At 41.3% G+C, this 143,070-nt stretch overlaps 5 protein-coding genes across 6 annotated transcripts in view; 4 read left to right on the top strand and 1 right to left on the bottom strand.

The window, feature by feature from the left end:
* stil (STIL centriolar assembly protein) overlaps positions 1-25,270 on the top strand; it is a 30,799-nt gene extending 5,529 nt beyond the window's left edge. Inside the window, 15 exon segments of the mRNA XM_055165254.1 lie at positions 2,632-2,747; positions 2,841-3,010; positions 4,157-4,398; positions 6,264-6,347; positions 6,435-6,521; positions 6,622-6,763; positions 7,915-8,018; positions 8,121-8,226; positions 9,736-10,785; positions 12,031-12,127; positions 14,014-14,254; positions 18,263-18,356; positions 20,382-20,761; positions 24,339-24,561; positions 24,564-25,270. Coding sequence (XP_055021229.1) covers positions 2,632-2,747; positions 2,841-3,010; positions 4,157-4,398; positions 6,264-6,347; positions 6,435-6,521; positions 6,622-6,763; positions 7,915-8,018; positions 8,121-8,226; positions 9,736-10,785; positions 12,031-12,127; positions 14,014-14,254; positions 18,263-18,356; positions 20,382-20,761; positions 24,339-24,561; positions 24,564-24,941 — 3,514 coding nt within the window. The 3' untranslated portion in view covers positions 24,942-25,270.
* A 6,561-nt stretch (positions 25,271-31,831) lies between these two features.
* Positions 31,832-62,119, top strand: serpinc1 (serpin peptidase inhibitor, clade C (antithrombin), member 1). The gene is made up of 9 exons (XM_055165218.1): positions 31,832-31,969; positions 36,025-36,182; positions 46,443-46,642; positions 49,710-49,925; positions 50,634-50,771; positions 54,316-54,534; positions 57,274-57,448; positions 59,770-59,834; positions 61,556-62,119. The coding sequence occupies exons 2-9, from the start codon at positions 36,026-36,028 to the stop codon at positions 61,730-61,732; spliced, it is 1,347 nt and encodes a 448-aa protein (XP_055021193.1). The 5' UTR covers positions 31,832-31,969; position 36,025; the 3' UTR covers positions 61,733-62,119.
* Positions 62,120-78,837: 16,718 nt separating this feature from the next.
* Positions 78,838-105,606, bottom strand: zbtb37 (zinc finger and BTB domain containing 37). 2 transcript variants are annotated; one of them, XM_055165209.1, is made up of 8 exons: positions 105,022-105,606; positions 91,085-91,528; positions 87,528-87,596; positions 84,340-84,579; positions 83,071-83,272; positions 82,852-82,951; positions 81,692-81,988; positions 78,838-80,730 (listed from the first exon to the last, which is right to left on the bottom strand). In XM_055165209.1, exons 2-8 carry the CDS (start codon positions 91,518-91,520, stop codon positions 80,512-80,514), a joined length of 1,563 nt encoding a protein of 520 aa, XP_055021184.1. In that variant the 5' UTR covers positions 91,521-91,528; positions 105,022-105,606; the 3' UTR covers positions 78,838-80,511. The 2 variants fall into 2 exon arrangements, with proteins under 2 accessions (XP_055021184.1, XP_055021185.1); XM_055165210.1 differs by lacking the exon at positions 87,528-87,596.
* Positions 105,607-108,270: 2,664 nt separating this feature from the next.
* On the top strand, positions 108,271-110,844 carry LOC110161301 (cocaine- and amphetamine-regulated transcript protein-like). Its single transcript, XM_020926034.2, has 3 exons — positions 108,271-108,579; positions 110,291-110,374; positions 110,737-110,844. Exons 1-3 carry the CDS (start codon positions 108,448-108,450, stop codon positions 110,842-110,844), a joined length of 324 nt encoding a protein of 107 aa, XP_020781693.1. The 5' UTR covers positions 108,271-108,447.
* Positions 110,845-125,250: 14,406 nt separating this feature from the next.
* On the top strand, positions 125,251-135,270 carry LOC110161289 (T-cell acute lymphocytic leukemia protein 1-like). The gene is made up of 4 exons (XM_055165214.1): positions 125,251-125,544; positions 127,119-127,183; positions 132,004-132,278; positions 133,784-135,270. The coding sequence occupies exons 1-4, from the start codon at positions 125,504-125,506 to the stop codon at positions 133,907-133,909; spliced, it is 507 nt and encodes a 168-aa protein (XP_055021189.1). The 5' UTR covers positions 125,251-125,503; the 3' UTR covers positions 133,910-135,270.
* The last annotated feature ends 7,800 nt before the right edge of the window (positions 135,271-143,070 follow it).

Here is a 143,070-nt window from a genome sequence, read left to right as displayed (position 1 = left end):
CTGTTTGGATTTATTGCCCAAAAAGTGCTGCATATTTCATTCCCTCCTTTACCGACATGAGTTTTTTTATTTTTTGTCAACAACTTGAAAGAATATCACAGGTTTAACTTGACCCTGTTGGAGTGTAACTCTTTCCTACATTCTGATACTTTACTTATTTCAATAGTCCCTCTAGTTTCTGAATAAGAGACATTTGAATGTCAAAAATCGGCCCCCGTTTCCCTCCGTTACCACTTGACTGGACCCAGAAATATAAATGGCAATAATAAATTCTAGATAAGTAGCAAAAAAAGAGCATGAGACAAATAAGACATAATTATATAAATAAAAAATAAAATAGAAAGATAAGTAATATAAAAATAGAACGATCAGTAATAAAATATAAAAAAATAAATAAAATAAAATAAAAATGTACCCATAAGTAGTACAGGTTTCCCACAGTCATGGAAATCCTGGAAAAGCCCTGGAAATTGAAAATGTCATATTCTAGGCCTGGGAAAGTCATAGAATTTGAGTATCTCTTTCTATATCTTTCACGCAACTCCAGCGTTCTGTTAAGGTCTCATTAGACGATTATAATTATTTCTGAACGTCTGCCGCCTTCTGTTTAAAAAGAGACGACAATAAATGCACTGACAGTTGAATGTTAAAAAATTATAATCGTAAACCAGGGGTGGGCAAACTTTTTGGCTAAAATTTCACTGAAGGGCCAGAAGGACAGAAGACAGGACATGACGTGTTAAGATAGCTCGCGCTGTTTGTCATTATTGAAACATTACGTATTCCCGCCTACTACGCTACATGTACATGACTTGTAAACAACTAACTACAGTGTTGGTTAAGCGCACTAGAGAAGGTTGCACGCACTACTACAACACGTTGCCGAAAATTACGCGGATATCACTTTGTGTCCTGAAAGAGCTCTTGGAAATAAAGACACAGAAGTTTCCTGCCAGAGTAATTTGTGGACCAGTGGTTCAGTCTTTAGACCCTTCGTCTTCAGTCGCGCCATCGCTGGAATGAATCTTCAAGATCACCTTAGTTTGGCTTCGCTGCTTTTCCCCTTGTCTTCTTTCACGACCTCAAAAACGGACAAACTGCTCCTGGACTTGTCAGCAACAAACTTTGGCAACTGCGAGGAAGATATAGGTCAAAAAAGCCGTTACTGTTGTGGTGAAAACAGCGTCTGTGCAGCTTGCGTCTGTGGACTGGTGACAGTCGTACGTAAACCACGAGGCCGCACAAGTCAGTTACACTAGAAACGTAGGGAGTTTGATTGACAGCCTGTCACTCACAGATAACGACAGTGTCAATTGGCAAATGTTTAGCACACGTAGAGTTGATGAATTTTTATTCTCTTTTTTTGGTCATCATAATTACAAGGCTACTGCTCTATAATCTATCACTGACAATTTGAAACAAAAAAAAATTCTCCATACAACCTTTAAGAGCTCGGCTGCATTACATTCGTATTTACGCTCATGTAGGAAGCGCACTACGCACTACAACGTTGCCGCGAAAGATCCAGAACACACGATAAGTGAAAAGATCTGCTCCACTGCACAGCACAGGCAAAGGTGGATTGTGAGCGATTAGGTCTTACTGAGAAACAGAGCCCACGCCACAAAGTCACGCACATACACACCGACACATGCAGTAAAACTAGACTCTTACGACGTTCCACGCGTTAAGATTTATAACTCAGCATCTATATATTTTTCGTCTTTGATTTTTATCAACTCAAAATGGAAGCAGTGCAGCCTTATATCTTGAAGTCAAAGAATTACAAGTCTCTTTTTGCTTAAATGAAGTGTTATGGTGCGGCAATAGCTAAAAAAGACAGAGGGAACTACATAGACCATGATCCTTTGCTCCATTTCAGTGCAGACGACAAGAAGAAATAACAGTTCTAACACTTTTAAGTCTTAATCATTTGGATTAAGTCTTGTCGAGGCATTTTAAGAGGAAAAAGTTGAGTATTTTAACAGTTTGAGCTGTTTAGACTCTTTTCATCATATCTTGTGTTATTCGATCTTTGAACTGTTGATAAAGGTACATGATTTTCAAAAAAAATGTATTTAAAATGATAAAAATTTGCTTGGAAGGACTGACATATTTTATAGAAATAGTTTCCTTTCATTTTGAAGTAATATTAAACTACTTCACTCATGATCCGAATAACTCCTGTAAGAACACTTTCCCATAAAGCATTGCGGCCAACAGAAGACGCCGCACCTCATTGTATATATAGTGCGCCATCTGCTGGGAAACACCGGAAATGAATGAAAAATAGAACATCAACTAGGTTTATTATTGTAATTTATTCCAGTTCGGCGGACCAGATTAAAAGGTTTAAAGGGCTGCTTACGGCCCCCGGGCCATAGTTTACCCACCCCTGTCCTAAACCATGAGGTGAGTGGAAAGAGTTAACTTTTCATATTTAGCCCTAAAAATCTGATCAGTTTTACACATGTGGGTGCTGTAAAGTCGTGGAAAATTCACTTTAGGTCATGAAAAAGTCATGGAAAAGTTTTGAAATGTTGTCAGTGAAAAGGAGTGGGGCCCTGGGAGCAGAGTGTGATTGTTGTACAGTGTTGATCTCATGTGTGACTCTTGTGTCGTGTGGCTCAGAGCTCCTCGAGTGCAGCTGACGGAGAAGGCGCTGCGTTTGGCCCAGAGACACATTCGCCACAGCTCCAGACCCGCGCCGCTCTGCTTCCTCCTCGGCTCCGTGAGCGTCGACTCAGGTCAGACCCGACTCCCCGCGCGATCTCACAGACGAAGAACGAACAGCACTACATCTGCGCTCTGTGGTGTTTTTTTTTTTTTTTTTTTTGCAGACGAGGAGGGCGTGACCGTCACCCTGGACCGTTTCGATCCGGGTCGGGACCAGAACGGCGTCCGTGTTCCCTCGGCGGCTCTTCCGGGAGACGTGTGCGCTCCCTGTGCGTTCACCTCGGACCCCAGCGCTCCCGTCCAATCAGAAGCAGAGCTGCACCAGGCCTTTAAGGTGAGACTCTTTTAGTTTTTTTTCTGAAAGACCAAACACCAAAAGAGCTTCAATTCAGTTTGTTTGGATCCGTTTGTCATGGAAACGTCCGGGCGTGTCACGAACAGCTGTGTTTTCACTCCGACTCAGCGGCATCAACAAGGATTAAACTCGGCGCTAATCCAGAGAAACCAGTTAAAATGTAAAACCAGTTTAAAAGTCAGAGTTTGAATTTAAGTGGAGCAACACGTCTTCACTCAACTTTAAGTTTGTTTTAAGGCCATATTTTGTCGTTTGTCATATTTTGGCCAAAGACAATTAAAGGAACTTTATGAATCCGTGTGTCATTCATTCATTTGTTTTTCAATTTAAAACCAAAAATAAGAAAATTAAAAAACGATTTTCTTCATTATTTGTCTCCAAAACCAAAACGAAAAAACAGATAACGATTCGTTTTTTTCAGTTTTCAATTTTTAATGGAAAAAACAGATAACGGATAACAGATCCCGTTTACGTGACTTAAACTGGTCCCGGTCTAAGTCCTGGTCTAAGTCCTGGTCTAAGTCCTGGTCTAAGTCCTGGTCTAAGTCCTGGTCTAAGTCCTGGTCTAAGTCCTAAGTCTGGTCTAAGTCCTGCCTAAGTCCTGGTCTAAGTCCTGGTCTCAGTCCTGGCCTAAGTCCTGGTCTCAGTCCTGGACTCAGTCCTGGTCTAAGTCCTGGACTCAGTCCTGGACTCAGTCCTGGTCTAAGTCCTGGACTCAGTCCTGGACTCAGTCCTCTACGAAATCCTGGTCGAAATCCTGGTCTCAGTCCCGTTCTGGTTCCGGTCTGGTTCGGGTCTCAGTCCTGGTCCTGATCCTGCACTGGCCCCAGACTCAGTCCCGGTCTAAGTCCCGGTCTAAGTCCCGGTCTAAGTCCCGGTCTAAGTCCCGGTCTAAGTCCCGGTCTAAGTCCCGGTCTAAGTCCCGGTCTAAGTCCCGGTCTAAGTCCCGGTCTAAGTCCCGTCTAAGTCCCGGTCTAAGTCCCGGTCTCAACAAAACTGTAGCTGTAACAAAATAATTTGGTAAAATATACCATAAAACACTCAGTTATAATATGTTTGTCTGAGTTCATTCTGAGTTTAGTTTTACCTCTTCTGTCGTGTCTCTGTCTCGTTTTTCTCTCTCAGGTTTTACTTCAGTCCGTCAGCGGCCGTCAGTCCTTGGACCTGTGTCAGATCCTCAGACTGGGACTGCACGTGGTCTGGACCCAGGCCCTGGACTCGGCCCGCTTCAGCCTGACCTGGTCCTGCGTGAGTCCGGCCACGGGCGTGCACGTGGAGCCCGTGAGAGCCGCGCACGTGATCCCCACCGCGCTGCTCCGGAGTCTGACCAGCCCGGCCCGACCCGCGGCCACCAGCAGACAGAAGGGGTGAGGAGAAGAACCACACTCTGATGTCAGGACGGAACCAGAACTGTCAGAGCTCAGGGGACTTCAGACGAGGGAAATCTGATACTAATCCATGTTTAAAGTAATACTGAAATTAGATCCTCATTTGAGCAGGTATCGATACTCAAATTGTCAAATTGACAGAACAGAAATGAACCTTTCAAGAAGAGCTGATCATGAGCTGAATCAGAACAAGTACAAGAGCACAAAGTTTAGTCCATACGTCCATGGACCTGGTTTAGACCTGGTTTAGTCCTGCTTTAGACCTAGTTTAGACCTGGTTTAGTCCTGGATTAGACCTGGTTTAGATCTGGTTTAGATCTGGTTTAGACTTGGTTTAGTCCTGGTTTAGTCCTTGTGTAGACCTGGTTTAGACCTGGTTTAGTCCTGGTTAGACCTGGTTTAGTGCTGGTTTAGACCTGGTTTAGTCCTGGATTAGACCTGGTTTAGACCTGGTTTAGACCTGGTTTAATCATGGTTTAGACCTGGTTTAGACCTGGTTTAGTCCTGGTTTAGTCCTGGTTTAGACCTGGTTTAATCATGGTTTAGACCTGGTTTAGTCCTGGTTTAGACCTGGTTTAATCATGGTTTAGACCTGGTTTAGACCTGGTTTAGTGCTGGTTTAGTCCTGGTTTAGACCTGGTTTAGTCCTGGATTAGACCTGGTTTAGACCTGGTTTAGACCTGGTTTAGACCTGGTGTAGACCTGGTTTAGACCTGGTTTAATCATGGTTTAGACCTGGTTTAGACCTGGTTTAATCATGGTTTAGACCTGGTTTAGACCTGGTTTAGTGCTGGTTTAGTCCTGGTTTAGACCTGGTTTAGTCCTGGATTAGACCTGGTTTAGACCTGGTTTAGACCTGGTTTAGACCTGGTTTAGACCTGGTTTAGACCTGGTTTAGACCTGGTTTAGACCTGGTTTAATCATGGTTTAGACCTGGTTTAGACCTGGTTTAGTGCTGGTTTAGTCCTGGTTTAGACCTGGTTTAGTCCTGGATTAGACCTGGTTTAGACCTGGTTTAGACCTGGTGTAGACCTGGTTTAGACCTGGTTTAGACCTGGTTTAATCATGGTTTAGACCTGGTTTAGACCTGGACAACTGGTTTTGGAGACAAATAATAAAGAAAATAGTTGTTTTGAATCCTTGTATCATTCCTTCATTTGTTTTTCAATATAAAACCAAAAATAAGAAAAGAAAAAAAACAATTGTTTTCTTCATTATTTGTCTCCAAAACCAAAATGAAAAAACAGATAATGATTCGTTTTTTCAGTTTTCGATTTTGTGTGTAAATGAAAAATGGAAAGGACGGATAACGACCGTTTCCTGTTTACGTGACTTTCATGACTGTGGTGCTGGTCTTTTGTGCTGCATACGGACTGAACCAGGACTGATCCTGGTCCGGGACCAGACCCGGACCAAACCAGACTCCGAGCATTGACTCAGAGCCTCTGCAGGGTCCGAGCCTCAGCTTCGAGCTCCAGCCCTGTCGTGGGCTCTGAGCCTCTGGTCTGATCTCGGTCTCAGTCCCGGTCTCAGTCTCGCTCTGGTCCCGCTGTGGTCCCGCTCTGGTCCCGGACCTGGATCAGTCCTGGTTCAGTCCGTATGCATCAGTCACAGATGTCACGTAAACAGGAAACGGTCGTTATCCGTTTTTTTCCATTTTTCATTTAAACACAAAATCGAAAACTGAAAAAACGAATCATTATCTGTTTTTTCATTTTGGTTTTGGAGACAAATAACGAAGAAAATAGTTGTTTTTTTAAATTTTCTTATTTTTGGTTTTATATTGAAAAATGAATGAATGAACGATACATGGATTCTGATGATTTCTGTTGTTGTTTGTTCAGTTTTGTGACGATGGATCAGGGCAGGAAGCTGCTGCTGCTGTTGGAGTCAGACCCTAAAGCGCTGAGCCTGCCTCTGGTCGGAGTGTGAGTCAAACTGTTCACTCCTGCAGTGTGTTTGTACAGTGTGTTTGTTAGTGATGAGGGTAAAGACAGTGTTGTTTTTATGTTCAGGTGGTTCAGTGGAGTGACTCACGTCCACAGTCCTCAGGTGTGGGCCTGGACTCTGCGCTTCCTCTACAGCGCCTCCATACAGGACCGGTGAGTACTGCACCTCTCCGCACGGTTTGTGGTTTTCCCGTCAGTCATATTAGACTTTCTAGAGATTTTAACGTCCTTTTCTTGTTCTGTGTGTGTCCAGAGCGCTGTCAGAGAGCGGGTGTTTCCTCCTGCTGCTGTTCGCCTCCACACACAGAGCTCCTCAGTTTTTTCAGTGTAAAGTCAATGGGCCTGAACTCAGCTACCAGCTCCTCACCGGGAACCACAACACCACCCTGTACCAGGTAATAGACTGTACCAGGTAATAGACTGTACCAGGTAATAGACTGTACCAGGTAATAGACTGTACCAGGTAATAGACTGTACCAGGTAATGGAGTGTACCACACCACCAGTGTTGGGAGTAACGCGTTATAAAAGTAACGAATTACAGTAATGTGTTACTTTTTGCTGTAACGCAGTAATTTAAGGCATTACAGGGGAAAAATAGTAATATTTTACTCGGTACAAATATGAGTAACGCGCGTTACAATGGTTTTTTTTTTTTACCTGGATTGAAGTGGTGGGTTTTTCTTCATACAAATTTGCTAAAATCACCTCGATATCAGCAGCGGTGAAACGCAGGAGATGTGCCCTCGTAGACCTTCAGGTAACCGCGGGCAAAAGGACTGACAAAGAACTCCACGCTGTTTAGACCTGGTTTAGACCTGGGTCAGTTCTGGTTTAGACCTGGTTTACACTCGTCCCTCCCTCTATCGCAGTTCACTTTTCGCGGTCTCGCTGTTTTGCAGATTTTATTTTATTTTTTTGTGCAATTTTTCATGCCCTTTTTTTTTTACATTGTATGAATGCGTATTGCGTTCCTCCCGCTGCGTCCTGACTGGCCAAGGGACTCCTGTCTCCTGTACAGTACAGTACAGAATGTGTTCAGCTGCCAAATTTAAATACATGTTCAATCTCTAGCAGTGTGATTCTGAAGTGCTGTACGGCCAGCCAGCTCGAAACCTAAAAATCTAAAAAAAAACATGTATCAGGGACTACAGGTGGAAATGAGCTCTCGTGCTACAACCTGGCACAATGCATCTCTCCTGTTAAGGTTAATGTATACTGTGCACTGTCCCTGTCTCATAAATAAACTACAGTATTTTCCGAGCTATTAGACGCGCTCTTAAGCCTCCAACCCCATCAAAAAACGACTGCGCTCCCCACAATCCAGAGCACCCTATACACGAATCCATTCGGGTGTCCCAGCACGACCACACTCATCACTCCTTTGGGATCAAAGTAGGTTGGATTCAGCCCCCGGACCGAAATGAGTTTGACTCCCCTGGTTTAGAGTATAAGTCGCAGGAAACACCCAAACCATGAAAAAATGTTTAACTTATAGTCCACAAAATACGGTATGGTGTTTACCGTGCATGTCCTGTTGTGTCCAGAAGGTGGCGTCGGTGGAGGGTCAGACTCTGAAGTGTGAGCTGAGCCCAGACAGCAGCTCAGCGCAGATGGAGATCTTCAGAAAGGCGCACAGGGCCTTCAGCAGGTCTCACCGTTTTATCTTTTATCCTTACCTTTCATCTTTTGCGTTCTTTTCGTGTGAATGTGATCTTGAACTGACTGGTACTCTTCTCTTGTTGTCCCTCAGCTCTCCAGCGGGGGCGCTCTCTGTGACCGATCAGGACTCTGGAGTGGAGGACGAGGACGTGTCTCCCAGACCGTCCCCGAGTCCACACCTGCCCTCAGCCCAGCAGGTCAGTGCGGCGTCCGATTTGATCCCCAGTGTTTCCCTTGAGTGTTTGTGCTGAGCTAGAACACATTTAGGTGGAGCGCAGATGAATCAACAATCTGCAGTTTCAGTAAAAAATATAACAGATGAAAAATTCTACTGATGTGCTACTAATAAGCTATTTTACAGTTTTGGGAGGAGTATCATAGTCTTAAATCCCTTAATGGGCAGGGTCAGTCTCTTGTATTGTATCATTAGTTAATACATTTTAGTTTGAGTCCTTTTTAAAGTTTATTTTTTATCACATCATATTCCTAGTTTTAATCAAGTGAATCTCTTATATATGGCTTCACTGAAAAATAATGCATAAATTTAATTAAATCTGTAAATTCTAAAACATATTAACCCCTGTATTTATCTTTATTAAATGAGTAGTTTGCAAAAATACAAAAGTACATTATAATTTTTCCCCAGCAACAGAATGACATTTACACAAACCATGATGGAAGAAATTACTGTGTTTTTCAGACCATAAGTCGCACCAGCCAAAAAATGTGTAATGAAGACGAAAAAAACATATAAGTTGTATTGGAGTTTAAGTCACACTTTTTGGGGGAAATTTCTTTGATAAAATCAGAAACCAAGAACCGACATTTCCTGTGTAAAGTCAAGTTGTAGTAAAAACAATAGAAGAGAGAAGAACAGACTGTTAACGTCACATATGAACAGTTCTTCAGATAAACTATAACATAAACAACAGAACAGAACAAGTTTAACAAACTCTCCATCTCACTCCAAATCACTAAATCCATTCAATTCTTCATCCTCGGTGTCACTTCTGAACAACTCCTCGACCTCCGGAGGTAAACGAAGCTTCACTTTCTCTTCTGTGTCGCTGTTGTCAGACTCCTCATCAGCTCCAGTTAGAATTATTCGGGTCTTTCTGAATCCCGACAGGATGGTTTCGGTGTCACTGAAGTCCAGGATTTGTCCATCCATCCAGTGACTTCAGGAAAGTTTCATGGTGCATCCTCCCGGTGTCATAAAGTTTCTCGCTCACTTCAAACTTTCTTTCTGCTGCTCGATTTTTGTTTTCAGCTGCAGATTTCACGACTTGCAGTTTGTAATCTGCAGAATCTGATTTTCTTTTTGGGGACATTTGTGTTCAGTCTTCTTCAGTCGTCTTTATAAGTTTGTGTAAATGTTAAATTGTTCAGTGGTGCAGAAGTAACGGTGCGATCGGCTGACATGATACAGACAGGACAGAGGCTCTTTCTGCAGGAGACATGCGCAGTAGAACCAAGTGACAGTGGTTCAGGAGGAACAGGAGCAGCAGATACTCACACACAAGACTAGAACCTCTCAACTCTTCACTCTCAACATTTTAATATACAAGTCAAAGGAAACACCCCAAACCATGAAAAAAAGTGCAACTTATAGTCAGAAAAATACAGTATTTGAACACCAGGTAGAACTTAATGAAAAACGAACGGCCGATCCAACATTTGACTGCACAATGTTCTTTCTGTTTCAGACTCGCAGGATAGAGCCGTCCGTGCCCGAACTTTCTCTGCTGATGGACGGAAGCTTCTTGTCCAATCACAACACAGCGCCCAAACCCCAGGCCCCGCCCCCGCCTCCTCCATCAGACCGGAAGCCCGCCGCTGCCGTCGCCGCCGCCGCCTCCCCGCTGAATCTCCACAGCACGCCTTACTCCAACCTCCAACCCAACTGCGCCTGCTGCTGCAAATCCAACAACCAATACCAGTGCACCACCATCCACGCCACGCCGGGACCCAACCCGAAAACGCCGCAGAACTACCAACAGAACACGCCCGCTATCCAGCATGTCCACCAAACTCAGTCACGCAAGCATTCCTCGCCGTCAAACCGTCACTCCTCGCCCTCAAACCGACGGCCGTCCTACACGAATCCACCGCCAACGCAACAAACGCCGCCTCTCTCGCAATATTCCCAAACTGCGACGCCTTCTCAAGCCGCCTCGAGTCCGCAACACCTCGCGACGCATTCCCCCAATCGCCAAACGCCGATTCCGACCGCCAATATTCACCCCGTTTTGCAAAATAACCACTCATCGCCCTCGAATCCAGCTCAAAATTTTGCGAATCAAAACTACACCACGGAACAAACGAACGCGAACGTGATCCAAAATCCGCTTGCGACTCCACAACCGCAGCCCAGTCCGGTTTTCGATCTCTTCCACACGCCGCAAAACGTCGGGAAGCTGAGTCCGATAACGGCGAGCTTGAATAACTCCGCCGGAAACACGGAATTATTGCCGCAACATCAAAACTCGTTCCAGTCTCCGCTTTCCCACTCTGCAAATCTAAACTTGGTTCAGTCGTGTCTGCACAATGGAGCAGCCGCAGTTCCTTCCTTCGCCAGTAGGAGTCCCGGTGTGATGGCGCCGTCGTCGTGTGGACAGCCCGCGTTCGTGGCTCCGCCTCCTCCGGCCGCGGTCTGTACGAACGCGTGTTGTGAGCAGAAGGTGGCGCTGTCGTCTGGGGAGACCTACCAACTGTTACTGCAGCAGGACAGGCAGCTACGGCTACTGCAGCAACAGGTGAATCCTCTGCTTCCTCTGACCTTCTGACCCGCTCCTCTACTCCTCTGACCCTCTCCTCTGCTCCTCTGACCCTCTCCTCTGATCCTCTGACCCTCTCCTCTACTCTGACCTCTGACCCTCTTCTCTACTCCTCTGACCCTCTCCTCTGACCCTCTCTCTGACCCTCTCCTCTCCTCCTCTGACCCTCTCCTCTCCTCCCTCTGCTCCCTCTGACCCTCTCCTCTGATCCTCTGACACTCTCTTCTGCTCCTTGGCTCCTCTGTACCTCTCCTCTGACCCTCTGCTCCATCTGAAGCTCTCCACTGACCCTCTGACCCTCTCCTCTGCTGCTCTACTCCAGTTGACCTTCTCCTGCTCCATATGACTCTCTCCTCTGATCCTCTCTCTCTGACCCTCTCCTCTGATCCTCTGACCTTCTCCTCTGCTCCCTCTCTTCTGCTCCTTGGCTCCTCTGTACCTCTCCTCTGACCCTCTGCTCCATCTGAACCTCTCCTCTGACCCTCTCACCCTCTTCTTTGCTCCTCTAACCCTCTGACCCTCTCCTCTGCTGCTCTGCTCCAGTTGACCTTCTCCTGCTCCATATGACTCTCTCCTCTGCTCCAACTGACCTCCTGCTCCAACAAACCTTCTCCTGCTCCATCTGACCCTCTCCTCTGACACTCAACTCGATCTGACCCTCTCCACTGCTCCTCTGCTCCATCTGGCCTTCTGCTCTTCTCCTGCTCCGTCTGACCTTCTGACCCGCTCCTCTACTCCTCTGACCTTCTCCTCTGATCCTCTGACCCTCTTCTTTGCTCCTCTAACCCTCTGCTCCATCTGACCCTCTTCTCTGACCCTCTGCTCCTCTCCTCTGCTCCTCTGACCCTCTAAATGTTCAAAGTTAGTTTTTTTTTTTTTTTCAGTTTCTTCACATGTACAAAACATACAAAGGAATCAAAATTACGCTTCTCTCTGTCCCGTGCGTAGATGACAACTGGGAGAGCGAGAGGCCGCCATGTTTGCACGCACCGCCATTCAAATCTTAACACCATTAAGTTCAAGTTTTGGTACAACTGTGTCTCACTCAAAGGTCTCAGTGCAGTTTAGCAGGAGGACTGGTCGGGGAGGGTCAGCAGATTCTGTGTCAGGGCAGTTTGGGGAGAAGAAGAGCCAAAAATGTGTTCCTCCTCTGTCTCCTGCAGCATCAGCATCTCTCCTCTGACCTTCTGACCTTCTCCTCTGCTCCTCTGGTCTCGTCTTTAGGTCCAGATGCTCTTGGAGGCTCAGGCGAAGCTCCAGTCGAGTCAACAGCAAACGGAAACTCAGACTAAAAGCACAGCGAGCATCGCGGTGGGCACAGGTGAGCTTCAACCCCCTCCTCAACCCAAAACATGCTCAATAATCCTCCAACTAAAGGGCCGTTCACACCAAAGCGTCAAAAAACGCCTTGACGCCTCTATTTGGACGGCTTTGCGTTTGAGTTTAGACGCCCCCGACGCTCGTCTTTGACGCCGTGGACGAACGGGACAAAAATACTTGACGCGCGTCCGTTGCCCTGGAAACAAGAGCCCGGTCCAGCTCTTTTCCGAAAACAATGTCAGACCAGACTGAGAGAGACTTTAGTGTTTTTATGACCTTAAAACATCAGCGGAGGAGATCGACTCGACGACTGGGGCGTATTTATATTTATACTCCACTAATGACACTGGATCAGTCCTGGTTTAGTCCTGGTCTAGTCCCGGTCTAGTCCCGGTCTAGTCTCGGTCTAGTCCCTTGTTTAGTCTCGGTCTAGTCCTTGTTTAGTCCGGTCTAGTCTAGTCCTTGTTTAGTCCCGGTCTAGTCCTGGTTTGGTCTCGGTCTAGTCTCGGTCTAGCCTTGGTCTACTCCCGGTCAAGTCCTTGTTTAGTCCCGGTCAGGTCCGTATTTAGTCCTGGTCCGGTCCTGGTTTAGTCCTCGTGATCGTCTCGGTGATTGTGGTGTATATATTTATTCTCTGCTCATGTTTGTGTTTCTCGTTCTGGTTCTCTGTTTTTTCTTCCTGATAATAACGTCGCTGCGTCTCTGGATACTCGTCCCTGATTGGTCGACACGGCGCGTCTGACACGAAAAGTTCAGCATTTTCAACTTCTGACGCTGACGCCTTGGACGCGCGTCTAGACCGCCGACGCCAAAACGCTCAAGACGCGCGTTCTAGTCACGTCCACATCGACTTTACATAGAAACTGGACGCTTTGACGCTTTGGTGTGAACGGCCCTTTAGTCCTCCTCACCAGGATCCTGTATTTAAGTACAGAATACTCAATACCTACAATAAACTGTATTTTTTTAACATATTCTGTTACATTTATGCTTAATGTTTGTAGCTCTGATTGTTTTGCATTTATTTATCACTAATTTGAAAAGAAAAATGACACAAGGACAGTGTTTTAAATAATTTTCACTAATCCTGTGCAGTTTAAACCAAATCTTAAAACTTTCACGATCAAATACTGAAATACTGACATGTTTTATTTTGTTTTTTGTTTTTTTTTGGTAATTCCACTCATTGTCTCAAACTAAACCAGGTCTAAAACCAGATCTAAACTGGGATTAAATTAGGACTAAACCAGGACCACACAAGGTCTAAACCAGGACTAAATCGGGACTAAACCAGGTCTAAACTGGGTCTAAACCAGGTCTAAAACCAGGTCCAAACCAGGTCTAAACTGGGACTAAATTAGGACTAAAACCAGGTCTAAACCAGGTCTAAACCAGGTCTAAACCAGAACTAAACCAGGTCTAAACCAGGTCTAAACCAGAACTAAACTAGAACTAAACCAGGTGTAAACCAGGTGTAAACCAGGTGTAAACAAGGTCTAAACCAGGTCTAAAACAGGATTTAACAGGACTAAATCATGCTGTGCGGACCGTGTCTCCTCGTCTTCTATCAATAATATTTTTAATCTGGTTCAGTAAAATCTGGGCTTTTTCATTGACTTTTAACAGACAAAACATCTGATGTGAAGATTTCCTCGTCTTTGCTTCTCTACAGTAAATCAAGTAATCCAAAGTAATCAGATTACATTACTCACTTTAAGTAATTTAATGGATTACGTTACAAACTACATTTTGGAGTATGTAATCTGTAATCTGTAGGGGAATACATTTTAAAAGTCACCTTCCCAACACTGTTTGTAACGTAGAATTTCCTTTTGAATTTGTGTAAAACGTCTGTTCTTCAGAAGTTCTGTCTTTGTCTTTGTTCAGGAGCGTCTCTGTTCTGGCCCGAGCCTCCTACCCTGCGCCGGGACTCTTCCACCTCTCCTCCTCCTTCTCTGTTTTGTCTCTCCGTCGCTCCCGTAGGGGGCGCCGTGTCCCCTCCCCGCAGCGCGCACAGAGCCAGCCCCCCGTCCAGAGCGGGGTCACGCGATCAGGCCGAGCTCGGCGCCCAGAGGAACAACGCGACCGCAGCGGACGAGCCCTCTTCACCCACTCCAGCTCACAGCGGGTACAGAAATATGACTCACTTTCTGTCCACCAGGGGGAGATAAAAAAAAAAAAAAAAAAAAAACAGTTCAAACGCAAACCTACACAAAAACTATGCCAATCGTTTGTGCTGCTTTAGTTTTTGAGATATTAACGATTCTTTTATAGGTCGAATTGGGGTCAGTCAGTCCTCAGGAAGCTTCAAAATGCTCTAAAACAGAGGTGCTCACACTTTTTCATCATGTGAGCTACTTACAAAATGACCAAGTCAAAATGATCTACCTAATACAAAGCCAAGCAAACTGCACTGAAACACTCTGCCCCTTTTTTGGACCCTCGCCCACAGTTTGAGAACCTCTTCTTTAAGAGAACTTCCTCTGGCACTTTACACAAAACTGTGAAAAAAGTGAAGGAAGATTTTTAAACCTGTTTTTTAAAGTTCCAAACTGGAGTTTCATTCTTTTCTGGTTTTGCAGTGATATTTACCAGCCTCTGCACGTTTACCAAACCAAACGCACATCGTGACAAACACAGATGCATTTGTGCACTTTTGTTAGACAAACTTCAGCCAAATGTGGCAGTAGGTCTGTTCTGTAGATCCGCTCTATGCTGTAGACCTGCTTTGTGCCAACACTGGAACACAAATTTAGACTGGTTTTTGCTTCACGTTTGGTCTTGCTCTTCTAATCAGCCGCACTGTGGGAGGGGCTTGTGTTCGCTGTACGCAGGAAGGAGCGAGAGCGTGAAAAGGCGAGGGGCGGCGTGCTGACGTGAGGCAGATGGACAGGTAGGATGTTTAGGAAGTTGAACCTGCCCTGTGATGCACGCTGGTACACGAGGGCACACGCTGTCGCAGACGAGCCGTGCATAGGGAGCGTGTGTGTTTGTGATGCGCCGTAGAGTCTCCGCGGGTTTCAAATGAGCGCACAGGCTGCACTGAGACGCCCCACACGCTCCTGCACCCGCTACAAGTTTATTACCAACAGCAGCGGCCGTAATGAAATATGATCACACTTGTTGAGTGTCAGACCTCGAGTGAGAGACAAGACCGAGTCCAAACGCGAGTCCGATACGAGACACGACCTTGGCGATCGACTGGTAGATCACGATCGACGTATTGAGCACCCCTGCTCTAAAATGGTGTTTCTGCGTCGTTTTGTGCTGATAAACGATCTCAGGCTGTGGAAAAGTCTGTATTATTATTATTATTAGTGCTGTCAAAGATATCACGTTATTGACGAGTTAAGGCAAAACAATTTTAACGGCATTATTTTTTATCGCAGACTTGTTTTTGTTTTTTTTTTTTTTTTTTCATAAGCTGTGACCACTGCTGTAATGTTAGAAAAACTGCAGGATGAAGCTGTAAACAGGAAGCAAAACAATTAGTATGAAACAGAGAAGCCCTGTCAGGTGCGCCGATGTTACTCAAACGAGGAAAACACGAAATAAAGTCCGCTCCCAAAACACGCGGCGAGTCTGCGTTGACCTTCGATAAAGACTGTGACAGAGACAGAAGTTTTACAGACTCTCTCTTCTGGCTGTACTCGCTGCTCAGAGCATCTCCATAATTATAATTAAATAAATGCTAATGTAAACAAACGGCGCTGTGATTACAAGGCACAATGATCAACACTATCAGACTTTTTCACATTCTGAGATCGTTTATCTTCACTAGTTTTGTGGAGTTTTGTTAAAGCCGCTGACGTCAGCTGAGCGGAAATGACGTCATGTTATTTCAACAAAAATAATAATTAATCATTTTAGAAATATACTCGCACAAATGAAAATTGTCACAGCGCAAACGAAATACAAACGATTCGTATAATTTTCTGCCTGTTTTGAGGCTGTTTAACATTTCGAGGGGCTGGATGAGGTCATGGGCTGAAAATAAAACTGTTAATATTTTAAGAATCATAATCACACAAATGAAACTTTTTGCAGCTCAAACGAAGCATTAACGATTGACCATTTTGGGAAATTTTAACGCATTTTGAAGCTTCCTGGGGGCTGGCTGACCCCAATTTGACCTAATAAAAAAGCCGTTAATACCTCAGAAATTAAAGCAGCACAAACGATTGACATAGTTTTTGTGTAGGTTTGCGTTTGATGGGGGCCAACTTGACGGAGGTAGAAAACTGCAGAGGAGAAATAAAAGCGCAGACATCACAAATCTGCCTCGACACTTTCCTCAACACTTTGGATGAGCTCTTCCTCCCAGTAAACAAATCTAAAATAACCCGTTTAAGCAACTGAGCAATCAAGGAGACAGAATGTGAGAACTGAAACAAAGCTGTCAGCTCCCACTCCCCGGGTGTGAACATGGGCCCAGTTTAGTGGCGCACGCTGCAGGTTTAGTCTCAGCAGCGAAGTACAACCAGTGTCTGTGCAGCAGCGGCGCTCTCCTCCCACATGAGACCGTCCTCTGACCAATCACAGTGAGAGGAGCCACAGCGGAGCAGAGCTGAGTCCGTGTATCGTTTGTTCATTCGTTTTTCAATATAAAATCAAAAAAGAAGAAAACGAAAAAACAACAGTCTTCTTCATTATTTGTCTCCAAAACCAAAATGAAAAAAAAAACAGATAATGATTCATTTTTTCAGTTTTCGATTTTGTGTTTAAATGAAAAATGGAAAAAACGGATAACGGTCGTTTCCCGTTTACGTGACTCCCGTTACTGTGATGTTGGATTTTTGAGCTGCATACGGACTGAACCGGGACTAAGAGCGGGACTAAGAGCGGGACTAAGAGCGGGACTAAGAGCGGGACTAAGAGCGGGACCGGGACTCCGACCGGGACCAGACCGGGACCAGACCGGAGGCTCAGAGCCCACGTCAGGGCTGAGGCTTGGAGTCAAAGCTCGGAGTCTCGCTCTGGTCTCTGTCTCAGTCCCGGTCTGGTCTCGGTCTGGTCCCGGTGTGGTCCCGGACCTGGTTCAGTCCACATGCAGCGTAGAATTTCGGCATCGCAGTCACGAGAGTCACATAAACAGGAAACGTCCGTTATTCGTTTTTTCCATTTTTTCGATTTTTTCGATTTTTCATTCAAACACAAAATCGAAAACTGAAAAAATGAATCATTATCTGTTTTTTCATTTTGGTTTTGGAGACAAATCATGAAGAAAAATGTTGTTGGAAAAAATGGAAAAAACGAATAACAGACATTTCCCGTTTATGTGACTCTCGTGACTGCGATGCCGAACTTTTGCGCTGCATACGGACAGAACCAGGACTGATCCAGGTCCAGGACCACACCGGGAAACGTTCGTTATCCGTTTTTTTCCATTTTTCATTCAAACATAAAATTGAAAACTGAAAAAACAAATCTTTATCAGTTTTTTTTCATTTTGATTTTGGAGACAAATAATGAAGAAAACTGTTGTTTATTCGTTTTTTTTTTTTGGTTTTATATTGAAAAACGAATGAACGAATGATACACGGATTGAGCTGAAGCTAAAGATTAAAATGCTGTTTTAAGATTTTGAGCTGAGAACAAGTTTATGATCTGAAAACAGGCAAAAATCCAACCTTCTCTGAAAACTGTAGGTGCTGAATATGACTGAGTATCATTAAGAAGTTACCAATACGATACCTAGGCCTTTTAAAAATTATTTACTTAATTTAATAGGGACATGTGCAATGCTAATTTCCATCTGTATACGTTTTTCGATACAGTGCTCTTCCGATTCAGTCCGATTCTATACGATATATTTCCAACAGATTCGATACGATTCAGTGAAAAACAAAGGCTAAATCATGGCTGTGACACTCAAATCTATTAATTCCACTAAGTTTGTGCGAAGTGAATATGAAAAAGACCCATTTTACTCGTCAAAAGAGTGAAAATGTCAACACGATTGCAACTCTAACACAAAATAATCAATTAAAATGCACCAAAAAGATATAGCAACACAGCCACTCACTTTTGCAGACCCCCTAGTGGTGCACATGAGGAGTTGTTCTATGGGCAGGAGGGTTTTTCTAGAAATATTGACAGGAGTAAAGTGTTGTCTTGTGTGTATTTGTGTGTTCAGCCTGAGCAGTGTGGACAGTCCTGTTCTGGGAGAGAGTGCGAGCATGTACGGCCCTCAGGAGGATCAACCGGACGGATTCTACCACAGCCTCATGGTAAAATCAAACTCTGACCAGCGCGTATGTACGACACTAATGATCTAGAGCTGTGCAGTTCGTCCCATAGTTTTGCCCAACTGTGGAACAATCATAATATTTAGTTCATAACGAGTGGGGAGTGAATGAATAAAGCTCTGTAAAGTCCAGAAAAGAGCTATATAAAACAGATTTTTTATTATAACTTAAATCACAATTCTATGCAGTGAGTTCAGAAACAATAGATGATTGGATAGTAATGTTTTGCGGTTCATATTCTCAAAAACACTGTAGATGGCTAATGTCATAGTCAAGACGAGACAAGACCAAGACTTTAAAAGGTTGAGACCCAGATATGATCGAGACCAAATCAAGACCATCTTTGTCATTTCCTATATTTATTTGTATTTTACAGTTATTCTGGCACATTTATATCGTTGTTTTTATGAACCGCTGCCTTTACTTCTTTCCTCCAAGCCACATTCATCGCTCACCCCCCCTGCTTTTCACTAGCTTCATATTATCAGGTTAATGTTCATTTAGGCCTAAAATAAGACAAGCAGACTGTACTGTCCTGAAACACTCTGTGCCCCTTTCTTGGACCCTGAACCAGAGTTTGAAAACCCCTTCTTTAAGAGAACTTCCACTGAAACTTTATAGAAAACGACTTCAAAGTGAATCAATATTTACATATTTAAATATTCATAATATTTACAGTTACATTATCTAGCTGGTTTTCCTGTGATATTTAGCCCCTGCACATTTAACCAAATGTAATGAAATATGATGGCACTCGTCGAATGCCAGACCTCGAGTCTGTGACGTCACTGAGACGAGACTGAGACGAGACTGAGACGAGACTGAGACGAGACTGAGACGAGACTGAGACGAGACTGAGACTGAGACTGAGAGACTGAGACGAGACTGAGACGAGACTGAGACGAGACTGAGACGAGCTCCTTCAAGACCGGGATGAGAACGAGACGACATGAGACCGAGACAACGCAGACAAGCTCCTTCGAGACCGAGACGAGACCGAGACGAGTGCCTTCAAGAGCGAGACAAACGCCTTCAAAACTGAGACTAGACCGAGACTAGACCGAGACTAGACCGAGACTAGACCGAGACTAGACCGAGACAAGACCGAGACAAGACCGAGACAAGAGACCGAGACAAGACCGAGACAAGAGTGAGACAAGAGTGAGACAAGAGTGAGACAAGACAAGACAAGACGAGACAAGAGACCGAGAGACAGAGACCGAGAGAGAGTGAGACAGAGAACCGAGACAAGACCGAGACAAGACCGAGACAAGACCGAGACAAGACCGAGACAAGACCGAGACAAGAGTGAGACAAGAGTGAGACAAGCGCCTTCAAGAGCGAGACTAGACCGAGACTAGACCGAGACTAGACCGAGACGAGACCGAGACTAGACCGAGACGAGACCGAGACGAGACCGAGACGAGACCGAGACCCGAGACGAGACCGAGACGAGACCGAGACTAGACTGAGACAAGTGCCTTCAAGAGTGAGACAAACGCCTTCAAAACTGAGACTAGACCGAGACTAGACCGAGACTAGACCGAGACTAGACCGAGACTAGACCGAGACGAGACCGAGACGAGACCGAGAGACGAGACACAGACGAGATCGAGACAAGCGCCTTCGAGACCGAGACGAGACCGAGACGAGACCGAGACAAGTACCCTCAAGACTGAAACAAGACCGAGTCCAAATGCCCTTGAGTCAGAGACGAAACCAAGAGTGTAAAAAAGCGGTCTCGAGGCCAGTCTCAAGACCAAGACCGGTCTCGAATACTACGACACTATAGACGGCTTTGCTTTATTGATTAGTGATCAGTTCAGTTTTGTTGTGAATGTGCTGAGCTTTTTTGCCCCTCAAAATCTTAATCAAAAGGCAGATCTACATCACATTTGAAAACCAGAATCACAAAACATTCATGATAATCCCTCTGTTGCTCCTGGTGTTTCTGCTTTTAATTCTGACGCTTTCGTGGTTCCTGACGTTTTGTTTTTTGCTTTTCAGACGCAGCTCAACAGTCGCCTGCGAGAGGAAGAACCGTCCAAACAGGAAGTGAAAGAGCCCAAACAGGACGAAGAGACTCGGAGGAAGAGTCTTGAACGCACGCAGTCTCCGGCTCACTCCTCCCTCTCCTCCTCCTCCTCCTCTTCGGCACCAGGTCAGGTCCACAGTCCAGTCCAGAGTCCGGCTCAGGTCTTGGCTCCGGCGCAGGGGTCCAAGAAGAATAAGAAAAAGAAGCAGTCCCCGAGAGCCGCCGATCGAGGTGGGGAGGACGTGGTCGTGAGCGCCACCTTGAGGAGACTGCAGCAGCTCGGGGTGAACCTGGACAAACAGGAGCTGAGCGAGGGAGAGCGAGCCAGAGCCAAAGCCGTGGAGAGCGCCGGGTAAGGACTCAAAATCCTCTTTATTATTACGTACGATTCGACTTTTTCCACCTCTGATACTGATATTTGAAACTTTCCTTTAAATTCGATGTGATCACAACGGCGGAGAAGAGTGACCTGTTGGTGTTTTCGTAGTTTAGCTGCATCGCGACTGCAATTTCTCAAATCACAAATAGCAAAGTTTTAGTAATATTATTTTAAAGCAGTGGAGTCAAAATCAAATTCACAAAGGCCAAAATTAAAAACTCGGACTAAGTCGTGGCCCAAACTATTTATTGAAAATTTTCAACAACATCTGCATGTTTTCTCTTCTTTCGTGATATGTGATGTTACATTTTTTCTTGTTAAAATAAATGTTTAATAGTAGTTTTGCTTAAACACTGAATCCAGAACAAACAAAATATAAAATAATAACATTTTAAATAAATAATGTCTCTATAGTCTATAGTCTAGTCAAATATAATTATATCACGGGCCAAATTAATCCGTGTTTCATTCATTCATTTTTCAATATAAAACTGAAAATAAGAAAACAAAAACACAACAGTTTTCTTCATTATTTGTCTCCAAAACAACAACAAAAAAAAATAACGATTCGTTTTTTCAATTTTTGATTTTGTGTTTAAATGAAAAATGGGAAAAACGGATAATGACCCTTTCCCGTTTACATGACTTAAACTGCGATGCCGGACTGAACCAGGACTGAACCAGGACTGAACCAGGACTGAACCAGGACTGAAACCAGGACTGAACCAGGACTGATCCAGGACTGATCCAGGTCCGGGACCAGGACCAGACTGGAACCAGACCGGACCAGACCAGGGACTGAGACCGGGACCAGACGGAGGCTCAGAGCCCACGGCAGGACCGGAACTCGAAGCTGAGGCTCGGACCCCGCGGAGGCTCGGAGTCAAAGCTCAGAGTCTGCTGTGGTCCTGGTGTGGTCCCGGACCTGGATCAGTCCTGGTTCAGTCCGTATTCGGTGCAGAAGTCCGGCATCGCAGTCACGGAAGTCACGTAAACGGGAAACGGTCGTTATCCGTTTTTTCCATTTTTCATTTAAACACAAAATTGAAAACTGAAAAAATGAATCATTATCTGTTTTTTTCATTTTGGTTTTGGAGACAAATAATGAAGAAAATTGCTGTTTTGTCGTTTTCTTATTTTTGGTTTTATATTGAAAAACGAATGAACGAATGATACACAGATTCAAATTTGGCCCCTGGGTCTCTGTTTCTCTCTTTTAAAATATAGGCAAGTACTCTTTAAAGGCCCTGCAAGTACATTTTAGCCAAAAATATACTAAAACAAAAGCAGGTGGTGTTTTTATTGCACTATACCTGACCTAACCTGTGAATCGTGCTGTACCCTTGCCCTTACTGCAGCCTGTGCGCTCGTCTGGAGTCCGCGGACACTGCGCTTCACATCACAAACACAAGCTCTCAGTGCGCAGTTTGTCCGCACAGCCTACACCCTCATGTTCCAGCGTGTATCACAGGGCAGGTTAAACTTTTTAAAACATCCTACCTGTCCATCCGCCTCACGTCAGCGCACCGCTCCTCGCCTTTTCACGCTCTCTCCTCCCTGCTCATAGTGGATACTGGCTCAGTGTTTAGTTTGCGCTGATTGGAAGGGCAAGACGAAACATGAAGCAGAAACTAATCAAAATTTGCGCTTCAGTGTCGGCACAGCAGGCCTACAGCGATATGCGGGCTGAAGTTTGCCACATAAATCTGTGTTTTTCATGACGTGCGTTTGGTAAATGTGCAAAGGCTAAAAATTCACTCTCTTCAGTTTTCTGTAAAGTGCCAGTAGAAGTTGGCTTAAAGTTCTCAAACTGTGGGTGAGGCTCCAAAAAAGGGCTGCAGTGTTTCAGGGCAGTACATTTATGTTTTTAGGTTCTTTTTTCAGACCTAGAGTTTGTTTTCATACCTGACAGTTTCGACTGCTCACTGTGGTCTTCCTCTGAGTCACGTGATGTTGCTGTGACGTGTCGTTCAGCTGATTTAAACAGGTTTTGGCGCCGTCTTCCTACCGGTGGAGGCAGGACGACAGCGCCACCTGCAGTCCGACTTCCTCAGGACTGTATCCCAAGTGTGTGTGAGAGTAAAAAAGCCCCTCGTCCCGGTTTATCGTCCCGTGGGCACATTTCCGTATTTCGATTGCCTCTTTAATCCAGCGACGATGTTTGTTTTCCTCTGTCCCAATGATGTCTTTTTTACTCTCACACACCTGGGATACTGTCCTGAGGAAGTCAGACTGCAGGTGGCGCTGTCGTCCTGCCTCCACCGGTAGGAAGACGGCGCCAGAACCTGTTTAAATCAGCTGAACAACACGTCACAGCAACATCACGTGACTCTGAGGAAAACCACAGTGAGCAGTCGAAACTGTCAGGTATGAAATAACACTCTAGGTCTGAAAAAAGAACCTAAAAACATAAATTATCGAAAGACCAAACGAACCTCATCGGACTATTACGCTCAGTGCAGTACAGTTTGTTTGGCTTATTTGAAGCCTAAATGAATATTAATCAGATAAAATGGAGACAGATTTATAAAAACATTGATATATATGTGTCAGAATAACTGTAAAATACAAATAAACGATAAAGATGGTCTCGATTTGGTCTTGATGGGCCGTGGTCTCGGTCTGGTCTTGGTCTCAACCCTCAGAGGTCTTGGTCTTTCAATAGGGATGGACATTCGATGAAATTTTCTTAATCGGTCGTCGGAAGAATTAACGATCGATTATCGATTTAATCATTAATGTTTTTATATTAAAATGATCATCATTATTATTACTATCTGCACTACTAATCTGCATAAATAAATTCAACTTTACGACATATAAACCGTAACGACTCTAGAGCCACATCAGCCCGTTTGACATTATAATGTGTTTAATTCAGTTTTGTTCAAATCTCACAGAAACAAAACTTAAAACCACATCACTAATTTGCATAAACTAAGTGAAGATAAAACTCCAGCTCTTGTGTCACTGATGTGGTTCAATTTCTGTTGGATTAAAAGACATGACTCAGGTGAATACAGGTCAGTGTGACCAGATTTGCGTTTGTCAAAACCAGGACACCGTACGGGGGGAGGGGGGCGGGGCCTCGTCATCCACATTGAGCGACTCTCACCTGGAAAACTTTTTCCCACTGGACACAGAAACATATGTGCTGCTTTATACACTGTGCGGAAAGTGTGGAATTTCTTGTACAAATCATCGTTAAATCCACATTTGTGCTTCGGTTCGTTACAGACTGACCCACTGTTTGTGTCTCGCTCCTTCTGATGCAGAGACACATGTACACACCTGTTTGGTCACGATACACACAGCAACATACGTTCGGTTTGTCGATTAAAATGAACATAATCGATGAAATTCTTAATGAGCAATTAACCGATTAATCATGCCCATCTCTATCTCTCACCCTCTCATTGTTTAAGCCACAGGGTTCAAAGTGTGAGAAAAAAGTAGTGGTTTATAGTCCTGAAATGACAGTAGTTTTGTTCTGTTTGTAACTTAAACCTGTTGCATGTTCTAACCCCCCTGCCTCTGTCTGTCCCTGCAGCACTCTGGCCTGTATAAACCCGGCCGCCGTCGTCTCCCGTCTCTCCGCCCCGTCCGCCTCGCTCGCCCTCCCCCCCCACCCGTCCTCCAGCTCCGACCTGAGCCTGGAGGCCAACGCCATCGCCCTGCGCTACCTCTCCGACCAGCAGCTCACCCGCCTCTCGCTCGCCGCGCACAACCCCAAACGCGCCCCCGCCCTCGCCCTCGCCCTCGCCACGCCGCCCTCTCCTCCTCCGCCTCCACCGACATCACCATCCTGTCCCCCAGCAACATGTCCCTCGCCACGCGCAAGTACATGAAACGCTACGGGCTCATCGAAGAGGAGAGCGAGGACGAGGACGAGGAGGAAGAAGAAAAGGAAGCAGAACGGGAAGCGAAAGAGCGGCCGTTTTGCGAAGCGCTTTTGCCGCAGAGTCAGCTGATCCGCGAGCTCAAGCCCAAGATGCAGCTCCTGGCGAGAAATGGACAAAACCGCGGAGGAGAAGAAGAAGAAGACGACGAAAAGGAGAACGCGAGGAGGAAGAGGCAAACCGCGGAGAGCCAGGGATCGGTGGGGAATATTCTGGATCTGAGCCGACTGAGGCAGCTTCCCAAACTTTTCTGAAGGACTTTAAAATGAGGAAAACTGGCGGCTGCGACCACACTGGAACAAAGGGAAACACATGAATTTATAGGAAAACTTTTACTCATTTACAGTGGCAGCTCAGGTTTTTAATTTTAAATATCACTGAATTTCTCGCTTTAAATTTCTCAACCCTGAAAAAACATGTTTGAATTATTTTTATTCTGAGTTTTAGTCGCACTTTTTGGGGTAAATTTATTTTATAAAATCAGAGACCAGGAACCTTGGAAAGTGAAGTTATAGTAATAAATGCATCACAAATTTCGGACTTCTGGTCATCGCGTAATGCACACTGGGAAGAATTTTCCGAAAAAGATGATTGTTTGTTTTCCCAGTGGGATGTGTCTATTGTCAAAGTCGATCTTTTCAAGTCTTTTGAACCGTATCGCTTTTGTTTCTGGTTCTGATATTGTCATATTTTAGTTTTGGGATTCAGACATCGTAATTGTGTGGTTGTTGGATCCTAACAGCGGAAAACAACTCGAGAAATGGGCTTCGGAAGATGTGTGTGACTGCAAACCTCTGTTCAAACTGTTTCTCTTTCCAACGGAATTGAAAAATAGTGAAAGGTGAAGGTGATGGGCAGGATTGAGCCACAGGAAGAACCAAAAAGGAAACCTCTGACTGCCTAAGAAATCATCCCGAGTTTGCAGAGAACATTTTGTTTGTGGAGCGACAACAAAGCAAAATCCCGATCCCTCGCTTAGTCGTGTTTACGAATTTAAAAAGTCAACGCCAAAGCGAAAGACTCCAGCTGTTCACCAAGAAACACCTTCCACTGCAAAGAGACCAAGACGTGATGTTGCTGTAAAACAACAAGAACAAGAAAGTGCAGCTCAGTCTGTTTGTCTTCTGCTCCTCTACATTAACAAACAGGATCCCACTTTGTTGTCGCTCCACATACAAAATGTTCTCTGCAAACTCAGGATGATTTAGTCAGTCAAATGTTTCCTTTTTGGTTCTTCCTGTGGATCAATCCTGCCCATCACCTTCACCTTTCACTATTTTTCAATTTTGTTGGGAAGAGAAACAGTTTGAACGGAGGTTTGAGTCACACACATCTGATTCACTTTTGCATTTATGGAGTTCGCAAACGTCCAAAGCCCGTTTTTCTGCTGTTAGAACATCGAACAACCACGCAATTACGATGTCCGAATCCCAAAACTGAAATATGACAATATCAGAACCAGAAACAAAAGTCATATGGTTCAAAAGACTTGAAAAGATCGACTTTGACAATTGGTTCTCACTTTTTTTGAAAATCCTTCCCAGTATGCATTGCGCAGTGACCGGAAGTCCGAAATTCGTGATGCGTGTATAACAATAGAAGAGAGAAGAACAGACTGTTAACGTCACATATGAACAGTTCTTCAGATAAACTATAACATAAACAACAGAACAGAACAAGTTTAACAAACTCTCCATCTCACTCCAAATCACTAAATCCATTCAATTCTTCATCCTCGGTGTCACTTCTGAACAACTCCTCGACCTCCGGAGGTAAACGTCGCGCCGCTTCCTCTTCTGCGTCGCTGTCGTCAGTTAGACTTTCAGAAAGGCCGGAATAATTTTATCTCCAATCTTTACTGAACAAAAGGTAAAAAGGAGCTGTTCACTTGAAAACTACCACTACATGAGCATTTTGAGATTTGGAGATACAGACAGACTGATAATAAAGGTGTGAATGAAACAAAACACAACTCCAGGTTTGTTTTTGACGAGGAAACGTCATAACACGACTTGAAGCTCACAAGAGTCAATTTTGCGTAATACGAGACCTTTAACATTTTTACTTTTAACATTCATGAGGCTGCATTTGGACTGAAGGAGCTGCTGCTTTTTCACAGAGCCATTTACATAAAAGACACATGAAATAAAAACATGGCAGTAGCTGAGACACGGCATGATGAAGCACGATAAAAGTGGAAAAAAAAATAAATAAAATGCATAACACACTCAGATGGCAGATGTCCAAATGCATTTTTCACTTTTATTTGACTGCTCCTTGCATTTGCACTTCTACAGAAACTGGTGTGCGTTTTTTTTTTTTTTTTTTTTTTTTTTTTTTTTTTTTTTTTTTTTCTTTTTTTTTTTTTAATTTTATTTTATTTTTTATTTTTTATTTTATTTATTTTTAAAGGAAAGACACATTGGGCAATTATTCATTTCTTTTTAATTATTAGAAGTTTCCTTTTAAGAAATGCGCTGCCAGAATTTAGTTTTGTGAAATCCATTTAGTGTTACAAAAAATGTATTGAATTTTTTTTCAATTTTTTTTTTTTTTTTCCTTTTTTTATTTTATTTTATTATTATTATTTATTTATTTTATTTTATTTATTTTTTTTAAAGGAAAGACACATTGGGCAATTATTAATTTCTTTTAATAATTAGAAGTTTTGTTTTAGGAAATGCGCTGCCAGAATTTAGTTTTGTGAAATCCATTTAGTGTTACAAAAAATTTATTGAATTATTTTTCTTTTTTTTTTTTTTCCTTTTCTTTTCTTTATTTATTTATTTTTAAAGGAAAGACACATTGGGCAATTATTAATTTCTTTTAATAATTAGAAGTTTCGTTTTAGGAAATGCGCTGCCAGAATTTAGTTTTGTGAAATCCATTTAGTGTTACAAAAAATTTGATTGAATTTTCATATCTGCCAATTTATTATAAAAATTTACGAATGCACCTTTTAAATTAGTTTGTAGTTGAGGTTTTTGTAGATTCTAAAATCTCAAAGCCGAACTACAATCGTGTGAAATTAATCTGCCAAATTCCGTTGCGTGTTTAGTTGGAATCTGCTTTTTATTTTTATTTTTTAACTAAACCTAAACTTTATTGACGTATTTCAAACGTGGCACTTAAAATGAAGGATTATTTTAACTAACGTGACTTCTCAATTTACAATTTATAAAACCACGAGCTCGTTCGTCACGGTTCTGTTACAGCAGCCAACAAAGACTACAAAGACCATGATGCTTTGCTCCTTTTCATTGCAATACGACAGTAAATCTAGCACGAAAGATCAGGGCGTTTTAAGGAGAAAGCAGAATTTCAAAGTGTTTGTTTTAGTTTCAAATGACAGAAAATGCACAAAATTAACCGCAAAATCCCAGTATTAACTCAAGAAGTGTTCATTTTTTTGAGAATCGCGGTCGTTTCCCCACAGTGTGGTCGCAGCCCGGAGTGTGGACGTGTTGAAGATTAATGGTGCTTTTAACGTTTGTAGGAAATCTGCCTCTTTTTTTGTTTTGTTTTGTTTACGTGTGCCTGTTTCTTTGTGTTTTAAGTGTTTTATATATTTTCCCTGAGATTTTGCTTTTATAATTTATCATTTCTAATAAAGTGTATAGATGTTTTATTCTTATTTTGGAGCCTCGTGTTTGGATTTGAGTCGTTGGGGACAGATGTACGTCATGTTGGTGGATCTGTGTGGTGTTTCAGAGACATTTGAGGTTGTTTAGATTCATGAAAAACAAGTTCTAGTCTTCTGCTGGTGAACTACGGAAAGAAGCAGTGGAAATAAAGAAAGAAAAGAAAAAGGTAATTTTCCTGTTTTCACATTTTGGGCTAAACCAGGACTAAATCAGGACTAAACCAGATCTAAAACCAGGTCTAAACCAGGACTAAACCAGGACTAAACAATATGACACTAAAAGTAGAGTGAACATAATTTAAAGCAGCAGTGATCTCATATAAAAATCATTTCTCCATCAATAATATTTTTAATTTGGTTAAGGAAAGACTGGACTTTTTGTGTTTTTTAGCAGACAAAACATCTTTGTCTTTGCATCTCTACAGTAAAACAAAAGTCTGTTCATGGAGACTTGGGCTCAACAGACAGTTTGAAGAAAACAAACATGAATTTTCAGGATGTGGTTGGTACATTCATGTTGTTTTAAAAAAGCATAACAAGGCGCTCGCATTCGAGCCCCAACCCCAGGCCCCGGCTGCTCCATACCGGGCGACGTCACGGTCCTCGCTATTTCTAAGTTCATAAGGGTGTTGTGAACTGCTCTTAGTCTGCCCCGTCACCTAGGACCTGTTTGCCACGGGAGACCCTACCAGGGGCGTAATGCCCCAGTGTAAAGGTTTCAAACTACCGGGGGGTAGTTTGAAGCTGGTTTCAAATTACCCCCCGGTAATTTGAAAACGGTTTCAAGCTTACCTCCCTTAACCCTAACCCTAATTTTTGAAGGGGGTAGTTTGAAAATGCTCCACCGGGCAACATAGCTCCTAGGATCATTCGGGTACTCAAACTCCCCCACCCCAAGGTGGCAGTTCGGGGAGAGTGATATTTTATATGAAAACATTAATAACAATAAACAAATAACAAATAAATAAATAACAATTAATAACAATAAACATTTAATGAAAAGGTAAGAATGGAAAACATTTAGACTTGGCTCCAATACAAATTTAAGAATTCATACGTGAGCTAATTGTTCCATCAAACCATTTTCAATTCAGTTGAGTGGATGATAAGTATATTCAGTTCTCCAGGTGATCCAAACGCAACGGGAGAACCAGGAGAACCATCCTCTCCTCTTCTTTCGATTGATGTTCTCTCTGCATTCCTTCTCAGACATAATCTTGTCCTGGAGCTCCAGGTTCTGTCTCATCGGAGCAGCGTTAGTCTGTTCTTCACTGGCTGTGAGGTGGAGGAGCAGCGGACACAGATCCTCCACCTCACAGTTGTTGGCCATTTGCTTCCTGTAAAACCCTGCAGATGTAGAAGTTCTACGACGCATGTTAAAAAAGGTACAAATGGACTTGCCTTCTTGCTTGCAGCTCATTTTTTAACTCACTTGTGTCACACAGTTGGTCTACGCCCTGATATGTCTACACCTACAACCTCTGTTACCCACAGACACAAAGAGTCAAAGCTTTATGACCTAAATCATCAAAGCCACGGAACATTCTGAACAAACATTCTGTTGCCATGGTGACCCACATTACATTACATTACATACAAATACACATCAAATAAGTTTACTTGTTGCTATGGTGATGTGAGCAGAGCAGTGATGTAGAATGTGATGACATCACATTCTACATCACTGCTCTGCTGACAGTAAGTCCACTAAGTCTGTGCAAAGTTAAGATAAAAAACACCAATTTTACTCAAAACAGTGAAAATGTCAACACAATTGTAGCATTTACACAAAATAATTTAGTAAAATATACCTCAAAATACTCTTCACGATATATTGATACAGCAGCCCACAATATCAATACTGTATTATCAAATTAAACAATACGATATATCGATCTTTCAATAGTTTTGCACACCCCTACATAACAATGGACTATCTTAAACGCTCTTTTCACATTTTCATTTCTACCAAACATCCCAACCCAGGTGTGTCCCAGTTTTGAATTTTGAAAGTTTGGTCCCCCTATAATAACCAAATAATATGTATGTTATATTTAACTTTCTAGGTATCACAATCAAGTCTATATCAGGCCTAAACCAGATCCTTCATTGGTAAATATAGAAACATACTAATACATTTGGTAAATGTAACTGTTTATTACTGTTAGGGCTCGTCATTCCCTTGTGGATCCTGCTTGAGCCGCAGTTTAGCGCTGAACAGTGGCGCTCGCATAAATCTTCCATGTGATCCCTGCGAACGTTCTGAACTTTCTTCCGGGGTTGTGCGTGCGTGATGAGGTTTTGGGCAGCGGAGGAAGTTCTGACGCGTTGAGAAGAGGAGAGCCGCCAAAAACAAAAACCGAAACAAACTTTTCGCATAAAATACTCTTCTGGAGCTTTATTTTATCACGGATTCCAAGATAAACATTACACACAATGGAAAATGTATCAGCAAAAGGTAGGGATCATATTCTTTAGTTTGTTTGTCACTGACACTGACACTAGAGTGACGGACAGAAAAAAGGGGTGGAGTGGCACTATGGGACATTTTTGATTGACTGGGCAAAGATTGCGGAGCAGGAGGCAGGGTAACACTACGTCCGTTTTATTTAAGCTGCCTTACAGTCAGTGGGAAAGACAAAACATGAAGTGAGCATCGCGGCCGTTTTTCGCGGCAGTCAACAACGTTGGACTTTTCTGTTCCTTTCACGAAAAAAAAAAAAAGCGTTATGAGCAGACAACCCGTCGCTTCGTTTTTTAACCCAAATTAATAGTTATTATTATTGGGGGACTAGATTTGTGTGGCTTTATTTTCACTTGCCCGCTCGGGCAAATCGGCAGACGAGAGTACTTGCCCGGATAAAACTTTAAGTTGCCCGGGGCCAGCGGGTTCATATCACTGCGCCCTGCCGCCATGTGACAGCTGCGCACGGATCCATCACTTTCTGTAGTTGTTTGGCAGTGTTTACATGCGCAGACGCCGCCACGCGAGAGAGCTAACGAGAGCTAGAGCCATAAGTATATAAGCTCGTATAAGACACATAAGAATATATCTAAAAAATGATGCAAACTCTTGATTATCCAGGCTGTGAACCAGGCGCGGCTGTCACATGGCGGCAGGGCGCAGTGATACGAACGGAGAGAAAATAGTGCCAAGTGATTATGAGGTCTGACTTTTTTGAGGACGATGGTTTTGTGGTGCAAATGTTTCACTCTTTTGAACACATGTTGTTTTGAGAAGAAAAACGCTTTATTTTACTGTCCCCAGCCAACTTGCCGGACAACTTTCGTCAGCACCGAAAACGGCCAGTATCTCTGCTCACCGGACGCTGTCGGGGGTAAGTCGGTGTTGATGCACGACGCTGCTCACGGGGCTGACATACAGATTCATGTCAAAAAAACCCGAACTATCCCTTTAAGAACATATGGTGAGTCTCTTCTTTTTGTTGTTTCTGTGCTTTCGTAGCGAACAAGTCCGAGCGATTGGAGTGTTGACTCGGGCCTATCGATCCGTCCAAAGGTCTGGCTCTGCTCTGAGGGACACTGACCCGCTCCAGACCCGCTCCAGTCCTCCTCTAGTCTCCGCTCGTCTTTATCTGGACTAAACACATCTCTGACACTCGATATTCAAGCATTCAGGTAGGACTTTATTTTATCAGTCGTAGTTAAAAGTTCAGTCTTGATATCTCTCTTTTATCCTGTCTCTTTTTCATCTAAGTTTATCTGAAAGGGGGAGTTAGATTCTTCAGATTTTGTGTGGGCGGACAAATACGCTTGGATAACACGACTTTATTTAAGCAATATTTATAGTTTATAGACTCAAAGGATCGTCCACTCAAACGACGGAGTATAAGGGTCAGATAAAAAATAATTAAAATGCTGGCGCTACGAGAATAAAGTCGTAACATTTTGACATTAAAGTCATATTTTTTATGTGAATAAAGTCGTAAACTTACAAGAATAAAGTAGTAATTTTACAAGAATGAAGTCGTAGTCAAAATAAAGTCGTAATATGATGAGAATATCGGCGGCTCGGAAAGTCTGAACGAGTGGAGAATGGAGAATTTGGAGCATTTTGTAAAGGAGAAGAATCTGTGTATTCATTCGTTCATTCGACTGAACCAGGACTGAATCAGGACTAAATCAGGTCCAGAGCCAAACCAGAAAGACCAGGATTGAGACCGGGACCAGACCAGGACTGAAAATGGTTTAGTCCTAGTTTAGTCCTGGTTTAAGTCACGGAAATGGGAAATGACGTTTCCGTGACTTTAAAATGCGATGCGGGAATATTGCACCACATACGGACTGAACCAGGACTGAACCAGGACTGAAACCAGGACTAAACCGTTTTCAGTCCTGGTCTGGTCCTGGTCTCAGTCCCAGTCTCAGTCCTGGTCCTGTTCCCGGTCTCAATCCTGGTCTCAGTTCTTGTCTGATCCCGGTCTCAGTCTTGGTCCCTGACTCAGTCCTTGTCTAAGTCCTGGTCTCAGTGCCGGTCTGGTCTCGGACCTCGTTTAGTCCTGGTTTAGTTCTGGTTCAGTCTGGAGGCGCAATAAATTGTTGTTCGTTTTCTTATTTTTGGTTTTATATTGACAAACAAGGTTCTTCTTCTGCCGCATTTTTCACTTTGACTTTGATTTTATTACGACTTCATTCTCGTAATATTATAACTTTATTCTCATAATATTAACTTTATTTTAACTTCGACTTTATTCTCGTAAAATTACGACTTTAATGTCGAAATGTTATGACTTTATTCTCGTAGCTCCAGCATGTTTTTTTTTGTATCTGACCCTTACACTCCGTCGTCCACTCAAAACGACACGCACTTTAAACATTTTTATTTTCGTTTATTGTATCTGTGGCGGTTAAAAACTCGCTTTATTCAATGTTTTTAGTGAAAATACTTGATTTTTTAATCCAGTCTAAAAGTGTGGTCCAGTAGAAAACACACGTACAGTATCTGATAGTTTATTTGATTAACTGATTAATGATATAATATTGTTTACTTTTCGTACGATGCTCACTGCACAAACAAACAGCACGTCTTTATAAGAAAAGGTCAAACAGGATAAGAAGTTGTGTATTTTTCGGACTACAGGTTGCACTTTTTTCATGGTTTGGGTGTTTCCTGCGACTTATATATTAAAATTCTAGTCTTGTGTGTGAGTATCTCCTGTACCACTGTCACTTGGCTCTACTCAGTGTTGGGAAAGTTATTTTTAAAATGTTTTCTCCTACAGATTACAGATTACACACCCCAAAATGTAGTTTGTAACGTAATCCATTAAATTACTTAAAGTGACTAATGTAATCTGAATACTTTGGATTACTTGATATTGTCATGTTTTTTAAAACTACGTGAATGTAACAACAACATCCTGAAAAATTCATGTTTGTTCAGTCTTTACTTGACCAGATTAAAAATATTATTGATAGAAAAATGATTTTTATATGAGGTCATAATTACGTCCACACTACTGTTGGTGTCATATTGTATTAGTTTAGTCCTGGTTTAATCCTGGTTTTAGTCCTGGTTTAATCCTGGTTTAATCCTGGTTTGGTCCTGGTTTTAGTCCTGGTTTTCGCCCTGGTTTAGTCCTGGTTTAGTCCTGGTTTAGTCCTGGTTTTAGTCCTGGTTTAATCCTAGTTTAGTCCTGGTTTAGTCCTGGTTTTAGTCCATGTTTAGTCCTGGTTTAGTCCTGGTTTTTAGTCCTGGTTTAGTCCTGGTTTTTAGTCCTGGTTTTAGTCCTGTTTAGTTGTTAGTCCTGGTTTAGTCCTGGTTTTAGTCCTAAGTTTAGTCCTGGTTTTAGTCCTGGTTTTTAGTCCTAGTTTAGTCCTGGTTTTAGTCCTGGTTTTAGTCCAAGTTTAGTCCTGGTTTAGTCCTGGTTTAATCCTAGTTTAGTCCTGGTTTAGTCCTGGTTTTAGTCCAAGTTTAGTCCTGGTTTTAGTCCTGGTTTAGTCCAAGTTTACTCCTGGTTTTAGTCCTGGTTTAATCCTAGTTTAGTCCTGGTTTAGTCCTGGTTTTAGTCCAAGTTTAGTCCTGGTTTTAGTCCTGGTTTAATCCTAGTTTAGTCCTGGTTTAGTCCAAAATGTGAAAACAGTAAAATCCCTCTGTGTAATCCATTTATTTCAACAAAGTAACTGTAATCCAATTACCACTCACTGAAACAGTAACTGTAACTGAATAGTTACTCATCATTTGTACTCTGATTACATAACTCTGGTACATGTAATCTGTTACTCCCCAACACTGTTTATGTGCACAGTAAAAGATTTAGGGACATTTCCTTTCCTGCTCTCATAAAGAGGAGTTTTTGGTTGTTTTCTGTAAATAGTTCTGTGTCTTGTCTCCTGTTCTTCATGTTCATAAGGTTTTGGCAAAACAAGTGTTGAACTTCAGCCTAAATCCCTTCGATCGATAGAATAACCTTATTGATACGCATTAACTGCAGAATTTGTTTTTTGTTAAATCATTGTTATATGATGTATGATTATGTTAACTGATCAAAGAAAATAAACTACTACTACTACTGACTACTAGGGATGGGCATTCGATGAAATTTTCTTAATCGATCGTCGGAAGAATTAACGGTCGATTATCGATTAATCATTAACGTTTTTATATTAAAATGATCATCATTATTATTACTATCTGCACTACTAATCTGCATAAATAAATTCAACTTTACGACATATAAACCGTAACGACTCTAGAGCCACATCAGCCCGTTTGACATTATAATGTGTTTAATTCAGTTTTGTTCAACTCTCACAGAAACAAAACTTAAAACCACATCACTAATTTGCATAAACTCAGTGAAGATAAAACTCCAGCTCTTGTGTCGCTGATGTGGTTCAATTTCTGTCGGATTAAAAGACATGACTCAGGTGAATACAGGTTAGTGTGACCAGATTTGCGTTTGTCAAAACCAGGACAGCGTACGGGGGGAGGGGGGCGGGGCCTCGTCATCCACATTGAGCGACTCTCACCTGGTAAAACTTTTTCCCGCTGGACACAGAAACATATGTGCTGCTTTATACACTGTGCACATGGACTCACACTTGTCCCAACGCAACGGAAAGTGTGGAATTTCTTCTACAAATCATCGGTTAAATCCACATTTGTGCTTCGGTTCGTTACAGACTGACCCACTGTTTGTGTCTCGCTCCTTCTGATGCAGAGACACATGTACACACCTGTTTGGTCACGATACACACAGCAACATACATTCAGTTTGTCGATTAAAATTAACGTAATCGATGAAATTCTTAATGATCAATTATCGATTTATCATGTCCATCCCTACTGAGTACAGATAAAGCTGCACTGTAGAGAGCTCTGGGAGTGTTGAAAGGCGCTGTGGAACTCCAGTGATTAATGAATTTTATTTATCACACTATAATTAGAATAATTCAATTCAATCTTTATTAAGAACACATAATATCTGGTCCATAGTATATAAAAAAAGTATATAAAAAAATGAGGAAAATAAAACTTTAAATACACAATGTTTACACCTTTGAGTGAGTTTAGTTTTCAGACTTTTCAAATCTCCTCAGTGAAAATGTGTCCAGTGGAAGTGTGAGCCACAATCCCAGGATCTGTTTACATCTTTTTCTCATCTCTCTTTTTCTCGTTTTCTCTGTGTGTGTGTGTGTGTGTGTGTGTGTGTGTGTGTGTGTGTGTTCAGGATGCGTGTGTGTGCGTCTCTCCTCTTCCTCGCCCTCCTCCCCCTCGTCTCTGTCTCTGTCCCTGACATCTGCAGCTCCAAACCCAAAGACCTGCCCCTGGAGCCTCGCTGCGTCTACAGGACCCCAGACCAGGACGACGAGACCACAGCAGACACAGGTACACAACAACTCACCAGGTTTAGTCCTGGTTTAGTCCTGGTTTAGTCCTGGTTTAGTCCTGGTTTAAGTCTGGTTTAGTCCTGGTTTAGTCCTGGTTTAGTCCTGGTTTAGTCTGGTTTAGTCCTGGTTTAGTCCTGGTTTTAGTCTGGTTTAGTCCTGGTTTAATCCTGGTTTATCCTGGTTTAGTCCTGGTTTTGTTCTGCTCTAATCCTGGTTTAGTCCTGGTTTTAGTCCTGGTTTAGTCCCTGGTTTAATCCTGGTTTAGTCTGGTTTAGTCCTGGTTTAATCCTGGTTTAGTCCTGGTTTAATCCTGGTTTAGTCCTGGTTTAGTCCTGGTTTAGTCCTGGTTTAGTCCTGGTTTAGTTCTGGTTTAGTCCTGGTTTAATCCTGGTTTAGTCCTGGTTTAGTCTGGTTAGTTCTGCTTTAGTCCTGGTTTAGTTCTGGTTTTAGTCTGGTTTAATCCTGGTTTAGTCCTGGTTTAATCCTGGTTTAGTCCTGGTTTAGTCTGGTTTTAGTCCTGGTTTAGTCCTGGTTTAGTCCTGGTTTAGTCCTGGTTTAGTCCTGGTTTAGTCCTGGTTTAGTCCTGGTTTAGTTCTGGTTTAGTCCTGGTTTAGTCCTGGTTTAGTCCTGGTTTAGTCCTGGTTTAGTTCTGCTCTAGTCCTGGTTTAGTTCTGGTTTAGTCCTGGTTTAATCCTGGTTTAGTCCTGGTTTAATCCTGGTTTAGTCCTGGTTTAGTCCCTGGTTTAATCTGGTTTAGTCTGGTTTAGTCCCTGGTTTAGTCCTGGTTTAGTCCCTGGTTTAGGTTTAGTCCTGGTTTAGTTCTGGTTTAGTCCTGGTTTAATCCTGGTTTAGTCCTGGTTTAGTCCTGGTTTAGTCTGGTTTAGTCTCCTAGTCCTGGTTTAGTTCTGGTTTAGTCCTGGTTTAATCCTGGTTTAGTCTGGTTTAATCCTGGTTTAGTCCTGGTTTAGTCTGCTCTAGGTTTAGTCCCTGTTTGTTCCTGGTTAGTCCTGGTTAGTAATCCTGGTTTAGTCCTGGTTTAGTCCTGGTTTAGTCCTGGTTTTAGTCCTGGTTTAGTTCTGCTCTAGTCTTGAGTCCTGGTTTAGTCCTGGTTTAGTCCTGGTTTAGTCCTGGTTTAGTCCTGGCTCTTGTCCTTGGTTTAGTTGGCTGTCTCTTCTAGTCTTGGTCTGGTGTCCTGGTTTAGTCCTGGTTTAGTCCTGGTTTAGTCCTGGTTTAATCTTGTCCTGGTTTAGTCCTTTGTTTTTAGTCCTGGTTTAGTCCTGGTTTAGTCTCCTGGTTTAGTCCTGGTTTAGTCCCCTGGTTTAGTCCTGGTTTAGTTCTGGTCTTGGTCTTGTCCCTGGTTTAGTCCTGGTTTGGTCCTGGTTTAGTCCTTGGTTTAGTTCTGCTCTAGTCTTGATCTTGTCCCTGGTTTAGTCCTGGTTTAGTCCTGGTTTGGTCCTGGTTTAGTCCTGTTTGATCTTGTTGGTTTTCAAGTCCTGGTTTAGTCCCTGGTTTAGTTCTGGTCTTGAGTCCTGGTTTAGTCCTGGTTTAGTCCTGGTTTAGTCTTGGTTTAGTCCTGGTTTGTCCTGGAGTTTAAATCCTGGTTTAGTCCTGGTTTAGTCCTGGTTTAGTCCTGGTTTGGTCCTGGTTTAATCCTGGTTAGTCCTGGTTTAGTTCTGCTCTAGTCCTGGTTTAGTCCTGGTTTAGTTCTGCTCTAATCTTGGTCTTGTCCTGTTTTAGTCCTGGTTTAGTCCTGGTTTGTCCTGGTTTAGTCCTGGCTTTAGTCTGGTTTAATCTGGTTTAGTTCTGCTCTAGTCTTGATCTTGTTCCCTGGTCTAGTCCTGGTTTAGTCCTGGTTTGGTCCTGGTTTAGTCCTGGATTAGTCCTGGTTTAGTCTGGTTTAGTTTCTGCTCTAGTCTTGATCTTGTCCCTTTAGTCCTGGTTTAGTCTGGTTTGTCCTGGTTTAGTCCTGGTTTAGTCCTGTTTAATCTTGGTTTAGTTCTGCTCTAGTCTTGATCTTGTCCCTGGTCTAGTCCTGGTTTAGTCCTGGTTTCCTGGTTAGTAGTCCTGGTTTAGTTCTGCTCTAGTCTTGATCTTGTCCCTGGTTTAGTCCTGGTTAGTCCTGGGTCCTGTTTAATCTTGGTTTTAGTTCTGCTCTAGTCTTGATCTTGTCCCTGGTTTAGTCCTGGTTTGGTCCTGGATTAGTCCTGGTTTAGTCCTGGTTTAGTTCTGCTCTAGTCTTGATCTTGTCCCTGGTTTAGTCCTGGTTTGGTCCTGGTTTAGTCCTGGTTTATTCCTGGTTTAGTCAGTTGTTTAGTTTGGTTTAGTCCTGGTTTAGTTCTGCTCTAATCTTGGTCTTGTCCCTGGTTTAGTCCTGGTTTGGTCCTGGTTTAGTCCTGGTTTAGTCCTGGTTTAGTCTGGTTTAGTTCTGCTCTAGTCTTGATCTTGTCCCTGGTTTTAGTCCTGGTTTAGTCCTGGTTTGGTCCTGGTTATAGTCTGGCTTTAGGTTTAGTTCTGCCTAGTCTTGAAGTCTGGTTNCTGGTTTAGTCCTGGTTTAATCCTGTTTAGTTTAGTCCTGGTTTTAGTCCCTGGTTTTTAGTCCTGGTTTTAGTCCTGGTTTAGTTTATCCTGTCCTGTTTTAAGTCCTGGTTTTAGTCCTGGTTTAGTTTAGTCCTGGTTTTAGTCCTGGTTTAGTCCTGTTTAGTTTTAGTCCTGGTTTTTAGTCCTAGGTTTTAGTCCTGGTTTAGTCCTGGTTTTAGTCCTGGTTTAGTCCTTTTTCCAGTCCTGGTTTAGTCCTGGTTTTAGTCCTGGTAAACCTGGTTTTAGTCCTGGTTTAATCCTGTAAGTCCTGGTTTTAGTTGGTTTATCCTTTTAGTCAGTCCCACAAAGTAGTCCTGGTTTAACTGTAGTCCTGGTTTATCCAATTACCACTCACTGAAACAGTAACTGTAACTGAATACAGTTACTCATCATTTGTACTCTGATTACATAACTCTGGTACATGTAATCTGTTACTCCCCAACACTGTTTATGTGCACAGTAAAAGATTTAGGGACATTTCCTTTCCTGCTCTCATAAAGAGGAGTTTTTGGTTGTTTTCTGTAAATAGTTCTGTGTCTTGTCTCCTGTTCTTCATGTTCATAAGGTTTTGGCAAAACAAGTGTTGAACTTCAGCCTAAATCCCTTCGATCGATAGAATAACCTTATTGATACGCATTAACTGCAGAATTTGGTTTTTGTTAAATCATTGTTATATGATGTATGATTATGTTAATTGATCGAAGAAAATAAACTACTACTACTACTGACTACTAGGGACGGGCATTCGATGAAATTTTCTTAATCGATCGTCGGAAGAATTAACGGTCGATTATCGATTAATCATTAACGTTTTTATATTAAAATGATCATCATTATTATTACTATCTGCACTACTAATCTGCATAAATAAATTCAACTTTACGACATATAAACCGTAACGACTCTAGAGCCACATCAGCCCGTTTGACATTATAATGTGTTTAATTCAGTTTTGTTCAAATCTCACAGAAACAAAACTTAAAACCACATCACTAATTTGCATAAACTCAGTGAAGATAAAACTCCAGCTCTTGTGTCGCTGATGTGGTTCAACTTTCTGTCGGATTAAAAGACATGACTCAGGTGAATACAGGTTAGTGTGACCAGATTTGCGTTTGTCAAAACCAGGACAGCGTACGGGGGGAGGGGGGGGGGGGCCTCGTCATCCACATTGAGCGACTCTCACCTGGTAAAACTTTTTCCCCACTGGACACAGAAACATATGTGTGCTGCTTTATACACTGTGCACATGGACTCACACTTGTCCCGAACGCAACGGAAAGTGTGGAATTTCTTCTACAAATCATCGGTTAAATCCACATTTGTGTGCTTCGGTTCGTTACAGACTGACCCACTGTTTTGTGTCTCGCTCCTTCTGATGCAGAGACACATGTACACACCTGTTTGGTCACGACACACACAGCAACATACATTCGGTTTGTCGATTAAAATGAACGTAATCGATGAAATTCTTAATGATCAGTTATCGATTAATCAATTAATCATGCCCATCCCTACTGAGTACAAATAAAGCTGCACTGTAGAGAGCTCTGGGAGTGTTGAAAGGCGCTGTAGAACTCCAGTGATTAATGAATTTTATTTATCACACTATAATTAGAATAATTCAATTCAATCTTTATTAAGAACACATAATATCTGGTCCATAGTATATAAAAAAAAGTATATAAAAATGAGGAAAATAAAACTTTAAATACACAATGTTTACACCTTTGAGTGAGTTTAGTTTTCAGACTTTTCAAATCTCCTCAGTGAAAATGTGTCCAGTGGAAGTGTGAGCCACAATCCCAGGATCTGTTTACATCTTTTTCTCATCTCTCTTTTTCTCGTTTTCTCTCTGTGTGTGTGTGTGTGTGTGTGTGTGTGTGTGTGTGTGTGTGTGTGTGTGTGTGTGTGCGTCTCTCCTCTTCCTCGCCCTCCTCCCCCTCGTCTCTGTCTCTGTCCCTGACATCTGCAGCTCCAAACCCAAAGACCTGCCCCTGGAGCCTCGCTGCGTCTACAGGACCCCAGACCAGGACGACGAGACCACAGCAGACACAGGTACACAACAACTCACCGCTACCACAGCCCGGGTCAAGGTTTAGTCCTGGTCTAGTCCTGGTCTAGTCCTGGTTTAGTTCTGCTCTAGTCCTGGCTTAGTTCTGGTTTAGTCCTGGTTTAAGCCTGGTTTAGTTCTGGTTTAGTCCTGGTTTAGTTCTGGTTTAGTCCTGGTTTAATCCTGGTTTAGTCCTGGTTTAGTCCTGGTTTAGTTCTGCTCTAGTCCTGGTTTAGTTCTGGTTTAGTCCTGGTTTAATCCTGGTTTAGTCCTGGTTTAGTCCTGGTTTAGTCCTGGTTTAATCCTGGTTTAGTTCTGGTTTAGTTCTGCTCTAGTCCTGGTTTAATCCTGGTTTAGTCCTGGTTTAGTCCTGCTCTAGTCCTGGTTTAGTTCTGGTTTAGTCCTGGTTTAATCCTGGTTTAGTCCTGTTTAGTCCTGGTTTAGTCCTGGTTTTAGTTCCTGGTTTAGTCCTGGTTTAGTTCTGGTTTAGTCCTGCTGGTTTAGTCCTGGTTTAGTCCTGGTTTAGTCCTGGTTTAGTTCTCCTGGTCTAGTCCTGGTTTAGTTCTGGTTTAGTCCTGGTTTAGTCCTCCTGGTTTAGTCCTGGTTTAATATCCTGGTTTAGTCCTGGTTTGTGCTTTAGTTCTGGTCCTTAGTCCTGGTTTAGTTTCCTGGTTTAGTCCCTGGTTTAATCCTGGTTTAGTCCTGGTTTAGTCCTGGTTTAGTTCTGCTCTAGTCCTGGTTTAGTCCTGGTTTAATCCTGGTTTAGTCCTGGTTTAGTCCTGGTTTAGTTCTGCTCTAGTCCTGTTTTAGTCCTGCTTTACTCCAGGTTCACCCTGGTCTCTTGTAATCCCAGTTTAGTCTTTGTTTTTTGTTGTTTGGCCCTTGTTCATCTTTTTTTGTTGTTGTTTTGACCTTGTTCATCTCAAGTTTTCTCTCTCCAGAGTTTAGTCCTAATTTAGTCCTGCTTTAGTCCTTATTTGGTCCTGGTTTAGTCCTGTTTTAGTCTTGTTTTAGTCCAGGTTCATCTCAGTCTCTTGTAATCCCAGTTTAGTCTTTGTTTCTATTGTTTTGACCTTGTTCATCTCAAGTTTTCTCTCGTCACAGTTTAGTCCTGGTTTAGTCCTTGTTTGATCGTTTTTTTTGTTCTGTTTTTGTCCTGTTTTAGTCCTGGTTTAGTCCAGGTTCAACTGGACTAAACCAACTCTCTTGTAGTCCCAGTTTAGTCTTTGTTTTTGTTGTTTTAACCTTGTTCATCCCTACTTTTCTTGCTCTTTTTAGTCCTGCTTTAGTCCTGCTTTAGTCCTGTTTTAGTCCTTCTTTAGTCCTTCTTTAGTCCTGCTTTAGTCCTTCTTTAGTCCTTCTTTAGTCCTGCTTTAGTCCTGCTTTAGTCCTTCTTTAGTCCTGCTTTAGTCCTGCTTTAGTCCTGCTTTAGTCCTTTTTAGTCCTGCTTTAGTCCTTTTTAGTCCTGCTTTAGTCCTGCTTTAGTCCTTCTTTAGTCCTTCTTTAGTCCTTCTTTAGTCCTTCTTTAGTCCCTGCTTTAGTCCTTTTAGTCCTTTTTAGTCCTGCTTTAGTCCTTGCTGCTTTAGTCTTTTAGTCCTGCTTAGTCCTGCTTTTAGTCCTTTTTAGTCCTGCTTTGGTCCTTTTTTAGTCCTGCTTTAGTCCTGCTTTAGTCCTTCTTTAGTCCTGCTTTTAGTCCTTCTTTAGTCCTTTAGTCCTGCTTTAGTCCTTCTTTAGTCCTGCTTTAGTCCTGCTTTAGTCCTGCTTTAGTCCTGTCCTTCTTTAGTCCTGTTTTAGTCCTGCTTTAGTCCTGCTTTAGTCCTTCTTTAGTCCTGCTTTAGTAGTCCTGCTTTAGTCCTGTTCTTTAGTCCTGCTTTAGTCCTTCTTTAGTCCTTCTTTAGTCCTGCTTTAGTCCTGCTTTAGTCCTGCTTTAGTCCTTTTTAGTCTTTCTTTAGTCCTGCTTTAGTCCTGCCTTTAGTCCTGCTTTAGTCCTGTTTTCCTAGTCCTGTCCTTCTTTAGTCCTTCTTTAGTCCTGCTTTAGTCCTGTTCCTTAGCCTTTTAGTCCTGCTTTTTAGTCCTGCTTTTAGTCCTGCTTTAGTCCTGCTTTAGTCCTGCTTTAGTCCTAGTCCTGCTTTAGTCCTGTCCTTTTTAGTCCTGCTTTAGTCCTTCTTTAGTCCTGCTTTAGTCCTGCTCTTTAGTCCTGCTTTAGTCCTGTCTTTAGTCCTGCTTTAGTCCTGTCCTGTCTTTTAGTCCTGCTTTAGTCCTTTTAGTCCTGCTTTTAGTCCTGCTTTAGTCCTTCTTTAGTCCTTCTTTAGTCCTTCTTTAGTCCTTCTTTAGTCTTTTAGTCCTGCTTTAGTCCTGCTTTTAGTCCTGCTTTAGTCCTTTCTTTAGTCCTGCTTTTAGTCCTGCTTTAGTCCTTTTAGTCCTGCTTTTCCTCCTCTTTTAGTCCTTCTTTAGTCCTGCTTTAGTCCTGCTTTGTCCTTCTCCTTCTTAGTCCTGTTTTAGTCCTGCTTTAGTCCTTCTTTAGTCCTTCTTTGCTTTCCTAGTCCTGCTTTAGTCCTGTCTTTTTTAGTCCTTCTTTAGTCCTGCTTTTAGTCCTGCTTAGTCCTTTTTAGTCCTGCTTTAGTCCTGCTTTAGTCCTTCTTTAGTCCCTTTTAGTCTGCTTTAGTCTTCTTTAGTCCTTCTTTAGTCCTGCTTTAGTCCTGCTTTAGTCCTGCTTTAGTCCTTTTAGTCCTTTAGTCCTTTAGTCCTTTAGTCCTGCTTTAGTCCTGTTTAGTTCTTTAGTCTTTAGTCCTTTAGTCCTTCTTTAGTCCTTCTTTAGTCCTTCTTTAGTCCTGCTTTAGTCCTGCCTTTAGTCCTGCTTTAGTCCTGCTTTAGTCCTTGCTTTTAGTCCTGCTTTAGTCCTTTTAGTCCTGTTTTAGTCCTGCTTTTAGTCCTTTAGTCCTGTCCTGCTTTAGTCCTGCTTTAGTCCTTCTTTAGTCCTTCTTTAGTCCTTCTTTAGTCCTGCTTTAGTCCTGCTTCTTTAGTCCTTCTTTAGTCCTGCTTTAGTCCTGCTTTAGTCCTGTTTTAGTCCTTCTTTAGTCCTGCTTTAGTCCTTCTTTAGTCCTGCTTTAGTCCTGCTTTTAGTCCTGCTTTTAGTCCTGCTTTAGTCCTGTTTTAGTCCTGCTTTTTCCTTCTTTAGTCCTGCTTTAGTCTTTAGTCCTGCTTTAGTCCTGCCTTTAGTCCTTCTTTAGTCCTGCTAGTCCTTTTTAGTCCTGCTTTAGTCCTTCTTTAGTCCTGCTTTAGTCCTGTTTAGTCCTGCTTTAGTCCTGCTTTAGTCCTTCTTTAGTCCTGCTTTAGTCCTGCTTTAGTCCTGTTTTAGTCCTGCTTTAGTCCTGCTTTAGTCCTGTTTTAGTCCTTCTTTAGTCCTTCTTTAGTCCTGCTTTAGTCCTGCTTTAGTCCTTTTCCTAGTCCTTCCTTTAGTCCTGCTTTAGTCCTTTTCCCTAGTCCTTCTTTAGTCCTGCTTTAGTCCTGTTAGTCTTTTAGTCCTTCTTTAGTCCTGCTTTTAGTCCTGTTTTAGTCCTGCTTTTCCAGTCCTGTTTAGTCCTTTTAGTCCTTTTTAGTCCTGTTTTTTAGTCCTTCTTTAGTCCTGCTTTAGTCCTGCTTTAGTCCTTCTTTAGTCCTGCTTTAGTCCTGCTTTAGTCCTTCCTGCTTAGTCCTTCTTTAGTTCCTGCTTTAGTCCTGTCTGCTTTAGTCCTTTTTAGTCCTGCTTTAGTCCTTCTTAGTCCTTCTTCTTTAGTCCTGTTTTTAGTCCTGCTTTTAGTCCTTCTTTAGTCCTTCTTTAGTCCTGTTTTAGTCCTGCTTTTAGTCCTTCTTTTTAGTCCTGCTTTTAGTCCTGCTTTAGTCCTTCTTTAGTCCTGCTTAGTCCTGCTTTAGTCCTGTCCTTTTTAGTCCTTCTTTAGTCCTTCTTTAGTCCTTTCTTTAGTCCTTCCTTTAGTCCTTTTAGTCTTTAGTCCTGCTTTTCAGTCCTTCTTTAGTCCTGTCCTTTTTAGTCCTGCTTTAGTCCTTCTTTTAGTCCTGCTTTAGTCCTGTTTTAGTCCTTCTTTAGTCCTTCTTTGCCTTTAGTCCTGTTTTAGTCCTTTTAGTCCTTTAGTCCTGCTTTTAGTCCTTCTTTTTAGTCCTTTTTAGTCCTTCCTTTAGTCCTTCTTTAGTCCTGCTTTAGTCTTTTAGTCCTTCTTTAGTCCTGTTAGTCCTGTTTTCCTTTTTAGTCCTCTTTAGTCCTGCCTTTTTAGTCCTGCTTTAGTCCTGTTTTAGTCCTTCTTAGTCCTTCTTTAGTCCTGCTTTAGTCCTTCTTTTAGTCCTGTTTTAGTCCTGCTTTAGTCCTTTTAGTCTTTTAGTCCTTCTTTAGTCCTTCCTGCTTTAGTCCTTCTTTAGTCCTTGTCCTTTTAGTCCTGAGTCCTGCTTTAGTCCTTCTTTAGTCCTTCTTTAGTCCTGCTTTAGTCCTGCTTTAGTCCTTTAGTCCTTCTTTAGTCCTGTTTTAGTCCTTCTTTAGTCCTGCTTTAGTCCTTCTTTAGTCCTGCTTTAGTCCTTCTTTAGTCCTTCTTTAGTCCTTCTTTAGTCCTTCTTTAGTCCTTCTTTAGTCCTTTTTAGTCCTGCTTTAGTCCTCTTTAGTCCTGCTTTAGTCCTTCTTTAGTCCTTTTAGTCCTGTTTTAGTCCTTCTTTAGTCCTTCTTTAGTCCTGCTTTAGTCCTGCTTTTAGTCCTTTTTAGTCCTGCTTTAGTCCTTCTTTAGTCCTGCTTTAGTCCTTCTTTAGTCCTGCTTTAGTCCTGTTTTAGTCCTGCTTTAGTCCTTGCTTTAGTCCTTCTTTAGTCCTGCTTTTAGTCCTGCTTTAGTCCTTCTTTTAGTCCTTCTTTAGTCCTGCTTTAGTCCTGCTTTAAGTCCTTTCTTTAGTCCTTCCTTTAGTCCTTCTTTAGCTTTAGTCCTTTTAGTCCTTCTTTAGTCCTTCTTTAGTCCTTTTAGTCCTTCTTTAGTCCTTTTCCTTTAGTCCTGCTTTAGTCCTTTTAGTCCTTCTTTAGTCCTGCTTTAGTCCTTTTAGTCTTTAGTCTCCTTTAGTCTTTTGTCCTGCCTTTAGTCCTTTTTAGTCTTTCTTTTAGTCCTGCTTTAGTCCTGCTTTTAGTCCTGTCCTTTTAGTCCTTCTTTAGTCCTGCTTTAGTCCTTTAGTCCTTTCTTTAGTCCTTCTTTAGTCCTGCTTTTAGTCCTGTTTTAGTCCTGCCTTTAGTCCTTTTCCTTTTAGTCCTGCTTTAGTCCTTCTTTAGTCCTTCTTAGTCCTTTTAGTCCTGCTTTAGTCCTGCTTTTAGTCCTGCTTTAGTCCTTCTTTAGTCCTTTTAGTCCTTCTTTAGTCCTGCTTTAGTCCTGTTTAGTCCTTTTTAGTCCTGTTTTAGTCCTGTTTTAGTCCTGGTTCAGTCCTGGTTTAGTCCTTCTTTAGTCCTGCTTTAGTCCTGTTTTAGTCCTGTTTCAGTCCCGGTTCAGTCCCGTTTAGTCCTTCTTTAGTCCTGCTTTTAGTCCTGTTTTAGTCCTGTTTTAGTCCTGTTTTAGTCCCGGTTCAGTCCTGGTTCAGTCCTCTCTCCTCTCTCCGCAGCTCCTCCCACCTCAGATCCGGTCCCGGAGAACACAAACCCCAGAGTTTGGGAGCTTTCCCGGGCCAACGGGGCCTTCGCTCTGTCCCTGTACAAACAGCTGAGCTCCAGCCGCTCCGCCACAGAAAACATCTTCATGTCGCCCGTCAGCGTCTCCACGGCCTTCGCCATGACCAAGCTGGGCGCCTGCAACCAGACCCTGCAGCAGATCATGAAGGTGACCGGGGAATCTTACTCACAACATGGAAATAAGACCTTAAAAAGACTCGAAAACGCCTTGAATTTTTAGATCTGGGTCTTAAAATTTGTGCAGTGTAACTTCTCCGTATCATTTCTCCTCAAAAGTTTAATTTGTCAACCTTTATTATTATTTGGATAAATGGAGGATTTTTTTAAAGTTTCAAATTGGCAGTGAAAGTTTGAAATACCATTACAGAGACGCAGCAGCCTTGTAATTATGATGACCAAAAAAAAAAAAAAAAGAATGAAAATGTATCAACTGTGGACGTGTTGAGGCCAGATAAACATCAGCCAATAGAAAACGAGGCTCCCTCTTTTTCTATTGGCTGTGAGGTTGTCAATCAAGCTCCCTACGTTTCTAGTGTAACTGACTCGCCTGAGCGCGGGAATTATGTGGTTTATGCAGCGGTTCTTAGAGGCTTTTTTAAAGGTTGTATAGAGGATTTTTTTAAGGGAAGAGAAATACAGCGACAGTCCTTGTGCGCATTCAGAATTAGTGTTGAAGTTTCCTGTCTAGAAGTAATTCAGCGACCGACGAGTCAGTTTTTAGACCCTTCGCCTGCTTCGGTCGCGCCATCGCTGGACGAGATCTCCAAGAATCACCTCAGTTTGGCTTTGCTCCTTTTCCCCTTCTCTTCTTCTTTCAGTGACCTCAAAAAACGGACTTTCTTTTGGGGCGAACCGGTTGTGGATTCTCGTCCGCCGTCTCGACAAACTTTGTGTGAAATGCGACAGGAAGCGACAGTTCGAAAAAGCCTCTTAGAACTGCTGCGTAAACCACGTAATCCCCGCGCTCCGACGAGTCAGTTATACTAGGGAGTTTGACTGACAACTCAACAGCCAATAGAAAATGAGGGAGCCTCGTTTTCTATTGGCTGATGTTTATCTGGCCTCAACATGTCCACAGTTGATGGATTTTCTTTTTTTTTTTTTTTTGGTCATCATAATTACAAAGCTGCTGCGTCTCTGTAATGGTATTTTAATCTTTCACTGACAGTTTGAAACAAAAAAAAAATCCTCCATACAACCTTTAAACTGTAGTTTCCTCGCAATTCACACAAAGTTTGTTGCGATGGCGGACGAGAATCCACGACCGGTTCGCCGTAAAAGAAAGTCAGTTTTTGAGGTCGCTGAAAGACGAAGAGAAGGGGAAAAGGAGCAAAACCAAACTGAGGTGATTCTTGGAGATTCCGTCCAGCGATGGCGCGATTGAAGCAGACGAAGGATCTTAAAGCTGACGCGTCGGTCGCTAAATTATTTCTAGACGGGTCACTTCAACAGTGATTCTGAACGCGCACTGGCTGTAAACAAACGTGATTTCTAGAGTGAGGAGGCGGGAGGAGGTGTTTCTACTGAGGAGCTGTGGAGGAGGAAGGTGGTGTCACGTATGCACAACATTTGAAAAAGAACTGTCGCTGTATTTCTCTTCCCTTAAACAATCCTCTATACAACCTTTAAATAACGTCGCCTAAATAAAGAATGGCGGAACCAATCATTGAGAAGCAACGCAGCCCCGGATCAAAATCCTCTCAACATGATCACGCGCTACAGCAACACAAGAAACAAACTCAGGAGAAGCACGAAAAAACAAAGAACACGTCAGAAGAACACAAAGTTTGACTAACGCCTTTACGTTGTTTTTTATCGTTGGTTTTACGTTATCGAGCGACACATTTCATGCTGGAGCTATGGGAAAGTCTCTCTACTCCGCGGATTCCTTCTTTTGAGAAATTAAAGAGATAGTTCAGGTTTTTTGACATGAATCTGTACGTCATCCCCGTCAGCAGTGCGGTGCGTCCACACTGACTTTACCTCCGAAAGCGTCCGGTGAGTCGAGATCAAGCCCCCAGGTTCCAAAATGGCCGCCCATTCAAGTCAGTGGGCCGAGCTCTATGGCGCATGATCCCAGATTAGCCTTTAGCCCGGCGAGGTACTTCCGGTGGCTGTGGGCCGACCGAGCATGCGCAGTAGTGCTCTTTTCTCCCACGGGCACACGCGAATGCACGCGAACGCACGCACGGTGCGCAGGCTCATGTATCACGTGATCCCTTTGACCAATCAGAGCGAGAGGAGCTAGAGTGAAGCAGAGCGTATCCGAAGCTAATGATTATAAAGCTTTTGTTAAGACAACTGAAGGATTTTGAGATGAGAAAAAGTGCATGATCTAAAAATAGGTAAAAATCGCCACAAAATCCGACGTTTTTGAAAGTTGTAGGTCCCTGTCAGACGAACATGAGCAGGTTGTGATTACATTGCCTTTATGAGAAAAATCTTCTCGGCCCATGGGATTTTTTCAACTGTAGAACCACTGACGTCACCTCGAGGCAGCTACAAGCAGCAATACTGTATCCAGTTATTTTAATAGATCCATGGCCGAGATCCTGGCCGGTTTTGGTGCTGATTAAAGTAGTTCGGCAAGTTGTGCTGGGGACAGTCTAATAAAGCGTTTTTCTTCTCAAAACAATATGTGTTCAAAAGAGTGACACATTTGTACCACAAAACCTCCGTCCTCTAAAAACTCAGACATCATAATCGCTCGGTGCTATTTTCTCTCCGTACGTATCACTGCGCGCGGCCGTCACCTGGCGGCATGTTTCACTTTGTTAACTGCTCGGAATGTCAGCAACAACATGTTTAACTACGACACCGATGATGAAGAAACTGATTTTAGTAAAGAGCCAACGGGAGATCTTTTTGAACCCGAATATACCAATGCTGAAATTCGCCAGAGACAGTTAGACCGGGCAGAGAGAGAGAAGAGGCGAATATTCCGAGCAGTTAACAAAGTGAAACAGGCGTGGCTGTCACCTGGCGGCCGCGCGCAGTGATACGTACGGAGAGAAAATAGTGCCAAGCGATTATGAGGTCTGACTTTTTAGAGGACGGAGGTTTTGTGGTGCAAATGTGTCACTCTTTTTAACACATATGAGTCGTGGAAAGTGCTCATAAACTCATAAATCGTGGCGAAGAATTAGGATGCTCGATTAAAACAAATGTTCGTTTAGAAGATTCGTGTTTAATGATCTTGTGCGATTGTGTTTCAGGTGTTTCAGTTCGACACCATCAAAGAGAAGACCTCAGACCAGGTGCACTTCTTCTTCGCCAAACTCAACTGTCGTCTCTTCAGGAAGAAGGACCAGACCACAGAGCTGGTGTCCGCCAACAGGCTGTTCGGAGAGAAGAGCCTGGCCTTCAACGAGACCTACCAGAACATCTCCGAGACCGTCTACGGAGCCAGACTCATGCCACTCGACTTCAAGGTGAGGACCGGTCTGTGGGCCTGGGATAGACCGGGTTTAGACCTGGTTTAGACCCGGTTTAGACCCAGTTTAGACCTACGAGAACATCAGCCAGGCGGGTTATAGAGTCAGGCTCATGCAGCTCGACTTGTGGAGATGGTTGGTTGCTGGTTTAGACCTGGTTTAGAGGAGAAGGTCAGAGGAGCAAAGAGGGTCAGATGGAGCAGAGGAGAAGGTCAGAATCAGAGGAGCAGAGAGCAGAGAGAAGAGAAGAGTCAGATGGAGCAGAGGAGAGAAGATCAGATGGAGAAGAGAAGAAGGTCAGATGGAGAAGGAGAGAGAAGGAGAAGGTCAGATGGAGAGTCAGAGGAGAAGGTCAGATGGAGCAGAGGAGAGAGAAGAAGGTCAGATGGAGAGGAGAAGAGATGAGAAGGTCAGATGGAGAGAGAGTCAGATGGAGAGAGAGAGATCAGATGGAGCAGAGAGAGAAGAAGAGAGGTCAGATGGAGTAGTGGAGAAGATCAGATGGATCAGAGGAGAGAATCAGATGGAGTAGAGGAGAAAATCAAATGGAGGTGAAGAGAAGGTCAGATGGATCAGAGAAGAGAATCAGATGGAGAAGAGAAGGTCACATAGAGAAGAGAAGGTCAGATGGAGGAGAGAAGGTCACATGGAGCAGTGGAGCAGAGGAGGAGGTCAGATGTAATAATCGTCTCGTTGTTCTTGCAGGAGAACCCAGAAGCTTCTCGTGTGACCATAAACGAGTGGATCTCCAATAAAACGGAGAATCGCATTCGGCACACTTTGCCTCCGGGAGTTCTGGACTCCACCACCGTCCTGGTCCTGGTCAACACCATCTACTTCAAGGTAAAAACCAGAGGACAGCACGGCTCTGTGGAAGCTCCAGGACTCGTGTAGAAACGAACTTAAAGGACGACAAAATGTAAAAGAAATACACCACAAATCTGTCGTTATGAGGGACGTTATTTATTGCGATATTTTGGAGTGGCTTGTATAATTCTAGATTTTTGCTTTTAAAACACCTTGACGAGATTTTGGTGTGAATTATTTCCGTCGTAATCCCAAGAATTCAAGTAAAAAAACATATTTCTTCATGTTTGCGCTGAAATGAATCATGGGAGATGTAGTTCTCGATGTTTATAAGCTGTTCCTACTAGGGATGGGCATGATTAGTCGATTAATCGATAATTGATCATTAAGAATTTCATCGATTACGTTCATTTTAATCGACAAACCGAATGTAGGTTGCTGTGTGTAGTGTGACCAAACAGGTGTGTACATGTGTCTCTGCATCAGAAGGAGCGAGACACAAACAGTGGGTCAGTCTGTAACGAACCGAAGCACAAATGTGGATTTAACGATGATTTGTACAAGAAATTCCACACTTTCTGTTGAGTTCGGGACAAGTGTGAGTCCATGTGCACAGTGTATAAAGCAGCACATATGTTTCTGTGTCCAGTGGGAAAAAGTTTTTCCAGGTGAGAGTCGCTCAATGTGGATGACGAGGCCCCGCCCCCTCCCCCCGTACGCTGTCCTGGTTTTGACAAACGCAAATCTGGTCACACTAACCTGTATTCACCTGAGTCATGTCTTTTAATCCGACAGAAATTGAACCACATCAGCGACACAAGAGCTGGAGTTTTATCTTCACTTAGTTTATGCAAATTAGCGATGCGGCTTTTAAGTTTCGTTTCTGTGAGAGTTGAACAAAACTGAATTAAACACATTATAATGTCAAACAGCTGATGTGGCTCTAGAGTCGTTACAGTTTATTTGTCGTAAAGTTGAATTTATTTATACAGATTAGTAGTGCAGATAGTAATAATAATGATGATCATTTTAATATAAAAACGTTAATGATTAATCGATAATCGATCGTTAATTCTCTCGACGATCGATTAAAGGTTGTATGGAGGATTTTTTTTTAGTTTCAAACTGTCAGTGAAAGATTAAAATATCATTACAGAGACGCAGCAGCTTTGTAATTATGATGACCAAAAAAAAAAAAAAAAAAGAAAATCTATCAACTGTGGACGTGTTGAGGCCAGATAAACATCAGCCAATAGAAAACGAGGCTACCTCATTTTCTATTGGCTGTTGAGTTGTCAGTCAAACTCCCTAGTGTAACTGATTCGTCGGAGCGCGGGGATTACGTGGTTTATGCAGAGATTCTTAGAGGCTTTTTCGAACTGTCGCTTCCTCGCATTTCACACAAAGTTTGTCGTGACGGCGGACGAGAATCCACGACCGGTTCGCCCCAAAAGAAAGTCCGTTTTTTGAGGTCACTGAAAGAAGAAGAGAAGGGGGAAAAGGAGCAAAGCCAAACTGAGGTGATTCTTGGAGATCTCGTCCAGCGATGGCGCGACCGAAGCAGGCGAAGGGTCTAAAAACTGACGCGTCGGTCGCTGAATTACTTCTAAACAGGAAACTTCAACACTAATTCTGAATGCGCACAAGGACTGTCGCTGTATTTCTCTTCCCTTAAAAAAAATCCTCTATACAACCTTTAAGAAAATTTCATCGAATGCCCGTCCCTAGTTCCTACTAAAGAACGATGGATTTAATCAAAGAAACTTATAATTCGATATATCGCGACACCTCTCGATATTACTGTGAGACTTCTGGCGATACGATATCAGAATATTTCGGTTATAGTTGCATCTGTAGTCCTTATACTTTTTTCTCAAATTAAATTACTCTTAAAGATCTTAAAGAAAATGTTGTTAAATCGTGAAAAGTGAACCTTGAGTTGTTTTTTTATTTCATTGTTTAACACACAAACCCTGCAGATTTAGGCCGAGTTCTTCTCTCAACACTCTGTTCCACCTTGTGATGTCACGTGGTAATACAGGAACTGCTCCACTGTGTTTTTTAACTCCGTACACCTTTCTCTAGAATCGTTTGGACCATTTCAGCCCTAGAATTGTTTGGATTTGCAGCTATTTTTATCCTCACAGAAACTCCTCAGTGCATCAGCAGATACAGATACTATTTCTACAGAAGTAAAGAAGTAAAAGTTAAAAAAAAACACACACAACTCCACTTATGTTATTGACAGACTTTTAAAATGTAATCCCCTACAGATTACAGATTACATACCCCAAAATGTAGTTTGTAACATAGTCCATTAAATTACTTAAAGTGAGTAATGTAATCTGAATACTTTGGATTACTTGATTTGCTGTAGAGAAGCAAAGACGAGGAAATAGTAACTGTATTAAAAATATTATTGATAGAAAAAGAGGAGACACGTCCACGCAGCAGGATTTAGTCCTGTTAAATCCTGGTTTAGTCCTGGTTTAGTCCTGGTTTAGATCTAGTTTAGACCTGGTTTTAGTCCTGGTTTAGTCCTGGTTTAGACCTGGTTTTAGTCCTGGTTTAGTCCTGGTTTAGATCTAGTTTAGTCCTGGTTTAGTCCTGGTTTAGACCTGGTTTTAGTCCTGGTTTAGACCTGGTTTTAGTCCTGGTTTAGTCCTGGTTTAGACCTGGTTTTAGTCCTGGTTTAATCCTGGTTTAGATCTAGTTTAGTCCTGGTTTTAGTCCTGGTTTAGATCTGGTTTAGATCTAGCTTAGACCTGGTTTTAGTCCTGGTTTAGATCTAGTTTAGACTTGGTTTTAGTCCTGGTTTAGATCTAGTTTAGACCTGGTTTAGATCTAGTTTAGTCCTGGTTTTAGTCCTGGTTTAGATCTGGTTTAGATCTAGCTTAGACCTGGTTTTAGTCCTGGTTTAGATCTAGTTTAGACTTGGTTTTAGTCCTGGTTTAGATCTAGTTTAGACCTGGTTTAGATCTAGTTTAGACCTGGTTTTTGTCCTGGTTTAGTTTCCAGCAATGAGTGGAATTACCAAAAAATAAATAAATAATAAAAATAAATAAATAAATAAAAATAAAATGTGAAAACAGGAAAATACCACCATGTAATCCATTTATTTCAACAAAGTAACTGTAATCCAATTACCACTCACTGAAACAGTAACTGTAACTGAATACAGTTACTCATAATTTGTACTCTGATTACATAACTCCATGTAATCTGTTACTCCCCAACACTGTTTATTACTTATTTTTATATTTTATTTTGATTCATACATTTACATTTATATAGTTATGCTTTATTTGACACCTGCTCTTGCTCTTTTTTTAATACTTATTTAGAGTTTATTATTACCATTTATATTTTTTACTCTTTGTTATTGTATTTTATTGTGATGTTTGAGCTCCTGTGTCCAAATAATTTCACTTGTGGATCGATAAAGTTTGTCTCAGTCGAAGTGAATGAAACAAAAGACAAAAACTCTAAATCTCCAGGTCTGTTTTTGACGAGGTTACAACATTCACAAGATTATTTCCATGTATTTCTAAAATCGATTTGTCGCTTTCTTCTCGTCCAGGGCCAGTGGAAGAACATGTTCGACAAAGATCAAGTGTTTGAGGGAGAATTCCACGTGTCGCCGTCTCAGACCTGCTCCGTTCAGGTGATGTACCAGGAGACCCAGTTCAAGTACAGAAACATGCCCGAGCAGAAGCTGCAGATCCTCGAGATGCCCTACAAGGGGGACGATATCACCATGGTGCTCATCCTGCCGTACCGCGACACGCCTCTGTCCCAGGTAACCAATCAGAGAGAGGTAAAAGAGACATGTGACCAATCAGAGAGAGGTAAAAGAGACAAGTGACCAATCAGAGAGAGGTAAAAGAGACAGGTGACCAATCAGAGAGAGGTAAAAGAGACAGGTGACCAATCAGAGAGAGGTAAAAGAGACAGGTGACCAATCAGAGAGAGGTAAAAGAGACAAGTGACCAATCAGAGAGAGGTAAAAGAGACAGGTGACCAATCAGAGAGGTAAAAGAGACAAGTGACCAATCAGAGAGAGGAAAGAGAGACAATTAACCAATCAGAGAGAGGTAAGAGAGACAAGTGACCAATCAGAGAGAGGTAAAAGAGACAGGTGACCAATCAGAGAGAGGTAAAAGAGACCAGTGACCAATCAGAGAGAGGTAAAAGAGAGACTAGTGACCAATCAGAGAGAAGTAAGAGAGACAATTAACCAATCGGAGAGAGGAAAGAGAGACAATTATCCAATCAGAGAAAGGTAAGAGAGACAAGTGACCAATCAGAGAGAGGAAAGAGAGACAATTAACCAATCAGAGAGAGGAAAGAGAGACAATTAACCAATCAGAGAGAGGAAAGAGAGACAGGTGACCAATCAGAGAGAGGAAAGAGAGACAGGTGACCAATCAGAGAGAGGTAAAAGAGACAAGTGACCAATCAGAGAGAGGAAAGAGAGACAAGTGATCAATCAGAGAGAGGTAAAAGAGACAAGTGACCAATCAGAGAGAGGAAAGAGAGACAGGTGACCAATCAGAGAGAGGAAAGAGAGACAGGTGACCAATCAGAGAGAGGTAAGAGAGACAGGTGACCAATCAGAGAGAGGTAAAAGAGACAAGTGACCAATCAGAGAGAGGAAAGAGAGACAGGTGACCAATCAGAGAGAGGAAAGAGAGACAAGTGACCAATCAGAGAGGTAAGAGAGACAATTAACCAATCAGAGAGAGGAAAGAGAGCCATGTGACCAATCAGAGAGAGGTAAAAGAGACTAGTGACCAATCAGAGAGGTAAAAGAGACAAGTGACCAATCAGAGAGAGGTAAAAGAGACAGATGACCAATCAGAGAGAGGTAAAAGAGACAGGTGACCAATCAGAGAGAGGTAAGAGAGACAGGTGACCAATCAGAGAGAGGAAAGAGAGACAAGTGACCAATCAGAGAGAGGTAAAAGAGACAGATGACCAATCAGAGAGAGGTAAGAGAGACAGGTGACCAATCAGAGAGAGGTAAGAGAGACAGGTGACCAATCAGAGAGAGGTAAGAGAGACAATTAACCAATCAGAGAGAGGAAAGAGAGCCATGTGACCAATCACAGAGAGGTAAAAGAGACTAGTGACCAATCACAGAGAGGTAAAAGAGACAAGTGACCAATCAGAGAGAGGTAAGAGAGACAAGTGACCAATCAGAGAGAGGAAAGAGAGACAATTAACCAATCAGAGAAAGGTAAGAGAGACAATTAACCAATCAGAGAGAGGAAAGAGAGACAGGTGACCAATCAGAGAAAGGTAAGAGAGACAAGTGACCAATCAGAGAGAGGTAAGAGAGACAATTAACCAATCAGAGAGAGGAAAGAGAGACAATTAACCAATCAGAGAGAGGAAAGAGAGACAATTAACCAATCAGAGAGAGGTAAAAGAGACAGATGACCAATCAGAAAGAGGTAAAAGAGACAGGTGACCAATCAGAGAGGTAAAAGAGACAAGTGACCAATCAGAGAGAGGTAAAGAGACAGATGACCAATCAGAGAGAGGTAAAAGAGACAAGTGACCAATCAGAGAGAGGTAAAAGAGACAGATGACCAATCAGAAAGAGGTAAAAGAGACAGGTGACCAATCAGAGAGAGGTAAAAGAGACAGGTGACCAATCAGAGAGAGGTAAAAGAGACAGGTGACCAATCAGAGAGGTAAAAGAGACAAGTGACCAATCAGAGAGAGGTAAAAGAGACAGATGACCAATCAGAGAGAGGTAAAAGAGACAGGTGACCAATCAGAGAGAGGTAAGAGAGACAGGTGACCAATCAGAGAGAGGTAAGAGAGACAAGTGACCAATCAGAGAGAGGTAAAAGAGACAGGTGACCAATCAGAGAGAGGTAAAAGAGAGAGGTGACCAATCACAGAGAGGTAAGAGGGACAATTAACCAATCACAGAGAGGTAAAGAGAGACTGGTGACCAATCAGAGAGAAGTAAGCGAGACAATTAACCAATCAGAGAGAGGTAAAAGAGACAATTAACCAATCAGAGAGAGGTAAGAGAGACAAGTGACCAATCAGAGAGAAGTAAGCGAGACAATTAACCAATCAGAGAGAGGTGAAAGAGACAAATGATCATTCAAAAGGAGGTCAGACTGGGGGGGGGAGCCCGGCGACATTGAGCTACCACCCCACGTCTACCTCCAGGGTGGGGCCCCGGTACCGCCAATCTGGGCGACGTCACTGGCCTCTGTATTGAACTCATCATAAGGGGCTTCTGAACCTCTCTTGGTCCCTCAACAACGTAGCTCGAGGGATCATTTGGGCACTCAAACCCTTCCACCTCGTAACGGTGGCGGTTCAAATCCGAGTAAAAAATCTCGGTAAAACATTGACTGTCCACACTATTTAAGTACTGATCAAACCATCTCAAATAAAACTCACGACAGACTAATTCTTGAGTTTTCTGGTCATTTGTTTTGTTATCGTGGCTTTGGTGAGTTTTGCCTTTGTTCGAGATTAGACTTTGTGACTTCGTTGATGTTTGTCTCAGATCGAGGAGCGTCTGACCCTGAAGACGCTGACCTCGTGGATGGACTCGATGGTGGAGAAGACGGTGTCCGTGCACGTGCCCAAGTTCAAAGTGGAGGACCAGTTCAGCCTGAAGGACAAACTGGAGGCTATGGGACTCAGCGACCTGTTCAGCGCCGAGCGGGCCAGCCTGCCAGGTGAGAAGGACCAGAGTGACAGGCGAGAGTCTGGTCTGCCAGGTGAGAGTCCGGTCTGCCAGGTGAGAGTCCGGTCTTCCAAGTGAGAGTCCAGTCTTCCAGGTGAGAGTCCAGTCTGCCAGGAGAGAGTCCGGTCTTCCAGGTAGAGAGTCCGGTCTGCCAGGTGAGAGTCCGGTCTTCCAGGTGAGAGTCCAGTCTTCCAGGAGAGAGTCCGGTCTTCCAGAAGTGAGAGTCCGGTCTTCCAGGTGAAAGTCCGATCTGCCAGGAAAGAGTCCAGTCTTCCAGGTGAGTGTCCGGTCTGCCTGGCGAGAGTCCGGTCTTCCAGATGTGAGAGTCTGGTCTTCCAGGTGTGTGAGTCCGGTCTTTCAGGTGTGAGAGTCCAGTCTGCCAGGAGAGAGTCCGGTCTTCCAGGTGAGAGTCCGGTCTGCCAGGTGAGAGTCCAGTCTTCCAAGTGAGAGTCTGGTCTTCCAGGAGAGAGTCCGGTCTTCCAGGTGAGAGTCCGGTCTTCCAGGTGAGAGTCCAGTCTTCCAGTGTGAGAGTCCAGTCTTCCAGGTGTGAGAGTCCAGTCTTCCAGGTGTGAGAGTCCGGTCTTCCAGGTGTGAGAGTCCAGTCTTCCAGGTGAGAGTCCGGTCTTCCAGGAGTGAGAGTCCAGTCTTCCAGGTGTGAGAGTCCAGTGTCCAGGTGTGAGAGTCCGGTCTTCCAGGAGTGAGAGTCCAGTGTTCCAGGTGTGAGAGTCCGGTCTTCCAGGTGTGAGTCCGGTTTCCAGGTGAAAGTCCGATCTGCCAGGAAAGAGTCCAGTCTTCCAGGTGAGAGTCCGGTCTTCCAACTATGAGAGTCCGGTCTTCCAGGTGTGAGAGTCCGGTCTTCCAGGAGAGAGTCTGGTCTTCCAGGAGAGAGTCCGGTCTTCCACATAAGAGTCCGTCTTCCAGGTAAGAGTCCGGTCTTCCAGGTGTGAGAGTCCAGTGTTCCAGTGTGAGAGTCCAGTCTTCCAGGTAAAAGTCCGGTCTGCCAGGAGAGAGCCCGGTCTTCCAGGTGAGAGTCTGGTCTTCCAGGTGTGAGAGTCCGATCTTCCAGGTGTGAGAGTCCAGTGTTCCAGGTGTGAGAGTCCAGTCTTCCAAGTGAGAGTCCAGTGTTCCAGGTGTGAGAGTCCGGTCTTCCAGATGTGAGAGTCCGGTCTTCCAGTGAGAGTCAGTGTTCCAGGTGTGAGAGTCCGGTCTTCCAGGTGTGAGAGTCGGTCTTCCAGATGTGAGAGTCCGGTCTTCCAGGTGTGAGAGTCCAGTCTTCCAGGTGTGAGAGTCCAGTCTTCCAGGTGAGAGTCCAGTCTTCCAGGTGAGAGTCCGGTCTTCCAGGTGAGAGTCCGGTCTTCCAGGTGAGAGTCCGGTCTTCCAGGTGTGAGAGTCCGGTCTTCCAGGTGAGAGTCCGGTCTTCCAGGTGTGAGAGTCCAGTCTTCCAGGTGAGAGTCCGGTCTTCCAGGTGTGAGAGTCCGGTCTTCCAGGTGAGAGTCTCCCAGGTGAGAGTCGGTCTCCAGGTGAGAGTCCGGTCTTCCAGGTGTGAGAGTCCGGTCTTCCAGGTGAGAGTCCGGTCTTCCAGGTGAGAGTCCGGTCTTCCAGGTGAGAGTCCGGTCTTCCAGGTGAGAGTCCAGTCTTCCAGGTGTGAGAGTCCAGTGTCCAGGTGTGAGAGTCCAGTCTTCCAGGTGTGAGAGTCCAGTCTTCCAGGTGAAAGTCGGTCTGCCAGGAAAGAGTCCAGTCTTCCAAGTGAGAGTCCGGTCTGCCTGGTGAGAGTCCGGTCTTCTAGATGTGAGAGTCCGGTCTTCCAGGTGTGAGAGTCCGGTCTTCCAGGTGAGAGTCCGGTCTTCCTGGTGAGAGTCCGGTCTTCCAGGTGAGAGTCCGGTCTTCCAGGTGTGAGAGTCCGGTCTTCCAGGTGTGAGAGTCCAGTCTTCCAGGTAAGAGTCTGGTCTTCCAGGTGAGAGTCCAGTCTTCCAAGTGAGAGTCCGGTCTTCCACATGACTGACAGCCTCCAAAAGTGAACAAAATAGCACACTTCGTTGGCCAATGTCCAAAAGCTTTTTTTTTAGTCTTAAATTACATTTCAGCAAAAAGCCTTCGTCAGATCATTTTTCTTGCTTTGGCCACAGTATACAAAATGGTTGCCAGCTCAGGTGCTCATATCTCCACCAACAAATGAGATCGACCAGTCTTCGTTCCTTTTTCCCTCCTGATGGTGTAAGTGTAGTCGGTGTAACAGAGCGCCGTCCTCTAGTAAAATGAGTTCTAGATAAATCCTTAACTGTATCCTGTTTTGCTGCTTGGTGTTGTGTTCAGGGATGCTGGAGGACGGCAGTGACACTCTCTTCATCTCAGAGGCCTATCACAAAGCTTTCCTGGAGGTGAGTCTCACCACAGTCCCACACAAACCACATCAGAATCCTCCGAAAAAGTGAGCATCAAACCGCCATGTTTGTTTTCCCAGTGGGATGTGTCTATTGTCAAAGTCGATCTTTTCAAGTCTTTTGAACCATATCGCTTTTGTTTCTGGTTCTGATATTGTCATATTTTAGTTTTGGGGGGTCAGACATCGTAATTGTGTGGTTGTTGGATCCTAACAGCGGAAAACGGCTCGAGAAATGGGCTTCGGAAGTTTGCGAACTCCATAAATGCAAAAGGGAATCAGATGTTTGACAGCAAACCTCCGTTCAAACTGTTTCCCTTCCCAACGGAACTGAAAAATAGGGACAGTTGGTGCCTTTTGCTTTGACGTTGACGTTTTAAATTCGTAACCGAGGTGGAGCGAGGGATCGGGATTTTGCTTTGTTGTCGCTCCACATACAAAATGTTCTCTGCAAACTCGGGATGATTTCTTACGCAGACAAATGTTTCCTTTTTGGTTCTTCCTGTGGTTCAATCCTGCGCGTCACCTTCACCTTTCACTATTTTTCAATTCCGTTGGGAAGAGAAACAGTTTGAACAGAGGTTTGAGTCACACACATCTGATTCACTTTGCAGTTATGGAGTTCACAAACTTCCGAAGCCCATTTCTCGAGCCGTTTTCCACTGTTAGGATCCAAAAAAAACACAGTTACGATGTCTGACCCCCCAAAACTAAAATATGACAATATCAGAACCAGAAACAAAAGTGATAAGGTTCAAAAGACTTGAAAAGATCGACTTTGACAATAGACGCTTCCCACTGGGAAAACAACCACGGCGGTTTGATGCTCACTTTTTTGGAGGATCTTTCCCAGTATATCTGAAATTTGGGATGTATGTATTGCAAACTTGTGAGACTTCAGTTTAGTGTCTGTTCTGATGCTTGTGTCTGTGTGTCTCTGGCTACGTTCAGACTGCAGGGTTTAACGCTCAATTCCGATTTTTTTGTGAAATCCGATGTTTTTACGAGGTCGTTCACATTTCCAGTTAAATGTGACTTGTATGTGACTCCAGTGTGAACATTAAACGGCCCGAAAGTGTCCCACATGTGACACTGGAGACACGACGACGTCAACCGCAGTGAGCGTCTCTGTGTTTACGGAAGTTGTCCAAACATGGACGCAGCATCGAGCACCTGGAGATTTTAAAGTTCCTCTCGTACCGGAGCCAGAACATGAACAACTTACTTGTTTTAAGGAGGAGATTGAGAAGGAGAAGGACGAGGTTTTTGGTCGTGGTGTTTTGTGGTTCAGTCCGTTGAAAGGAACGTGTGGATGTGGAGACGGAGCCAAGAGTGGTGAGTGGAGATGTGCTTCACTTCAGTGACACGGAGTTCATTAACAATTTTTGCCTACTTCAGCGCAGAATAGTGACGTTTGTGTCTTGTTGATAACGTGTAGGTGGATGAATGCACTTTGGCCGTTCAGACTGAAGTCACATGTCAAAAGATCAGATATGTATCGGTTTCAGGAGCACATATCCAAGTGTCCTGGGTCACATTTGAAAAAATCTGATCTGTGTGGTTCAGACTCATTAAAAGATCAGATACAGGAACATAGAAGCAAAAAAATCGGATTTGGGTCACTTCAGGCTGCAGTCTGAACACAGCCTCTGTGTGTCTCTCTGTGTGTGTGTGTGTGTGTGTGTGTGTGTGTGTGTGTGTGTGTGTGTGTGCGTGCAGGTGAATGAGGAGGGCAGTGAGGCGGCAGCGGCCACAGCGGTCGTGGCCATCGGTCGCTCCATCAAATTTGACAGAGAGGTGTTCATGGCGGACCGGCCCTTCCTGGTGCTCATCCGAGAGGCCACCATCAACGCCCTGCTCTTCACCGGCAGAGTGGCCCACCCCTGCACCCAGTGACCACAGCACACAGCACACTGCACACTAGAGCTCACACTGCACACTAGAGCTCACACTGCACACTAGAGCTAGAGGTCAATCTGTCTAACATTTCTACAAGTTTTCACTCATTTCTATTGGCGACAAGGTCCATTCTCCCACTAACAACATCTGCACATTCATAAAAGAAACATTTGCCCCGCCCACTTCTACTACGGGGGGCGGGAGGGCATCTGACACACAGAGATATTATAAAACAACATTCATGTTTTTGAGTTTTCAGCTCAGTCTCTAATGTTTAGAAGAGAAAATGTGACTTGCCTGCTGTGTTAATGGTAATAATGCCGTAAGAGGACCATTATTATTGTTATAACTGTTGATAAAAATAGAAAATAATTCACTGTGTCTGAGGTAAATGTGTAACTGAATTATACAAATGAATAAAACAGATGATCCTTTTAGCCTTGAACTGATTCTATACTGTATATTCAATCAATAAACACATTTTGTCCAATAATGCCTCTGTGTTTTTAAAGTTACTTCTAGGGATGGAACAATATCCAAATCACACGGTACAATATTTTGTAGAGGCTAATATAATTCTAGATAGGACACATTTTTGCTTTTAAAATACCTTGACAAGATTTTGGTGATTTTTTTTCTGTCATAATCCCAAGAATTCAAGTAAAAAACATATTTCTTCATGTTGTCTGCACTGAAATGAATCATGGGACATGTAGTTCCCTATGTTTTTCAACTGTTGCTACTATAAAACCATCAATTTAGGCAAAGAAACTTGTGATTCGATATATTGTGACAATGTTATTGAGAAACTTTATCATGATATTTGAGTTATTGTTACCATCCATCTATTTTCTTATGCTTAACTGGGTCTCGGGGCAGCAGTCTAAGCAGGGACTCCCAGACTTCCTTCACCCCAGACACGTCCTCCAGCTCCTCCGGGGGGGACTCCAAGCCGTTACCAGGCCAGTGCAGAGACATCGTCCCTCCAGTGTGTCCTGGGTCGTCTCTGGGGCCTCCTCCTGGTGGGACATGCCCAGAACACCTCCCGAGGGAGACGCCCAGGAGGCATCCGGCACAGATGCCCGAGCCTCAGCTGCTCCTCTCGATGCAGAGGAGCAGCGGCTCTACTCCGAGCTCTTCCTGTGTGACTGAGCTCCTCATCCTATCTCTAACGGAGCGCCCAGCCACTCATTTCTACAGCTTGTATCCACGATCATGTCCTTTCAGTCATTACTCAAAGTTCATGATCGTTTTTATTAGGTGTAGTTATTGTTACATCCTTAGACTATGTTTACACTAAAACGAATCACCGTATCAGAAATGATCTGTGTCCAGACACGTCGTTTCTATGTCTGCAAGCCTTGCCTATCCACACAGGTTTGTGCACATTTGTTCACGTTTTACAGAAACAAAACTTAAAATCACATGGCTCATTTGCACAAACGGAGCGCTCAAAACACAGCATGTTCCTTGTGTCGCTGATGTGGTTGGTTCAGCTTCTGTGGGACTAAAGGACACGACTCAGTGGAATATGAGTGTTCTTTCTGTGACAGAGGGATGTTCTGCTGATGGTGAGTCTGTTCTGTGTTTCTGTCATGTTGGAGATGGTTCATGTGAAACTTTTCAGAGATTATATGTCTGCAGGTCGTACACACAGACACACGTTTATATGAATGGACAGATATTCTAGCCTCTTAGCGTTTTGACGGTGAATTACTTCGTGGCGCATAGAACTACATCAGTGTTTTCAGGAGTCCACGCGGTGCCGGATCAGATCTGTCCTCAGATGAATTTGTGGGAGCTGGAGGCACCAGATCGTTCCGTCTCTAATCCGATGGAAAACGGCTCCAGTGAGGATGAACACTGCATCCACAACAAAAACGACTCGAATACGTACCAGTGTGAACGGGTCCTTAGTCATTACATCTTCACCAGTATTACCCACTAATAACTTTAGCTCAATAGTTCACTAATGTGTCGTCGTTCTTCTTTACGTTTTTGTCTTTCTTACCTTTACAGTTGTGGATAAATGTTAGAATGTTTATCCTTTGTGGACCTTGTTGATTGAATATTTGTTGATGGGGCAGATTTATGAAGCTGCTGGAGAAAACCACAGACATTTACACACACATTTTGCCATAAAAAACATTAACCAGAAGTTCCACAACCTTATAGTGCAGGACCGTTTTGAAAAAAAGAGTCTATAACAGGGGTGTCAAACTCATTTTGGTCCGGGGGCCGTATCCAGCCTACTTTGACCCTAAAGGGGCCGGATCAGAAAACTCATGGCACATAAACCCCAAAAACAGCAATAAGTTCAAATATTTGTGCAGAGAAACACAAATCTATTACAGAAATCTTAATTTAATTGATGAAAGCTTTCTTTTACAAAATATTATAATATTATGAAAAAAAAAAAAAAGCAATTTCAACAAAATGTTTTAACATTAACTTGTATGCAAATAGGAATAAGTCAATTTTTCTTGGAAAATCCAGGACCTTTCTCATTTTTGACATTTTGTTGATGAGGGTGTCACGGTCAACAGTCAAAACGATCGTCCTTTAAGAGCGTTTGGAAAGAGACAAGTCTTCATTTGTGCTGCTCTGGTGGGAGGGGCCACGTACAGAGACGCTGGAGACGCTGCTGTGATAAACACCACAGAAAATTAACACGATTTTAATAGAAAATATAATTAAAATATTTTAGTAGAAAATCAGCCGAGGGCCACATTAAAGGTCTTGGAGGGCCGGATCCAGCCCCCGGGCCGTATGTTTGACACCTGTGGTCTATAACACGGTGGAACACTTCAAAAAGTCGATTTTCTACAGTTCCCCCTCTTTTAATGTGTAAATCCCAAATAAAAGCACGGCGCGGTTGAGTGACACTTAAAGTGCTTTATTGTGGGCGGATGCGTCCTGTGAGTGATAGTGGTTTTAGTGAAGACATTTTTCACATTTGACTAAAACTAAACCCTCCCTCCACCGTTTAACATGCAACAGAATCCTCCCCATAGCCCAATATATTAGCATATATCTGAATCAACAAGATCATCTCAATATGTGGATATAGCATCGATTCACAGAAGACTAGAAAACAGGAGCGATTAAGAAACAGTCTGAAAACAAATTTGGTACAAAACTAAAAAAAAAATAAAAAATCTAAGTCAAAAAATCTTAAAGCAAAATGAAGTGTTTGTGATGCGGATGAGGTTTGGCCGTTTTCACAGTATGGAGAAGATTGAAAAGTGATGAGGAGGAAAAGTCAGAGCCGGGATTTATGATTTATTACGCGAGATTTAACGAACATTTTAATTTGTTTGTGTTGAACGGACATTCAGATAAGTGTAAAGTGTCTTGCTCGAGGGTGTAATGACAGTCGGGCTATGTGATGTCGTAAACAGAGATCTAAACACCATCAGTTTTATTTCGCAAAACAGACCTGGAGTTGTGTTTTGTTTCATTCAAATCTTTGAGTACTGTGTTTTTCGAACTATAAGTGGCACTTTTGTTCATGGTTTTGGTGTTTCCTGCGACTCAATCTCAGGTGCGACTTGTATATTAACATATATCATTTCAAATTTGTTATTTTCACGTTCACGGCCTCAAGAGGGCGCTCTAGTCTTGTGTGTCAGTATCTCACCTGCATTTAACGCATACAGGCTTGAACAAACTTAGTATCACAATCATGACTTAACCTTTGTTTTTCACTGCACTGTATAATCCAGGGGTGGGCTTTTTTTTTTTATTTTTTTGTCCATGGGGCCACATAAGAAACAGAAAATATTGTGGAGGGTCAGACAAAATGCTTAACTCAGTTTTGCAGTATTTTGTTATAGAAAGCAGTAAACCTGTTTAGTCTTAGTTTAGACCTGGTTTAGTTCTAGTTTACACCTGGTTTAGTTCTAGTTTACACCTGGTTTAGGCCTGGTTTAGACTTGGTTTAGGCCTGGTTTAGTTCTAGTTTAGACCTGGTTTAGTTCTAGTTTACACCTGGTTTAGTTCTAGTTTACACCTGGTTTAGACCTGGTTTAGTTCTAGTTTACACCTGGTTTAGACTTGGTTTAAGCCTGGTTTAGTTCTAGTTTAGACCTGGTATAGACCTGGTTTAGTCCTAGTTTAGACCTGGTTTAGGCCTGGTTTAGTTCTAGTTTAGACCTGGTTTAGACCTGGTTTAGGCCTGGTTTAGTTCTAGTTTAGACCTGGCTTAGGCCTGGTTTAGATCTGGTTTAGACCTGGCTTAGTTCTAGTTTAAACCTGGTTTAGACTTGGTTTAGTTCTAGTTTAGAACCTGGTTTAGTTCTAGTTTAAACCTGGTATAGACCTGGTTTAGTTCTAGTTTAAACCTGGTTTAAACTTGGTATAGACCTGGTTTAGTTCTAGTTTAAACCTGGTTTAGACTTGGTTTAGTTCTAGTTTAGAACCTGGTTTAGTTCTAGTTTAAACCTGGTTTAGACCTGGTTTAGTCCTGGTTTAGACCCAGTTTGTTACATACTGTGGTCCAAAACAAGAAAAATATCTGACAAAGGCTTTTTTTGCCAAAACGTTACTTAATTTTTTAAAAGCTGAGTGTGCCAGGCCTATTTTCACTTGTATTAGACCAGGTTTAATTCTGGTTTAGTGATGTTGCCTTACAAAATATATATAATTGAATCGAAAGTGCACTGTATCGAAAAACGTATCGTATCGACAACTTCTTCCTGACACCCAGCCCTACTCAACACTCTTACTTAATAAATTAATAAGGTGTATTGGAAAATGTGCTTTATAAACTACACAATTTGACAGTAGAATGGATCTGGCAATAGTTTATACGCTTAAAAACTGCACTGGGACAAGATCGTAGTTTTATCTATGACGCAACAAAACGGGCAAAATTTAAAGTGACCATTTCTGAAGCTCTTTGGATTGACGGATTAACGAAACATAACACAACTCCAGGTTTGTTCTCGACGAGGGGACAAGAGTATCGGGAAAAAGTCCGTCTTCTGATCGGACACTTGGCAAACATCGTCGCAGATCTGACTTTTCCTCCATTGTGTGTGTTCCTTGAATGCACCGTAGTGAACTGGCAGCAGATGGTTGTGATATGAATGGCAAGAAAACAAAAAAACATCCAAAAAAATATTAAAAAGAAAAAAAAACAACATCCACTTTTTCAAACAGTGGACACAAACGAATGGATGAATGAAACCAGAGCAACAGAGAACAGCCAAAAACGTGATAGGATAGGCCAGTTTGAATAAGCCAGCAATGTAACAAGGCGTCTGATACGAATTAAATCACGCCAAACCAACAAAACTACAAAATAATCATCTTTTTTCATCTTGGAAATAAGGATGGCCCAATAAGAATTAAGGATGCAAGTTTTCCAAGGTAATAAATGACCAAAATGAATGATAAATAAGCTTTTGTGGTTGTGTTTTTCAGGTTAAAATGTTACAAACCATTGCTTTAAGTTACGGTTAAGTTAATTTAGTTAAAAAAATCATGTTTTTTTCTTTCATTTTTGGAAATATTGCAATACAAGCTTCACGAATTTCGGACTTCCAGTCATTGCGCAATGCATACTGGGAAGGATTTTCTGAAAAAGTGAGCATCAAGTGGGATGTGTCTATTGTCAAAGTCGATCTTTTCAAGTCTTTTGAACCATATCACTTTTGTTTCTGGTTTTGATATTGTCATATTTTAGTTCTGGGATTTGGACGTCGTAATTGTGTGGTTGTTGGATCCTAACAGCGGAAAACGGCTCGAGAAATGGGCTTCGGAAGTTTGCGAACTTCATAACTGCAAAACGGAATCAGATGTGTGTGACTGTAAACCTCTGTTCAAACTGTTTCTCTTCCCAACGGAATTGAAAAATTGTGAAAGGTGATGGGCAGGATTGATCCACAGGAAGGACCAAAAATTAAACATTTGACTGCCTAAGAAATCATCCCGAGTTTGCAGAGAACATTTTGTATGTGGAGCGACAACAAAACAAAATCCCGTATGTTAATGTAGAGGTGCAGAAGACAAACAGACTGAGCTGCACTTTCTTGTTCTTGTGGTTTTACAGCAACATCACGTCTTGGTCTCTTTGCAGTGGAAGGTGTTTCTTGGTGAACAGTTGGTGCCTTTCGCTTTGGCGTTGACTTTTGAAATTCGTAACCGAGGTTGAGCGCTCCACATACAAAAAGTTCTCTGTAAACTCTGGATGATTTAGACAGACAAATGTTTCCTTTTTGGTTCTTCCTGTGGATCAATCCTGCCCATCACCTTCACCTTTCACTATTTTTCAATTCCGTTGGGAAGAGAAACATTTTGAACGGAGGTTTGAGTCACACACATCTGATTTCCTTTTGCATTTATACAGTTCGCAAACTTCCAAAGCCCATTTCTTGAGCCATTTTCCGCAGATCCAACAACCACACAATTACAACGCCCAAATCCCAAAACTAAAATATGCCAATATCAGTAGCAGAAACAAAAGCGATTATGGTTCAAAAGATTTGAAAAGATCGGACGTCTGATCAATGACCGGAAGTCCGAAAATTCGTGTTGCATGTATTACTAATGTATGGAGCTCAACAGTCCTGCCCACTCTGGTTCAAGACGTAAATGTTCCCTTTGACTTTTGGAAAAATTCTAATATTAAGAGTTCGAAGGCATCGCGAGGGCTCCACCAGCTGCGTGCCAAAACCGTTGAGCTCCACCGTCGTCGTCGTGAAGTTTTATTTCATGGCCTCTTATTACGTTATTGGCGTATTTCGTATAAACTTGTTCATAACGATGACACGTTTCAGTACAAACTGGGTTGCGTTATAAAACTGTATGGTTGAGAGGTTTGCGGTTTTGAGGTTAAACTCCTCCTTCCTCCCTCTCCTCCTCCTCCTCCTCTTCCTGCTCGTCCTCTTCCTCGGCTGTGAGCGTGAGGCCAAATGAGCAAACACACAGATATGGTGACGTTGTGGCGATTCACTGAGATCAGTCCTGGGTTCAGTTTTTTTTTTTTTTTCCTGGAGATATTAAACTTTGAGGAACAGGTTTTGTGCTGGGGCCGAGCAACACGGACAAAACCGCAGCACGGATCAGTTCAACGTGATTCAGTTCATGCAGGATTAAGACTGTAAATGAAAGTACAAGAGAGAGTGACCGGGCAAACAGTCAGGTCCAGCTGGTTCATTTCACCACAACTGCCTTTGTCTATTGACCTTATTGAGCCCCGCCCAATGTTTCCTCTAAACAAACACTCGTTCTTTGTGATGGAATTTCCCATTAAACCAGAATCCCGTTCATTCCAATGGAGAACGTGAGAAAAGTTTGATCAAAATAAACCCTCAGCATTTTCAGCAGATCTCAAACTACTTCAAAAAAGTAGAAAACGTTTTGGTTTTTTTAACGCACGAAGAAAAATATAGTTAAAAGACCTTTATTTGCCAACATGTTTCGACCTTAACTGCTCTTCATCAGGGTTTTTTTTTTTCCTTGTGCGATGTTTTAAAACTTTTTCTACTTTTTTGGAGTGCCTGGAATCCGTTGTGTTTTAGTTTTGATCCTTTTTTCTGAGAGCGCCCTCTACCTGCTCCTACGGATTGGAAAACCTGCAGCAAACAGCCACGGTTTTGTTCTTTCTATAATAAAAAAAAACACTTTTGCTTTTCAGACCAGTTAAAAAATGTAGTGGAGCAGAACGTGCAGATATCGTTCCTCAAATATAGTGAAGAAAAAGTAAAAAGGTATCCATTTTAAAAGCGACTAGAGTACTTTACTACTTTTACTTTACGGTACGTTCCACCACTGATGTTCACCAACAAGTCACACTGCACCGATTCTTTAAAACGGCGTTGTAGTCCCAATAAAACTTGTTCGCAAAATGACAGATGATAAAAGTCCCCACTGAAACCAGAATAAGGTGAATAGAAAAGCAGATGCAGATTCAACAAACTTCTAAAAACAGTTTTGCCCTTTTAGTAAATTAAATCTCATCTCTGTAGTGACGGGATGTGGGAATCAAACTGCCAAAATCTGTATCATTCGTTCATTTGTTTTTCAAAATAAAATCAACAATAAGAAAACGAAATAAACAACTATTTTTTTCATTATTTTTCTCCAAAACCAAAATGAAAATGCAGATAACAATTCGTTTTTTTCATTTTTCGGTTTTGTGTTTAAATGAATAATGGAAAAAACAGGTAACGGACGTTTCCTATTTCTGGACTTTTGCGTCGCATACGGACTGAGCCAGGACTAAAACTGGACTAAAACTGGACTAAACCAGCCTTTCTCTCTCTCTCAAGTCCAAGATTAGTCCTGGTTGAGTCCTGATTCAGTCCTGGTTTGGTCCTGGTTGAGTTGTGGTTTAGTCCTGGTTCAGATCTGGTTCAGTTCTGGTTTAGACTTGGTTCAGTCCTGGTTCAGTCCTAGTTTAGTCCTGGTTTAGACCTGGTTCAGTTTTGGTTCAGTCCTGGTTTAGACCTGGTTCAGTTTTGGTTCAGTCCTGGTTTAGGCCTGGGTCAGACCTGGTTCAGACCTGGTTTAGTTCTGGTTTAGTCCTGGTTTAGTTCTGGTTCAGTCCTAGTTCAGACCTGGTTCACTCCTGGTTCAGTCCTGGTTTAGACCTCATTTGGACGTGGTTCAGTTCTGGTTTAGTCCTAGTTCAGTCCTGGTTCAGACTTGGTTCAGACCTGGTCTAGTCCTGATTTAGTCCTGACTTAGTCCGGCATCTTAGTTTAAATCCCACGTTTTATCCATTTTTCATTTAAACACAAAATCGAAAACTGAAAAAAACGAATCATTATCTGTTTTTTTCATTTTGGTTTTGGAGACAAATAACGAAGAAAATAGTTGGTTTATTTTTCATTTTCTTATTTTTGGTTTTATTTTGAAAAATCGAACGAACAAATGCCAACTAGCGCTACCTCAAGAGCATTTTAATCTACCCCACTTCAGCTTTTTTAAACCTGAACAAAAAAACAACAACAAAAACATTAAAAACCAGGGTCTTGCCATGCCAAAAACGTAAAAATAAAAGTCCATTTGTTTGCCCGTGTTGCCCAGCGCCGTCATACCCGCTGTGTCGACTCGAGCTGAGACAGTTCTGAGGTTAGCCGTTAGCGTCGTGCTACGTGAGAGAAAAAGGTAAACGTCCTTTTAGCCTTTTTTTTTTTTTTTTTTTAGCCATGAGAGTCTGATACCTGATAGTTCCTGGTGATTTCTCCTGAAGACTTGGGCGTCGGCAGCGTAGACTCCGACCGAGTGAGGACTTTGCATAAAAAACACAAAATCGTTTCCACTGAGAAAGAATTCACAGCTCCATAGAGAAACAGTAACAGCCGTCCGCGTGCTACCTGCCAGCGCCAACGTCAGAATCTCGCTAATTTCTTACGCAAAAAAAGTCTTACAAGTAGTTTAAATATGCTTGAGTGATATATGTAGGTTTCATAGTTCAGTTCTATTAAAAAAAAAGTCACTCTCGCCGCTTTCCCGCTCTTCCCCGATAAGTGCTTGAGTTGTTTTGGCGCTTAAATCCGAGGCCACGCCCGCGTTCACGTTCCTTTGGTTCCTCCCGTCGCCGCGTCGTCGCGATCGGTCGGTGGCCTCGCGTTTACATCCATCTGGTCCCGACGGGGGAAAGGGAAATGGCTCCTCCTCCTCGCCGCCCTCCCCGTCGCCCCTCCTCCTCGCCAATCCCGGAGCGTTCGGAGCGACAACACATTATTCCGCCGCGGGTCCGAAAGTCCCGTCTCCCCCGTCGCGTTTTAAACGGTCTCGCGAAAAAAATCGTTGTATTCCAGTTGTACTTTCGCCGTTAGCTCGCCGGGCTAACGGAAGCTAGTGTTGCATATCAACAGGTACATACAGGAAGGAGGGTCGGGTGTGGTTCGTTTGAGCGGAGACTGTTCGGTAAAACGGACCCAGCGCCATGCACGGGAAATAAAAGACCATTTATCGTTTGCCCGTTTTAATCCGTGTGTCGCTCGTTCATTCGTTTTTCAATATAAAACCAAAAATAAGAAAACGAAAAAACTACTACAAACTTCATTATTTGTCTCCAAAACCAAAATGAAAAAATAGATAATGATTCGTTTTTTTCAGTTTTCGATTTTGTGTTTAAATGAAGAATGGAAAAAAATGATAATGACCGTTTCCCGTTTCCCAGGACTGATCCAGGTCCGGGACCAGAACGGGACCAGACCAGGACCAGACCGGGACCGAGACCAAGACCAGACCGGGACCAGGCCAGGACCAAACCGGGACCAGAACGGGACTGAGACCGAGACCAGACCATGACTGAAATCAGAACTGAGACTGGGACCAGACCGAGACCCAGACCAGGACCAGACGGGACTGAGACCGAGACCAGGCCGGAAGCAGACCGGAGGCTCAGAGCCCACGGCAGGGCCGGAGCTCGAAGCTGAGGCTCGAACCCCGCGGAGGCTCGTAGCCCGCTCTGGTCCCGGACCTGGATCAGTCCTGGTTCAGTCCGTACGCGGTACAAAAGTCCGGCATCGCAGTCACAGAAGTCACGTAAACGGGAAACGGTCGTTATCCGTTTTTTTCCATTTTTCATTTAAAGACAAAATCGAAAACTGAAAAAAACTAATCCTTATCTGTTTTTTCATTTTGGTTTTGGAGACAAATAATGAAGAAAATTGTTGTTTTTTCGTTTTCTTATTTTTGGTTTTATACTGAAAAACGAATGAACGATGATACATGGATTAATTTTTTCCAAGTGTTTTTAAAGAGCGAACAGGGATTTCCAATGATGCTACACTCAGGGTTCTCACTCTTTTTCTCTGACAAATTTTCTAAACTTTGTAGAATTGATCAGACTTTTACGGCTAAATATGAAATGTTAACTCTTTCCACTCAACTTATGGTTTGGGATTATAGTTTTTTTTACATTCAAAATAATGATGATAAAAGAAAATGTGGGACAAAAGTGAAAAAATGCATAGCACAATAGCACAATCAGATGGCCGATGTTCAAAAAAAAAAAAAAAAGCTTTTTTATTTTCAAAATAACGTTTTGGCAACAGTGCTGCAAGCAAGAAAAATATCTGATGAAGGCCTTTTTTGCCGAAACGTCACATTGACCCGAAAAACAAATGTTTTTCTTCCCGTGCTCTTGGGACGGGTCAATCCGACCCAAAAATGTATTTTCAAATAAATTATCGCCAGGCCAGAAAATAAATGTTTGGGTCTGATTGACCCGCCCCAAAAGAGTGGGAAGGATTTTTTTTTTCTTCGGGTCAATGTGACCCCGAGGAGAGCGTGAGGGTTGAAAATAAAAAAGCTTTTGGACATCGCTATCCGATTGTGCTGTGCATTTTTTCACTTTTGTCTTGCTGCTTCTTGCATTTGCACCTCTACAAGAATTTTGGTGTGCGTTTTCTGTTTCTTTTGAAAAGAAAATGTGGGAAAATGGGAACATAAGGCCGAGGGAACACAGGCATGCTCCCAGTAGCGAAGGGTCACTTTTGATCAGACACTAACAAACATCGTGCAAAAGGGTTTTGTCTGCAGAAGTGCTCGACTTGAAACATCACATTGGGTCATTGAAATGAAAAATTTGGACCTGCAAAGAACTGCAGTGCAGATCTGTTTCTTTTTTTCCCCCACAATTTTAAATTAAAAAGGTCAGCTGACAGAGACTTTGAGCTTTTTCCTTTTGCTTTACGTCACTTAATCTCTTCAAATGGGCCCGTTTGAACACACAGTCTCCGCTGTAGGAGGAGGTAGGCAGTGGTTTCCCTTCATACCCTTTAGAAAAGATACATACAGCCACTAAACCTGACTTTAACAGTACTACTAATATACTACGACTAATATTCTACAAAACAAAAACGTACTGTCTGTTTTTAATAAGCTAATAAAACTGCTAGAATTGTCTTCGCTTGAATCTCTAAACGATTACAGTTTTACTCTCCAGCTAATAAATGCTAAAACGTATTGTGTTTATATTTAAGTTAATGAAATATAAATGTACAAATATCGATTAACTTTGAGTAGAGACTAAATCTTATTCACCTACGAGTTCTTATCAGGTTCAGAGGGAAGAGGAAATAGTTAGCTAATACTACATCTTGCATCTTCTAACACTATGCCAACGTTAAAGTGCCGTTAGCATCGAGGTATTGTAATATTTAAACTGCTATTAAAACCTGCCATTAAAATCATGCTTTTTAGATAAATATATTTCTATTTAAAACGTGAGGTTTATGGTTTCGTGTGAAAATACTGTACAACTGGAACGCAATTATAGCGAGGACACGGCCGGCTCGTTTTTGTTTAGAAAATCGGGCAAAATTATCCGTGTTTTGAGATCATTCCGAGGCGTGGAAATCAAAAATAACACCGCAAAATAAATGTGTTGTCGGCTCGTTCGAAGCTCCGGTTTGGTCTTTTCAATGTTTCTTTCGCTTTAAAAACGTCTCTCACTCATTGTCAGAGCAACAAAAGAAAAAAAAAAAAAAAAAGAAAAGAAAAAAAACCGAGTGTCCCAAAAACGTAGAGTACGAATAAAGAGACATGCTTATTGTATAAAAGTTTCTGAGAAGACTGTGTAGCGCCCCCTGTTGGTGACGCGGCTGTATTGCGTAGTGATGAGAGGTAACTGAGCTGTAGCTTATCCTGCTGTGGTCAACAGGCTGCCCATGGATAATACTGCCACGGAAACGGAACGGTTGAAAACTAAGACGGCGCGGGAACAAGATTTACTCGGGTCAAAATCAGCTCAGGAGGACGAGACATTGCATTTTGATGACGTGGTGAACACACAGAATTGATTTTTCTCATTAAAAATACATGTTTATCTGTAGTTTAGGTTTGTTTTTTGTTTTTTTTAGGCTTAATAAGAATTTACAGAAAAATTTTGAATATTTTAACGCTGCTAAAACAGATTTTTATAACCACGAGGCACTGCTAAATTAACCTGTTTCATCGGACGGTTTTCATGACATCGCAACGTTAGGATCCGTTCGATCGAGAGTAGGCGGGTATTTTTTATTTTTTTATTTAACTAATTGCTGCTATTTGGTCGTGGTATTTGGTTGTAATTCGCCAAAACACTCAGTGGTGTTCAAGTAACTGCAGGGAAAACCGCGAACAAAGTCGTTGATCGTTGTCGTTTCTGTGAGATGAATTTGCGATTTAAATGTGGAAAATAAAAAATACCAAGTTTGTATCTGACAAAGAAAGTCCAAAGGAGGACAGCGTACGCAGTCTGATTAGTTTTTATTGTGATTTTAATGTATTTCTTATTCTGTAAAGCAGTTTGAATTACTTTGTGTACGAATTGTCCTATACAAATAAACTTGACTTGTCTCGTCGCTTAAGAGAAATTAAATTGAGCGGAGACACCAAGTCGCGCCAACCTCGCAACTGCTAAATCAACCAACAGTATAGTATCGATATCGTGGGATGCTGTATTGAGTATTTTTTGGTGTATTTTACTAAATTATTTTGTTACAGCTACAGTTTTGTCGCTTGTTTAGAGGAAGGAAACTCGTTTATGCGACACATTTGACATTTTCACTGTTTTGATGAGTAAAATGTTTGTGTTTCATATGAACTTTGCACAAGAAGTGGTTTAACAAAGACTTTTAACCATTATTTTTACTGAACCGTATCAAAATCGATACGAAAGCGCACTGTATTGACGTATGTATCGTATCGGCAACTTCTTAAGGATACCCAGCCCTACTTACAAATTATTAAAACTTCAAATAAAATCAATGACTGCCTGTTTGTGCTGCACGGTTCAATATGCACGCTGTTGCCGTTGGAGTGAATATTTGTCTAAAACTGTGCCTCGTGTAAGATTTGTATTTTTTTTTAAATATCCATAACAACCTTTATTAATATGGAAGACTATAGATAATTCTCTTGTGCTCGGGACTTGGCGAAAACCGACCTCCACCTCGAGAAAGTGCAATGAAACAGCCAATTAAATCGAGGTTACGAAACACAAACTCGGGCAAGTTCGGTTGGATTTACACCACAGCAAAAATGACAGCACACAGTAAACGTTAAGGGGTTAAGGAATTGTTTTTTTGTCATTTTGTTAAGTCGTATATGTGTAGAGAAAGTGTCTTCTAAAAACTTTGTAGTGACGTTTAGACTTTCTTCCACATCATTTGACAGTCGACAGAGGGTTTTTTTCTGAGCATGTAAAAGTCAAACTGCCATAATTCAGTCAGAGGTTTGAGTTTTATTGAGATTCGGATGTCGCCCTAGTGCCCGTCCAAAATGTCGTTCTACAGACTGTATATCGTGTTCATAAGCGAACAAAATAAACATTCAACTTTCCAACTTTCTCAGGCATCCATATTTTCCCCAACTGTCGCAATGGAACGGATTTACAACGGATGTCGGGAAAACTGACTCTGATTTATCGACTACCGACGTTCGATAAAATGCAGCATAACATTCAGCGGCGCTTCGTGTTAAAAATGAGCGATGGGCGATACATCGGTCCCAGAAATGGTATCGTCCAGTTGATCTGATATTCAAAATTAATGTACGATATCGATATTTTGGCCATGTGTCATTCCCAGTTGGAAATAGAAGCAATTCGGCTTAAAATATCAAAATAACCTTTAAAAAAATCCATATTGGACCATCTCTTTTAAAAATTACAGCATTTTTTTTGTAGTTAGTCACTGAGTAATAAAAAACACTATTAAACCTTTACTTTTTAAATTAGAAAATATGGTTACGTCATCAAAATGCAATGTTTTTTTGTTTTCGTTTACACCCGAGTCAATTTTGTAGCCCGAGTAGAGATCGTCCCTGCACCGGATTAACTTTTTTTTTTAACCAGTTCTGATCGATTTTGTGTGACTGGGGTTTTGAGAATTTTACTAAGAAGTGTTTTTGAATTTTAGATTTAGGTTTTATTTAAAATCTTCACAGTAAGTTGCGTTCACAGAAAAAGTTTAGCATTACTGGGCCTATTTTTGCGTGAAACAAAACTGGCAAGAAAGAAGTTCAGGCTCAACATTTGTGGAATTTTGAGATTTCTTTTAAAATCCGTAGAGAAATAAAATCCCTGCGCTCCATCGAAACCGTCGACAGAGATTGTGAACGCAACATATCACGTAAAAAGGCCACTAAATTCATTATTAATACTTTTAGAATTGATTCTGCTTTTAGAATTTGACCCATTTTCATGATTGGATAAAGTATGGATTAAAGGGCTGCCATTACGATAAAATTACATAAACAAATCTACAATTAAATCTTAACTAAAGCCTAAAGTTTGTTGAGGGTTTGTTGGGGTGTTTACATTTTTAAAGGGGCCACGACAAAGTGCCTCTGAAAATGTCTACACTATTTACTACGGTATAATTCATTGCCTTATATAAAAGCAAAAACATGATTTCATATTGCAAAAAAATTCAAATTCTACCTATTCATACTGTAATTTTACTGATTATTATTTTAGTTTCTAGCGTTGGTTTGTATTGACCTTATTTTTAAAGTGCACAATATTTACATTTGCATTGTCTGAGCTGAAATAGATAAGATGAGTAACTCTTTTGGTCGATTATACGGTAGCTTTGATCTCACTAGTCGCTATTTTAAAGAAGACATATTGTGCTCGTGTCTGTTACATCGTTATATTTTGTGATATCTGTGGATCACGATGGTGTAATTTGGACATTTTCGACGATATTCATCTACGGCGACGTTCAGACTGCAGCCTGGAGTGACCCAGCTGATTTTGCACAATATGTCTCCTTTAAGTTAAATTACATAAAAAGTGCCCAAAAGTGCTAGACGAATCGGACATGTACACACTTCTACTTTTAACAGTCTACTCCTATTTCTTACGCACAGGCCTAGTAAAAGTTTATATTGTATTTTACATCTATGTACAGGAACTTGAGGGGGTTTTCAAACGGGGAAGGCCATAACGTTTGGAGATTTTAAGGTGACGTCTCGTTCATAAAAGTGCTTTTTCGACAGACTAGCGGCGCATAATATTTTAACCGTTCTGATTTCTGACAGAGGAGGGCAGTAGTGAGTTGGATTTATTCAATATTTACTCAGAAACTATTTATAAGTCTAGTTTTATTACTGAAAAATGCGTATATTGGGTTCATAGTTTTGTGAAAAAGATTTTAATTGTTAAGATATTTTGGCTGATCACATCAATACTATTACAAATCTCATTACTTGCAAATATTAGTATAATAATAAAGTATGGTATTGTAGTACCGTATTTTTCAGACTATAAAGTGCACCGGATTATAAAGCGGAATATCAATAATGTTGAATTCTCTCGTCTATTTTCATACATATATTGCACCGGATTATAAATCGAATTAAGCGAAACAAACGGACGACATTTGAGACTGATCCCTTCGCCCAGGAGTCCACGAACCATCGGCAGATCGTGGCGTAATTCGCCCAGCCGTGATAATTTCAGTTTTTTCCTACTAATAATAATGATAATTTCAGTTTTATTTCCTACGAGGCCGACTCAAATATACATTGAGTAATAATGTGTTTAATGCAGCTTTGCCACATTTGTTTACATTTTACAGAAACTAAACTTAAAACCACATGGCTCATTTGCATAACCGTAATGCTTCAACAATCCATCAAACGAGACATGATCTAGCCTTGATTTTTTTCTTGTGCCACGTTGAATCGACTTGAAATAATGAAATTGAAATGATGTTTTTCTGCCTTCAAAGTATATTTTATTCATTTTATGTTTTATACATCGCAAAACTGCTCTAAGGTTCGGATTTGTAGCCTGTATTTATTTTCAATTTGAACATTTTGCATAATTTATCAACGTGTTTTTTGGGGTTTTTTTTTTAAGAAAGAAATGCTGAATAAATCGAGCAGCTCTGCGATTTTGTTGTTTACCAAAGCCGTACTAAAACGACAGATTTTTCGACAGATTTTTGAGCGCCGCGTACCACATAAAAACAGTTTGAGGTCAGTAAACACAACCGGAATTAAAACATAAGGCGCACTGTTTGGTTTTTGAGAAAATTAAAGGATTTTAAGTGCGCTTTATAGAGGAGCATTAAAGCCAGAACTTGTACTTGTCTATTGGAACTGCTAAATATTGTTGTTTTGATGTACTTACTTTTTAATATTGCTTATTTATTATTGTTTTTTTATCTCTCTCTCTGCATCACTGGGCCTCAGGGAGCACATTTCGTTCTGTCGTGTGTTTCTCTCACATGCTTGAATGACAAATAAAGAACCTTGAACCTTGATAGTTCGAAAAAGACGGTATATTAAAGGGCTTGTACCAAGTTTGAGCAAAATGTGTCTTATTGTAAAAGCAGCTCCTCAAAATAAGTTTGCATCTAATTATAAAGCTTTTAATTGTCTGATAATTACGATGTTAACTTTACTGTTATGGTCTCTGAAAGTTGCGAAAAGCGCTTTTAAACTCATCGTGGTGAATAATGAGGACGCTCTGAATGCATAAGGTTAAGTCAGGAAGAACTTGCAAACCGTTTAAAATGAACTAGTTCTGCTTTTCACGTTTTTAAGACACGTTACTTATTTGAAACTTATTACGGCAGCTCCTCCCTCCTCCGTCTTCTGGCAACTAAAGTGGATTTCGTAAGTGCAATTCGATATCATTTTAGTTCTAGTTTAAAAACACGGACGTTCGTTTTTGTCCGACAAAAACCCCAGTCACACTCGATCAAAACTTTTCGTTGCAATTTGTGCAACTAAACAACTTTCTCTAAAAGCCAAAATGGCACTTTTTAACTCTGGGCTAGTGTTATTAACCCAGGAGCAGTAGATTGTCAAGGCAAAAAAGAAATCGAAATGTGGCACTGGAAAATTTGGCTTTTTTTTTTTTTCCTCCACCGGGCAGACTGTTGCAACGCTGCATTGTGAACCTGTGTATTACCTGTACTGTGATAAGAGTTATATATATATTTTATAAAAGTTTTGAACGAAAGGTCAAAGTTGAGAGCCCCGCCAGCATCGCGCGGCGCATGAGGTTGGAGTGTGTGGACTTTTTCTTCATTTCTGTAGCTTCTAAAACTGTTCGGTTTTGCTTGTGAAGGTAGATGCGGTTTCGATCCGGATGTGTTACAGGAACTGGAGGAAGCGGTTCCAAAAAAAACCGGACGATGTTTGTTCCCGTTTTCATCAAAAAGGACGTTTAATTTTGAGTCATTTTCTAATTTGTGTGGTGGTTAAAGTGAAACTAAACACTCAATTTCTTTAGCTACTAAACTTGAAAAGGTGTTTTAACAGCGTTTCTTACTGTTCCTGATCCTTTTTTTGGGCAAAACTTGCAAACTAGGTGCTAAATTTCCAGTTTTCTGGTCAAAAATATCTAAAAATCGGTGTATCCTGACTCCCTTGACCATTGCAATTACAAGTACTATGTGACATCACGCAGGACTAACGTGATTACAACCCAGTGTTTCTTTTTAACTCTTTTCTTTAGTCTTGGAGGTACTTTTAGAGTTGAAATGTGGTTTTAGGTGTGGATTATTTAGGTGTTTAGTCCCACTTTAACCAAATTTGAATGAAATTGCTATAGATTATTGGGAATTGGGAATAAATCGGCAATTTCTAAAAGATTTATGAGAAAAAAACTCTCATTTTCTAGCATTCTTCTTTTTACATTCAAGAGTTCCCAGGTTCCAGAAACTTAAATTATGTTGTATTTTGTGTTCTCCGGTTTTTGTAACACATCTCTTGCTTTTTAAAGCGGCTCAATCTCAGCCTGGACTCTGAGATCTCGCCCCTCGTTTGGCGGCCCCACAGCCCTTCGCTCGCCCCCGTCTCCTGTGCGGTCAGTCGGGCCCTGTAGTGGACACGGAGGCCTGGGGACCCTCTCCGTAGACGCCCCCTCCTCCGCCGCCGTTGCCCCCCTCCGGCTCGTCCTGGCTGGGGGAGGCCTCGTCGCTGGGGCCCCCTCTGGAGGTCACCATGGTGGTCTCCGGAGACGCGCTCTGGGCCTCTTGCGGGGCACAGCCGGGGTGGTTCTTACGGAAGTGCTGGTTCAGGATGGCCTGCGTGGAAGAAAGAAGACAAGGGATTTGAAGTTATTTAGTAAAAAGATAAAATGGGAGTGCTTCAAAAAGGGAGTCTGGATCTAATTTATGCGAGTACCTGCAGTGAGCGAGTACCAGAGTCCTGCACCGGGTTGGGTACTTGCCTCAAATAATTGCTAAAATGGCGCAGTTTTAACGTTCTGGTATTTTACGGGAGGTTTTGCGAGCGGGTAGTGATTCCACACGGGCGAGTCAGGTGAATTAAACGAACGACAAACAGATTAAAAATACCTGAACTACATCCAGGACGTGCATTGCCCTGGAAACAAGTCACATTTCCCATCTTTTCCCGGAATGATAGACCAGACTGTGAGAGAATTTAGTGTTTTTTTACATAAAGGAGATTGACTCAACGGCTGCGCTCCTGGTTTAATCCTGGTTTGGCCTGGTTAAATCCTGGTTTAGTCCTACTTCAGTCCTGGAGATCGGTTCTGCAGTTGCAGCGTGTATATATTTATACTAATGAAACTGGTTTAATCCTGGTTTAGTCCTGGTTCAGACCTGGTTTAGACCTGGTTTAGCCTGGTTCAGTCCTGTTTAAATACTGGTTTAGTCCTGGCAATCTGCTCGGCGGTTGCAGCATGTATATACTTTTGCTAAAGTCACTGGTTTAGTCCTGGTTTAGTCCTGGTTTAGTCCTGGTGATCATCTCTGCAGTTGTGGCGTGTAAATATTTATAATGTGCTAATGACACAGCGTAGGTTCAGTGCTAGTTTAGTCCTGGTTTAGTCCTTAACTATTGGGTTGTTGGACTAATGACCTGACCTCGATAACGGGTGGAATGTTAACGAGTCCAGGAGGGTGTGGATTTTACTTTGATATATTCACAGGTTAACAATGTGGGCCTGTACCTGCAGTGTGCGAGTATCAGTGAGAGGGTGTGTGCCTCATGTGGTCATGTCTCTGTAGATGTTGTTACCTGGAAGGGGAAGCTCTTGCCGCACACGTGGCAGTGGAAGGGCTTGTTGCCCGTGTGCTTGCGGATGTGATACTCCAGCTGGTCTTTGCGCGTGTACTTCTTCCCACAGATGCGGCAGACGAAGGGCGTGATGCCCATGTGCAGGCGCATGTGGCGATCCAGGCTGCCCTTCTGGTTGAAGGACTTGCAGCAGTAGATACAGGTGAGTCTGGGGTTGTACCTGTACCAGCGGTCACCCACCTGCTCCCTCAGGTAGTCCTCATATCCCCCCATGTCGAAGGCCGCGTGCTCCTCTCCCTGAAAGACAAAAAGCTCTGGTCCAAATGTGCATCAATGAATCTACTGTTCCAAACAGAAACAGAGTCTAGTAGGGGTGTAATGGTTCATGTATTTGTGCCAGTTTCAGTACGGGACGTTGAGTTCGTTGCAGGTCTGTGCACAACTCGACTGAATTTGTGAAATTTGTGTGCGTTTACATTCCGCCACTACATGTGCAGCTACACGGAGGCTCAGATCTTTAATATTCACGAGGGAACTCATCCGTGATTTGTGTGGCAGTGTTTCCCACAGCGCTTTATAGTTAGAGCGGCCGCGTTGATGACAACCGCCCCCCGCCTTGACCACGTCCCTCTGAACCACGTGAATCCTCGCAAAACTACAGTCGTCGCGCCGTGGTCCTCACTTTTGCCTTTCGTTGGCAAAATCTGCACTTACTACAGAAAAGGTGGACAAGTTGTTTTTTTGTGGCCAAAAATTTTAAGACTGAGTAAAACTTCATGCTGGAACTGTTAGTGCGGCGCTTTAATTTTTGAAAAGTTTTGTTTACTGTTTACAAGGAATTAAAAAAAATTAAAATATTTCATTCATTTGTTGCTTATTTGAGAATATTTGATTAGAACTTATTAGTATCACAATTACCATTAGTATTTTCCAGTTTGTATAAGGTTAAAACAAATTGTTGGTTTAACAAAAACACAAATAAACAACAAGTAAATGGTTTTTCATTTTCTTCACACACTGTACCGGAAATGAACTGAACCATGACCTCAAAACCGAGGTACACACCGAATCATGATTATTGTGTACCGTTAAATCCCTCGGGTCTAGTGTGCATGTCATGTGAATCCTAAACAGTTTTCTTACACAAACATATGTGGTACCTGAGAGCTGGGCTGCCTGAGCTCGTCCGCTCGGTTGGGAGACTCGCTCTTGGCTCTCTGTCTGTCTGCCAGCACCACCACACTCCCCGTCGGACTGAACCTGGACATTATATCGTCAGGATCGATACACGTCACACAAAAGAATAACACAATCACAATTCAGAAACTAACGGCGGAAATTACTTTAAGAAGAACAAAAAAAACAACTAAATTTCTCACCGCTCTGTCTCGCTGAAGCTGCTGGACGGTTGTATGTTGCTGCGCGTCGCGATGGCCCCCACAGCCGTTGCCGTGACTACCGTGCTGCGCCCCGAGCTGTCAATCATCACGGTGCCCTCCTCCACGGCCCCGCCCTCTTCCTGCTGAGACTCCGCCCCCATCCACTCCTCCACGCGCTCCGTCTTTATATGAACTCGGTCGACTGCGGAGGAGGATCGGAAAAGACACGACGAACCAAGAACGTGACAAATCTGTGTGTCGTTCGTTCATTTGTTTTTCAAAATAAACCAAAAATAAGAAAATGAAAAAAAAAACAACTATTTTCTTCAATATTTGTCTCCAAAACCAAAATGAAAAAAAAAAAACAGATAATGATTTGTTTTTTCAGTTTTCGATTTTCTATTTTAATGACTTAAACTGCGATGCCGGACTGAACCAGGACTGAACCAGGACTGAACCAGGACTGAACCAGGACTGAACCAGGACTGAACCAGGACTGAACCAGGACTAAACCAGGACTGAACCAGGACTGAACCAGGACTGAACCAGGTCTAAACCAGGACTGAACCAGGACTGAACCAGGACTAAACCAGGACTGAACCAGGACTGAACCAGGACTGAACCAGGACTGAAACCAGGACTGAACCAGGACTGAACCAGGTCTAAACCAGGACTGAACCAGGACTGAACCAGGACTGAACCAGGACTGAACCAGGACTAAACCAGGATAGAACCAAGACTGAACCAGGACTGAACCAGGACTAAACCAGGTCTAAACCAGGATTAAACCGGTCTCAGTTCCGGTCTAGTCCCAGTCTCAGTCCTGGTCTCAGTCTCAGTCCTGGTCTCGGTCCCGGTCTCAGTCCCGGTCTCAGTCCCGGTCTCAGTCCCGGTCTCAGGTCCCAGTCCTGGTCAGGTCCCAGTCCTGGTCTGTTCCCAGTCTCAGTCCTGGTATTGGTCCCAGTCTCAGTCCCGGTCTCAGTCCCCCGGTCTCAGTCCGTTATCCGTTTTTTCCATTATTCATTTAAACACAAAATCAAAAACTGAAAAAAACAAATCATTATCTGTTTTTTTCATTTTGGTTTTGGAGACAAATAATGAAGAAAATAGTTGTTTTTTCATTTTCTTATTTTTGGTTTTATTTTGAAAAACAAATGAACGAATGACACTCGGATTATGACACTACCCCAGACACAGTATTAAATAGAGGAAGAAGAAGAGTAACCGTTCAAACTAAACCATTTTCCGAGATGATTCCCTGCTCCTCACCGTCCTGGCTGCAGTCGTCCACGCTGGCGCTCCTCTCCGGCTCACTGCTGGTCTCCACGTACCACTGTCCCGCTCGGTTGATGCGGAGGATGGGTTCTTTGGCCCCGCTGTGCTCCACCGGGGGAGGGGGGCTGGGGGGCTCCTCTGGGGGGGTCTCTGCCTCCTCCGCCCTGGGCCCCAGCAGACGCAGACTGTGCCCAGAGCGGACCACGGACTCCAGAGAGCGAGCCCGCAGAGAACCTGAGGAGACCGGGACACACCACAGGGTCAAAACAAACTTATTACACACTAAGGCGATGTTCAGACTGCAGCCCGAAGTGACTCAAATCTGATTTTTTTCACCCCTGTTCCTGTGTCTGATCTTTTTTTTTTTTTCCATTTGTATTTTATTGTCTTTTCACAATGTGGATTTACATGATAATTAAAGGTTGTATGGAGGATTTTTTTTGTTTTGTTTCAAATTGTCAATGAAAGTTTAAAATACCATGACGGAGGCGCAGCAGCTTTGTAATTATGATGACCAAAAAAAAAAAAAGAATGAAAATCTATCAACTGTGGATGTAGTGAGGCCAGATAAACATCAGCCAATAGAAAACGAGGCTCCCTCATTTACTATTGGCTGTTAGATTGTCAATCAAACTCCCTACGTTTCTAGTGTAAGTGACTCGTCGGCGCGCGGGATTTCGTGGTTTATGCAGCGGTTCTTAGAGGCTTTTTCAAACTGCAGCTTCCTCGCAGTTCGCACAAAGTTTGTTGTGATGGCGGACGAGAATCCACGAGCAGTTCACCGCAAAAGAAAGTCGGTTTTTGAGGTCGCTGAAAGAAGAAGAGAAGGGGAAAAGGAGCGAAGCCAAACTGAGGTGATTCTTGGAGATTCCTTCCAGCGATGGCGCGAATGAAGCAGACGAAGGGTCTAAAAACTGACGCGTCGGTCGATAAATTATTTCTAGACAGGAAACTTCAACAGTAATTCTGAACACGCACTGGATGTAAAGCGTGATTTCTAGAGTAAAGAGGCGGGAGGAGGAGATGTTTCTACTGAGGAGCTGTGGAGGAGGAAGGTGGTGTCACGCATGAACAACATTTGAAAAAGGACTGTCGCTGTATTTCTCTTCCCTTAAAAAATCCTCTATACAACCTTTAAAGGTTGTATGGAGGATTTTTTTTATTTGTTTCAAATTGTCAGTGAAAGTTTAAAATACCATTACAGAGACGCAGCAGCCTTGTAATTATGATGACCAAAAAAAAAAAAGAATGAAAATCCATCAACTGTGGACGTGTTGAGGCCAGATAAACATCAGCCAATAGAAAACAAGGCTACCTCATTTTCTATTGGCTGTTGGGTTGTTAATCAAACTCCCTACATTTCTAGCATCACTAACTCGCCGGTGCGCTGGGATTAAGAGGTTTACGTTCGCCTCTCACGCACTGATGCCGTTTACTCGACCGATACAGCGGTTCTCGGGGTCTTTTTCGAAACTGTAGCTTCCTCTCAGTTTGCGCAAAGTTTGTTGTGACGGCGGACAAGAACTCACGACCAGTTCATCGCGAATGAAAGTCCGTTTTTGACGTCGCGGAAAGAAGAAGAGAAGGGGAAAAGGAGCAAAGCACAACATTTGAAAAAGGACAAACAGTCGCTGCATTTCTCTTTCCTTGGAAAATCTTCTATACAACCTTTAATATTATATCAAACCACTCTTCTATTTTAGGCCTCTGAACACTTCGCCATCTCCTGGTAATCGCTTTTTTACTAGCCAATAACAAAATTCTTAACATTTTATAATCTTCCCCTCTCTTTAAATTCAGAATATCAATCATACCAAGATACATAATTTCAAAAGTCATTGGAATATTGATTTTGAAGACCTCATCAATCACTTTTTTATATCTAGCCAATATTGCTGTATTACAGGGCATCCCCAGAAGATGTGGAAGTGATCCGCTATATCCGTGCCACAGAACCTCCAACATTTGGTATCCCCCCTTTTCTCTGTGCCGGCGTTACAAAATACCTTACAGTGTTCTTCCAGCCAAACTCCCTCCAAAAAAAAGAATTAGTGGTTTTCCATTGGTATTCGTTAATTTCTATCCCATCCTTCATTTGACATCTTAATTTTTGCCTCCCTTTATCCATCTTTCTTTTAAATATTCCGTACTGTCTGTTTTTAATTCCTCCAGTGCTTTATACAATTTGGCAACGGCTTTCCGAACTATCTGTGATTTGTATGCTTCCATAATGATTTTTATGATGCCCGATGTATCCAGGGCAACTTTCTTACTTTCTTGCTCTATGTAATGCCTTATCTGCAGGTACCTGTGAAAATCTTGGTTTTTCAGATTGAAACACTCCTTGGTTTCATGGAAACTCAACACCCCTTGCTTTTTAATTAACTCCCAGTACATCTTTGGTCCGTTTTTCCGTATCTGATCTTTTAATGACTGAACTGAACGACACAGACCCGATTTTTTCAAATGCGACCCAGGCAACTTGGATATGTGTTCCTAAAACCGATACATATCCGATCTTTTGACATGCGACTTCAGTCTGAACGGACAGGTCACATTCATCCCACCCCATCGTCGAGTCCAGGATATCCCTAGATTTGACTACCCCGAATTTAAGACTTTTTAAAAGACCTTTTTAAGACCACTTAAATGAAAATTAAGACCAACATCGCACCCTCTATGCAGGCGAAAAACACCAGATCCAATTCTAATAATAATGACCAACCAACTATCATACTGTATCTAATGTAAGAGCCACTGTGGATTAAACCGACACTTCCCCATGATCCATCCAACGTCTTCCTCCACTCTACTGATTGTTTTACTCTTTGCCGCCAGCGCCAGAAAGTACTGAATACAGAAAGTATTATTTTATTTTACAGCTGAGATGAAAACTGGCTGATGTTCGCTGTGGTTGTAGCCGTGAATGTTTTAATCTAAACCTACAGAGAACCTGATATTTGTTAATTAGCCCTGGGATAACGTTACGTCTGATGTTGCCAACTGGCTCCACTATGTTTTCTAACATATAGGTGCAATTTCCTGTTCAAAGGAGGTGTTTCTACACAATATTACACAGCAGCGTTCAGTTCCCGAATTCAAGACATTTTTACAATAGATTTTAATTAACCCACTTGTTGGTCGCTGTTGTAGCTTCTTGTGCTATTACTTTACGTTTTTACCTTCTGCTACAAACTTGAGCTGCACAGTCTTGATCTTGATCGATGTTTCTTCTGCTCGATGAATAATGTCTGTGAAGTGATGACGTATTTTTAACAGTAAAGTTCCGTCTGTGAATTCGTATTCGTACTGATGAAAGCATAATCGTAAATTTTCATTTCGTGATTGTAATTCATGACGTCGTAATTTTTCAATTCGTATTCTGATGAATAAAATACACACAATATATTTTATGTACGACTGGACTCATTTGAGAGTTTAGAAATATTTATTTTATGCGCAACTACAGCCAAATATGCACGGATTTCCCAAATACGCACGGATTTCTATTTTATGCGCACGAATATTTTTGACAGCTTTCTTACTCCATAGTCGGTCGGTGAACCCAGTGTCAGGAACTACACTGGAAGTCATCATCGCATGTTTCCAAACGTTTTCCTGGTTTGTGACGTAAGCGTGAACAGAGCCTTTAACTTCTTGGGTTCTTTTTAAAGACAATGCAGTAAAGTGTGTTTACCTTGTTGACATGTTTCAGCTGCTGCATCTTCAGAACTGTCCCCGGTGTTGGTGGTGACGTGTCGTATATCAGCTGTTGTTTCTTCCTGTAGACTCCCGTCGCCCGGTGTCTCTGGAGGAGGGGCGTCCCAGGTGTGTGAAAGTAGGAACGCGTCGTCATCACGGTTAACGCTGTCCGTGCCTCGTTTCCTGATTTCAATGGCCTCTCTGATCCAGCGTTTGAACTTGTTGTTTTCCGATCCAATGACCCGAGCCCCAGCGACGGCGCGTTCGTCTTTTCACACACCCGTGACGCCCTCCTCCAGAGACACCGGGCGACGGGAGGCGTGGTCAGTCTGAGCGAGCTGCAGGTCCATCAGGCCTGACCACGCCCACAGGAAGTAACAACATCTGATATACGACACGTCAACACCAACACCGAGGACTAGGGATTTTGAATTTATTTGTTTGTTTGGAGGATAAGCCCCTTGAGATGTGTCACCATCTCGTTTTCAAGGGGGTCCTCATAAATAAATACAACAACAAAAGACGGATACAGTCGGGCAGACAGTAGGAGACAGAAATTCAAATAAGCATCAAAACAACAAAATCAACACAACCACAACCACACACACACAGTCACACTCACTCACGCTTGACTGTTTCACACATAATAAAACTAATTTGAAAGAAAAATAAATAATAATAATAACTAGAGCCCGACCGATATGGATTTTGTTGTGGCCGATATGAAACTGATATAATGGAAGTTGGAGCTGCCGATAGCCGATATAATCACCGATATATTTAGTGATGTAAAAATTCACTGTAAATGTTGAATTGTTTAAAAAACTTAGGTTTGGCTCTGGTGGATTTTGAATTGGGTTTATTTAGGCAACATTTATTGTTATTCTGCCTCTTTACATCATATTTACAGACAGTAGGTTGGACTAATGGCATTTTTGCATCACATTCTAGACACTAGTGATGGGTATTCCAGTTCTTTTTAGAGAACCGGCTCTTTTGGCTCGGCTCACTAAAAGCTGCTGGTTCTTTTGGCTCCCAAGTGGCTCTTCAGATTGTTTTGTTGCAAGCAGGACTAAAGCACGTCTAAAGCAGGACTGAATCAGGACTGAACCAGGTCTAAACCAGGACTGAAAAAGGACTAAACCGGGACTTATTTATTTTATGCTAAACTACAGTCAAATATGCTCGTTTATTTTTTTATTTTTTTTTAATCCTATGTACACGCAAATTTCTCAAAGTTTCGTTTTCAGCCGCTGTCAAACTACCACGAGTCTGCACACGGCGTGAAGAGAAAAAAAGTGAGAGAAAGAGAAAACACGGCTCCCAATAAGGATCAGGCTCCCGTCGTTCCCTTTAAAGAGTCGGTTCTAAGAGTCATTTCGTTCGCGACGGACCCATAACTAGTAAAGAAAGTAGCGCTATTAGCCTTTAGCCGTAAATACGTGCACGCAGTGGTAATTAATTATATGCGCAAATGTCATAATTCACACGTTTGTTCACAGCTCATTTACATATCTGTGCAGGTCCAGTAGCAAATATACGGCCAATATAGTCACTTTAGAACAGACCAATAGAAAACAGTCTGTTTATGTGCAGGGAGCTACCCAGACGCAGCTATCGGCCGATAGCCGATATGCCTAAAGTTGCCCATATCAACCGATATATCGGTCGGGCTCTAATAATAACAATAATAATAATAAACAGAGTTCAAAATTCAACAAAATAATCAAAAACAATGACATGGGTGATGTTAATATTGAACCAGAGCATTTTTAAATAAAGGGACAGAAGTTAAAGCACGAATCGATGAGGGAAGATTGTTCCAATCAGAAGGAGCTTTATATTTAAATGAGTATTTTCCAATTTGTTTTTTGACTCTTGGGACAACAAAAAATATCTGATCTGCATGACGTAAACTATAAGAGGATCTGAATGGAATTAAATACTGTTTAAGATATTCAGGAGAACTGAGATTAATACATTTAAAAATAAATAATAACCAGTGAAGTTGACGTCGGGAGGACAGATGAAGCCAGGACAGTTGGTGATACATTATACAGTGTTGAGTTCTGAAGGGACAGCGGAGAATGAATGGGCATAATTAGTCGATTAATCGATAATTGATCACTAAGAATTTCATCGATTATGTTAATTTTAATCGACAAACCGAATGTATGTTGCTGTGTGTGTCGTGACCAAACAGGTGTGTACATGTGTCTCTGCATCAGAAGGAGCGAGACACAAACAGTGGGTCAGTCTGTAACGAACCGAAGCACAAATGTGGATTTAACGATGATTTGTACAAGAAATTCCACACTTTCCGTTGCGTTCGGGACAAGTGTGAGTCCATGTGCACAGTGTATAAAGCAGCACATATGTTTCTGTGTCCAGTGGGAAAAAGTTTTACCAGGTGAGAGTCGCTCAATGTGGATGACGAGGCCCCGCCCCCTCCCCCCGTACGCTGTCCTGGTTTTGACAAACGCAAATCTGGTCACACTAACCTGTATTCACCTGAGTCATGTCCTTTAATCCAACAGAAATTGAACCGCATCAGCGACACAAGAGCTGTAGTTTTATCTTAGCTTATTTTATGTAAATTAGTGATGTGGTTTTAAGTTTCATTTCTGTGAGAGTTGAACAAAACTGAATTAAACACATTATAATGTCAAACGGGCTGATGTGGCTCTAGAGTCGTTACGGTTTATATGTCGTAAAGTTGAATTTATTTATGCAGATTAGTCGTGCAGATAGTAATAATAATGATGATCATTTTAATATAAAATGTTAATGTTAATGATTAATCGATAATCGATCGTTAATTCTTCCGACGATCGATTAAGAAAATTTCATCGAATGCCCATCCGTACCGGGGACACTTCTGAAGATGTCGACAAGGTAAATACACTTTACTGCATTGTCTTTAAAAAGACCCCAAGAAGTTAAAGTATATAAGAAGACAAAATGAACATCAATGGCGTGAATAAAGCCTATTTGTCTGCTGTGCCACGTTATATTTATACATTTATGAACTTCTGACCTGTGCGCGGCCCCTCCTCCCTCTGCTCCTCCTCCAGGTCGGCCAGGCTGATCTTCAGGTGGATGCCCTCCAGGATCTGCGTGCAGCGGTCGATGATGTGCTGCATTTGGAGGAAGCTGGCGGCCGTCAGGTAGCTGATGATGTCGGCGAGCTGCAGACAAAGGCGCCCGGTGTAGCAGAAGGACAGCAGCTGCTCGAACACGCACGGGTTCCGGATGACGGTGAGGGAGACCGTGCTCATCTGGCTCAGGGACATGTGGTCGCGGAAGTACGGCGAGCTGGCGGCCAACACCACCTTGTGCGCCCTGAAGCTCTGGCCCTGCACGTGCACCACGATGTCACAGAGCCGGCCCTGGACGCGCAGCTGGTTCAGGTGGCTCAGGACCGAGTTACTGAAGTCCGGGATGTCCACCTGGATGCTGCCCGAGCGCTCCATCGTCTCACCTGAGAGAAGAGGAGGAAGGAGGAGGTTTACATTTGATGAGAATCCGTGTATCAGTCGTTCATTCATTTTTCAATATAAAACCAAAACTAAGAAAATGAAAAAACAACAGTTTTCTTCATTATTTGTCTCCAAAACCAAAATGAAAAAAACAGATAATGATTTGCTTTTTCATTTTTCGATTTTGTGTTTAAATGAAAAATGTAAAAAACGGATTATGACCGTTTCCCGTTTATGTGACTTAAACTGCGATGCCGGATTGAACCAGGACTGATCCAGGTCTGAGACCAGACCAGAACCAGACCAGGACTGAGACCGGGACCAGACCGGGGCCAGACCGGGACCAGAGCGGGGCCAGACCAAGACTGAGATCAGAACTGAGACCGGGACCAGACCGGGACCAGACCAGAACTGAGACCGGGACTGAGACCGAGACCAGACCGAGACCAGACCGAGACCAGACCGAGACCAGACTGAGACCAGAGCGGGACCGAGACCGGGACCAGACCGAGACTGAGACTGAGACTGGGACTGAGACCAGACCGGAGCCTCAGAGCCCATGGCAGGGCCGGAGCTCGAAGCTGAGGCTCGGACCCTGCGGAGGCTCGGAGTCCGCTCTGGTCCCACTCTGGTCCTGATCTGGTCCCGGACCTGGTTCAGTCCTGGTTCAGTCCTGGTTCAGTTCGTATTTGGCACAGAAGTCCAGCATCGCAGTCACGGGAGTCACGTAAATGGGAAACGGCCGTTATCCGATTTTTCCATTCGTCATTTAAACACAAAATCAAAAACTGAAAAAACAAATCATTATCTGTTTTATCATTTTGGTTTTGGAGACAAATAGCGAAGAAAACAGTTGTTTTTTCGTTTCCTTATTTTTGGTTTTATATTGGAAAAACGAATGACACACAGATTGATAAGGGCGTCTTCACGTCGGTGGAAAACACGATATACAAAGGGAAAGGCAAAGGAAGGCATTTTCTAACACTTAACACCCTCATTTAGCGGTCATGTATTTTTATTAGTATAATTAAAACGATTGTGCCATTTGGACGTGTTTTGGCTCCCTGTCCGCATTCGTACACAACAGGACATTGAACAGCCGTGCAGACCATGACCAGATGATGACAGACACGGAAGAAAAGAAAGAGGAGGCAGTGTGGTCAGAGGGATCCAAATGTTGTACTAATGAGACGTTGCACCTGTCGCTCAGTCACATGTGCAGTTTATCCATAAGCCCATACAGCAGCTGAAAATATACAAGAATTACAAATTATATTAAACGGGACGGCACGGCGGGTACTCCACTGTGATGACTACAGCAGCACTAAATAAAGCGTAAGAAATTAGTCTGTCTTGTGTTTGTCACAAAAACTCCTCAGTCTTTGTTAAATGAATATTCAGTGCAGAAGTCCATACTTGAGACTAGAGTTGGGTGGTAATTAGAGCCCAACCGATATATCGGCTGGCCGATATTATCGGCCAATATGGGCACCTGGAGACATATCGGCTATCGGCCGATATGCTCGCTGATATGGGCCGATATTTCACGTGGGCATGTTATACCTCGTTATAAAGCTTAGACTTTCTACATTATGTTCATTTAATCCAATTTACAGACAGATAAATGTCCCAATATGTGGCTCCACATCAGTATTTATCTGCGGTGTAATTTGTCTGTGTCCGTACTGTCCCTGAACACACCACCAGAGTGACGTCACTTCACTCGCGTGTGTTTGTTTACACCTGCAGCCGTGCGCAACAATGAGATTATTTTCTTTTTACGGACAATCGGTTTGAGTCTGGATTAAAAGGACATTTATTAGTTCAGACTTGTGATGTGAGGAGGAGCCTGTGTGAGCGGTGAGTGTTAGAAATACATCGACTTTGAAGCTAGTTTAGGTTTTGTTAGCGGTTAGTCTCTTTTTCTCACTTTCTCTTCATGCCGCATGTAGACCCATAGTCTGACAGCAGCAGCGGCTAAAAACGAAACTTTCAGAAATCTGCGTGTGAATAGGACAAAAAAAAGTGCATATTTGGCTGCAGTTCAGCATAAAATGAATAAACCAGGACTAATCTTGGGCTCGAGTGAAGGAGAAAGATAGAAACCGAGTCCCAACACTCAGTCCTGGTTCAGTTCTGGTTTAGTCCTGCTTGCAACAAAACAATCTCAAGAGTCGTTTGGGAGCCGAAAGAGCCAGCTGCTTTAGTGAGCCGAGCCAAAAGAGCCGGTTCTCCAAAAAAAAACCAAAAAAAAACTGGAATACCCATCACTAGTAGCTAGAATGTGATGCAAAAATGCCATTAGGCCAAACTACTGCATATCGGCCACAACAAAATCCATATCGGTCGGGCTCTAGTGGCAATACGGTATTACTGTTTCCCCCTTAGCAAAAAGTAGCAACCGTATCAGTTTCAGTTTATGTCATAAAAAAAAAAAAAATCTGCAGCGCATAAGGACCTATTATAATATTATAATTTACTGATATGGGCCCGGTCAAGCAGAAGTAAACAGCAAGACCAAAAAATCAAGTTAATGCATCTGATATAAAAATGTATTGAACAGATACATATGTACTCTAGTTTATGAAACTGTTGACCTTTTTTCTGGACCATTTTTGGTTCTAAAGTTCCATATGTTTTTAAACAGACCATGTATGAAACATGGAACAAAAATTATTTCCCAAATTTCAAAGACCCAAAAATCATGTAAATAAATGGATGTATTTCATCATATCTTGTGTTATTCCATCTTTGAACTGTTGATGAAGTTACATGATTTTTCAAAAAAATGTATTTAAAATGAAAAAAATTAGCTTGGAAGGACTGACATATTTTATAGAAATAGTTTCCTTTCATTTTGAAGTAATATTAAAGTATTCAGAAGAAAAAAGTGACAAATTATGTAAAATCCTGCACCTTCTACTTGTTTGAACAATTTTCCCTCTGTTACTTTTCCCTCCGTTACCATGACCCTTTCTTAATAAAAAATCTCATGAGTCAAAAAGTAAGAGGTTTTTCAACCTAATCTTGTACCATATGGTAGAAAACTATATGAAGCAAATATTCAAACCAGTTTGTTAAGGATATGTAAGTGAGAACCAAGAGTTATCACTGTTTGGATTTATTGCCCAAAAAGTGCTGCATATTTCATTCCCTCTGTTACCGACATGAGTTTTAAAATTTTTTGTCAACAACTTGAAAGAATATCACAGGTTTAACTTGACCCTGTTGGAGTGTAACTCTTTCCTACATTCTGATACTTTACTTATTTCAATAGTCCCTCTAGTTTCTGAATAAGAGACATTTGAATGTCAAAAATCTGCCCCTGTTTCCCTCCGTTACCACTTGACCGGACCCATATCTAAATGTGTTTGCTCAGCACAAATGAATGTGTGGTTGTATTTTCAGTTTAATGCGATCACAATTTTAAACTAATAGTGTCTGTAATGTTTCTTTTAACTGTGTGGAGAGACGACGTTCGATTAGTTTTGTTCCGTTGTCACGTGACGTTCAAAAGAGACCAAGACAAGACGACAAGTCCGGCCACAAGTGAGTTGGTCCCAAAAAAAATATGAGTACTTCTACAATTTGGCAGCATTTTGGCTTTAGACGCACATTTATTTACATTTTACAGAAACAAATCTTATAACCACATGGCTCATTTGCATAAACTATAAAAACAGCTCGCTCCTTGTGCGATGATGTGGTTCAGCTTCTGTCGAACTAAAGGACACGACTCAGTGGAATTCGAGTGTTCTTTCTGTGACAGAGGATGTGCTGCTGATGGTGAGTCTGTTCTGTGTGTGTGTCGTGTTGGAGATGGTTCATGTGAAACTTTTCAGAGATTATACGTCTGAAGTGCGATTTCGTAGTTTACCAAAGTTGTACTAAAACCTTTTGGTAATACAGTAATACAATATTTCTCGGTAAAATCCTGAGAAGGTTTAACAGTATGAAAATTTGGACACCGCCCAACCGTACTTGAGACACGAGGCGAGCTTTTGGTCACAAATGTATGTCTCGTGCAACGACAAAAAGCAACGACATAGACAAAAATCCCGCACACCGTCTTACTTGCAAAATGTGAGATGTTTTATGACAAACAGCACCATGTTTTGGCACTAGGCCTTTATCAGACAAACAGAGTGAGAGCTCAGGTGGCCGTTTAAACAGGGTGGGGCAAGCACCCAAGGGTGACAGGTCTTAACAGTTCACCCAAAACAAGTCAATAAGGGTGTAACGATATTCAAGTCTCACGTTATGATGTTGTCACGGTATGAACCTCACGCTTCGATATTTAATTCGAAATATTGTGGGGAGGTTCACGATTAGGGATGTAACGATCTTTAAATCTCTCTGTACAATATTTTTACGATATACATCTCACGGTATGATATTTATTGTGATATTTTGTGGAGACTAAACACCTAAAAGTGTGAATATTCTACTTTTTCCTCTTAAAATGCCTTGACAAGACTTAATCCAAAGACTTAAAAGTGTTAGAACTGTTACTTCTTCTTGTCGTCTGCACTGAAATGGAGCAAAGGATCATGGTCTATGTAGTTCCCTCTGTCTTTTTTTAGTTAATGCTGCACATTAACTCTTCATTAGGGCAAAGAGACTTGCAATTCGATATATTGCGATGGTCCATGATGTTATTGTGACAACTTTGACGATACGATATCACGATATTTCAGTTACTGTTACGTCCCTATAATTCAAAAAACAAAAGAAATCAACTTACAGTGTAATAATAATAAAATAATAATATTAATCATAATGGAAAAATAATAAAACAGAAGAGTATCTGAATACATAGAGACATAGTATAAATTCAACTAATTATGGGATAAGTCCTAGTGCCAAAACGTTGCACGGTTTGTCCTCACATAAATATCTCACATTTTGCAAGTAAGACAGTGAGCGGGATTTTTCTCTATGTTCTTGAGCTGCTCTCTCCTCCAACGCACCCGTCTCAAGTAATTGATGTGCGAAGTTCTCATTCTTCTATAAAGCAACTACATAAAAAAAATACTTTAAATTATAGAAGAAAGTATCAAATCTGCTTCCTAAACATTTAAAGGTTGTATGGAGGATTTTTTTGTTTGTTTCAAATTGTCAATGAAAGTTTAAAATACCATTACAGAGACGCAGCAGCCTTGTAATTATGATGACCAAAAAAAAAAAAAAGAATGAAAATCCATCAACTGTGGACGTAGTGAGGCTAGATAAACATCAGCCAATAGAAAATGAGGCTACCTCATTTTCTATTGGCTGTTAGGTTGTCAATCAAACTCCCTACGTTTCTAGTGTAACTACTCAAGATGCGCGGGGATTACGTGGTTTATACAGCGGTTTTTAGAGGCTTTTTTAGAGGTTTAGAGGTTTGCACAAAGTTTGTCGCGATGGCGGACGAGAATCCACGACCAGTTCGCTGCAAAAAAAAAGTCAATTTTTGAGGTCGCTGAAAGAAGAAGAGAAGGAGAAAAGGAGCAAAGACAAACTGAGGTGATTCTTGGAGATTCCTTCCAGCGATTGCACGAATGAAGCAGACAAAGGGTCTAAAAACTGACGCATCAGTCGCTAAATTATTTCTCAACAGTAATTCTGAACACGCAATGACTGTAAACAAATGTGATTTCTAGAGTAAGCAGGCGGGAGGAGATGTTTCTACTGAAGGAGCTGCACAACATTTGAAAAACGACTGTCGCTGCAGTCTCTTTCCTTAAAAAATCCTCTATACAACCTTTAAGTATTAACAAAGAGGGAATTCTGGAGATTCTGAGCTTCACATGAGGCCTGAACATAAACTGAGACTGAGACAAACCTGGATTCTCTATCTGAAGGTGAAGGTAAGTCTGTGCAATTAATTGAATGTTTATCGCTATTTCGATTTGTGTGTCAAACAATCTCCAAACTCATAATCAAGTTTAAAAGCTTAACAATAGAATTTAAATATAGAGATTGTAGAGCAGCTGCATATATAGTTTATTTTGGATACATTTATGTTTTTCTATACATTATTTCATGTTCAAAGTATGTTTTATTCATTTTATGTTTAATACATCGCAAAAGGGTTCATATTTGTAGCCTATATTTATATTAAATTTGAAAGTTTTGCGTAAATTACCAATAACAGGGTTTTTTTGGAGAGAGAAATGCTGAATAAATGCATAGTGTAACAAAAAAAAAATCATTTGAATAATCATTTATTGTGACCAAAATAATTGTGATAATGATTTTTTCCATAATTGAGCAGCTCTAGGTGAAGACTCTGGAAACACACGCTCAGTTTTGATTGTTGTACGTACTTTAAATTGATAAGAGCACAGAGCTACAAACTGCGCTTTTACGTTCTTGCACAGGTTTGGTTTCGTTCTAGCTGAATCACGGTGAAGTCCTGGCTCGGTCCTGGCTTATTTTTTCCGTCAGCCTCACGACTCGCCCTTAAAAGTAAACAAGCTGTCACACTGCTCGCGCCTTACTGACAACTGGAATGCGCCGTATCTACTCCCCGACCAAAACCATGACCGCTTTCGCCGTCAGCCCGAGCCAACAGCTTCAACCGGCCCCTATTGTCTATTGTTGGAGGATTTCATGATGGAATTCTGAGGAAACACATTTGGCATCAGTCGGAGGTATTTGAGCGAGAGAACCGCAGCCACTTCTCCCTCCTCTCCCTCCTTTTCCTCTTCCTTGGCCTCCACCTGCTCCACTCCCTCCTCATCCTCCTCCTCCTCCCCGTTCTTCTCCTCGTCCTCGGCCTCCTCCTCCTCCTTCTCGCGCTGCAGCTGTTTGGCACCAGAGCTTTGCCAAATCTTCCCACATTCTCTCCGCGCTCGGCTCCACTGCTCAGACTGTGGCACGGACTTGTACAGTTTGCAGTGCAGCTTCGTTTAAAAGAAAAAAACTATAAGATATAAGTAAGAAGTACGTCTAATGTCTAATGAATCCCGCAGTGTTTCCCGCAGATTTTGATTTAGAAAACTACGTATGTGAATAGATTTTTATTGGAATAATTTAATCTCATTCAATCTGTGCAGTAGAAATGTCACTTATTGTCTGGACTGAGTTTTTAAGATGTCATTTTTGACCCGTGTCTTCTCTCTTTTATAAAGTTTATGATAATGCAATGAGGAGTTAGGAGTTAGGAGTCAGGAGTCAGGGGTTAGTGGTTAGGATTTAGGGGTTAAGAGTTAAGGTTAGGGTTTAGGAGTTAGGAGTCAGAAGTTAGAGGTTAGTGGTAAGTGGTTAGGGGTTAGGAGTTAGGAGTGAGAAGTTAGGGGTTAGGTGTCAGGATTTAGGAATTAGGGGTTAGGATTCAGGAGTTAGTGGCTAGTGGTTAGGAATTAGGGGTTAGGGTTTAGGAGTTAGGGGTTAGGATTTAAGAGTAAAGAGTAAGGAGTTAGTGGTTAGGATTTAGGGGTTAGGAGTCGGGAGTCCGGAGTAAGGGGTTAGGAGTCAGGAGTCAGGAGTTAGGAGTCAGGAGTTAGGAGTTAGGAGTCAGGAGTTAGGAGTCAGGAGTTAGGAGTCAGGAGTTAGGAGTCAGGAGTTAGGAGTCAGGAGTTAGGAGTTAGGGGTTAGGAGTTAGGGGTTAGGAGTTAGGGGTTAGGGGTTAGGGGTTAGGAGTTAGGAGTTAGGGGTTAGGAGTCAGGAGTTAGGAGTCAGGAGTCCAGAGTAAGGGGTTAGGAGTCCAGAGTAAGGGGTTAGGAGTCAGGAGTCCAGAGTAAGGGGTTAGGAGTCAGGAGTCCAGAGTAAGGGGTTAGGGGTTAGGAGTTAGGAGTTAGGAGTAGGGTTAGGAGTCAGGAGTCCAGAGTAAGGGGTTAGGAGTCAGGAGTTAGGGGTTAGGAGTCAGGAGTTAGGGGTTAGGAGTCAGGAGTTAGGGGTTAGGAGTCAGGAGTTAGGGGTTAGGAGTCAGGAGTTAGGGGTTAGGGGTTAGGAGTTAGGAGTTAGGGGTTAGGAGTCAGGAGTTAGGGGTTAGGGGTTAGAGTTTATGAGTTAGAGATTAGGATTTAGGGGTTAGGAGTCAGGAGTCAGGGTTTAGGAGTTAGGGGTCAGGAGTTTGGGGTTAGGAGTCCGGAGTTAGGGCTTAAGGGTTAGGGTTTAGGAGTTAAGGGTCAGGGGTTAGGAGTTAGGGTTTAGGAGTTAGAAGTTAGAAATTAGGGGTTAGGTGTCAGGATTTAGGAGTTAGGGATTAGGATTTAGGGGTTAGGAGTCAGGAGTCCGCAGTAAGAGGTTAGGAGTCCACAGTAAGTGGTTAGGAGTCAGGAGTTAGGGGTTAGGAGTCAGGAGTTAGGGGTTAGGAGTCAGGAGTTAGGGGTTAGGAGTCAGGAGTTAGGGGTTAGAGTTTAGGTTAGAGATTAGGATTTAGGGGTTAGGAGTCAGGAGTCAGGTTTTAGGAGTTAGGGGTCAGGAGTTTGGGGTTAGGAGTCCGGAGTTAGGGTTTAAGGGTTAGGGTTTAGGAGTTAAGGGTCAGGGGTTAGGAGTTAGGGTTTAGGAGTTAGAAGTTAGAAATTAGGGGTTAGGTGTCAGGATTTAGGAGTTAGGGATTAGGATTTAGGGGTTAGGAGTCAGGAGTTAGTGGTTAGGAATTAGGGATTAGGGTTTAGGAGTCAGGAGTCAGTAGTCAGTAGTTAGGAGTCGGGAATTAGAGGTTAGGAGTCCAGAGGTAGGGGTTAGGGGTTAGGAGTGAGGAATAAGGGTTAGGGGTCAGAAGTAAGGGGTCAGAGATTAGGAGTAACGGGTTAGGAGTTAGGAGTCAGAAGTTAGTGGTTAGTGGTTAGTGGTTAGGGGTTAGGGGTTAGGGTTTAGGGTTTAGGAGTCAGGTTTTAGGAGTTCGGAGTTAGGATTTAGGAGTTAGAAGTCAGAATAAGGTTAGGGTTGGTTGCTCAGTGTGTCCATCAAAACAAATTCTAATTTTGTTATCCCAGTCGCAAAAACTGTTGTTGTGTCCTTAGGCTTAGATACACCTCGATACACAGGCCACGATACGATATACATCTCGATACAGTGCACGTTCAGTTTGATATGATATATTTCAAATCGATTCGATAATGTTCAATAAAAAATAATTTCTAAATCATGTCTGTGATACTAAAAGTCTTTGTTAAACCACTTTTTGTGCAAAGTTCATATGAAACACAAATATTTTAATCATCAAAACTGTGAAAATGTCAAATGTGTCACGTAAACGACTTTCCTTCCTCTAAACCAACAACAAAACTGTAGCACAAAATTATTTAGTAAAATGCAGCAAAAAAGTACTCTTAGCGATATATCGATACAGCAGCCCACGATAACAATACTGTATCATCACATTAAACAATACGATATGTTAATATTTTGATATTTTTTGTAGACTCCTAATTATTATTATATAGTCCAGGTGTAGACTTCAATATCTGCAGGAAATACTGCTACTGTGTACTCTTTAAGTACACGTTAAACATGTACTTTAATACTTTAACATAAGTAGATTTTTTCATATGCTGCTTTTACTTTTACGTGACTAGTTTTTTGCTCCAGTATTTGTACTTTTGAGTACTTCTTCTTTTATTACTGTAGCACATGTAGCATATTTATTAAAAATAATTCAAGAAAATAGGTTTAAAGTGAAAAACATGGAACTATTTGCAGTGTTTCAGAATATGTCTTTCAAGGGGGTGTGCAAAAATATTCAAATATCGATAGTATTGATATTTGTATCGTATCGATCAATATCGATCGTATTGTTAAATGTGATGATACTGTATTGATATCGTGGGCTGCTGTATTGATATATCACCAAGACTATTTTTTGGTATATTTTACTAAATTATTCTGTTCCAGCTACAGTTTTGTTACTTGTTTAGCGGAAGAAAATTTGTCTATGCAACAAATTTGACATTTTCACAGTTTTGATGATTAAAATATGTGTGTTTTATATTCACGTTGCACAAGAAGAGGTTTAACAAAAAATGTTTGTATCACAGCCATGATTATTTTTTATTGAATAAATTTGAAATATATCGTATCAAACTGAAAGTGTACTGTATCAAAGTATGTATCGTATCGTGGCCTGTGTATCGAGGTGTTTATTGTATCGGTAACTTCTTAATGATACTGAGCTCTAATCCCAATACAAACACGTGACGTCTTACAAGACTTCAACATCTGCACGAAATACTTTTACTTTGTACTTTTTAAGTACATTTTAAACAGGTACTTTAATACTTATACAAGTATAAGTAGCTTATTTCATATGATACTTTTACCTTTATGTGAGTTTTATTTATTTTTTTGCTCAAATATTTGTACTTTTGAGTACTTCTTTTATTACTGTACCACATGTAGCATATTTTTTAAAAAAAACAATTAAAGAAAATAAGTTCAAAGTGAAAACTATTTGTAATGTTTTAGAATATGACTTACATGTGGGTGTGCAAAAATATTGAAATATTGATATACTGTATTGTTAAATGTGATTTTTAAAAATATATTTTACTAAATTATTTTGTTACAGTGCTACAGTTTTGTTTCTTGTTCAGTGGAAGAAAATGTGTTTATGCAACACATTTGGCAATTTCACAGTTTTGATGATTAAACTGGGTGTGTTTCATATTCACGTTGCACCTGAAGCGGTTTACCAAAAACTTTTAGTATCACAGCCATGATATTGGCTTTATTTTTTATTGAACCGTATCAAATTGATTTGAAATATATCTTATCGAACCGAAAGTGTACTGTATCGAAGTATGTATCGTATCGTGGCCGATGTATCGAGATATGTATCGTATCGGTAACTTCTTAATGATACTCAGCCCTAATCACAATACAAACATGTGAAGCTTTACAAGACTTCAATATCTGCAAGAAATACTTTTACTTTGTACTCTTTAAGTGTATTTTAATCATATACTTTAATACTTATACATAAGTGTTGTTTTTTCTTTTGCTTTTTGGAGATTATATTTGTGGTGAGCAATGTAAAATAATTGTCTTTATGTATCTGTTGATTACTGCATAATAACGCAATTTATCTTTTACCATATGATAATGCAATTTATTATTTATGGAAACATCCGAATAAACTTATCATCATCATCATCATCATCATCATCATCATCATAATCATCATCATCATCATAATCATCTTGGAGGATTTCATAAGATACTTTTACTTTTACGTGAGTAGTTTTTTGCTCCAGTACCGGTACTTTTGAGTACTACTTCTTTTACCACTGGACATTTAACATATATTTTTTTAAACAACTGAAGAATATCTACAGTGTTTTAGAATATGTCTTTCATGTGAGTGTGCAAAAACAGTATCGATATCATAGGCTGCTGTATCAATATATTGTCAAGAGTATTTTTTTTGTATATTTTACTAAATTATTTTGTTACAGTGCTACAGTTTTGTTGCTTGTTCAGTGGAAGAAAATGTGTTTATGCAACACATTTGGCAATTTCACAGTTTAGATGATTAAACTGGGTGTGTTTCATATTCACGTTGCACCTGCAGCGGTTTACCAAAAACCTTTAATATCACAGTCATGATTTAGCCTTTATTTTTTATTGAACCATATCGAATAAAACCAAAAGTGCACTGTATTGATATATGTATCGTATCAGAAACTTCTTAATGATACTCAGCCCTAATCACAATACAAACACGTGAAGTCTTACAAGACTTCAACATCTGCATGAAATACTTTTACTTTTTAAGTACATTTTAAACAGGTACGTTAATACTTTTACATAAGTAGCTTATTTCATATGATACTTTTATTTTTACACAACTAGTTTTGTTGCTTCAGTATCTGCACTTTCGAGTACTTCTTCTTTTACCACTGCACCAAGTGTAGCTTTTTTTTTTTTAATTTTTTAAACAATTCAAGAAAATAAGTTCAAAGTGAAAAACATGGAACTATTTGCAATGTTGTAGAATATGTCTTTCAGAGGGGTGTGCAAAAATATTCAAATATCGATATATATCGTATCGTTTAATGTGATGATAAGAATATTTTTTGGTATATTTTACTGAATTATTTTGTTACAGCTACAGTTCTGTTGCTTGTTTCGTGGAACAAAATTTGTTTAAGCAACACATTTAACGTTTTCACTTTTACATAAGTAGAAAAAAAAAAAAACAATTCAAGAAAATAAGTTCACGCTGAAAAACCTTGGAACTATTTGCAATGTTGTAGAATATAGTCTTTTATACGGGTTTGCAAAAATATTCAAATACTGATATATTGTATTGTTTAATGTGATGACAAGACTATTTTTTGGTATATTTTAAGAACTTATTTTGTTACAGCTACAGTTTTGTTACTTGTTCAGTGGAAGAAAATTTGTTTATGCAGCACATTTGACACTTTCACTGTTTTGATGATTAAAATGGGCGTGTTTCATATTGACATTGCACAAGAAGAGGTTTAACAAAAAGTTTTAGTATCACTGCCATGACTTTGCCATTATTTTTTAATGAACCGTACCAAATCGAATTGAAAGTGCACTGTATCGAGGTATGTATCGCACTTCTTAATGATACTCAGCCCTAATCACAATACAAACATGTGAAGTCTTACAAGACTTCAATATCTGCAAGAAATACTCTTACTTCATACTTTTTAAGTACATTTTACACAGATACTTCAATACTTTTACATAACTAGATTATTTCATATGATACTTTTACCTTTACGTGAGTATTTACTGTACCACACGTAGCAATTTAAAAAAAAAACAATTCAAGAAAATAAGTTCTAAGTGAAAAACATGGAACTGTTTAAAATGTTTCAGAATATGTCTTTCATGTGGGTGTGCAAAAATACTGAAATATCAATATATCATATTGTTTAATGTGATGAGTATTTTTTAGTATATTTTACTAAATTATTTTGTTATAGTGCTACAGTTCTGTTACTTGTTCAGTGGAAACATTTGACACTTTCACTGTTTTGATGATTAAAATGGGTGTGTTTCATATTCACATTGCACAAGAAGAGGTTTAACAAAAACTTTTCAGTATCAGAGCCATGATTTTGCCTTCATTTTTTTATTGAACCGTATCGAATCAAACCGAAAGTGCACTGTATATGTATATATGTATCGTATCGTGGCCTATGTATCAAGGTATCGGTAACTTCTGAATAATACCCAGCCCTAATGCTTCAGTTGTATGTCACAAGAGGAATAGAATGTGCAGAAAATGTTTGAGCAATAATCCCATAAATTACATTAAAGTAAATCGTGAGCGGTGTGCATGCACGTGAAAAGCACTGCCTCGTTATTATCGCTAAAAATCCGTTTCGTGTTTAAAAAGTTGCTCTTAATAAGTTATAATTGTGAATCTTGCAGATGTAATGGTGGGCTATGCAGATATGTCCTGGTTTATTGTGCTTTCTTTGCCAAAAAACCAAGCCGTGTCCGCGTAACAAAAGCCGGAGCCTGGCCCGGCCCCTGCAGCTGTCCCATTGCGGCACCGGAGGCCCAGGTAAGCGGCACTCACCTGCGGCGGGGGGCGGGGGGAAGAGGGCTCTTGTTCGGCTGCTGTGGCGGTGTGTCCCGGGTCTACTGTCGGAGCATCGCCAGCGGGACGGGCCCAGAGGTGTAGTCCGTGTGACAGCGCTCCTCTCCGGCTCGGGACGCTTCAGGACACCGTGGGGGCTTCGGCGGCGCGGCTGCGGAGCGACATGCCGGTGACGGGGCCTCGGTGGCGGCTTCGGGCTCGGTTCGGGAGTCGGTGTCCCGTCGGTTCACACGGCAGCAGCAGGGCCCAGACTGCAGGAAGCGAGCAGGAAGGGAGGAAACGCCGCGGCATCATGGGAAATGGAGTTCGGAGCGGTTAGAGCGCAAGACACAGGGCGGAGACTAAGACTACGTTACCCACAATGCAACACGGAGCAGCGGAGCATCTTGGCTTTTGGAGTTTGGCGGTTTTTACTCCTTTCACTCCGTGGATCTATAAAAAAATAAATAAAATAAAATATAATAATAATAATAATAATAATAATAATAATAATAATTTGGTTCCATCCCAAAAAAAGCTTCTACACAAATTAAATATTACTTTACTTTTTGTCATCTAAATAAATTAAGGCGATCTAAATGTTCAAATAAAAAGTTCTAAATATGTGTTTTGTTTTTTGTTTTTTTTAAGACTTCATAATGGTTTTGTCATAGCTAGTATGACTAGATTTTCAAAATAAAAAACTGGAACATCTCTGGTTTGTGATTATTTATTTATTTAATTGTATTTTTAAAATGTATATTATTATTATTTTAATTTTTTATTTTATTTTTTTATTTTTTTTAATTAAGGATAACAGTACATACATACAACATAAAAAAAATACAACGATCAACATTTAACAATTACAATAATCAGCATAAAACAAAAGACAAAAACATAAAGCAACACCCATAACAAATACAAAACAACAACAACAACAACAACAACAAAAAGCACCCATTTCCCCCCGACCACACACACTAACACAAATCTGGCCAAATTAAACAAAAGTAATGGTCGTGCAATATAAACACATTACTTTTACCTTTAGCTAAATAGACTTAGACTTAGACTTAAACAAACTTTATTGATCCACAAGGGAAATTACAGTATTTGGACACAGGAGCTCAAACATCATAATATAATATAATAACAAAGAGTAAAACATATAAATGGTAATAATAAATTCGAAATAAGTAGAAAAAAGAGGAAGAGACAAGTGTCAAATAAAACATAATTATATACCGTATTTTCCGCACTATAGGGAGCAATTAAAAGCCTCTAATTTCATCAAAAAACGAGTGCGCGCCTTATAATCCAGAACGCCTTATATATGAATTTATTGGGGTGTCTTTGTACGACTTTAGTAAACTACAAAGCCGCACCACTTGCAGCATTACAGCTCCCGTAGTCAGGAGCATCCGGAGTAATACATACTGTGATTCCTTTTAATATCAAAATGCACCTGTCAAGAGACACGCTCACAACGCTGACTTTAAACTCAAGACTGTTATAACAGGGTATCCCTCAGGTTTAACTAACATAATTTAAGACTTTTTAAGACCTTTTTAAGACCATTTGAATGAAAATTAAGACCAACATTCGAATGATGAATCTAATGAAATTCAAGACCTTTGTGAAAAAAATAAGACTTGGACAACAGAATTTAAGACTTTTTAAGGCCTTAATTTAGGAACATGACTTTAAGACCTTTTTAAGACTTTTAAGACCCTGCGGCTGCCCTGTATAAAGTGAAAATGCGAGCATCGTGGGAGCAGTGAGCCTTATAATCCGGTGCGGTTTATATGTGAAAAAAGTTCGAAAATAGACCATTCAATAATCCAGTGCGCCTAATAGTGCAGAAAATACGGTAAATGTAAATGTAAAAGTCAAAATAAAATAGAAAAATAAGTAGTAAAATATAAACTCTCAGCTTTATACAAGAGGTCATAAGGAAAACAGTGCAAAAAAATGAAATGATGATTGACAGGACACAATGTTATCTGTTGCATAAGGATGAGTTGCACAGTTGTAGGGAGTATTATCCGTTACACAAAGGTGAGTTGTTGTTATTTGTCAGTTAAACGAGCGCAAACTTAACAGACAGGTTTGGGCGGATGCGGTCATATTTTTACTATGTCATATATCAACGGCTTTTACTTTCTACAACCGGGAGATTGATTTTATTCCTTATTTATTTTTATACAATTTTTAAAATGTATTTATTATAATTTATTGGATTGTTTGCGTCATTGTCTGTTTTGTATGTCTTCTGTTTGCTATTTTTATGCTTTTTGTATTGTTCTTTGCTGCTTGTACAGTACTTTATTATTACTATTATTATTATTATTATTATTTTTATTATTATTATTTATTATAGTCAAAAAGTGCAACAGTGGTGTGATGATTGACAGGACATAGCGTTATCTGTTACATAAAGGTGAGTTGTTGTACAGTTGTAGGGAGTATTATCTGTTACCTAAGGGTGAGTTGTTGTACAATTGTAGGAAGTATTATCTGTTACATAAAGGTGAGTTGTTGTACAGTTGTAGGGAGTATTATCTGTCACATAGGAGTGAGTTGTACAGTTGTAGGGAGTATTATCTGTCACATAAGGGCAAGATGTTGGACAGTTGTAGGGAGTATTATCTGTTACATAAAGGTGAGTTGTTGTACAGTTGTAGGGAGTATTATCTGTTACCTAAGGGTGAGTTGTTGCACAATTGTAGGGAGTATTATCTGTTACATAAAGGTGAGTTGTTGTACAGTTGTAGGGAGTATTATCTGTTACATAAGGTGAGTTGTTGTACAATTGTAGGGAGTATTATCTGTTACATAAAGGTGAGTTGTTGTACAGTTGTAGGGAGTATTATCTGTTACACATAGGAGTGTTGTTTGTACAGTTGTAGGGAGTAGTATTATCTGTTACATAAGGGCAAGATGTTGGACAGTTGTTGTTAGGGAGTATTATCTGTTACCTAAGGGTGAGTTGTTGTACAGTTGTAGGAAGTATTATCTGTTACCTAAGGGTGAGTTGTTGCACAATTGTAGGGAGTATTATTCGTTACATAAAGGTGAGTTGTTGCTGCTGCTGAAATACAAATACATATGTTATGCAACGGAGCAGAAACTGAACAGACCGGTTTGAGCAGATGCAGTTTGATTTTTGTTGTGTCATACCAACTCATAGTTCTTTGTTTTTTTTTTCCTACAAACGGAAAATCCATCTTTACCGACGACGTACGTTTCATCTCCTGTTTGGGGTCGGAGGTCACGTCGTGTTCACCCCGGCGTGACCCCAGACTTGGCCTCATTTTCGGAGGTAAACACGTCTCCGTCCGTGTCACCGTTCTCGTATAAAAGTCGTGTCGTCGGAGCGGTGTGGCAGATTTTTCCGGCCGTGTTCAGTGGAGGGCCGGAGCGATGGTGCGAGGGACCACGCTGCTGCTCATCGGCGCCTCGTGCTGGCTGCTGGGGGCACTGCGCTGCGAGGACGCCATGGAGGAGCGATCGGCCGCAGACGACGCACTCAAGGCACGAGAGGAGACGCAACTGGTGAGAGACGCGGGCTAAACGAGACCGAGACCAGGCCGGGACCACAGGAGACCAGAGACCAGGATAAGACGGAGACCACCGAGAGTCGAGACTGAGACAAGACCGAGACTTTTACAGGTTGAGACCGAGACGAGACCGAGACTTTTAAAGGTTGAGACCGAGACAAGACCGAGATCAGGCCGGGACCACAGGAGACCAGAGACCAGGATAAGACGGAGACCTGTGACAGTCGAGACTGAGACAAGACCGAGACTTTTAAAGGTTGAGACCGAGACACGACCGAGACGAGACCGAGACTTTTAAAGGTTGAGACCGAGACACGACCGAGTCGAGACTGAGACAAGACCGAGACTTTTACAGGTTGAGACCGAGACACGACCGAGACGAGACTGAGACAAGACCGAGACTTTTAAAGGTTGAGACCGAGACAAGACCGAGATCAGGCCGGGACCACAGGAGACCAGAGACCAGGATAAGATGGAGACCACCGAGAGTCGAGACTGAGACAAGACCGAGACTTTTAAAGGTTGAGACCGAGACGAGACCGAGACGAGACTGAGACAAGACCGAGACTTTTACAGGTTGAGACCGAGACGAGACCGAGATCAGGCCGAGACCACAGGAGACCAGAGACCAGGATAAGACCAAGACCTGTGAGAGTCGAGACTGAGACAAGGCCAAGACTTTTAAAGGTTGAGACCAAGACACGACCGAGACGAGACCGAGACGAGACCGAGACTTTTAAAGGTTGAGACCGAGACACGACCGAGACGAGACCGAGACTTTTAAAGGTTGAGACCGAGACACGAGACCGAGACGAGACCGAGACTTTTAAAGGTTGAGACCGAGACGAGACCGAGACGAGACCGAGACTTTTAAAGGTTGAGACCGAGACGACGACCGAGACGAGACCGAGACTTTTTAAAGGTTGAGACCGAGACACGACCGAGACGAGACCGAGACTTTTAAAGGTTGAGACCGAGACGAGACCGAGACGAGACCGAGACTTTTAAAGGTTGAGACCGAGACACGACCGAGACGAGACCGAGACTTTTAAAGGTTGAGATCGAGACGAGACCGAGACGAGATCGAGACGAGACCGAGACGAGACTTTTAAAGGTTGAGACCGAGACGAGACCGAGACCGAGACGAGACCGAGACGAGACCGAGTCTTTTAAAGGTTGAGACCGAGACAAGACCGAGACGAGACCGAGACGAGACCGAGACGAGACCGAGACGAGACCGAGACGAGACCGAGACAAGACTGAGTCTTTTAAAGGTTGAGACCGAGACAAGACCGAGACGAGACCGAGACGAGACCTAGACGAGACCGAGACGAGACCCAGAAGAGACGAGACGAGACCGAGACTTTTAAAGGTTGAGACTGAGACAAGACCGAGACGAGACGAGACGAGAAAACAAGACTGAGACAAGACCAAGACAAGACCAAGACTTTTAAAAGTTGAGACCGAGACGAGACCGAGACGAGACCGAGACTTTTAAAGGTTGAGACCGAGACAAGACCAAGACCTCTGAGGGTCGAGACTGAGACAAGACAGAGACTTTCAAAGGTCGAGACTGAAACAAGACCGAGACAAGTGCCTTCAAGACCGAAACAAGACCAAGACAAGCGCTTTCAAGACCAAGACCTCTGAGAGTCGAGACCGAGACAAGACCAAGACTTTTAAAGGTCTTTCCCTCTGCTCCACAGATCGAGGCTCTACAGGAAGTTCTGGAGAAGTTAAAAAGCAAACAGCTGCCGTCCACAGAGAAGAAACTGGGCTGGGTTCCCACGGTAACAACAACATCACTCAAACAAATCAACATTATTATATTTTACTCATAAACCGCCTTGTTATTTCTATACTTTATTTTTATTTTACTGTTTATAATTTTACTTCCTCTCTTCTTCTTCTTCTTCTTTTCCCTTTTTTCCCTTCTCCAAATCACATTCTCTCTCCTCCTCCTTCTTCTTCTTCCTCTCTCCTCCCTCCCAATTTCTCTCTTTCGGTCCTTTTGCTCTTCCTCCCTCCCTCTGCCTCCTCTCTCCTCACTTCCATCTCCTTCCCTCTCTCTTTCTCCCATCCTCTTTCTCTCCTCTCTCCTTCTACCCCCCCTCCTCTCCCTCTTCTTCTTCTTCTTCTTCTTCTTCGTCAGTGTGAAGCGGGGGAGCTGTGTGCGGTGCGTAAAGGCGCTCGTATCGGTAAACTATGTGGTTGTCCTGTTGGAACTCACTGTAACTTCAGCGTCCTCAAGTGTCTGTAGCTCATGTTCCACCGCAGGAATAAAAGGTCATTTTTAAAAACTCTGGTGTTTCACTCATTGAGTCATTTATTCATTTATCAGGACAGTATATATAATATGACCACTTCCTCGTGTTTTGTTGTTGTCTGATCGACCATTAGGATTGCACATGTCAGTGGAAGTGCAAACAGAACTAATATTAAAACTGTTACCAGGGTTATCTGTCAGGCTTTTATTATATTTAAAGAGATGTGGTATGCAGGCATCTTTAACGGGAGAACTGGGATGTCTGTATGTCATTATGTTCATTGCTAAATGTGACTATTCGGATTGCAATTTAGATGAGTTTAGATGAATATTGTGATTTAAAATGTCTAAATTATAACATGATGACGCACAGATGTCATAGATTCTTACTATAAAGCACACAAACATAATATATGTCCAACCTCACACACAAGGATAATGATAAAATACTAACACTGACAGTGTTGGGAAGGTGACTTTTAAAATGTAATCCCCTACAGATTACAGATTACACACACCAAAATGTAGTTTGTAACAGAATCCATTAAATTACTTAAAGTGAGTAACGGAATCTGAATACTTTGGATTACTTGATTTGCTGTAGAGAGACTAGGATATCGTAACATAAGATGTTTTGTCTGATAAAAGAAAAGAAAATATAAATAAAATAAAAAGCCCAGACTTTACTGAACCAAATAAAAAATATTATTGATAGAAGAAGTTTAGTCTTGTTAAATCCTGTTTGAGACATGGTTTAGACCAAGTTTGGACCTAGTTTAGACCTGGTTTAGACCTGGTTTTAGACCTGGTTTAGACCTGGTTTAGACCTGGTTTTAGACCTGGTTTTAGACCTGGTTTAGACCTGGTTTTAGAGGTTTAGACCTGGTTTTAGACCTGGTTTTTAGACCTGGTTTTAGACCTGGTTTTTTTAGACCTGGTTTTAGACCTGGTTTAGACCTGGTTTTAGACCTGGTTTAGACAGACCTGGTTTAGACCTGGTTTAGACCTGGTTTAGAACCTGGTTTAGACCTGGTTTAGACCTGGTTTTAGACCTGGTTTAGACCTGGTTTAGACCTGGTTTAGACCTGGTTTAGACCTGGTTTTTGGTTTAGACCTGGTTTTAGACCTGGTTTAGACCTGGTTTTAGACCTGGTTTAGTGACCCAGAAATGAGTGGAATTACAGAAAAAAATTGTGTAAAATGTGTAATCCATTTATTTTGACAAAGTAACTGTAATCCAATCACCACTCACTGAAACAGTAACTGTAACTGAATACAGTTACTCATCATTTGTACTCTGATTACGTAACTCCGGTACATGTAATCTGTTACTCCCCAACACTGTGCACTGAGACAAAAATATATTCAAGAATCTAAATGTTTCAGCTCATTTAGTCTCAGTTTAGTCCTGGTTTACACTTTTGGTTTGACTAATTACACGATGATTCCTCGTCTGAATGTGACGTCCCTGGAGACTCTGTAAGTGCCTGAGCAAATTTCACGGCCTGATCTTTTCCTGATAACGTTCAAACAATCGTGGAGAGGCGTTCCCATCGTAACAGAATAATAATGTGAGAATGAATTGATTAAAATGAGAAGGAGGAAGAGAAGAGAAGAAGAGACGGGGAGAGAGAAAGAGGAGAAGCTTCAAATATATGAATTTATGAATCAAATGGATCTTATGTGTCTAAATTTATATAAATCTGTGTTCACTTAAAGGATTTGAATGAGTTATAACTATTTAAAGACGACCTGTTGTGTTTGTGTGTGCTCTGTGGTTATAATCTATGACCCACGTGGATCATTATGTTGTTATTTGCACATTTTAAATCACAATATTCATCTAAAATGGCTTAATAAATGAAACAAGTTCGCTGCTCCGTAAACTTCATCACAACGAAACACCTGTGAGCTCCTCTGGAGGACACTTTACATCACACTGTGAGTAACACGTCTGTTTTCAATTGTACCAAAATAGTCACATGACGCTGCCAAATCCTACGTGTATCACCCATTAAGAAAATTAAACTACTCTGTAAAATCTAATAAATCGACATTACTTGAAAAAATCTAGGATCTCTATATCCTCCCTCTGTTTGTTCAGTCTGTGCTGGATTACACCTGGGCCCGGTCAAGCAGAAGTAAACAACAAGGCCAAAAATTCAAGTTAATTCATCTGATATAAAAATGTATTGAACAGATACATATGTACTCTAGTTTATGAAACTGTTGACCTTTTTTCTGTACCATTTTTGGTTCTAAAGTTCCATACGTTTTAAACAGACCATGTATGAAACATGGAACAAAAATTATTTCCCAAATTTCAAAGACCCAAAAATCGTGTAAATAAATTGATGTATTTCATCATATCTTGTGTTATTCCATCTTTGAACTGTTGATGAAGTTACATGATTTCTCAAAAAAAAAGTATTTAAAATGATAAAAATTTGCTTGGAAGGACTGACATATTTTATAGAAATAGTTTCCTTTCATTTTGAAGTAATATTAAAATATTCAGAAGAAAAAAGCGACAAATTATGTAAAATCCTGCACCTTCTACTTGTTTGCACAATTTTCCCTCCGTTACTTTTCCCTCCGTTACCATGACTTTTCTTAATAAAAATCTCATGAGTCAAAAAGTAAGAGGTTTTTCAACCTAATCTTGTACCATATGGTAGAAAACTATATGAAGCAAATATTCAAACCAGTTTGTTAAGGATATGTAAGTGAGAACCAAGAGTTATCACTGTTTGGATTTATTGCCCAAAAAGTGCTGCATATTTCATTCCCTCCGTTACAGACATGAGTTTTTAAATTTTTTGTCAACAACTTGAAAGAATATCACAGGTTTAACTTGACCCTGTTGGAGTGTAACTCTTTCCTACATTCTGATACTTTACTTATTTCAATAGTCCCTCTAGTTTCTGAATAAGAGACATTTCAATGTCAAAAATCTACCTGTTTCCCTCCGTTACCACTTGACTGGACCCATCTGTACTCCTGTTTTGTTTTATTTTTTGAGACCTAAGTCTGGGGGGCCTTGGTTGAGTTGACGTGGAATGACCGAGCTTTATTATTTTATTGTTACACATGTTACGATGTGTTTTGAACTTAAACTGAACCAAGTCAGAGGTGTCAAACTCAAACTTAATATTTACTGAAACATTTCAACAGCATCTGCATGTTTTCTCTTCTTTCCAGATATGTAATGTTAAACCTTTTCTTATTAAAATAAATGTTTAATAATATAACACTGAATCCAGAACAAGCAGAATATAAATAATATCATTTTAAATAAATAATGTCTCTACTCTATCTGTAGCCAGCAGCTCTAATACATATGATACATATGATATGATTTCGTGGGCCAAATATTATTATATAGCAAACCAATTTGGCCCCCGGGCCTTAGTTTGACATGTCTGAACTAAAGTTTTGCTACATTTTTTCAAAGACTAATATATATTATAATAATATAATATATAATATTCAAATCCTTGTACATCCTTGTACATGATGCAGATCTGTTTTTACTCTAACTTGTGTATTTAAGTCACATTTACTTGCTCTTACTACATATTTCAGATTTGAGGGCCTGACTGACTGAACTAAAGTTCACTTCACTTGCTGAGCCTTGTTAGATGAAATTTAGAATAATTTACTGAACACTACACTGAGGAATTACTTGTAAGCTTTAAATTCACACTCCACTTTAGTCAGATTTTTCAAGGTAATCAGTTTCCTAGATTTTTTTCAAGTGACATCGATTTATTAAATTTTACAGTGAACATTGTGCCACTTGTTGAATGTTTTAAAATCGTTTCGACTGTGAGAACCTTCATTTATTCCACACAAACCCACAGATCTTTATCTTTCAATTAGAGCCAGGTTTCTTTACAAATGACTGACGCTGGACTGAAAAGAAAAGAAAAGAGCCCCATATGTGAGCGGGGCCCCTGGAGACACACACTCATCTGTCCATCATTCAACTGTGACCTCCTCTGACCAGGACACGCCCACTATCAGAAATATGATCATCAGATTTTATTTTTCCTGATATTTTATGTTATTTATCCAACATCCACACTACAACATCTGCAAATAAATTAAATATTGACTGTCGACCTCCCCCACCTCGTTTAATCTGACACACAGAGGGAAACAGGAGGACGGGAGGGCATTTTGCTTCCAAAAGATGAATTAGGAAGAAATATGGAAGAAAAAGGAGATGTTTTAGAGCAGACATGTCAAACTCAGGCCCAGGGACCAAATTTGGCCCATGATATAATCATATTTGGCCCTCGAGATCATAACAAATCTGTATTAGAGCTGCCTGCCTACTACAGATAGACTACAGAGACATTATTTATTTAAAATGTTATTATTTTATATTCTGCTTGTTCTGGATTCAATGTTTAAGTAAAACTATTATTAAACATGTATTTTAATATGAAAAGGTTTAACATTAAATATCTCTAAAGAAGAAAAAACATGCAGATGTTATTGAAATTTTTCAATAAATATTGAGTTTGTTCCCACAATGTAGTCCCAGTTTTTAATTTTGGCCTCTGTGAATTTAAGTTTGACACCCCTGATTTAAAGATGCTTAAGCTGCATGAAGTTTCCTGGAAATTGACTCATTTTGCATTTTGAAGTAAATTTTTATGAACTTTCTGAGTAATTTTTATGCAAGTTTCAGTTTGTGTTTCCAGAATAAAATGACAAATTATCAGAATACGCCTTATTTATTTGGTTCTTTGTTATAGTGTAGGTCCTATAGGGCCATTTTCAAGTGTCTTGAGCTCCTCTAAATATTAATTAATTTGCATAACATTTTGACTCAAATATTTTGGTCAGATATGGAACCAAATGCAGGGGTTCTAAACTAGAGAGTCTGAAAAAAAAAAAAGGAATGGGAGGGCATCTGACACACAGGTACACTTTCCCATCTACATTTAGTCCAAAACTCCACGGCACGACTTTTAACAGGAACCAAAAAACGAGAACATGTCACACCAATCCTTGTGTCTTTGCTCCGGCTTCCTGTTCGTTTTAGAGTTTATTTTAAGATTTTATTGTTTGTTTTTAAAACTTTGAATGGACTGACCTCACGTTATCTGGACTGGGCCCACCTCATCCAAATTTACACCCCCTGTGTGCTCTGAGGTCCGAGGTCCAGCTCCAGCTCTTTTCCAGCTACTTCTCATCTTAAGATCCACTTTTACTCTCCGGCTTTCAACACCGCGTGAGTTTTGTGGTCCACTGTGTATTGTATTGTATTGAATTGAATTGAATTGAATTTTATTGAATTTTATTTTATTTTATTTTATTTGTTTTATTTTATTTCATTTAGTTTAATTTAATTAATTTTTTTAGTTTTAGTTTAAGTTATTTATTTCAAATTAATTTTTTACAACAATGTTTAACTTTATGCATTTTAACACTTTTACATTTATGATTGAATTTAATTTTATTTCAATCTGTTTAATTTCATTTAGTTTTATTTAGTTTAGTCTTATTTTATTTAGTTTTATTTTATTTCATTTTATTTGATTTAGTTTTAGTTTATTTTATTTAGATTTATTTAGTTTAATTTTATTTAATTTAGTTTTATTTTATTTCATTTTATTTTATTTAGTTCAGCTTTATTTTGTTTTATTTTATTTTGTTTTTATTTTATTTCGTTTTATTTTATTTTATTTTATTTAGTTTAGTTTTATTTTATTTTGTTTTTTTATTTCGTTTTATTTTATTTATTTCTAATTCATTTTTTACAATAACGTTTAACTTTATGCATTTTAACACTTATACATTTATGATTTCCTGTCGTTTATTGTACTTTGGAATCTGTCATGTTTATAAAATGTGATGAATAAATAAAGTGGAGTGGATGTGATGGGACTGACCCGGAGCTCCGTTCCCATCGCATAAACAGGAGGACAGGAGCTCCTCGGGGACACCTCCGATTGGACGAGATCGATATCAGCTCGTTACAGAAGACATTAAATCAGAGACAAAATCCTAAAGACACACGGGGCAGTTCTGGTCAGACATTTTCAACACGTCTGACTACTGACACTTGTGGAGGAGAGAAAAGACTTAGACACAAATTTACACTCAAAAGTCATTTTAGAAATTTAGGATTAACATTTCTGGGACTAATATTGTTTTTATTGTTTTTAATTTATCAAATATGGGTCTTGTCAAGTGGTAACGGAGGGAAACAGGAGCAGATTTTTGACATTCAAATGTCTCTTATTCAGAAACTAGAGGGACTATTGAAATAAGTAAAGTATCAGAATGTAGGAAAGAGTTACACTCCAACAGGGTCAAGTTAAACCTGTGATATTCTTTCAAGTTGTTGACAAAAAATTTAAAAACTCATGTCGGTAACGGAGGGAATGAAATATGCAGCACTTTTTGGGCAATAAACACAAACAGTGAAACTCTTGGTTCTCACTTACATATCCTTAACAAACTGGTTTGAATATTTGCTTCATATAGTTTTCTACCATATGGTACAAGATTAGGTTGAAAAACCTCTTACTTTTTGACTCATGAGATTTTTTATTAAGAAAGGTCATGGTAACGGAGGGAAAAGTAACGGAGGGAAAATTGTGCAAACAAGTAGAAGGTGCAGGATTTTACATAATTTGCGCTTTGAGTGCCTTAAAGGTGGAAAAGCGCTATAGAAAAATGTGACCATTTATCATTTAATTTGTCGCTTTTTTCTTCTGAATACTTTAATATTACTTCAAAATGAAAGGAAACTATTTCTATAAAACATGTCAGTCCTTCCAAGCTAATTTTTAGCATTTTAAATACTTTTTTTTTTTTAAATCATGTACCTTCATCAACAGTTCAAAGATGGAATAACACAAGATATGATGAAATACATCCATTTATTTACATGATTTTCAGGTCTTTGAAATTTGGGAAATAATTTTTGTTCCATGTTTCATACATGGTCTGTTTAAAACGTATGGAACTTTAGAACCAAAAATGGTACAGAAAAAAGGTCAACAGTTTGATAAACTAGAGTACATATGTATCTGTTCAATACATTTTTATATCAGATGCATTAACTAGGATTTTTGGCCTTGTTGTTTACTTCTGCTTGACCGGGTCCATATGTACTGTACATATACAGTCGTGGACAAAATAGCTGATACCCCTTTTATAATGAAAGAAAAATCAGCAATGGTCACTGAAATAACTTGAAACTGAGAAAAGCAATAATAAACAAAAATTAAGAGATGGATCATACGAATGGTAACCAAAGAGCCCAGAACAACCTCCAAACAAAGTAAATGTGAACTCAAAGTGTGAGGTACATCAGTGTCAGATCGCACCATCCGTCACTGTTCGAGCCAAAGTGGACTGCATGTGAGGACTCCACTGCTGAGAGAAAATCATAAAAAAGTGAGACTGGAATTTGTCACAGTGCAGAGTGACAAACCACAAAGCTTCTGGGAGAATGTTCTTTGAGCAGATGAGACAAAACTGGAGCTCTTTGGCAAAGCACATCAGGTCTATGTTCACAGACGCAAAAATGAAGAAGACCAAGAAAAGAACGCTGTCCCTACTGTGAAGCACGGAGAAGGTTTGGTTTTGCTCTGGGGCTGTTTTGCTGCATCTGGCTCAGGGCGTCTTGAATCTGTGCAAAATACAACGGAATCTCAAGACTATCAAGGTGTTTTGGAACGAAATGTGTTGCCTAGTGTTAAAAAGCTTGGTCTCGGTTGTAGGTCATGGGATTTCCAACAGGATACTGACCCAAAACACACAGATAAAAACACACAAGAATGACTAAGAACAAAACTTTGGACTGTTCTGGAGTGTTCTTCTGTGAGCCCAGATCTCCATCCTACTGAACATCTGTGAAAGGAGCTGAAACACGTGTTTGGAGAAGAAACCCTTCAAACCTGACACAACTAGAACAGTTTGCTCACGAGAAATGGGTCAAAATACCAGTTGACAAGAGCAGAAGTCTCACTGACAGTGACTGAAATCGTTTGTTTGCAGAGTTTGCCTCAAAAGGTTGTACAACAAAATATAAAGATAAGGGTACTATCCTGGTTCAGTCCTGTTTTAGTACTGGTTCAGTTCTGGTTCAGTTCTGGTTTAGTTCTGTTTTAGTCCTGGTTCAGTCCTGGTTTAGTCCTGATTCAGTCCTGTTTTAGTCCTGGTTTAGTCCCGGTTCAGTCCTGTTTTAGTCCTGGTTCAGACCTGTTTTAGTACTGGTTCAGTTCTGGTTCAGTTCTGGTTTAGTTCTGTTTTAGTCCTGGTTCAGTCCTGGTTTAGTTCAGTTTTAGTCCTGGTTCAGTCCTGGTTTAGTCCTGGTTTAGTCCTGGTTCAGTCCTGGTTCAGTCCTGTTTTAGTCCTGATTCAGTCCTGTTTTAGTCCTGGTTTAGTCCAGGTTCAGTCCTGTTTTAGTCCTGGTTCAGTCCTGTTTTAGTCCTGGTTCAGTCCTGTTTTAGTCCTGGTTCAGTCCTGTTTTAGTCCTGGTTCAGTCCTGGTTCAGTAATGTTTTAGTCCCGGTTCAGTCCTGTTTTAGTCCTGGTTCAGTCCTGTTTTAGTCCTGGTTCAGTCCTGTTTTAGTCCTGGTTTAGTCCTGTTTTAGTCCTGATTCAGTCCTGTTTTAGTCCTGGTTTAGTCCTGGTTTAGTCCTGGTTCAGTCCTGGTTCAGTCCAGCATCATCGTTTAAGTCGCGGAAACGGGAAACAGTCTTTATCTGTTTTTTCCATTTTTCATTTAAACACAAAATGAAAAAACTGAAAAAACGAATCATTACCCGTTTTTTAGTTTTTTTTTAATTTTTGTTTTTATTTTGAAAAACAAATAAACGAATGACACATGGATTTATTAGAGTCAGAAAAACATGAAACTCTGTCATTCACACTTGAACTCAGCGTGACTGTGGCTCTAATCACTGACCAGACACTGAGCCAAAAAAATCAATTACCTAATGACTCTGTTAATTGGAACCTTGTTAGTGTCCCAGGACTCATGAAGACATGGACTAAACCAGGTCTAAACCAGGACTAAACCAGGTCTAAACCAGGACTAAACCAGGACTAAACCAGGACTAAACCAGGACTAAACCAGGGCTAAACCAGGACTAAACCAGGACTAAACCAGGACTAAACCAGGTCTAAACCAGGTCTGAACCAGGACTAAAATAGATCTAAACCAGGACTGATGAGGACTGAACCAAAACTGAACCAGGACTAAACCAGAACTAAAATCAGGTTTAAACCAGGACTAAACCAGGTCTAAACCAGGTCTAAACCAGGAATAAACCAGGACTAAAATCACAACAAAAAACAAGACTAAACGAGAACTAAACCAGGTCTAAACCAGGACTAAACCAGGTCTAAACCAGGACTAAACCAGGACTAAACCAGGGCTAAACCAGGTCTAAACCAGGAATAAACCAGGTCTAAACCAGGACTAAACCAGGACTAAAATGAGGACTAAAACCAGGACTAAACCAGGGCTAAACCAGGACTAAATCAGGTTTAAACCAGGACTAAACCAGGACTAAACCAGGTCTAAACCAGGTCTGAACCAGGACTAAAATAGATCTAAACCAGGACTGATGAGGACTGAACCAAAACTGAACCAGGACTAAAATCAGGTTTAAACCAGGACTAAACCAGGTTTAAACCAGGACTAAACCAGGTCTAAACCAGGTCTAAACCAGATCTAAACCAGGACTAAACCAGGTCTAAACCAGGTCTAAACCAGGACTAAACCAGGAATAAACCAGGACTAAAATCACAACAAAAAACAGGACTAAACGAGGACTAAACCAGGTCTAAACTAGGACTAAACCAGGTCTAAACCAGGAAAAAACCAGGAATAAAATCACAACAAAAAACAGGACTAAACCAGGGCTAAAACCAGGATTAAATTAGGTCTAAACCAGGTCTAAACCAGGACTAAAATTTGTACTAATCCAGGATTAAAACCAGGTCTAAAATCAGAACTAAAACCAGGTCTAAACTAAGACTAAAACCAGGTCTAAAGTAGGAGTAAAACCACGTCTAAAATCAGGCCTAAACCGGCCAAAAAAAACAATTACCTAATGACTCTATTAATTGGAACCTTGTTAGTGTCCCAGGACTCATAAAGACGTGGACTAAACCAGGTCTAAAATCAGGTCTAAACCAGGTCTAAACCAGAACTAAACCAGGACTAAACCAGGTCTAAACCAAGACTAAAACCAGGTCTAAACCAGGACTAAACCAGATCTAAAAGCTGTACTAATCCAGGTTTAAAACCATGTCTAAATCAGGTCTAAACCAGCCAAAAAAAATCAATTACCTAATGACTGTTAATTGGGACCTTGTTAGTGTCTCAGGACTCATAAAGATGTGACTTTGCCCCGCCCCCTGGTGTTTTGGGAGCTCTGTGATTGGCTGAGATGGTTATCAGTCTCACCCAGCCTCAGCACCAGCTCTATCTCTCTCCTCCTCTTCTCCTCCTCCTCCTCTTCTCTCTCCACAAAACCGTTTAATCAATACGTTCCCACCTCCACGCTGATGATGGGAACGTCTCGGAAGAGCGTTCAGACGGACATCCACAAAGGTTATCTGGAAAAACATCAGGCGGTGAATGAAAAGAGGCGTTTCATTTGCAGCGTGACGACGAGGAGGCGCTGATAAAGACGAGTTCACACGTTTTTACACAGACACTAAACAAGATACTGCACTAATTAGACAAGAGATATTATTCGTTGCGTTGTCAAAGGTTAGAAAAAAAAAATTTATTCATTTAATTTTTTTATTCAATTGTGAAACTGAAGTTGGACAACAAATTTCACAAAATATAATGATTGTAATGAAAAATCTTGCCTATTTACACTGCAAAAAAAACAATCTAGTCAAGTTAAGATGACCTGAATTAAGAAAGTTTTATCACAATTTGAGTAAATTTCACTTGACAAGTAAAATATCTGCCAGTGGAACAAGACTTTTGTACTTAAATATGAAAATACAACTTACTACGCTTAAAATAAGAAAAACAACAACTTTTTGCACTTAAAATAAGAAACAAAATCAAATGTTGCTTGAATTAAGAAAAACATACTTATTCCATTGGTAGATAATGTTATTTGTCAAGTTAAATCGACTCAAATAAAGTAAAATATTTTTAATTTAAATCATTTTAACTTAACTTTTTTCCAGTACAAGGTGTCCCAAAAAAATCATTATTTGGATAAAGTTCACCAACTGACAAAGTCCCATCATAAACTTAAGATGTTCAACACCTAAACTGTTCAATTTCATTGAGCTAGACTTAAAAAATTTCAAGATAATTGCTTTTAAAATGATGTCAAATCTTTTTGGGACACCCTGTATGTATGTATATGTATGTATGTATGTATGTGTATGTGTATGTATGTATGTGTGTATGTATGTACATGTATGTATGTATGTATGTATGTATGTATGTATATGTATGTATGTATGTATGTATACATACGTATGTATGTATGTATGCATATGTATGTATTATGGATGTAACGATATCCAAATCTCTCGGTGCGATATTTTCACAATATGCATCTCATGGTACAATATTTATTGATATTTTATAGAGGCTAACAAAACTGTGAAAATGTGACTTTTTCCTTGACTAGACGTTGTTTCAGTCATAATCAAAAGAAGCTTTAAAAATGCTTAATTGTAGTTCTTTGTACTGACACAGAGCAAAGGATCATGGTCCATGTATTTCTCTCAGTTTTTCAGCTGTTCCTGCACCATAACAATGAATTTAAGCAAAGAAACTTATAATTCGATATATTGTGATGGTCCACAATATTGTTGAGAATTTTGAAGATATGATATCACAATATAATTTTTGACATGATCAAATTTCAACTACTACCATATTTCTGTGACAATTATTAAAGATTTTTGCACCATAACTTTCCCAATACCAGAAGCCGATATTTATTTATCTATATCACAATATTTCTGTTATTGTTACATCCCTAACATGTATGTATGTATGTATGTATAAATAAATAAATAAATAGATAGGTCTAAACCAGGTCTAAAACCAGGACTAAACCATGACTAAACCAGGTCTAAACCAGGTCTAAACTAGGCCTAAAACCAGGACTAAACCAGGTCTAAATCAGGACTAATCCAAGACTAAAACCAGCACTAAACCAGGACTAAACAAGGTCTAAACCAGGTCTAAACAATATGACTCCTAACAGTAGGTGGACATAATTTAAGGCAGCAGTGATCTCATATAAAATAATTTCTCTAACAGTAATATTTTTAATCTGGTTAAGTAAAAACTGGACTTTTTATTTTCTTTTAGCAGATAAAACTTCTCATGTTAAGATATTCTAGTCTTTGCTTGGGCTCAACAGACAATTTGAAGAGAACAAACACGAATTTTCAGGATGTGGTTGGTTCATTCGTGTCATTTTAAAAAACATGACAATATCAAGTAATCCAAAGTATTCAGATTATGTTACTCACTTTAAGTAATTTAATGGATTATGTTACAAACTACATTCTGGACAGTGTTGGGAAGGTGACTTTTAAAATGTATTCCCCTACAGATTACAGATTACATACACCAAAATGTAGTTTGTAACGTAATCCATTAAATTACTTAAAGTGAGTAATGTAATCTGAATACTTTGGATTACTTGATTTGCTGTGAAATCATAACCTAAGATGTCTGCTAAAGAAAAATAGGCTCAGACTTTACTTAACCAAATTAAAAATATTATTGATAGAAGAGGAGGAGACTCTTCCACACAGCAGGATTTAGTCCTGTTTTAGTCCAGTTTTAGACCTGGTTTAGACCTGGTTTAGTCATGGTTTAGACCTGGTTTAGACCTGGTTTAGTCATGGTTTAGTCATGGTTTAGACCTGGTTTTAGACTGTTTAGTCCTGGTTTAGACCTGGTTTAGACCTGGTTTTAGACCTGGTTTAGACCTGGTTTAGACCTGGTTTAGACCTGGTTTAGACCTGGTTTAGTCATGGTTTAGACCTGGTTTAGACCTGGTTTAGTCCTGTTTTAGTCATGGTTTAGTCATGGTTTAGACCTGGTTTTAGACCTGGTTTAGACCTGGTTTAGACCTGGTTTAGACCTGGTTTAGACCTGGTTTAGACCTGGGTTTAGACCTGGTTTAGACCTGGTTTAGACCTGGTTTAGTCATGGTTTAGACCTGGTTTAGACCTGGTTTAGTCATGGTTTAGACCTGGTTTTAGACCTGGTTTAGACCTGGTTTAGTCCTGGTTTTAGACCTGGTTTAGTCCTAGTTTTAGACCTGTTTTAGACCTGGTTTAGTCATGGTTTAATCCTGGTTTTAGACCTGGTTTAGTCCTAGTTTTAGACCTGGTTTAGACCTGGTTTTAGACCTGGTTTAGTCCTAGTTTTAGACCTGGTTTAGACCTGGTTTAGTCATGGTTTAGACCTGGTTTAGTGATGATTTAGACCTGGTTTAGACCTGGTTTAGTCATGGTTTAGTCCTGGTTTTAGACCTGGTTTAAACCTGGTTTAGTCCTGGTTTTAGACCTGGTTTAGTCCTAGTTTTAGACCTGGTTTAGTCATGGTTTAGTCCTGGTTTAGTTTTAGTCATGGTTTAGACCTGGTTTAGTCCTGGTTTAGACCTGGTTTAGTCCTGGTTTAGACCTGGTTTAGTCCTGGTTTAGACCTGGTTTAGACCTGGTTTAGTCCTGGTTTAGACCTGGTTTTAGACCTGGTTTAGTCCTAGTTTTAGACCTGGTTTAGTCCTGGTTTAGACCTGGTTTAGTCATGGTTTAGTCATGGTTTAGACCTGGTTTAGTCCTGGTTTTAGTCCTGGTTTAGACCTGGTTTAGTCATGGTTTAGTCATGGTTTAGTCCTGGTTTAGACCTGGTTTAGACCTGGTTTAGACCTGGTTTTAGTCCTGGTTTAGCCCAAAATGTGAAAACTGGAAAATACCTCTGTGTAATCCATTTATTCCAACAAAGTAACTGTAATCCAATTACCACTCACTGAAACAGTAACTGTAACTGAATACAGTTACTCCGGTACATGTAATCTATTACTCCCCAACACTAATTTTGGGGTATGTAATCTGTAATCTGTCGGGGAATACATTTAAAAAAATAACCTTCCCAACACTGAAAACACTTTAAAGTTATCAAAAAGTGTGTCAGAGTTAGTTTTATTAGACCCAGAACAAACCGGAAGAGGCCGAGACGTGTCTGCGTGAGGCCGGGTTTAGGCGCGTGTTTTCCGGCGTGTCTGCTCGTGAAGTGTCGTGACCGGACAGCGGAGAAGCTCGGACCCCGGAAACACGACTCCCCCCGGCGGCTGGACGACACCTCAGACCGGGGGGTGGTCCGTGGGCGTGGGTCTGGTCTGGAGACGTGACAGCGGGGCACGGCGGGGGGGTTAACCCGGGTTTGTGATGTGTTTTTCGGTCCCCGGGGAGTCGCTTCTCTCCGCCTCGTCCGTCTGTCTCCAAATAACCGCGAACTGTCACGTTTTTTATAGCGTCTCCATGGAAACGAGGCGTCGCTACGTAAGGGGGACGCTGCGTGAGGGTATATAAAGCGCGGAGGTCCGAGGACAGGACATAAACAAAGTGCACGGACCGGAGGAAACTGAGCTAAAAGCGTGGATAAAATCATGCTGCACGGAGAAACACATTACCTGAGCGACTTCAACAGGTATGACACTACTTATAACTCAAAATGTCACGCTAAATTGTTTTTTTGTGATGTTTAATTGTTATTTTTTATGCTTAGCTTGCCTTAATTTACTGTAATTACTGTAAGGTGATCAGACAGTCCCAGCAGATTTATCCAAAACCTGTGATTTGTCCCAGTTTTATACAAGAAATGTCCCAGGTGTCCCTATTTTTATCCAATTTGACACCTGCTAACAGTAAAAAGAGGCATAAATTGTCATTTGTTTAAGTAAAATACAGAAAAGCTGCTTAAAAAATGACCAAAACACAAAGAAAATGTGACTATACAGGTACTAAACCAGGACTAAACAAGGTACTAGATCAGGTACTAGACCAGGTACTAGACCAGGTACTAGACAGGTACTAGACCAGGTACTAGACTGGGACTAAACCAGGTACTAGACTGGGAGTAAACCAGGCAGGTACTAGATTGGGACTAAAGCAGGACTAAACCGGGACTAGACCAGGTACTTGACCAGGAATAAACCAGGACGACACAAGGTAATAGACCGGGACTAAACCAGGACTAAGCCAGGTACTAGACTGTGATTAAACCAGGTACTAGACCAGGTATTAGACCAGGACTAAACCAGGTACTAGACCAGGTATTAGACCAGGACTAAACCAGGTACTAGACCGAGACTAAACCAGGTACTAGACCAGGTACTAGACCAGGACTAGACCAGGTACTAGACTGGGCCTAGACCAGGACTAGACCAGGTCCTAGACTGGGACTAGACCAGGACTAAGCCAGGTACTAGACTGTGATTAAACCAGGTACTAGACCAGGTATTAGACCAGGTACTAGACCAGGACTAGACCAGGTACTAGACTGGAACTAGACCAGGACTAGACCAGGTACTAGACTGGGACTAGACCAGGACTAGACCAGGACTAGACCAGGTACTAGACCAGGTACTAGACCAGGACTAGACCAGGTACTAGACTGGGACTAGACCAGGACTAAACCAGATACTAGACCGGGACTAAACCAGGTAATAGATCAGGTACTAGACCAGGACTAAACCAGGACTAGATACATTAGAGCCAAGTGCAGAACAATTTTCCTTAATTACGACTCGTTTCACAATTTTATTATTAACAACCACCAAATTAGTCAAAAATCGGGACACCTGGAACATTTCTTGTATAAAACTGGAACAAATCACTGGTTTTGTATAAATCTGCTGGGACAGGGGACACGGGGCTCAAAACTGGGACTGTCAATAAGGTTTTCTGGTCATCAACAAAGCAACATTTCACTAACCCAGACCAAACGCTTCGATAATTGTTGCATTTTTGGCTAAATATTTGAAATTAAATGTATTTTATTTTATTAACAATGAATAATCTGATTGTATCTACATTTGGTTCGTCTTGATTTTGCATTGCGTTGTTTTTGTCCATTAAAATGTAAAATTTGTTCCTGTTTTGGTTATGCAAAAAGCCTTTCGTCCATCTTAGGCAGCAGACTTGGCTTCCATCTAAAGTCATCGTTTATAATTACAATGCTCCAGTTGGTTTAATATTTGTCTTTTTTTTTTATCTTTGCAGAAGTCCAGAGCGTCGTGTCGTGCTGAAATACAGACGCTCTCCCTACGAGACCAGCCCCGACTCCGGTAAGTTCAAAATATTTACACAAAATACTGCGAGTACATTTATTATATGTGTACTAGTGTTGTAGTCAAGACGCTCTAATCGAGACCGAGACAAGACCGAGACCTCTGAGGGTCGAGACTAAAACAAGACCGAGACTTTTAAAGGTCGAGGCCAAGACAAGACAAGACCAAGGCCCATTGAGACTAAATCAAGACCATCTTTGTCATTTTCTACATTTATTTGTGTTTTACAGTTTTGGCACAAATATATCAATGTTTTTATAAATCTATCTCCATTTAATCTGATAAATGTATGCTTTAAAATAAGACACTTCTCATAGTATTAGTAGTAGCAACAGTAGTAGCAACAGTAGTAGTAGTAGTAGTAGTAGCAGCTGCAGTAGTGGTAGTAGTAGTAGTATTAGTAGTAGTAGTAGTAGTAGTAGCAATAGTAGTAGTAGTAGTACTAGTAGCAGCAGCAGCAGCAGCAGCAGTAGTAGTAGTAGTAGTAGTAGTCGTAGTAGTAGCTTCAGCAGTAGTAGTAGTAGTAGTAGTAGTAGTAGTAGTAGCAAAGCAGTAGTAGTAGCAGCTGTAGTAGTAGTAGTAGTAGTAGCAGCTGTAGTAGTAGTAGTAGTAGCAGCTGTAGTAGTAGTAGTAGTAGTAGTAGTAGTAGTAGTAGCTTCAGTAGTAGTAGTAGTAGTAGTAGTAGTAGTAGTAGCTTCAGCAGTAGTAGTACCAGCTGTAGTAGTAGTAGTAGCAGTAGTAGCAGCTGTAGTAGTAGTAGTAGTAGTAGTAGCAGCTGTAGTAGTAGTAGTAGTAGTAGTAGTAGTAGCAGCTGTAGTAGTAGTAGTAGTAGCTTCAGCAATAGTAGTAGTAGTAGTAGTAGCAGTAGTAGCAGCTGTAGTAGAAGTAGTAGCACTCGTAGTAGTAGTAGTAGCACTCATAGTAGTAGTAATAGTATCAGCTCTAGTAGTAGTAGTAGTACCAGCTGTAGTAGCAGTAGTAGCAGCTGTAGTAGAAGTAGTAGCACTCGTAGTAGTAGTAGTAGCACTCATAGTAGTAGTAATAGTATCAGCTCTAGTAGTAGTAGTAGTAGCAGCTGTAGTAGCAGTAGTATAGTACTAGTAATTGTAGCAATAGTAGTAGTAGTAGCACTCGTAGTAGTAGTAATAGTAGCAGCTCTAGTAGTAGTAGAAGCAGTAGTAGCAGCTGTAGTAGCAGTAGTAGTAGTAACAGTAGTAGTAGTAGTAGTAGTAACAGTAGTAGTAGTAGTAGTAGTAGTAGTAGTAGTAGTAGTAGTAGTAGTAGTAGTAGTAACAGTAGTAGTAGTAGTAGTAGTAGTAACAGTAGTAGTAGTAATAGCAGTAGTAGTAGTAGTAGTAACAGTAGTAGTAGAAGCAGTAGTAGCAGCTGTAGTAGCAGTAGTAGTAGTAGTAGTAGTAGTAGTAGTAGTAGTAGTAACAGTAGTAGTAGTAGTAGTAGTAACAGTAGTAGTAGTAGTAGTAGTAGTAGTAGTAGTAGTAGTAGTAGTAGTAGTAGTAGTAGTATTTAGACCTTCTGTCATTACACAAACAGTGAGTTAATCTGCACAGTCGTATCTCGTAAACTGGAGTCGTGCTCATTTAAAGTCGTCGATGAGTTTGTCTGCGAGACAAAAGCCGCGGACACAGAGGGACGTCAATGTCTTTGTGGACGAGGACGGACGAGGACGGACAGAAGAGGACGGACAGAAGAGGAGGACAGAAGAGGACGGACAGAAGAGGAGGACGGACAGAAGAGGACGGACAGAAGAGGACGGACAGAAGAGGAGGACAGAAGAGGAGGGACAGAAGAGGACGGACAGAAGAGGACGGACAGAAGAGGACGGACAGAAGAGGACGGACAGAAGAGGACGGACAGAAGAGGACGGACAGAAGAGGAGCACAGAAGAGGACGGACAGAAGAGGACAGAAGAGACAGAAGAGGACGGACGGACAGAAGAGGAGGACAGAAGAAGGAGGACAGAAGAGGACGGACAGAAGAGGAGGACAGAAGAGGAGGACAGAAGAGGACGGACAGAAGAGGACGGACAGAAGAGGACGGACAGAAGAGGAGGACGCTGGGGCTGGTGCCAGGTTACGACGGCGGCGTAAACTCAAACTACTGTTCCAAAAGTGTGTCAGGAGTAAAGAAGTGTCCACAATCACACATCTGCTCTCAGGACCATCTGTCAGCGTATTTCAAGTACTTTATTGCTACTGTGGTACTACTACTACTATTATTATAACTACTACTACAATACAAAATAAGACATTTCGTAAACCAGGTCTAAAAAAAAGAAAGAAAAAGAAAAGTACAAAAATACAAGATTACCTCCACCTATGTCATCAGCACGGAAAATTTGATCTAAAACACAGGTCTAGTCGAATCATAACTATTGTGCAGTTTAGACAGGTTTTGGATATAAATATAAATATAAAAAATTGGTTATTTGTAAAATCGTAAATATAAGGATTTTACTTATGTCATATGATGTCATATATGTGTAAATAGGATGCTTGGTCATCCTAAATTATCGTATTTTTCGGACTGTAAATCACTCCAGAGTATAAGTCGCACCAGCCAAAAAATTAGTAATGAAGAAGAAAAAAAACATATATAAGTCTCGCTTTTTGGGGGGAAATTTATTTTGTAAAATCAGAGACCAGGGACAGACATTTCCTGTTAAAAGTCAAGTTCTAGTAAAAACAATAGAAGAGAGAAGAACAGACTGTTAACGTCACATATGAACAGTTCTTCAGATAAACTATAACATAAACAACAGAACAGAACAAGTTTAACAAACTCTCCATCTCACTCCAAATCACTAAATCCATTCAATTCTTCATCCTCGGTGTCACTTCTGACAAACTCCTCGACCTCCGGAGGTAAACGTTGCGCCGCTTCCTCTTCTGTGTCGCTGTCATCAGACTCAACATCAGTTCCAGTTAGAATTATTCGGGTCTTTCTGAATCCCGACAGGATGGTTTCGGTGTCACTGAAGTCCAGACTTTGTCCATCCATCCAGTGACTTCAGGAAAGTTTCATGGTGCGTCCTCCAGGTTACCGTGAAGCTGTGTTCTCCATCCCCGCTTTCCACAAGTCGTTCACAAGTTTCTCGCTCACTCCAAACTTTCTTTCTGCTTCTCGATTACCGATTTCAGCTGAATATTTCACGACTTGCAGCAGGACAGAGGCTCTTTCTGCAGGAGACATGCGCAGTAGAGCCAAGTGACAGTGGTACAGGAGGAACAGGAGCAGCAGATACTCACACACAAGACTAGAGCGCCCTCTTGTGGCTGTCAGTCTCTCACGGCTTCTGTGTGAAAATTTTAATATATACCGTATTTTCCGGGCGATTAGCCGCGGTCTTAAGCCTCTAACTCCATCAAAAAACGACCGCACGCCCCGCAATCCAGAGCGCCCCCCAACACGCAAACACACACGGAGCAGACAGCGACCGCACAGCGAAACACACCCGCAGACACACTCATCACTCCACGCCGACGAGGAACGGAGGAACGAACCGAAAAAGCGAGCGCAATGTGCCGCTTCTAGACACGACTGAACAACTGAGTCACTGCGAACACGCCGACAATCCGTTGGTCCCAGACAGCACCTCCCTACACGCCACAACTGAACAAAGCCCAGAGTCACCGTGAACGAACAAACAAACAAAACCACTGATCCATCATGTGGGGAAGCTGGCCCAAGTGGTCAAAATGAGAGTCCAGTGCAAAGTTGTCCTTCACCAAACCAAATTCTTTATTGGATCCTTCCAAGTCGTGGGCAAAATTATATACATATTTACAAAAAAGAACTGTGCTTAACTAAACAAAAGCAACCGAAAATAACGCAACAAAAGAAAATACCCACAGGCACCTGGCTGCACTGATGGTGACCTCCCTACTGATTAAACTGCCTCTACTTATATACCCCCCAGAGAGGAAGTCCCTCCCCCTGGGTTCACACCAACTTACGGGGAAAACTGTAGCAATTTCCTTTCCTTACTGGTGTGCTGCCTTAAATTATTTTCTGAAGCCTAATCCCCCTTTTAAACTGAACAGTGCTCCAACTTAACTAGATACACTGAAACCAAAATTCTAATAACCCATTTGATAAAACAAAGAACCATTTCCGAGGCTTCCCTCCACATGGTCTGGGCCAACACCTCCCCCTGAGCCTATAAATATGGCTGCCAAAGGACACGCCCCCTCTTTTGTTCCCAGACCATGTGGAGTCACAGGTAAAGGTGGTAAGTTTAAACAAAAATGAAGGGATATAACCAAATAAAATGAATTTAAAGTAACTGTGTGAATGTGATCACTTAAACAAAGACTAAATAAAACAAACCCGGGATAGTTATTATTTAGCTGTTTAGTTGATATAGATAGATGTAACTGAACTAAGGTGAAAAATGGGGACAAAGGCCCTCTTTGTCACACATCACACTGTTGTGTTTCCTTTAATGTCCACTGCGGTTTATTTGTAAAAAAAAGTTCGAAAATAGACCATTTAATGACAGTGCGTTTATATAATCCAGAGCGCCTGATAGCCCGGAAAATACAGTAAGTCGCACCGGAGTATAAGTCGCAGGAAACACCCAAACCATGAAAAAAAGTGCGACTTATACTCCGAAAAATACAGTAATAGCTAAAAAAGAGAAAGAACTACACAGACCATGATCCTTTGCTCTGTTTCATTGCAGACTACATGAAGATATAACTGTACTTTTAAATCTTTGGTCTTTGGATTATGATTCGACAGTAAAAATCAGCGTCTTTAATCCTTTCTGTATCTTGTTTTTGTCTTTTCTCGTCCAGATTTTCGTGGTAAAAGCCGCGTGGTCACAAACGGCCGCGAGCGCTGGCGCCAGCAGAACGTGAACGGGGCGTTTGGCGAGCTGCGGCGGCTCATCCCCACTCACCCCCCCGAACGCAAGCTCAGCAAAAACGAAATCCTGCGCCTCGCCACCAAGTACATACACTTCCTGGAACAAGTCCTACAAGTCCAGGACCAGGATCAGGACCTCGACCAGCACCGGGACCAGGACCAGAACCAAGAACTGGAGCAAAACTTGGATCAGAGCGAAAAACAGGTAAAACTCAAGTGGGAATGTTTAGGTTTTGCCATCATCCATATCCCTGTGTCTGGTCCGTGTATGATTCGTTCTTTTGAATTTCAATCAAGAGCGAAAAACAATAAAATGGGAAAACAGTTTATTATTTCGTTATTCAAACAAAAAATAGTTTTTGACCTCTATTTACAATGTTTAATTTAAAGTTTTTTTCACGCTGCTAGAAGGACTCACCTGAAAAATCGTTGAAATTTTATAGCAGCACGTTTACTTCATGGATTTATAATAAAAACTGGATAAGTCATTCCTCCTCTGTCACGGCTCGAAACCAACTAGTGGCTGCTCCAGGTACTGCAGCTCTCGGGAGTTTGGGCCCAGAAAATATTCTCCCACAGAAGCACAATGTATTTTTGGGAATTCAAACTGCCCGAGTTCTGACTGGGCATCCACAACTTTCACAAAGGTTGGATTTTGTAGGATTCTTTTCTATTTTCACAACATAAACTTTTCAAAATATTTAAATCCTCAAAGTTCCTAAAATTTCACATTGCAAGACTTAGCCCAGCCCTGCTCTGAGCCCACGCTCGCTTCACTGTAGGCGCTTTATGTTGTGCATGTTACAAATGTCACACGTATTCAGGAAGAAAATGTGGAAGTGAAAATTTCTTTTGGGCTCATGCGCCAGTGTAGTCTGATTCACCAGCCAGTTTTACTTCGTGGAAATCATCTGACCTCGTAGTGTTAGAATTCGTTCGCTCGACAGTAGGCAGGTACTTTTTTTAAATTTAACCAATCGCTGCTATTTGGTCGTGACGTATGTAATGCGCCGCTAACGGGGATAACTGGTACATTAAGCTTTTCCCAAATCCTGTAGGAAGAAGGACAATAACGTCTTTCCCCTTGATAAAATTCACCAAACATTCTCTTTGTTCCGGCTTTAAATCCTCGATCTCGGGAATCGTTGACAACACAGAATATATGGCTCTTCGCTGATTGGCTGGTGCCCGAGCTTCTGGAATTTTTGCGAACTATCTAGTGTATTCCAATTTCAGACCTAGTTGCTGGAGAGAAATGAAATTAAGCGGAGGCACTAGGCGGAGCCAGCCTGGGTAGCGCCAATGAGCTACTGAAAACAATACGACACCATCTTGGATTCATCTTCCAGATTTTATTATAGTTTTATGATTTATTTTTTATTTCATTCTAGTCATTGTTGAACTCCATGACAAGAAACAGGAAGCAGCGAGGAACTCTCCTTTTGTTAAGTCGACTCTGAATTCACTCGTGGCGCTGAGCAGCTGAACTTCCAGGGCAAATAATCCAAAACCAGAGAGAATAAAATATCAAAAATGAAATAGCAACCGAGACTGATTTTTGATTGGTGTTAATTGAAATAAACTTTAAATTAAATATTGGAAATAGCGGTTGAAATCTGTTTTTTTTAAGATGGTAAAAATCTGATTACGGCGCCTTTAACAAGAGATTTTAAAAGCTGAGGTGTAATCTGAGTCCTTTTTCCTCCTCAGAACCTCCAGGAGATCCAGGTCAGCGGCTGCACTCCGTCCCCGACTTCGAGCTACGACAGCGGGATCGACTGGAGCCCGCGCAGCCTGATGGAGGAGCTGGACTCTGCGGCGCTCAGTTTCAACTAAAAAAAACGAAAAAACAACTCAAACATGTTTCGGTTTTTGTTCAAAGAGCTTCGTTTTCAGAAGTTCGGCCTGACAAGAGAAACATAAAGTATCTGCGTCCAAATGCAGGTTTGTGAATCGGCACAGAGCGACTGAAAATCTGTCTGAGTTTCAAAGAATATGGGCTTTAATTTTTTTTTATTTTTTTTTTTTGATTACGTTACAAATCCCAAATTAACGGGCCTCTGTTATCATGTAGTTTCCTCATCAAAAATAGACCTGAAGTTGTGTTTTTTTCACAAATCCTTCATTTTTAAACTTAGTTCTTTTGAGTTTCTGAGACTAAAAACACAGAATTACTCAAATATTTATGAGTGAAACAAAACACAACTGAAGAACTGTGTGTTTTTAATGAGGTAACAGCGTTTTAACATGTCTAAAAGAGTAAATTTTGCGTAATATCGTATCTTTAAGTACAAAACTTTACTACTAGGTTTACTAAAAGGAAGTCCAAATATGAGTAGAAGAAACACTTTCCACTAGAGATGCAACGATATTCGATATAATATTGAATCGTTCGATACTGGTCTCACGATTCGATACACGTGTCGATACGCACGAGTCTCTCCACGCGCGCTGTGTTAGTTATTTTGGTCCGAAAGAGAAACCATTATCGCAGCGTCCTCCTCAGATGCAGCCAGAAAACAGCTCCATAGGGATTTACAGCTGAAATATTTTAACCGAGGAGGGTTTTATCTTTCACTCACTTTTTATTTTACCTTGATTGACCCAGGAATGACAAAGATATTCACTTTTAAATACTTTAGAATAACTTTTGGCTTTACATCAGCTTTTTCCTCAGACTCTATCTCATCATTTTTAGTTAGAAAACGTTTTGTTGAGACATTTCTATGTAATACAACAGAATTTTAGTGTTCAGAAAAAACTTTGTTTGTATTTACACTGAATACAAATGCTGTAAATGATTGAACCAAATGAACTAAAACACTTAGAAACTACAACTGTACATTAGTTCTGTTGTGTACTCTATTTAATGTAGCAGAAAAAAGTACATGAGATTTTTTTTTTTTTTTTTTTTGCGTCTTAAAACATATCGATTTGTGACTCGTGTATCGAGATATGTATCGGATTGTGGGAAAACCGTATCGTTGCATCCCTACTTTTGAAATAGCGCTAGAATTTCCTCAAGAAAATTAAACCTAAATTCTTAGATTTAAAAAAAAACAAAACAATATTTAACCATTTTGTTTAAAGTGGAATTAAATACCAACAATTTCTTCATATAGAGCTGCTAAACAGGGCGGAGTCTGGAGGACTAAAGGGAAGAATGAAGGAGGACTAAAGGGGAGAGTGAGGAAGGACTAAAGGGAGACTGGAGGACTAAAGGGGAGAGTGAGGGAAGAGGAGGGGCGGGGACTAGAGGACTAAAGGAGGGAGTGAGGGAGGACTAAAGGGGAGAGTGTGGGGGGAGGAAGGGTGGGGTCTGGAGGACGAAAAGGGAGAGTGAAGAGGGAGGAGGGGTCTGGAGGACTAAAGGGGAGAGTGAGGGAGGGCTAAAGGGGAGAGTGAGGGAGAAGGAGGGGTCTGGAGGACTAAAGGGGAGAGTGAGGGAGGACTAAAGGGGAGAGTGAGGGAGGAGGAAGACTAAAGGTTTGCAGGACTAAAGGGGAGAGTGTTCCTTTATTATAATCATATAAGGAACAGTGTGATTGATCGAACATGTATCCACACTTCAAACTCCGCCCCTGCAGCCAGCTCTGTGATCGGAGCAGTCTTTTGTGATGTCACCAACTACTTGAGATTCCTGTAGCCGCTTGAGCCAGGACGCACGCATTTTTATACAGTTCAAATATACTTAATGTGTAGTAAAACTGGCAAAAAAACAAAACAAAACATACACAATTTAGTAGCAAAAGTTGACTTGGTGTTTATCTCCACTTTAAATAACGTTCAAGTTCAAAATCACAAAGAAATGTAGATGAAAATATTGAACATTTGAAACTGTAATTAGCATTTCTTTGTTTCTAAGGTTAAATTTTTTGCATTTCAGTCAAATTCACGTGGAATCTTGCCCTGTGATTTGTGATTTCAGCGGTGTTCAGTCAGTGCCGGTTCATTGTTTTAAATCCAACAGATTTGGTTTTTGCTTTTTAAAGACGGTCTGTTGACGTTTGTGTAGTGACAGAGGAGCGGGTTTGATATTCAAGTCTCTCCCTGTAAATGTTTGTAACTGATGTCCAGAGGTGGGTAATACTCGCTCGCATTTACCCGAGTAACTTTGTAAATAAACTGTACTTTTCAGAGTACTAGAAGCAGGTTTGAACTCCTGTTTGAGTCACGTTTTATTGAAGTAGCAGTAGTACTCGTTGTGCTTCCTCTTCCTCTAGTGACGAAAGGTTTACGTGAAAATATGAAATGATGTGAACATTTGTGTCAATCTGTGTATCATTCGTTTTTCAAAATAAAACCAAAAATAAGAAAATGAAAAAACAACAATTTTCTTCATTATTTGTCTCCAAAACCAAAATGAAAAAACAGATAAAGATTTGTTTTTCAGTTTTCGATTTTGTGTTTTAAATGAATAATGGAAAAAACTTTGTGACTTAAACTGTGATGCAGCACTGAACCAGGACTAAAACAGGACTAAACCAGGACTTAAACAGGTCTAAACCAGGTCTAAAACAGGTCTAAACCAGGACTAAAACAGGTCTAAACCAGGACTGAACCAGGACTAAAACAGGACTAAATCAGGACTGAACCTGGTCTAAAACAGATCTAAAACAGGACTAAAACAGGTTTAAAACAGGTCTAAACCAGGACTAAAACAGGACTGAACCAGGACTAAAACAGGACTAAATCAGGTCTAAACCAGGACTAAAACAGGTTTAAACCAGGACTAAAACAGGACAGAACCAGGACTAAACCACGTCTAAACCAAGACTTAAACAGGTCTAAACCAGGACTAAAACAGGACTGAACCAGGACTAAAACAGGACTAAATCAGGTCTAAACCAGGACTGAACCCGGTCTAAAACAGGTCTAAACCAGGACTAAACAGGACTAAAACCAGGACTAAACAGGTCTAAAACCAGGACTAAAACAGGACTGAACCAGGACTAAAACAGGACTAAACAGGTCAAACAGGACTGAACGGGTCTAAAACAGGTCTAAACCAGGTAAACCAGGACTAACAGGTCTAAAGGACTAAAACAGACTAAGGTCTAAAACCAGGACTAAACAGAAACAGGACTAAACCAGGACTAAACCAGGACTAAAAAACAGGACTAAAGGTCTAAACAGGACTGAACCCGGACTAAACAGGTCTAAACCAGGACTAAAACAGGTCTAAACCAGGACTAAACCAGGTTTAAACTAAAACTGAACCAGGACTAAAACAGGACTTAACCAGGACTGAACCAGGTCTAAACCAGGACTAAAACAGGTCTAAACCAGGACTAAAACAGGTTTAATCCAGGACTAAACCAGGACTAAAACAGGTCTAAACCAGGACTTAAACAGGACTGAACCAGGACTAAAACAGGACTAAAACAGGTCTAAACCAGGACTAAAACAGGTCCAAACCAGGACTAAAACAGGTCTAAACCAGGACTTAAACAGGACTGAACCAGGACTAAAACAGGTCCAAACCAGGACTAAAACAGGTCTAAACCAGGACTAAACCAGGACTGAACCAGGACAGAGACACATCCAAGTTTTTTCTCATTCTCCGTGTGCCGTGTGACTCTGAGCTGTTCGTGTTAAGGATCATTTGCTCCGTCCAAAAGCCCTGCCCCTCTGCTCCTCACTCCACTCTCCTCTCCTCCGCTTCTCCCTTTATTAGTTTATTCCTGTTCTGGCCTGCAGATGGCGCCAAAAACACAGGAGAGCCTCTCACGTCTGCTGCTCTCGTTTCTTCAGACTCAAGTGCAAAGGGAAAACACAGAGACACCGGTGAGGAAATTTACCTGCCGAGTTTAGTTAAAACAGTGAAAATGGCGTTAAAATCCTAAAAACACAATAACGTAAAAATAATCTGTCTTTATTTATAAGTAAAGTGAATATTCTTTTTAATTTCAGTAGCACAATGAGAAGCCTTAGATCAGACATGTCCAAACTACGGCCCGTGGTCTAAATGCGGCCCTCAGACAAATTTTTCTTGGCCCGTCAGACTTCCAGGTGAATTGGCCCAAATGACCTTGCATCAATTAAAAATGTATTTATTTATTTTTTTAAATCTACCTTGATAAAGCTCATATTTAATTTTAGTGTGTGGTTTTAAGAATCTTGTCAAACGTGCACATATTTTATATTTCTACGGCCCTCGATCGGTCCTCCGCTTCATCTGTGTGGCTCCGAAAAAAGTTTGGACACCCCTGCCTTAGATTGTAAATGCAGTTGGCTGATTTATTTCATGAAATGTCCAAATTTAAGTTAACAGTAAGTTAACAAATAAAAAAAAATTTAAAAATGTAATTCAAGTTCTTAAAATCTTACAAACAAAACAGAATAATTTAATCCGGCAATTGATTGTTTAAATATATTCCAGTTTATTGTAAATAGTCTGAGCAAGTTAAAGTGTATTTTGAAGTGTATATTATTTAGCAATTAAAAGTTATTTATTGTACTTTTATTTGTGTAAAAATGATTCAAATGAGTACAGGTTGTATTCTCTAAGGTTAAACTAAGTGATTTTAACTCACAGACAGGTTAAAACGCTTATGACAAGTTTTTTTTAGTGGGATTAAACATGTTGTAAATATAAATTGTACTTTTACACTGATGGAAACAATTGTTGAAATGTACAAAGTTATAAATCATATTGAAATCATATTACACTAGGGAGAATTTTGTCTAAAGGTTTGGTACAATTTACACACAAGAAACAAATTTTCTGAAAAATTAAACACGATTTCAACAAAACAACAAACAAAATAAAGGTGTTTGTCGATTAATGATTTAGAAAACAGTCTGACTTGTCATAAGAACTTTAAATTATCACTCAAACATGAACAAAACACAACTCAAGTCTGATTCCGATGAGGAAATAGCAGAACATTTCAGCTCAGAGGAGGAGCGCGAGGACGGCGGCGCTGAGGACGAGCAGGTGAGCGGTGGGCGGGGCCAGGGCCGGAGGGGCGGAGTTACACAGGTGACCTTCACAGCAGGAGATGGGAGGGATGCAGAGGTTACTCTTCATGCAGCCCTGAGTCACCAAACCTGCAAGAAGACGAGAGATGAGGAGGAGTCGAACCCCCAACCTCCTCACTGAGAGGACACAGGACTCACGAGGACAAGTGGGAGTAGCAGCTGTTTTCTTATTTTCTTCATTATTTGTCTCCAAAACCAAAATGAAAAAACAGATAACAATTCATTTTTTCAGTTTTTGATTTTGTGTTTAAATGAAAAATGGAAAAAAATAAATAAAAAAAGGATAACGGATGTTTCCAGTTTCTGTGACTTAAACTCCCATGCTGGACTTTACCAAAACCAGGACTAAACCGTTTTCAGTCCTGGTCTGGTCCCGGTCTCATTCATGTAATCATCATGTAATCATGTAATCAATCATAATTACCTCACCCCAGCTCCAAGCAGCACTTTTCTAATGAAAGTATCATTCCTCTCTTAGGTGCATCCCCTCACTGCCATAGTTCCCGACCAGAAAAAGGTGTCTTTCCCTCTCCGGGTGGGTGGACAGTCCCTGCCTCAAGTGGAAGAGTTCATGTATCTCAGGGTCTTGTTCATGAGATTCATGAGATTGACAAGTGGTCAAAATGAGTTTCCTCCGCAGGGTGTCTGGGTGCTCCCTTAGAGACAGGGTGAGGAGCTCAGTCACACGGGAGGAGCTCGGAGTAGAGCCGCTGCTCCTCCACGTCGAGAGGAGCAGCTGAGGCTCAGGCATCTGTTCCGGATGCCTCCTGGACGCCCTCAGGAGGTGTTCCGGGCATGTCCCACCAGGAGGAGGTCCCAGAGAAGACCCAGGACACACTGGAGGAACTATGTTTCTGGGTTGACCTGGGAACACCTTGGGGTCCCCCCAGAGGAGCTGGAGGAAGTGTCTGGGGTGAAGGAAGTCTGGGAGTCCCTGCTTAGACTGCTGCCCCCGCGACCCGGCCCCAGATAAGCAGAAGAAAATGGATGGATGTTTTTATGAAGTATGAATAGGCCTTAACCCCCAACCTCTGCACTGAGAGAAGGAGATAAATACTTTATTGATCCCCTGAGAAAAACAATACAGCCGAACACCCAAGCACCCAGTCTTAGCTCCCATGAAGAAAAGCAAGAGCGTCTCCCTGCTCATCGGGGGGAGTTTGTTCCAGAAGCAGCCTTGTCCGAGGCCAAAAGCTCGTAAGTTCAGGTTGTTTGGGTTTGGGGAGAGTTGCCGCATTTTATTTCCCACGACTGCTCTTTTTGTCCATACTGCAGAGCTCGTGTGTTTCAGGATGAGACTGGGTACTGGTGAATACTTTCACAATATTTACGCTCACTCTCTCTCCCCTGTCTCCTCCCAGACTGTGAGTTTTTAAAGTTGTACAGTTCGGTCACAGTCTTTATGTGAGGAGCAGATAAAGACTGGATTTACAAAGAGCTTTTCAAGAGTTTAACATTTGCATTCTTCATTTTCTCCACACTCAGAGGAGGTAAGACACTATTGTACCAGCCGCAGTCACTCACTCACAAACTCACACACACATATCTTACAGAATATTTACCAAAAATGTTGGTGATGAAGCAGCGGTCAAAGAAGTCGTCCTCAGAGTCACAGTCCACGGTGTTGGCGCAGGGCTGTTTGTCCAGAGGGGAGCAGACGTAACACATGTACCCAAACGCTGCAACACAACACAACACAACACATGAGCGTAATGGTCCGGTGAGGTTCATTTGGTCTGTCGATATTTTATGTTATCAGGTTCTTTTTACAGACCAAGAGACCAAAGTGCAGAGGGCGATGAAAAAACACAATATCAACACACCAATGAAACCGTACAGAAAACTCAGTCAACTACTCGTCCACCCAAAAGACAAAATAGAACCGGAGCATAAATGTAACGTCATATAAGAAATCCCCTGCATGTCCTGAATAAAACAAACATCGAGGAAACAGGGAGGGCGTTCAGTTCACGAAAAAAGGAGCCTGGAATCTGTGGTGAATATTCTGGTGCTGCACTTTTCTGGACTGAGATGTCAGGTGTTTGTTTTTGAGTCTTTGAGATCAGACACAAATAAAAGACGGTGATCAGTTCAAACCAGCTCATCTCTCATTTACATGGATTTACATGGGAAATAGTCAAATGACGTAGTGGCCTAAATAAAAGTGAAATAAAACAAAATGCAGCAAATTCCCCCTTATGAAATCAGTGTTGGAGGGAGAGAAGTGATAAGAGTGTGACACAAAAGTGTGAAATGAGTAAAGATACATCGAAGGATTGGCTTAAAAGACAGAGAAATTGTGAATGGAGAATCTTTGAGTGAAGCGTCCTGGTTTGTGTTTGTGCACTGGACTGTCCCGCTCACACTCACCTCTGGTGGAGATGTTGCGGGACGACCTGCTCTTCTTCTGGAGCTCTGGAGGAGGAGCAGAGGTGAGATTCTCTCCTCCGGTGGTCGGCTGTTCCACCGCTGCACACCAAATGAACATTTCTAGGGACAATTTAAAAAAAAATCCTTTGTTGAACTGTTTTAAAATTCAGATTTTACAAACATGGATTACAAAAACCTGCATCCAGAAGTTTAAGTGATGTATTTACTTTCCCAATGCCCATTTGGACACAAAGAATTTTCAAGAGATTCTCTGCCCTTTGGAAAAGAGAAATTCTAATTTAAAATGAGTTATCACTGCTAAACTAAAGTAAAGGTTCTTTACTCTGAGTCTTTCAGAGTTACTCCAGGTGCACACTGTTGCAGACGCGCTGCTGTTTGTGAATCGTGCAGGTCTCACAGACGTTTACACTTTAAATCACTGCACCAATCACACTGACCCGGGCAGAGTCTGTCTCTGGAGCTCTGCTTTGGTCAAAAACTGATTATTGGTGTAACAGCAATCTGCAAGTATCTCGCTTAAAGTATCCACTGAACCAGCCCTGCGCTCAGTGTAGAGTCAGTGTAGAGTCAGCGTAGAGTCAGCGTAGAGTCAGTGTAGAGTCAGTGTAGAGTCAGCGTAGAGTCAGCGTAGAGTCAGTGTAGAGTCAGCGTAGAGTCAGCGTAGAGTCAGAGTAGAGTCAGCGTATAGTCAGCGTAGAGTCAGCGTAGAGTCAGCGTAGAGTCAGAGTAGAGTCAGTGTAGAGTCAGTGTAGAGTCAGTGTAGAGTCAGCGTAGAGTCAGTGTAGAGTCAGCGTAGAGTCAGTGTAGAGTCAGTGTAGAGTCAGTGTAGAGTCAGAGTAGAGTCAGTGTAGAGTCAGCGTAGAGTCAGTGTAGAGTCAGTGTAGAGTCAGTGTAGAGTCAGAGTAGAGTCAGTGTAGAGTCAGCGTAGAGTCAGAGTAGAGTCAGTGTAGAGTCAGTGTAGAGTCAGCGTAGAGCAGGAGTGTCAAACTCATTTTGGTCCGGGGGCCGTATCCAACCTACTTTGATCCCAAAGGGGCCGGATCAGAAAACTCATGTCATATAAACCCCAAAAATAACAATAAGTTCAAATATTTGTGCAGAGAAACACAAATCTATTACAGAAATCTTTTTAAATTGATGAACTCTTTCTTATTAATAATATTATGAACAACCTGAAACTGAAACCTGAAAAATTCAATTTCAACACAATGTTTTAACATGAACTTGTATGCAAATAGGAATAAGTTAACTTTTCTTGGAAAATCCTGCACTCGGCTCCACTTTTCTCATTTTTGACATTTTCTGATGAGGGTGTCACGGTCAACAGTCAAAACGATCGTCCTTTAAGAGCGTTTGGAAAGAGGCAAGTCTTCATTTGTGCTGCTCTGGTGGGAGGGGCCACGTACAGAGACGCAGCTGTGATAAACACCACAGAAAATTAACAATATTTTAATAGAAAATATAATTAAAATATTTTAGTAGAAAATCACCCAAGGGCCACATTAAAGTCTTGGAGGGCCGGATCTGGCCCCGGGCCTTATGTTTGACACCTGTGGCGTAGAGTCAGCGTAGAGTCAGTGTAGAGTCAGCGTAGAGTCAGTGTAGAGTCAGTGTAGAGTCAG

Source organism: Boleophthalmus pectinirostris, unplaced genomic scaffold (genome assembly GCF_026225935.1).
Source record: "Boleophthalmus pectinirostris isolate CB_2022bp ecotype Guang Dong unplaced genomic scaffold, ASM2622593v1 HiC_scaffold_7, whole genome shotgun sequence".
In the NCBI taxonomy this organism is placed as follows: domain Eukaryota; kingdom Metazoa; phylum Chordata; class Actinopteri; order Gobiiformes; family Gobiidae; genus Boleophthalmus; species Boleophthalmus pectinirostris.
Note: the sequence above shows the minus strand (reverse complement) of the source record. Positions and strands in the feature narration are given on the sequence as shown.

Coding starts and splice junctions, on each gene's coding strand:
- serpinc1 (XM_055165218.1), top strand. CDS start 36,026: ATGCGTGTGTGTGCGTCTCTCCTCTTCCTCGCCCTCCTCCCCCTCGTC. Junction 54,535..57,273: donor GCGACACGCCTCTGTCCCAG/GTAACCAATCAG, acceptor TGTTTGTCTCAG/ATCGAGGAGCGTCTGACCCT. Junction 57,449..59,769: donor CGAGCGGGCCAGCCTGCCAG/GTGAGAAGGACC, acceptor TGTTGTGTTCAG/GGATGCTGGAGGACGGCAGT.
- zbtb37 (XM_055165209.1), bottom strand. CDS start 91,520: ATGGAGCGCTCGGGCAGCATCCAGGTGGACATCCCGGACTTCAGTAAC. Junction 83,273..84,339: donor GGACGACTGCAGCCAGGACG/GTGAGGAGCAGG, acceptor CCTCCTCCGCAG/TCGACCGAGTTCATATAAAG. Junction 80,731..81,691: donor GCAAGAGCTTCCCCTTCCAG/GTAACAACATCT, acceptor TCTTCCACGCAG/GCCATCCTGAACCAGCACTT.
- LOC110161301 (XM_020926034.2), top strand. CDS start 108,448: ATGGTGCGAGGGACCACGCTGCTGCTCATCGGCGCCTCGTGCTGGCTG. Junction 108,580..110,290: donor CACGAGAGGAGACGCAACTG/GTGAGAGACGCG, acceptor TCTGCTCCACAG/ATCGAGGCTCTACAGGAAGT. Junction 110,375..110,736: donor AACTGGGCTGGGTTCCCACG/GTAACAACAACA, acceptor CTTCTTCGTCAG/TGTGAAGCGGGGGAGCTGTG.
- LOC110161289 (XM_055165214.1), top strand. CDS start 125,504: ATGCTGCACGGAGAAACACATTACCTGAGCGACTTCAACAG. Junction 125,545..127,118: donor TACCTGAGCGACTTCAACAG/GTATGACACTAC, acceptor TTATCTTTGCAG/AAGTCCAGAGCGTCGTGTCG. Junction 127,184..132,003: donor CGAGACCAGCCCCGACTCCG/GTAAGTTCAAAA, acceptor TTTCTCGTCCAG/ATTTTCGTGGTAAAAGCCGC.